Source organism: Mobula hypostoma, chromosome 2 (assembly GCF_963921235.1).
Source record: "Mobula hypostoma chromosome 2, sMobHyp1.1, whole genome shotgun sequence".
Lineage (NCBI taxonomy): Eukaryota > Metazoa > Chordata > Chondrichthyes > Myliobatiformes > Myliobatidae > Mobula > Mobula hypostoma.
In genome coordinates this window covers 17,594,251-17,708,359 of record NC_086098.1, presented here as the reverse complement: position 1 = coordinate 17,708,359, position 114,109 = coordinate 17,594,251, and the positions used below count along the sequence as shown (strand labels likewise).

Sequence of the window (114,109 nt, the reverse complement as noted above, 5' to 3'; positions counted from 1 at the left end):
TCAGAGCCGCACAATGGTATATTACCCTGATATTTGCAAAGAAGCACAGTGCTAATAGAAACGGCGTCGCAAAATTACTGAATTGTCTATTGTGTAGGATGTCCATCTGCAAACAGGAGGATTATTTTTTGGTTTTCTTTTTCGTCTCTAGCCTGTTTTTGCTGCCGCGTTGAGATAACAACACTTTGTGTGGTTACAATGTATGACATTCCAGGTCCTGGCTGTCGTTTCTAACCCGCTGATGTAAACAAAAGCCCAATAACATTTGTTGCCACAGGTGGCTGGGCACTCCAAGGTGAGTTCCCGAGCTGCAAGATAAGAGGAAACGAACGCATATTTTACATTTTAAAGAAAAAAGTACCCCCCTTTAACCGAGCTAGATTTAAAATCGTTAAAGGATATAAAATAACCGTAACATGCTATCATACTTTGTCGTACTTTTTAAGATAGAACGTAGAATACGATAGCGTGCTTCACGCTTCCAAATACACAAATTGTCCATCGTGTGCTAAAGAAAGTGACTTTACAAACTTCAGTTAATTTTGAATTAAATGTAGTTTGACAAGACGCTCCCCTATTTCAGCTATTTTGATGCAGACCCATCCATTTATACTTTAAAAATTAGTCCAATGTTAGATTTGTGTAACATAAACCAAGTATTAAAATCTAATCGCCTTGTGGTGACTATTGATTGAGACTTTGTTGGCAATTGATCTTAGCATCGTTTAGAGTTAAACTGCTGCTTTACAGCAGTTTCATATGGTACACTACATAGTTCAGGAGTTCCCAACCTGGGGCCGTCGGACCACTCTGATAATGGTAGGGGTCCATGGCATAAAAAAGATTGGGAACCCCTGATATAGTTGTATATGATAATGGTGTATTTACTCTCTTAGTCTTTTAACAGTGTGCATCGTTATCATGTGGCCAACTACCCAAAATAATCCAAACTTCAATAGGACCAAATGAGATTAATTTTAATGTGGGCATACTCAGTAAATCCAAGAATCATAACAGAATCAAGGCAAGCAGCCGCTGTGCAAAGGACAGCAAACTGCAATACAGGAGTAGAAACAAATAAATAATTAAATAGATAGATAGATAGATATGGAGAACATGAGATGAAGAGTCCTTGAAAGTGAGTCCGTAGGTTGCGGGAACAGTTCAGCGATGGGGCAAGCGAACGTCCACACAGGTTCAGGAGCTTGATGGTTGAGGGGTAATAACTGTTCCTGTACCTAGTGATGTGTATCCTGAGGCTCCTTGTACCTTCTTCCTGATGGCAGCTGTGAGAAGAGAACATAACCAGCGTGGCGGAGTCCCTAACGATGGCTGCCGCTTTCCTACAATAGCGCTCTGTGTGGACGTGCTCAAGAGTGGAGCCGGGCTGTATCCATGATGGCCATACCCACTACTTTTTGTAAGATTTTCCATTCAGGGCCATTGGTGTTTCCACACCAAACTGTGATGCAACCTGTCAATATACTCTCCACCACTCACCTATAGAAGTTTGTCAAAGTTTTAGATGTCATGCTGAATCTTCACAAACTTCCAAGGAAGTAGAGGCACTACCGTGCTTTCCTCATAATTACACTTACATGCTGGGCCTAAGACATTTGCATCTATGGCAAGAGCAAATGTATTCTCAGGGAAGTTTAGGGATGAAATGCTGGTCCTGCTGTGACATCAAGAACATAAGTGAAGATTAAATTTTTTCTCAATATTCCCACACTACTAATTGTGAATTTTAGTGAAGATCTACTCTTTGTCCATTTTCTTCCTCGTGTACATAATGCATTTTAGTAATTATCTAATAAACACTCAAGCAAAGCTCTTCACATGCCTGTTGATCCCTCCAGTAATTTTCTCAGACTATTTATCCAATATCCTCCAGCTAAACACGTGAAAAAAATAAAGCACAAACACAAGGAAATCTGCAGATGTTGGAATTTCAAGCAACACACATAAAAGTTGCTGGTGAACGCAGCAGGCCAGGCAGCATCTCTAGGAAGAGGTACAGTCGACGTTTCAGGCCAAGACCCTTCGTCCTGAGGGTCTCGGCCCGAAACGTCGACTGTACCTCTTCCTAGAGATGCTGCCTGGCCTGTGTGTTCACCAAAAAATAAAGCAATTATCTTTGACACTGCCAGAGATTCCTAACTCTTACAATTAATCTCATAACCTGGCACACTCCCAGGTTTAATAAGACTATTTGCAAACTTAGTTTATACTAAGCTGAACTATAAACATCTGATCCATATCTGCAGGATGTCAAATTCTACCTCTGTAGCACTGCCAGCTTCTCCTTTACCTCAGCTTGTCTGTCATTAAAGTTGTCAGTCATGCCTTTGCTACTTGCCTTACTCAGCTATTGCAAAGTAATTCTGGCTGCCTTCCCAAACTATAACTCATCTACCATTTTGCAGGTTGTATTTCAGCATGCGAACACATTACCCACACCGTTGCCTTCTGATGTATATTATATTTCATTGCCTCTGTTGCTGAAGTTCAACACTAACAGCCTTGTGCTTATAGCTTTTTCTAACCCTACAAATGCTCTAAAAACTCTGCATTCCTCCAAACCTGCCCTCTTGAAAATTCCAAAGTCCTTTGGTGAGTATGTATCAGCTATTGAGGCTCTAAGCTTTGGAATTCCCTAATCCTCTTTGCCTCTTCGTTTTTTCCTTCCTTTATGACTTTCCTTGAAGCATGCCCTTTTGACCAAGCTTTCAATCATCCTTTCAGCCATCTCTGTCAGCTCATAGTTAACTTTGGTCCAGTTATGCTTCTGTTAAATGCCAAAGCACATTTAATCTATTTTATCAATGAGTTATGTTTATTGAAGGTACTTATTGAAACAAACAATAGCGGTGGGGTAGCGACTAAACAAATAATCACAAAATTGTGAACTTGCCAGCTGAAGCAGTACTGTTGCTGAAACAGTCAGGATATACTATTCTGTAACTATTCTCAGTTTTAAAAAAATTATTAGAGATAAAGCACAATTACTGGCCCTTCTGGCTCAACATGGCCATGCCTCCAGTTACACCCATGTTACCAATTAACCTACTAAACCATATATCTTTGGAATGTGGGCCAAAACCAGATCACCCGGAGGAAACCCACCCGGTCACAGGGAGAAAGTACTGTTGTAATGCGAACAAAGTTACTGGAGATACACTGAAGCTAACGTTTTATTCAACAGAATGAGCAAGAGGACTGTTCTTCTTACAAGAAGATGACTGTTTGGCCCAATATTACATGACATTTTATATGCTAAAGATCAAACGCAGCAACTGAACAATTCTATAGTTACAAAGCTTCCTCTGAATATCAGATAATTTTTCACACCTCCTTCTTCACAACCCCACTCCAGACACCCAAAATGAATGTTAATCAGCATTGCCTAAACTATTGTCCAAGGCTGCATTTTAAATTAAATCTACAGTCAACATTCAGTTCTAAAGATTGGTGGTTGCTGAAGTTAATATTTGCTATATACCCTAACTGCAGAATATGCCCTAACAAGGACATGGCAGACCAATTGAATAATTACTTTGGTTCTGTCTTCACTAAGGAGGACATAAATAATCTTCCAGAAATAGTAAGGGACAGAGGGTCCAGTGAGATGGAGGAACTGAGCGAAATACATGTTAGTAGGGAAGTGGTGTTAGGTAAATTGAAGGGATTGAAGGCAGATAAATCCCCAGGGCCAGATGGTCTGCATCCTAGAGTGCTTAAGGAAGTAGCCCAAGAAATAGTGGATGCATTAGTGATAATTTTTCAAAACTCGTTAGATTCTGGACTAGTTCCTGAGGATTGGAGGGTGGCTAATGTAACCCCACTTTTTAAAAAAGGAGGGAGAGAGAAACCGGGGAATTATAGACCGGTTAGCCTAACGTCGGTGGTGGGGAAACTACTGGATTCAGTTATCAAGGATGTGATAACAGCACATTTGGAAAGCGGTGAAATGATCGGACGAAGTCAGCATGGATTTGAGAAAGGAAAATCATGTCTGACGAATCTCATAGAATTTTTTGAGGATGTAACTAGTAGAGTGGATAGGGGAGAACCAGTGGATGTGGTATATTTGGATTTTCAAAAGGCTTTTGACAAGGTCCCACACAGGAGATTAGCGTGCAAACTTAAAGCACACGGTATTGGGGGTAAGGTATTGGTGTGGGTGGAGAATTGGTTAGCAGACAGGAAGCAAAGAGTGGGAATAAACGGGACCTTTTCAGAATGGCAGGCGGTGACTAGTGGGGTACCGCAAGGCTCAGTGCTGGGACCCCAGTTGTTTACAATATATATTAATGTATATATTAATATATATTATCTATATACAAACCCCTTACAGACAGCAGTGGATTGAACCTGGCTCACTGGCACTGTAAAGGCATTATGCTAACTGCTACACTACCATATCACCCTAAAAGTTCGGGTTCCTCTACTCCACTGTTATGAAATCATGGGGGATTTCAACATGCAGGTCACTTGGAAAAATCAGGTTGGAAATGGATTTCAAGAGAGTGAGTTTATTGAATGCCTATGAGATGGCTTTTTAGAGCAGGTTGTCATTTACTAGGGAAACAGTTATATTCGATTGGGTGTTATGTAATGAACCAGAGGTGATTAAGGAGCTTAAGGTAGAAGAACCCTTAGGAGTCAGTGATTACAATATGATTGAGTTCAACTTGAAATTTGATAGGGAGAAAGTAAAATCTGACATAACAGTATTTCAGTGGAGAAAAGGAAATTACAGTGGTATGAGAGAAGAGTTGGCCAAAGTAAACTGGAAGAAGATGCTGGCAAGGTTGACAGCAGAGCAGCAATGGCAAGAGTTCCTGGAAAAATGAGGGAGGTGCAGGATAGCTGTATTTCAAAAACAAAGAAATACTCAAATGGCAAAATAATATAACCATGGCTGACAAGGGAAATCAACGCTAACGTAAAAGCAAAAGAGAGGGTATACAACAAAGCAAAAATTAGTGGGAAGACAGAGGATTGGGAACCCTACAGAGAGCAACTAAAATAATCATCAGGAGGGAAAAGATGAAATAAGAAAGCAAGCTAGGAAACAATATCAGAGTGAATAGTAAAAGCATTTTCAAGTATGTAAAACATAAAAGAGAGATGAGAGTGGATGTAGGACTGCTAGAAAATAAGGCCAGAGAAATAATAACGGGGGCCATGGAATGGCAGTTGAACTAAATGAGTATTTGGCATCAGTCTTCACTGTGGAAGACACCAGCAGTGTGCCAAGTGTTGAAGCGTATCAGGGAAGCGAAGAGAGTGCAGTTACTATTACAAGGGAGAAGGTGCTTAAAAAACTGAAAGACCTAAGGGTACATAAGTCACCCGGACCAGATGAACTGCACCATAGGGTTCTGAATGATGTGGTGGTAGAGTATTTGGAAGTATTAGTAATGATCTTTCAAGAATCATTGGATGCTGACATGGTGTCAGAGGACTGGAAATTTGCAAATGCCACATCACTCTTTAAGGAAGGAGAAAGGCAGCAGAAAGGAAGTTATAGACCAGTTAGCCTGAGCTCAATGGTTGGGCAGATATTGGAGTCAATTATTAAGATGAGGTTATGGAGTTCTTGGTGACACAGGAAAAGATAGGACAAAGTCAGCAGGGTTTCTTTAAGGGAGAATCTTGCTTGACGAACCTGTTGGAATTCCTTGAGGAGATTACGCTTAGGGGATAAAGGGGATGCAGTGGATGTTGTATATTTGGGCTTTCAGAAGGCCTTTGACAAGGTGCCACACGTGAGGCTGCTTACCAAGTTAAGAGCCCCTGGTATTGCAGGAAAGTTACTAGCATGGTTAGAGCATTGGCTGACCAGTACGAGGCAGCGAGTGGGAATAAACGATCCTTTTCTGGCTGGTTGCCAGTGACTAGTGGTGTTCTGTAGGGGTTAGTGTTGGGATCGCTTCTTTTTATGCTGTGTATCAATGATTTAGATGATGGAATAAATCCAGAGGTCAAATCAGCGTTGGGAGCAGAGCACTTCGAGGAGGTCACTCGCAGGTCAGCAAAGCTTGTATAAAAGGAGAGCTTCGTGGGGGTTCAGACATTCCAGAGTTCCAATCAGCATTTGGAGCAGAGCACTACCAATTAAATAAATGTACAGTCAGGGCAAGCAGGGCGGCCATTGTTGGGAGTAGGCCAGCTGTGAGAATAGGACCATCAGGCTTTGACTCAATAGAGTTCGATAAGAAGAGGCAGAGGCCAAAGAAACAGGTTAGAAGATGTGGTCTTGGTTGCCCATAGCACAGTGCAAGCAGGATGGCAGATATGACAGTCCGCCTGTAGGATGTGGGAATTCATGGAACCTGATGGTCTCCCTGATGACCACACCTATGGGAAGAGCAGCCAACTCCAGACCATGAAAGACCGCATTAGGGAGCTGGAGCTGGAGTTGGATAAGCTTAGGACCATCCGGGAGGCAGAGCATTTGATAGATATGACTTCTGAGCAGGTGGTTACTCCCAGACTGCATAATTCGGGGAGTAGATGGGAGAACACTGAGAAAGGTAAAGGGAGAAGGAAATCAGTGCAGGGTCCCCCTGTGGCCAATCCCCTCGGCAACAGGTACAGTATACCCTGTTGGATACTGCTGTGGGGGATGACCTATCTGGGCAAGGCAGCAGCAGCCAGACCAATAGTACTGTGGTCAGCTCTGAGCCTCAGAAGGGTGGGGTGAAGCCAGGCGGAGCAATAGTCATAGGGGACTCAATAGTTAGGGGGACAGACAGGAGATTCTGTGGCAGCAAAAGAGACTCTAGGATGGTGTGTTGTCTCCAGGGTGCTAGGGTCCAGAATGTCTCTGAGCTGTTGCAGAATATTCTTGAAGGGGAGGGTGAGCAGCCAGAGGTCATGGTACATGTTGGTAGCAGTGACATAGACAGGAGGGGAGTAGAGGTCCTGCGCAGTAAATTCAGGGAGTTAGGAAAGAGGCCAACAGGCAGGACCTCCAAGGTGGTAATCTCTGGATTACTCCCAGTGCCACGAGCTAGTAAAGATCAGTACAGGAAGACAGTGCAGATGAATGAGTGGCTGAGGAGATGGTGCAGGGGGCAGTGTTTCAAGTTCTTGGGTCACTGGAAACTTCTCTGGGGAAGGAGTAACCTGTACAAGTGGGACGGGTTACACTTGAAGTAGAGGGGAACGATATCCTGGAAGGGAGGTTGCTAATGCTATTGGGGAGGGTTTAAACAAGATTTTTTCAGGGGTGTGGGAACCGAATTGAAGAGGCAGAGGATGGGGTGGTTGGTGCACAAGTAGTGTCAGCTTGTAGGGAGTTTATGCGGAAGGATAGGCAGATGATTGAGCAAAGAAGCACTCAACCATATTAGATTAGATTATGAGGACATGCAGTCCTCTTTTATTGTCATTTAGTAATGCATGCATTAAGAAATGATACGATGTTCCTCCAGAATGATAGCACAGAAACACAAGACAAACCAAGACAAAAAAAACTGACAAAAACCGCATAATTATAACACATAGTTACAACAGTGCAAAGCAATACCGTAATTTGATAAAGAATAGACCATGGGCACGGGAAAAAGAAGTCTCAAAGTCTCTCGAAAGTCCCATCATCTCATGCAGACGGTAGAAGGAAGAAAAACTCTCCCTGCCATGAACCTCCAGCACCGCAAACTTACCGATGCAGCACCCTGGAAGCACCCAACCACAGCCGACTCTTGAGTCTGTCCGAAAAATTTGAGCCTCCGACCTGCCCTCCGACACCGAGCTCCAAGCACCATCTCTGCTGAGTGCTTCGACCCCGGCCCCGGCAACAGGCAATAGGCAAAGCCGAGGATTTGGGGCCTTCCCCTCTGGAGATTCTCGATCGCACAGTAGCAGCGGCAGCGAAGCGGGCATTTCAGAAGTTTTTCCAGATGTTCCTCCATGCTTCTCACATCTGTCTCCATCAAATCAGGATTGTGCACGGTACCTACTTACAAATACAATATCATTTCGGAGTGACCGCGTGCACTGCATCGCGCCGCCATCTTCTCCTCCTCATCTTGATGGTTTGAGATGTGTCTATTTTAATGCAAGGAGTATCATAAGCAAGATAGATGAACTTAGAGCATGGATCAATACGTGGAACTATGATGTTGTGGCCATCACAGAGACTTGGATGACTTGGATGCTGAGTGTGTTGGGCTTTAGATTTGTCAAAAAGGACAGGGAGGGAGGCAAAAGAGGTGGGAGAGTGGCACTGCTAATCAGGGATAATATCACAGCTGCAGAAAAGGAGGAAGTTATGGAGGGATTGTCTACTGAGTCATTGTGAGTGGAAGTTAGAAACAGGAAAGGGGCAATAACTCTACTGAGTGTTTTTTATAGACCCCCCAATAGTAACAGAGACATTGAGGAGCAGATAGGGAGGCAGATTCTGGAGGGTTGTTGTGATGGGAGATTTTAACTTTCCTAATATTGACTGGCATCTCCTTAAGAGCAAGGGTTTAGATGGGATGGAGTTTGTTAGGTGTGTTCAGGAAGGTTTCCTGGCGCAATATGTAGATAAGCCAACTAGAGGAGAGGCTGTACTTGAGGCTATTAGGAAATGAACCTGGTTAGGTGTCAGATCTCTCAAAGGGAGAGCATTTTGGTGATAGTGATAACAACTCTATCTCCTTTACCATGGTGCTCGAGAAGGAAAGGAGCAGACAATTTGGAAAAACATTTAATTGGGGTGGGGGAAATATGATGCTTTAGGCAGGAATTTGGGAACATAAATTGGGAGCAGATGTTCTCAGGGAAATGCATGGCAGAAATGTGTTCAGGGAACATTTGCATGGCTTTCTGCATAGGTATGTTCCATTGAGGCAGGGAAAGGATGGTAGGGTAAAAGAACCATGGTGTACGAAGTATGTAGAAAATATAGTTAAGAAGAAAAGAAAAGCTTACAAAAGGTTCAAGAAACTAGGTACTGTCAGAGCTCTAGAAAATTACAAGTGTGCCAGGAAGGAGCTCAAGAATTAAATTCAGAGAGCTAGAAGGGGCCATGAGAAGGCATTGGTGAGCAGGATTAAGGAAAACCCCAAGGCATTTTACAAGTTTGTGAAGAGCAAGAGGATGAGCTGTGTGAGAATAGGACCAATCAAGTGCGATAGTGGAAATGTATGAATAGAGCCGGAGGAGGTAGCGGAGGTACTTAATAAATATTTTGCTTCGGTATTCACCAATGAAAAGGACCTTGGCAGTTCTGGGGATGACTTACAGTGGACTAAATTGCTTAAGTGTATAGACATTAAGAAAGAGGATGTGCTGGAGCTTTTGAAAGGTAATAAGTTAGGTAAGTTGCCAGGAATGGACGCGATATACCCCACACTACTCTGCACCTAGTTAGAAGAGACATGATGAACTTGGGCACTGCATCCTGTGCCTGGACCTGCCCAAGGCCTCCGCCTAAGGAAGGGCCGAACTCGAAGAAGCGGCCGTGGCTGGAGACTGACACGGCCTCGGGCTCGAGTTCGGTGGGGGCGGTGCCAAGGCAGCCAGCGAGAACAAACTGGAGGAGAGGCTGTACTTGGTGCTGTCACAAGATTGAAGAAGATGGAGATGCATAGCCGCCAACCCTGGATTCGAGATGGCACCCACTGACTGACTGGCTCTGGGAAGTGAGGGAGGAGATTGCTGTGCCTCTGTTGATGATCTTGGCATCATCATTAGGGACGGCAGAAGTACCAGAGGATTGGAAGGTTACAAATGTTATTCTCTTGCTCAAGAGATTGAGTAGAGATAGCCCTGGAAATTATAGACCAGTGAGTCTTACTTCAGTGGTGGGCAAGTTGTTAGAGAAGATCCTGAGAGGCAGGATTTATGAGCATTTGGAGAGACATAATCTGATTAGAGATAGTCAGCATGGCTTTGTCAAGGGCAAGTCATGCAATATGTACCTGATTGAATTCTTTGAGGATGTAGCAAAACGCATTGATGAAGGTAGACAATAGACAATGGACAATAGGTGCAGGAGTAGGCCAGTGACTGTGATCATGGCTGATCATCCACAATCAGTACCCCGTTCCTGCCTTCTCCCCATATCCCTTGACTCCACTATCATTAAGAGCTCTATCTAACTCTTTCTTGAAAGCATCCAGAGAACTGGCCTCCACTGCCTTCTGAGGCAGAGCATTCGACAGATCCACAACTCTCTGGGTGAAAAAGTTTTTCCTCAACTCCATTCTAAATGGCCTACCCCTTATTCTCAAATTGTGGCTTCTGGTTCTGGACTCCCCAACATCAGGAACATGTTTCCTGCATCTAGCGTGTCCAATCCCTTAATAATCTTATACGTTTCAATCAGATCCCCTCTCATCCTTCTAAATTCCAGTGTATACAAGCCCAGTCACTCCAATCTTTCAACATATTACAGTGCTGCCATCCCGGGAATTAACCTCGTGAACTTCCGCTGCACTCCCTCAATAGCAAAATGTCCTTCCTCAAATTTGGAGACCAGTGGTACAGCAGTGGATGTAGTGTATATGGATTTCAGTAAGGCATTTGATAAGGTTTCCCATGCGAGGGCCATTCAGAAAGTAATGAGGCACGGCATCCAAGGAGATCTTGCTTTGTGGATCCAGAATTGGCTTGCCTACAGAAGGCAAAGTGTGGTTGTAGATGGTTCATATTCTGCATGGAGGACAGTGACAAGTGGTGTTCGACAGGGATCTGTTCTGGGACCTCTCATTTTTGTGATTTTCATAAATGACCTGGATGAGGAAATAGAAGGGTGAGTTAGTAAGTTTGCTGATGACACAAAAGTTGGAGGTGTTGTTGTGTATAGTCTGGAGGGTTGTCAGAGGTTACAGTGGGACATTGATAGGATGCAGAAGTGAACTGAGAAGTGGCAGATGGAGTTCAACCCAGATAACTGTGAAGTGGTTCATTTTGTTAGGTCAAATTTGAAGACAGAATATAATGTTAATGGTAAGACTCTTGGCTTTGACAATCAAAGCTGCTGTGCAAGTTGACAGTGTTGTTAAGAAGGTGTATACTGTGTTGGCCTTCATCAACCATGGGACTGAGTTCAAGAGCCGTGAGGTAATGTTACAGCTATATAAGATCTTAGTTAGACCCCACTTGGAGTACTGTGTTCCCTTCTGGTCACTTCACTACGGGAAGGATGTGGATGCTATAGAGAGAGTGCAGATGAGATTTACAAGGATGTTGCCTGGATTGGAGAGCATGGCTCATGAGAATAGGTTGAGTGAACTTGGCCTTTTCTCCTTGGAGCGATGGAGGATGAGAGGTGACCTGATAGAGGTGTATAAGGTGATGAGAGGCATTGATCATGTGGATAGCCCGAGGCTTTTCCCCAGGGTTGAAATGGCTAACATGAGGGGGCATAGTTTTAATGTGCTTGGAAGTAGGTACATGGGGGATGTCAGAGGTCAGTTTTTCACACAGAGAGTGGTGGGTGTGTGGAATGCACTGCCAGCGACGGTGGTGGAGGTGGATATAATACGGTTTATTTAAGAGATTCTTAGATTGGTACTTAGAGATTAGAAAAATAGAGGGCTATGCGGTAGGCAGTTTCTAGAGTAGGTTACATGGTTGGCACAACATTGTGGGCTGAAGGGCCTGTAAATGTGCTGTAGAGTTCTATGTTCTATGTCCTAAATGGCTTTGTTGCCAAGTTTGCAGATGATATGAAGATTGGTGAAAGGGCAGGTAGTGTTGAGGAAACAGGTAGGTTTCAGAAGGACTTAAACAGATTAGGAGAATGGGCAAGAGAGTGGCAAATGAACTGCAATAGTGGAAATCACTTCAGTAGAAGAAATAAATGTGCAGACTACTTTCTAAACTGAGAGAAAATCCATAATCTGAGATGCAAAGTGACTTGGAAATTCCTGTGCAGAACACCCTAAAGGTTAACTTTCAGGTAGAGTCAGTGGTGAGGAAGGCAAATGCAATGTTAGCATTCATTTCAAGAGGTCTAGAAAACAAGAGTAGGGATGTGATGCGAAGGCTTTATAAGGCACTGGTGAGGCCTCACCTTGAGTGTTGTGTACAGTTTTGGGCTCCTCATCTAAGAAAAAATGTGCTGGCATTGGAGAGGGTCCAGAGGAGGTTCACAAGGATGATTCCAGGAATGAAAGGGTTATCATATGAGGAATGTTTGATGTCTCTGGGTCTGTACTTGCTGGAATTCAGAAGGATGAGCGGTCCCCATTGAACCCTTTCAATTGTTGAAAGGTCTGAACAGAGTAGATGTGGTAAGGATGTTTCCCTTGGTGGGGGAGTCTAGGATCAGAGGGCACAGCATTGAGGGAGGTCCATTTAAAGAGAAGATGAGGAAACATTTCTTTAACCAGAGGGTGGTGAATCTTCAGAATTCTTTGCCACAGTTGTCCGTGCAAGCCATACCATTGGGTATACTTAATGCACATGTTTATAGGTACTGGTCAGGGTGTTAAGGGTTATGGGGAGAAGGAAGAAGAATGGGTTTGAGAGGGATAATAAATCTGACATGATGGAATATTGGAGCAGACTTGATGGGCTGATTGGCCTAATTCTGCTCCTAATTGTTATGATCTAAATGCAAAGGTTACTCAAAAAATGTGAGATCTACTCTGCTGTGGTTTTGAGTTCCCACTGCAGTCCAGCGTTAAAATTCCATCAGTATTTAAGGTTATGGGGAGTTGGCACGAGAATAGTGTTGAGGGGGAAGTTGCGGAGCAGACTCGATGTGCCGAGTGGCATTATTCTGCTCCAATGTCGTATGGCTCAATATGGGACGACAGCGACTGTGTTTAATTCAGGCAGGGAGCGAGAGAATCATAGAACCAAAGACGAAGCAAAGGGCATTTTTAAAATCATACTGCCTTTCTTTGAGCGATCTTTGAAATCTTAATCCCCCCACCAACCATCCTTTTTTAAAAAAACTGTTTAATTGCAAAACTCAGATTACAAAGAACATTCACTTCTGCAAAGTTTTAGGAAGTGGACATCGTTGACTGGTGCGCAGAAATGTTGCAAAAACAGTAAAAATCTGCCGGACCCGCTGCCGTCTTTCTTACGGTGATTCTATTGCACTTCGCTAGTTGAGCATATTCCAACAATATCAAAGAACCTTACGGAGAAGGAAATGATGCATTGCTGGGTGTAAGGGATAGAGGAAGTGTTCACAAGAGTGATTATCGGCTGGGGGTATAGCTCAGTGGCAGAGCATTTGACTGCAGATCAAGAGGTCCCCGGTTCAAATCCGGGTGCCCCCTTACTTTTATCATGTATTCCAATTTTGTGTCTCACCACTTCAAATTGTAGTTCTTCATACTTCATATCAAATGGATGTAACTCAAATGTGCTTACAGTATTTATTATTTTCCAATTTCCGTCTGCATTTTGACTTTGATCGTATAACCGAAGAGCCTCTTTATACGTATATGCCCGAAAATCTGCAGAAAGAGATTAGATCTGATTTTGTGTGTGTTGAAATACGAAGTAAGCACCGTTTTTGAAGTCAGCGAAACTCTTGCCAATTTTCTCAGCCTAGCGTTGCATGTTTACTTCTCGATACTGGCTTTGTGTTGCTGAGGACAATTGTTTGGAAAGGCGACAGGGGGCTAGGTAGGGGAAATAGATGGTAAAAGTACAAGCTTAAAACAAAGGAATTCCTCAAAATGCACGTTTACGTAGGAATATTCTTATGATATAAAATATTGAATCTTGCAATAATCAACTCTCTCAGCTAAATGATGCATAAACATGATGGGTTAGGTGCAAAATGCGGTCTAGAATAGCACAAAATCTAAACTCGGCGAGTCAATTCATCCTTGCCCCATCAAAACCACTTTTCTCAGTTCCTTTAGGGGGCACGTAGAGGGAATTGATGACGTATAGCAACCAGACCCCCCCGTCCCCATGGCAACCGCTCGATCGCTCGGTTGGCCACTGGCTGCGAGGTGGCAGGTGGAGTAATCGAGTGTCGGCCCTTGACAACCGGAACAGAAGGCGGTGCCGGTGAGAGGAAGCGAGGGGACGGACGGGCACCGGGACTTCCTTCCATCGCAGCGGCAGACATGGCTTCTTCAGCTGGGGGCACGGCGGCGGTTGGTCCCGGCACTGGCTCTGGCTCTGGCTCTGGTCCGGGCCCCGGGCCCGGCCCCTCCATGTTCCGCTGGTTGGAAGTGTTGGAGAAGGAGTTCGACAAGGCCTTCGTGGACGTGGACCTGCTGCTGGGTGAGATCGACCCCGATCAGTCCGAGATCACTTATGAGGGCCGCCAGAAGATGACGGCGCTCAGCTCCTGCTTCGCCCAGCTGTGTCACAAGGCGCAGACTGTCTTCCAGATCAACCACAAGCTGGAGGTAAGGGCGAGATTTTAATGATGCAGTGTCAACGGAGACTGCACCACAGCATCCCTGTCTGGGGGCCGAGGGACATCATACTTATGTCTAAATGAAGACGCTGTTCTCAGCTTGGGGGCAAGGGATAATATTTTTATGTTTGAATAGAGACAATGTAGCCATGCCATCACTGACGGGGGGTGGGGGACGTTTAATTTATGTTTGAACGGAGACTGTGTCCGTGATGGAAGGGACAATATATTTGTATGTCTGAACGGAGACAATCTTCTCACACCATTCCTGACTGGAGGCGACATACAAAAGTCTAAATGAAAGCAGTACGCTATATACATGACTGAGGGAAGGTCAATAAATGAATGTTATGAACTTTGGCATCCGTGTCTCCAGGAGATGTCAGTGCATGAATTGCCCAATATTAAGGTCCACTACAGCATCCCAATTGGGGGTGAAGGCTAATCTGTTAACATCTCACTGGAAACTGTGCTCAACAATGTTGTTGATTGGACTAGGATGGAGTATTAATGCTGCTGTTTATATGCAATTGGGGACAGAGTTTTTAAAAAGTATTGTTATGATGAGGAACTGTAAAGGGTGAGGTAAAGAGTAAACAGTCGACGTTTCGGACCAAGTGCCTTCTTCAGTCCTGAATTGTTGGCTGTTTATTCTTTTCCGCAGATGTTACCTGACCTGCTGGGTTCTTCCAGCCGTTTGTTTGTGGTGTTTTGGATTTCCAGCATCTGCAGATTTTGTCATGTTTTTGAGTTACAGATATGCTGTTGCATCAGGTCTAAGTATAGAGCCTATATTTTTGATGAATTCCAAACTTCATTAAGATCAACTACTAACATGTCAATTAGATATCATTGCCTGAAAATATACTGCATAGCTCAAGATATTTGAGCACCAAAGATTTCCTTTAGTGTATAAAATAGCTATGACTCCAGGCCACCACTTAGTAAAATCAAAAGCATTTTATAAACATATCAAACTCAAGAGGGTAACTAGAGACAGAATGCAGAGACTATTCATTAGATGAAGGGTTTCGGACTGAAACGTTGATGGTTTACTCTTTTCCATAGCCGCTGCCTGGCCTGCTGTGTTCCTGCAGCATTTTGTGTGTGTGTTTCATCAGAATGTTACTTGAGATGGAGTATTTCAAAGGATTCAAAGTACATTTATTATTATACTACATGCACAGTATACAACCCTGAGATTCGTCTTCCCCACAGACAGTCATGAAACAAAGAAAACCGTGGAACCAGTTCAAAGAAAAACATCTCACTCTCTCTCACTCTCTCACTCTCTCACTCTCACTCTCTCTCACTCTCTCACTCTCTCACTCTCTCACTCTCTCACTCTCTCACTCTCTCTCACTCTCTCACTCTCTCACTCTCTCTCTCACTCTCTCTCTCACTCTGTCTCACTCTCTCTCTCACACAATCACACACGTGCAGCAAGGCAAATTGCGCAAATGACAACAAAAAAGAATGAGTGAAAATCACAGAATATAAAACACAAAGAACAAATTTAATCTATAAGGAGGATTTGTATAGACCGGGTTTGTTTTCCTTGGAGGGGTGGAAGTTGAGAGGACACATGATAGGGGTACACAAAATTATGAGGAGCAAAGACTTACAGGGATGTTGCCTGGATTGGGGAGCATGCCTTATGAGAATAGGTTGAGTGAACTTGGTCTTTTCTCCTTGGAGCGACGGAGGATGAGAGGTGACCTGATGGAGGTTTATAAGATGATGAGAGGCATAGATCGTGTGGATAGTCAGAGGCTTTTCCTGCGGCTGAAATGGCTAACATGAGGGGGCATAGTTTTAAAGTGCTTGGAAGTAGGTACGGGTTGTTTTTTTACACAGAGTGTTGTGGGTGCATGGAGTGCACTGCCAGTGACAGAGGTAGAGGTGAATACAATAGGGTCTTTTAAGAGACTCTCAGATAGAACATGGAGCTTAGAAAAATAGAGGGCTATGCGGTAGGGAAATTCTAGGCAGTTTCTAGAGTAGGTTACATAGTCAGCACAATATTGTGGGCCGAAGGACCTGTAATATGCTGTAGATTTCTATGTCTGTGTCTAAAGACAGGGTGGATAATAAGGAACTCCTTGGCAATGGTGTGTATAAGAAGAATGTATCAGATTAAGGGCAGGAGTTTTGAGGAAGGGTGTGGTTGAAATCCATAACACACTGCCCGAGTTGTGTGGGGACAGGTGATCTTCCAGCATTTAAGGAGTATTCAGATGTGCATTGAGATTCCATGGCTTAGAATGCTGCAGGCCGACTATTGGAAATTAAGATGGGTACTTGATTACTGGTACTGACTTGATGGGTCAAAGGGAGTGTTTTTGTGCTTTAATGTTGTAACACTAATAATCCTTGTGTATGATGAAGCATCAGTTTGCACTGCTCCACTTTGTAGGCAGTGCACTGACGTAATCTAATCACATTCCTATGCTATGTAAAGGGATATCGCCACTTGCACTGTTGCTGGCATGGCCATTAGAGCAGAAGTTAATGAAAAAAGTAGATCTGCAACAATGGAACACTCTTCTGTTAACTGTTCGGGTGAAGGCTTCTCAATCTTATTAGTAGCTCTCTGATTTTGCCACAATCTTGATAACAGTATTGGAGAAGTGATGCTCAAACTTGAAAGTATGTATATATCACCATAAGAAATTCCTTCTCATCCCCATTCTAAGAAAATGACCCTCTATTCTGAGGTTGTGTCCTCTGGTCTTAGACCCATCCACCATAGGAAACATCCTCTCTACATCCACTCTATCAAGGCCTTTCACCATTTGATAGGTTTCAACGAGGTCACCTCTCATTCTTCTGAATTCGGACCCATATCCATTGAATCCTGGAATCATTTTCATGAACCTCCTTTGAACCGGCTCCAGTTTCAGCACATCCTTTCTAAGATAGGGGGCCCAAAACTGCTCACAATATGCCAAGTTGTGCTTTACCAGTGCTTCATAAAATCTCAACATTGCATCCTTGCCTCTATATTTCAGTCCTCCTGAAATGAAAGCTAACATTGCATTTGCCTTCCTCACCACAAACTTAACCTGTAGGGAATCCTGCACAAGGATTCCCAAGTCCCTTTGTACCTCAGTTTTTTTTGTATTTTCTCTCCACTTAGAAAATAGTCAACCTCTTAATTTCTTCTACCAAAGTGCGTGATGGTACACTTCCCAACACTGCCACTTCTTTGCCCATTCTCATAATATGTCTAGGTCCATGTAACGTAAAAAGAATTGGTCCCAACACAGACCCCTGTGGAACACCACTGGTCACCAGCAGCCAATCAGAAAAGGTTCCTTTTATTCCCACTCTTTGCTGCCTGCCAACCAGCCACTGCTTTAACCATGCTAGAATCTTTCCTGTAATACTATGGGCTCTTAGCTTGTTAAGCAACCTCATGTATAGCACTGTGTCAAAGGCCTTCTGAAAATCCAAGTACATAACATCAACTGATTACCTTTGTCTATCCTGTTTTTATTTCTTCAAAGAATTCCAACAGATTTGTCAAACAAGATTTTCCCTTGAGGAGGCCATGCTGACTGTGGCCTATTTTATCATCTGCTGATCAAATTTGCAGATGTCATGACATCGATTGGTTTTGTATCTAGTGGCGACAAGATAGCCTACAGAGGGGAGAGGTTAACACCCTGACACAGTGGTGCCAGGATAACAACCTCTCCCTTAATGTCCAAAAGACAAAAGAGCTGATCGTGGATTACAGGAGGAACAGAGACAGGCTCGCCCTGATCAACATCAATGGGACTGCATTTGAGAGGGTGAGTAGTATCAAGTTCCTCAGTATACACATCACTGAAGATCTCACCTGGACTGTACACACCGGCTGTGTGGCAAAAAAAAAGCACAACAGCATCTCTTCCATCTCAGGCGACTGAAGAAGTTCAACATGAGCCCCCAAATCCTCAAGACATTCTGCAGGGGCACCATTGAGAACATCCTGACTGGCTGTATCGCCACCTGATACAGGAACTACACTAACCTTGATTGCTTGGCACTGCAGAGAGTGGTACAGACAGCCCAGCACATCTGTGGATGTGAACTTCCCTCCACTGAGGATATTTACAGTGGCAGGTGAAGGCCTGGAAGATCATCGGGGACACCAGTCACCCCAGCCATAAACTGTTTCAGCTGCTTCCATCTAGCAAACGGTACTGCAGCATTAAAGCCAGGACCAACAGGCTACGGAACAGCTTCTTTCTACAAGCCATTAGACTTGTAGGATGGATGTGAGAGTTAAATTCAATTCATGTGCCCTCAAGTACACTGAGACCTTATCCTTAATAATCAACTCCTAACACCTTTCCAACCACTGAGGTCAGACTAACTGGCCTTTAGTTTCTTTTTTTCTGCCTCTTTCCCTTCTTGAAAAGTGGAGTGACATTTGCAGTTTTCCATTGTTCCAGAACCATTCCAGAATCTAGTGATTCTTAAAAGAGCAATAGTAATGCCTCCACAATCTCTTCAGAACCCTGGGGTGTACACCATCTGGTCCTGGTGACTTATCTACCTTCAGACCTTTCAGTTTCCCAAGAACCTTCTCTCTAATAATGGTAACTTACCACCCTTCATGACCCCTGACACCTGGAACTTCCACCATACTGCTACTGTCTTCCATAGTGAAGACTGAAGCAAAATGCTTATTCAGTTCGTCCACCATTTCCTTGACCCCTTTACTAGCTCTCCAGCAGAATTTTCCAGTTGTCTGATATCCACTCTCACCTCTCTTTTATACTTTATGTATCTGAAGAAATTCAGGTATTTCTTATTCAGCAAGTAAATTCACACCATGCAAGTGCTGGACACTAACTGTCTCGAGCTTTCAGGTTCAACCACATTTACCATTGCAGAGTCCCAAAGTTTTTACATTTTCTTCAAGGAAAGGTCAGAGTGCGGTGGAAACTCTCCACTTATCTAGGTGAATGCAGTTCCCGTGATAGTCAAAAATCTTGGACAAGATGGCAGCTTTGATTGGATCCAATCAGAGCCACCTACACCACCTGTACATTGCGCCGTGATTTTAATTGTAATATCTGTGAAGTGCACTGTTGTAGCTTCAGTGCCACCTCCAGTTCAGGAACTGGATTAATGTCTCTTTAATAATGAGGCAAAAGTTAACTCCTTGTCATCTCAGCATTTAAAACAAAGGTTATCTCTGGGCTTTGTTTATCATACTAACATGCAAAAATCAAACTAGTATCAGTGTGGTGCACTTCTGAAGACATACTGGGAATAGCAGATCCTCAATATTGCAGTGAAATATGTTCAAATATCCCCACCAGCTGCTTTTCGCAGGATCTAAGGACATGGCCAGTGACAACGTCTGGGCCAGATCTTTTCTGCAGGATACTCCATTTCATGGGAATAAGGAATTTTCTGAAGGCCAAGGACCAGCAAAAAAAGAAATCTGAGCCCTAAAGAACAGGCTGTGGGTTGAAAGAATGCAGAGGTCCACCAACTGTTGATATTTGTGATATGCTTGGAATGTTAAGCATCACCAAAACCCTCTATAGTCCAAACCCAAGGACTGAGAGGCAGCCGATGGCAAAAAAATTAAGCTCTTTGAAGATCTTCACCATTTGGGAAGAGGAGGTCTTACCAAGGGGTCTTATCAGGAAAAGAGGCGAGCAATTGCAGTACCCACAGAGGATTTCCCTGTTGTCTGACATTGCAACTATTTTTTCAACTGTCTACCCCTGAATTGAAGCTCCCTCAAGTTCAACTGAAGCTCCCCTTACAAAAGTTGCAATGTAGAATCTGCTTGTCAAGAGATATTACAGATATGATCTTCACCATGCAGTAAACTCATTGATATAGAGAATTCATCCATCTCCATGCATGTCTGCCTTCAACTTCATAAAAGTCTTTGACTAAGGATGATAATGGGCATCTTTCTCAAGTTTTTTTGTCCTCAGAAACACATTATCATTCTATATTTACTGTTTGATGGCATGCAAGCTCTAATACTTACCTGTTCATCATAGACTAACTCTTAGGGAAAGTGCAGTACATTAACCCACCTCCAATGAGTGGCCACTCAGCATACGGCAGCCGTGTTGTGAGCTCCGTTCTAAATCTACAGTACACTGATTTTCTTAGCATTTTCTGTTCAAGTAGCTGATAGTCACATCAGATACGATAGACTGACCCTTCTGAACATCAGAAAGGTGGCATTTACTCGCTATGTGCCGCCTTTCCTACACTGGGAACCCCTGCTTGAGCGATCCATGGGAGACTCATCTCTTACACCACCACTAGCTTGGAAGAAGCGCCGGAGGCGAGGGAGAAGGGACAGTGCCTGGTGAGGTTGAGACAGCGTGCAAATCGACCGCCGCTCACTAGCATACTCCTGGCTAATGTTCAATTCCTGGACAACAAGCTTTGTGAACCGAGATCCAGAATCTCCTATGAGCAGGAAACAAAGGAACGCAATGTTTTGTGCTTCGTGGAGACCTGGCTGACGGAGGAGATACCGGATCATCCAGCGAACCCTCTGGGTTCCAGGCAGACAGGTCGAAAAACCTCTCTGGGAAGAGTAAAGGATGAGGGGTATGCTTCATGGTCAACAATGCTTGGTGTGACCCCCAGAATGTGCATGCACTCAAATCCTTTTGTTCCCCAGACCTGGAATACCTGGTACTGCTGTGCAGACCCTACTGGCTGCCTAGGGAGTTCACGGCTGTTATCATCATAGTGGTGTACATTCTGACGCAGGCTGATACTGACCTGGCTCTCAAGGAACTGTACGACACCATCAGAATGCTGGAGACTGCACAGCCAGAGGCTGCCTTCATCGTTGCCCATGACTTTACTCGAGCGTCACTGACGAAAGTCTCTCCAAAGTTTGCCAGCACATCCAGGTGAGCACTCGTGGAGATAAGATACTTGACCTCTGTTACACTTCCTTCCACAATGCTTACAAAGCTCTCCTTCGGCCAACTTTTGGAAAATCAGATCACTCTTCGATCTTGCTTTTGCCGACATACAGGTAGAAGCTGAAACAAAGAGGCAGCCATTGTTAAAACCGTCCACTGTTGGTCTGACCAGTTGGCCTCCGTGCCGCAGGACTGCTTTAATGATGTTGACTGGAATGTCTTCCGTGATGAGGACGTCTCTGAGTTCAATGATGGAGTCACGTGCTTCATCCAGAAGTGCACCCCCAGAAGTTGGTCAGGGTCTTCCCGAACCAGAAACCCCAGGGTCAAGTGTTCCGTGCGAGCAGCATTCATAGCGCGACATAGAGCTTACATTGCTGGTGATTAGCTAGAGCTCAAGAAAAGCAGCTATGATCTGCGCAAAGCTATCAAAGCTGCGAAACAATAATACAGGAACAAGATTGAGTCAAGCGTCACAACGAATAGCACACATGACTTGTGGGGGGCTGCATACCATTGCAAACTTCAAAGCCAAACATTGTGGTGCCGCCAACATCGTGGCCTGTCTTCCAGATGAGCTCAATCGCATTTATGCTCGGTTCGATGTTGCTAACTCTGAGCCTCCGAGGAAAGCCATAGCTACAACCTGCAACCTGGTCATCTCTGAGGCTAAGGTACGCAGATATTTCCAATGAGTGGACAGTCGCAAGGCTGCGGGATCGGATAGCATCCCAGGGCAGGTACTCAGGATGTGCACAGCACAGCTGGCAGGTGTGTTTTACTGACATTTTTAATCTCTCCCTCTCCCAGTGTAGAGTGCCCTCCTGCTTCAAATTATCCACCATTGTCCCTGTACCAAAAAAGACCAAGGTAACATGCCTGAATGACTGGCGTCCTGTCGCACTCACCTCAATAATAAGCAAATGCTTTGAGAGGCTGGTCAAGGATCTTATCTGCAGCTTGCTACCACCCACACTGGACCCCCTACAATTCGCCTACCAACACAACCGACAGAAGACGCAATAGTCACTGCTCTACACACCATCCTTGCATATCTGGAGAAGAAGGATGCTTATGTGAGAATGCTGTTCTTGGACTACAGTTCAGCATTCAACACCGTAGTTCCATCCAGGCTTGACAAGAAGCTCAGAGACCTTGACCTTGACCCTGCCTTGTGCAGCTGGATCCTGGACTTCCTGTCAGATTGCCAGCAGGTTGTAATAGTCCACTGACCCTCAACACAGAAGCCCCTCAGGGCTGTATACTAAGTCCCCTCCTTTACTCTCTGTATACCCATGACTGTATTGCCACCCACTGCTCCTATTTGCTAATTAAATTTGATGACGACACTACATTGATTGGCCTTATCTCAAACAATAACAAGGTGGCCCACAGGAAAGAAGTCATCTCTGACACAGTGGTGTCAAGAAAACAACCTCTCCCTCAATGTTGCAAAAACAAAGGAGCTGGTTGTGGATTACAGGAGGTATGGAGATGGGCTAACCCCTGTTGATGTCAATAGATCTGGGGTTGAGAGGGTAAACAGCTTTAAGTTCCTCGGCATCCACATCACTGAGGACCTCGCGTAGTCTGCACACACCAGCTGATGTGGTGAAAAAGGCACAACAGCACCTCTTTCACCTCAGATGGTTGAGGAAGTTTGGTATGGGTCCCCAAATCCTAGGAGCTTTTTACAGGGGCACAACTGAGACCATCCTGACTGCCTGGTATAGGAACTCGCCTCCCTTAATCGCAGGACTCTGCAGAGAGTGGTGCGAACAGCCCCGCTCATCTGTAGTTGTGAACTTCCCATGATTCGGAACGTTTACAAAGACAGGTGTATAAAAAGGGCCCATAGGATCATTGGGGACCCAAGTCACCCCAACCACATTCTATTCCAGCTGTTACCATCCAGGAAATGATACTGCAGCATGAGACTGTTCTATTTATTATAAATTATTGTAAATTACTATGATTGCACATTGCACATTTAGACGGAGACGTAAAGATCTTTACTCCTCATGTATGTGAAGGATGTAAGAAATAAAGCCAATTCAATTCAATTTTAATTCTACTTCCCATTCCCATTGCGATATGTCAATCCATGGCCTCCTTTACTGTTGCAATAAGGCCGCACTCAGGTTGGAGGAACAACACCTGTCTGGGTAGCCTCCAACCTGGTGGCATTAACATTGATTTCTTGAACTTCTGGTAATGCCCCCACCCCCACCATATCTCCCTTTTCACTCTCTTCTCTCTCTCACCTTATCTCCTTGCTTCTCTATCACCTCCCTCTGGTTCTCCTTCCCCACTTTTTCTTTCTTCCATGGTCTTCTCTCCTCTCCTATCAGACTCTCCCTTCTCCAGCCTTGTATCTCTTTCACCAATCAACTTCCCAACTCTTTACTTCATCTCCCCCCTCTTTACGGTTTCACCTATCACCTTATGTTTCTCCCTCCTCTCCTGCACTTTTTAAATCTGCTCCTCATCTTTTTTTTTCCTCCAGTCCTGCCAAAGGGTCTAGGCCCGAACGTCAACTGTACTTCTTTCCATAGATGCTGCCTGGCTTGCTAAATTCCTCCAGCATTTTGTGTGTGTTCCATTATGAGCTTCTCCCTATTATGGATTTAGTCCACAGGATGAGTGGATACTATTCAATATTCATCTCTATTACAGATTGCAGGCTGACCAACCACAGTCACTAAATTGCCATCCACTGCTGACTTTCCCGGAGACTAGTCTCCAAGTTGTTGTTAACTTCATTGAATTTTACAAAAGGATGCAGCTCACACTAAACAGCTAGAAAACTAAGGTGGTCTACCAACATGCCTCTGGTTCACACTCTGAAAAGTCTATGTCCAAAATGAAACTCTGGAAAAAGGAGATGATTTCCTTATCTCGAGAGCCTCCCCTCAATGATGAACGACTTTGATGAAGCTTGCCTAAGGCTCTAATGTACTAATTTGGCTTGAAATGAGGAAAAGGGTATTCAAAGATAAAGATCCCAAACCCAGTACTATGTTTTGCGGCGAATCTGTCATCCCCATCTTTTGGGATCATGGCAAACACGCAAAACATCAGGGGAACTAACACCACGACCAAAGATCCAACAAATAGATTTGCAGACCAATTTTAATAACTTTTGTCAGGCCAACACATCCAGCACCGAGGCTTTGGCCATGCACAATTCTTGAAGCATGAATGCTTCTCCAATATCTTTTCCAATCTTTTTATTAATTTTCAAAATTATAAACATAACAACAATATTAATGAACAGAGATTGGGATTACATTATTAATAATTGACATTGCAAATATAGCATTGGTAATAATACGGATGTGTAAAGTTTCCCAAACTTTGTAATGTAACAAATGTAATTAAATATGGTAGAGGGATAAATGAGAAAAAATCTGACAAAAAAACCCCCAATTAGAAAGCAAAAAAAGATGTATTAATTAAACTAAGCAATATTAACCTAAACTAAATAAAACTGAAAACAAAACTATAGGGAAAAAAAAGACAGGCTAACATATTACATTAGATAGAATCATTAATGTTGTTAACTGCATTCCTCTATCCATGTATTTTAAGTTTAAAAAAAAAGGATTCGAAAAGGTCAAACTACATCATATGGAAATGTTGAATAAATGGTCTCCAAGTTTCTTCAAATTTAATCGAAGGGTCGGAGGTGCCACTTCGCTTCTCCAATATAAAGAGATATCAGGATCAGGTTTATTATCACCGGCATATGTCATGGAATTTGTTAACTTAGCATAGCAGTTCAATGCAATATATAATATAGAAGAAAAAAGTAGAGTAAATGCTTCAAGGGATCTAAAGTCTTCCCGAGCAATGTAACATCCTCATTAAAGAAGTTCACTTCAGTCACTGGCCACAACCATTCAGGGTGAAGGACAGCATCTGGGAAGGTCCCATGTTCTTCAAGGATTATAGTAGGAGCATATTGCAGCCTTCTACAGGTTGTGGTAAGGAGAGAGGGAACCTCTCCCCCCTCCCTCCCCTCCCTCCCACTGTGGTAGGACTGCACAACATTTCTGACTACCCACCCTTATCAAATGATCCCACGCAGAAATCTTCAGCCATCTTAGGACTAGAGTAAAAAAAAATCATCCATGACCCTGAGGGATTGTCTAAGAAAAGGAGATGTGATAAGAACCAGTAGAACCTGTAGATCAGGCTCAACAATCACTTGAACAACTCGCATGATTACTGTTCCATTGCTTTTGATACTTTAAATTTAACAAATATTTTGTGTTCTAGTCATTACCACAGTAATTCTTACCATACGTGGAATGAAGTGATTGACCAATAGGATCAAGTGTAAATGACTGCAGTTGCTTAATAGGAGAAAGAACTGGCTGAAAAAAAACTCTTATTTTGTACATTTGACTCCTGTGAGTAAAGAGCAATTAAGTATATGATAATCGTAACCAGATTTGCGCATTCATGTGATTGAATCTACCGTTTTTATGGATAATAGTAGTAAAATTTTATTTCTTGCCATTATATTAAAATGGAATTGAAAGCCATAGCTCAACATGTTACCCCTTCATCAGATATGAATAATACTAACGTGATTACTTTTTTTGACCATGTCACAGGATTGTTTGGATTTGTAAAATTTAATATAGTGAATTGGTGATTTTTATTTTTCACACATGATAGAGAGTAAAATTTTGTGTGATTGCTTTTATGAAGGGATGAGATTTGATGGCCTAATTCTGCTTCTATGTCTTAGTGTCTTGAGATGCTTTTGCTATGGTAGAGATGATATGTAAAACCAAGATTTTGGCCTTAAGTTGGAAATTGCAGAAAATCACTCAGTATGTATAACCATACCTCCAAGGTATTGTAATGCATGTAAATTAAAAGCACATAAGACATGTGAAAGAACAATTACAAAGAGTGGAGGGAGTATACAATATTTTTCCATTTTCAGGAATGAATCTACGTACATTGGACTTTTGAATTTGTACAGGTATGTTTTTGGATGTGGTTACAATGCAGCCATGAAGACCTGTACCAAATCCCTTTGAAAGGTTAGTGCAGCCCAGCAAAATCTGTTAGGGATGATCTGTTTTGTCATTGTTAGCTTACTTTTAAATAAAGATGCAGCAAAATGATTACTTTAACATTGTGTAGTACAAATCGCTGACTGTTGACAGATGTCTCCACAGTGAAGCTGTTTTCACCCATGCAGTAGTTTTACTGAGAAGTTCCTTGTATGGATTAGTCAATACTTCATATTCGCTCAGTGGTCACTTTATTAGGTTCCTCTTGTACCTAATAAAGTGGCCACTGAGTGTACTGTGACGGGATCCTGAATTACCCCTATGAACTGTGCTTGTTTACCCCTATTAACTGTGCTTTTGAAAAGAGAGAGAGAGAGTTATTTAACTTCGATACCTTGTTTTGAAGAGAGAGAGAGGAAGACTAACTGTTGGACTGTCACTTCAAGGCACGAGGAAGAACTAGCTAACTTTTGGATTTCTGCTGAGTTGGAGAGAGAGATGGCACCGAGCAGCTCGTGAGTTGCTATGGTGACCGAAGGTGGTGTTATTTGATGGACACTCGATGTTATGATTTTCGGCAGCGTGTTGATACTCCCAAGGACATGGCGTGTTTGTACATTTCTTACACAGACAAAGGAAGGAGGAGTTACTTGAGTGTCAGTTGGTGCTCAGCACGGGAAGATAAAATAGGAGGTCAGATGATAGACCTCAGACACATGTTTTGGACATTGAATGAGCATTGTTGTGCCTGCAGAAAAAGTGGGTTTCGGAGGATCGATCAGGTGGATCGATCAGTCGCCCTTGCAGTGAAAAGGAAAGGGGTTGACTGGTGGGGAGTTGTCCATGTGTCCGCTCTCGCCTGGGTGATAGCTCCACCACAGAAAACCGGTCCCCTTTGTTAAAGTCACAGGTAGTGACTTTTAAAGGATTTCGAAGGACAATGAGAAGATCGACGACGTCAGCTCATCTGAAGACTCAACTCAATACCATGAACTGAACTGAACTGAACTTTAATCATCATCGTAAGACTGTATGTTTTTACCCCTAGACTTAAAGAAGCTTGGTTTTTCATATATGTATTTCCACATTTACTGATATACTTACTTATATATATAATCATTGCTAACCTGTTTGATTTATCTACATTTATATTACTGTATTGCGTAGTTACTAATAAATATTATTAGTTAATAGCAATGCTGGACTCCAAAGTGTTTTCCGTCTTTGCTGGTTCTTTATTCCCGTCACGGGGTACGTGACAGTACATTTATGACCTTCTGCTGCTGTAGCCCATCCACTTCAAGGTTCAATGCGTTGTGCATTCAGAGATGCTCTTCTGCACACCACTCTTGTAATGTGTGGTTATCTGAGTTATTGTCGCCTTCCTGTCAGCTTGAACTGGTCTGGCTATTCTCCTCTGATCTCACTCATTAATGAGGAATTCTTGCCTACAGAACTGCCACTCGCTGGATGTTTTTCACACCATTCTCTGTCAACTCTAGAGACTGTTGTGTGTAAAAAAAAATCCCATGAGATCTGGAGTTTCTGAGATACCTAATTACCCTGTCTGGCACCAACAAACATTAACGTTCAATGTCACTTAGATCACATTTCTTCCCCATTCTGATATTTTCACTGAGCAACAACTGAACCCCTTGATCATGTCTGCATGATTCTATGCATTGAGTTGCTGTCGCATGATGGCTGATTAGATAGTTGCAGGAATGAGCAGGTGTACCTAGTAATGTGGCCACTGAAGGCATAGTCGATAAGGACCAGTAGCCTAAAATGATCAAAAATCGTTATGCCCTTCTTTTTATTTTATCAGTTAATCTCACCAGAAGTTTAAAATTCAATGACAAAAAAGATGTGGTGACATTGGAGAGGGTTCAAAAGACGTTCACGAAAATGATTCCAGGATTGAAAGGCTTATCATATGAGGAGTGTTTGATAGCTCTGGGCCTGTACTCACTAGAATTCAGAAGAATGAGAGAGGATCTCATTGAAGTCTATCGAATGTTGAAAAGCCTCGATAGAGTGGATGTGGAGAGGACGTTTCCTATAGTGCGCGGTGGTCTAAGACCAGAGGACACACTCTCAGAATAGAGGGATGTCCATTTAGAACCGTGATGCCGAGGAATTTCTTTAACCAGAGAGTGGTGAATCTGAAATTCTTGCCACACCAGCTGAGGAGGCCAATATTTAAGGAAGAGATTGATAGATTCTTGATTGGTGAGGGCATGAAGGGGAACGGGGAGAAGGCAGGAGACTGGGCCTGAGAGGGAAATGGATCAGCCACAATGAAATGGTGGAGCAGACTCGATCGGCCAAATGGTCTAATTCTGCTCCTATATTCGATGGACTTACGAACAATACTTAGCAGTGTTTGGACACTTGATTAATTGGAATCGTTTATTATCTGAAGGATTATGCCATCTTTCTACTAACTTAGAACATGCTCAATGGCATGCTGTTCCTTTTATTTCATAGATGCAACTATTGGAAAGGATATTTGTGTTGACTGTCAAAGTTTTCAGTTCTTTAGAATGGAACCTATGTACATATTTTTTCATGAACTGTATTGCACAAGTTTATCCATTTCAGCGCAGCAAAATTCATCCAGTCAACAGTAATAATGTTTCTAATAATCAATACTATTGTTCAGTTATTTTAATGCTGTGATATTCACAGTTATCTAGGCAATCTACACAATTAAAAGAGATTTTTAATTTTTCATGACATCTTTAGCAATGCTAGGTTGGGTATCATCTATGCAAAGAAAAACTGTCACACACTGGTGCCTTTCATGCAAATGAAGAAGTCAGAAATCAAAAATGTTTTGAAGAGGGAGGGGTGGAGAGAAAGAGGGTAAGGTGGAAATGAAGAGAACTGAAAGTGAAAAAAAATGTTAATGGTGCTATCTCAAAGAAGGTGTTCTTTTAAATCTGGTGGTAGATTGTCAGTAGTTAAAGCAAGGAGTTCAACTTGCTGGATGCAACTTAGCCTTCCATATTCAGTATAAAGTACACAACAGTGGTGGGGCTTATTACCAACAATGATGAGATGGCCTACAGAAGGGCCTACAAGAAAGCTCATTAATGCCTCAACTTTCTGAGGAGGCTGAAGGGAGTTGTACTATGCACATCGGTACTTGCGTCCTTCTACAGATGTGCAGTAGGGAGCACCCTAACGTGCAGCATCACTATATGACGCAGAATCTGTACTGTGGCAGAGAGGGAGGTTCTACAACGAGTGGTCAAAACTGCTCAAATCATCACCCACACCAGCCAGTGTATACAGAAAGATGCTGGGAAAAGACCAGCAACATTGTGAAGGATCCCACACCCCTTGCTCATGGACTGTTTATCCCATTTTCATCAGGGTGGAGGCTACATAACACCCACGCCAGGACCACCAAGCTCAAGAACCACTACTTTTCCCAAACTGTAAAAGTTAGCAACGAAAACATCTCTATCCACTGACCCACCCCACCTCCCACCACAACAACTTTATTATTTCCTGTCAGAGTCACTGTAACTACAGATACTCTTGAATTGAATTTACGTTATTTCTTGCATCTTCACCTACATGAGGAGTAAAAATCTTTACGTTGCAGCTCTGTCAGAATGTATAATGCACAGTTTATAGTAATTTGTAATAAATAGTATGTACAACAGGACCGTCAGTATAGCATAGAAATACAATTGTATCAGCATGAATTAATCAATCTGATGGCCTGGTGGAAGAAGCTGTCCTGGAGACATTTGGTCCTGGCTTTGATGCTGTGGTACCATTTCCTGGATGGTAGCAGCTGGAGCAGTTTGTAGTTGGGGTGATGTGGGTCCCCAATGATCCTTCGGGCCCCTTTTATGCACCTGTCTCTGTAAATGTCCTGAATGCAGTTGGCCCTCCATATCTGCAGGTTCCGCATCCGCAGATTCAACCACCCGCGGATCAGGATTAAAAAAAACCTGGAAGTTCTCTCCAGCACTCGTTGTTTGAGCATTGTTCGCCTCGCTACTTGTGTTGTATGCACCCTTTGTTTCTGTGAAAAAATGGCTCCTAAAAAGCAATAAAGTGGTCAAAGCAATTCCTCAAAGGCTAAGAGGGAGCATAAAGTACTGTAATCAAGAGATGATTAAAAGTATTACTTGTTGTTTGAGCATTGTTCGCCTCGCATCTCATTCGTTCGCTACTTGTGCTGTGAGCGAGAGGAAGGAGTTTAAGGCTAGTAAGGGATGGCTGGCTAGCTATGTAAAGTGCTTCAAGAATTTAAAGATTACAGGAGAATTGGCATCGGCTGAGGCCGAGGTAGCATCAGTGTTCCCAGAAGAGCTACGATGGTTGCATCTGTACTGAACATGTACAGACTTTTTTTCTTGTCATTATTCCCTAAACATTACAGTATAACAACTATTTACCAAGCATTTACATTGTGTTGGTATTATAAATAACCTAGAGATGATTTAAAGTATGCGGGAGGATGTGCGTAGGTTATATGCAAATACTACACCATTTTATATACGAGACTTGAGCATCCACGGAATTTGGTATCCGTGGGCGGTCCTGGAACCAAATGCCCGCGGATACGGAGGGCCGACTGTAATGGGAAGTTCACATCTACAGACGCACTGGGCTGTCCATACCACTCTCTGCAGAGCCCTGCGATTGAGGGAAGTACAGTTCCCATACCAGGCAGTGATGCAGCCAGTCAGATGCTCTCAGTTGTGTCCCTGTAGAAAGTCCTTAGGTTTTGGGGACTCGTGCCAAACCCCTTCAACCGTTTGAGGCGAAGGAGGTGCTGTTGTGCATTTTTCACCACACAGCCAGTATGTACAGACCACGTGAGATCCTCGGTGATGTGTATGCTGAGGAACTTAAAGCTGTTCACCCTCTCAACCCCAGATACATTGATGTCAATATGGGTTAGCTTGTCTCCATTCCTCCTGTAGTCCACAACTAGCTCTTTTGTTTTTGAGACATTGAGGAAGGGATTGTTTTCTTGACATCACTGCGTCAGGGCAATGACTTCTCGATAGGCTGCCTCATTATTATTTGGGATAAGACCAATCAATGTAGTATTATCTGTAAATTTAATTTAGCAGTTTGGAGCTGTGGGTGGCGATACAGTCATGGGTATACAGGGAGTATAGGAGGGGACTTAGTACACAGCCCTGAGGGGCTTCTGTTTTGAGGGTCAGAGGGGCAGAGGTGAGGGTGCCCACTTTTACCACCTGCCGGTGATCTGACAGGAAGTCCAGGATCCAGCTGCACAAGGCAGGGTGAAGGCCAAGGTCTGTGAGCTTCTTGTCAAACCTGGAGGGAAATATGGTGTTGAATGCTGAACTGTAATCCAAGAACAGCATTCTCATAAGCATCCCTCTTCTCCAGGTGTGTAAGGACGGTGTGTAGAGCTGTGGCTATTGCATCATCTGTCAATTGGTTGTGTTGGTAGGCGAATTGTAGGGGACCGGTGTTGGTGGTGGCATCCTGCAGATGTAGTCCTCTCAAAGCCTCTCAAAGCATTTGCTTATTGTTGAGGTGAGTGTGACAGGACACCAGTCGTTCAGATATATTACCTTGCTCTTTTTAGGTACAGGGACAGTGGTGGATGTTTTAAAACAGGAGGGCACACACTGGGAGAGGAAGAGATTAAAAATGTCTGTAACCACACCTGCCAGTTATGCCATGCACATCCTAAGTACTGTCCCGGGATGCCGTCCAGTCCCACAGCCTTGTGACTGTCCATTCATTGGAAACATCTGTCTACTTCAGCCTCAGAGATGACCAAGGTGCTGGTCACTTCAGTGGCTCTCCCTGGGGGCTCCGTGTTATCAAACTGAGTATAAAAAAGATATAGCTCATCTGGGAGAGAGGCAGTGATGTTGGCAGCACCACTGTGCATGGCTTTGAAGACTGCGATGGTGTGCAGACCTTGCCATAAGCTGTGTGTGTTGTTGGTGGAGAGTTGTGTTGGGATCTTATCCCTGTATTGTTGTTTCGCTGCCTTGATGACTTTGCGTAGATGGTAGCTGCATTTCTTGAGTTCCTTTTGGCTACCGGCAACATAAGCTCTGTCTTGTACGGTAAGTGCAGCACGCACGAAACAGTTGATCCAGGGTTTCTTGTTTGGATAGACCCTGACTGACTTTTGGGAGACAATGTCCTTGATGCACTTCTGGATGAAGCTCGTGACCCCTTCCGTGAACTCAGAGACATCCTCATCACGAAGGACATTCCAGTTGATGACATCAAAGCAGTCCTGAAGCATGGAGACTGATTGGTCGGACCAGTAGTTGACAGTTTTAAATATGGCCGCCTCTTGTTTCAGCTTCTGCCTGTACACAGGCCGCAGCAAAATGGAAGAGTGATATGATTTACCAAACAGCGGATGGAGGAGTGTTTTGTTAGCTTTGTGGAAGGGAGAGTAGGAGTAGTTGAGTATGCTATCTCCCCGTGTTCCACAAGCTCCATTAAAGTCTTCGGCGACGATGAAAGCAGCCTCTGGGTGTACATTCTCCAGGGTGCTGTTGGTCTCGTACAGTTCCTTGAGAGCCAGGTCAGTATCAGCCTGCACCTAGCAACACTTTATGAACATACAATTAATCTATATATATAAGCTCTCTTATGCAATTATATTTATTGTTCTTTTATTATTGTTAGATAGATAGATAGATATACTTTATTGATCCCGAGGGAAATTGGGTTTCGTTACAGCCGCACCAACCAAGAATAGAGCATAAATATAGCAATACAAAAACCACAAGCAATCAAACAACAAAATGCAAACTATGCCAGATGGAAAATAAGTCCAGGACCAGCCTATTGGCTCAGGGTGTCTGACCCTCCACGGGAGGAGCTGCAAGTTTGATGGCCACAGGCAGGAACGACCTCCTGTGCCGCCCAGTGTTGTATCTCGGTGGAATATGGCCGACGTCCAGCAGTAAAAAGTTCAATATCCGGTCTACAAACATGTTCCTCGATCGTAATATGACCCGATTGCACCATCTGTTGTTAACCAGAACAGTAAGCACCCAACTCCTTTACGCTTACCACTCTCAGTGCACTTCCGGTCAGCCCGAACGGTCTGGAAGCCGTCCATGGAGAAGTTTTGATCGGGTATGTCCTCGTGCAGCCCCGTTCCAGTGAAACACATAACATTGCACTCCCGAAAAGTTCTCTGACGCCTGGCTAGCGCCGTGAACTCATCCATTTTATTACCCACTGAACTCCTCTTCTCCATAAGTCTCTGTTGTCTCGACCCGGTTCTCTTTCCTCGACTTTGTGATCCCCCTCTGCATCCTCTGTGTGTTTTCCTCCAGATTTCAGCAGGGGTGTCTGCCGCTGTGCTCGCTAAACCGGCCGGCATAAGCGCAATCAGCTGGTCCCTGGAATACACAATGCGACCATGCTTCTGTCCCGCTAATGAGACGTGTTGGAATGTAACTATTTCCAGCACTAAAAACCCAAATAAAACACTCTCTACCAGCATGTTAGAGAGGGTGCAGCTTCGACGTGTTACCGTGAAAAAAAACAAAAAATATGTTATTTATGTGTTTTTTTCCTCTTTTTTTGCTGTATTGGATCCGAAGTAACAAATATTTTGTTTTCCTTTACACTTGTGTACTAGAAATGACATCAAATAATCTGGAATCTTGAATTTAAAATTTAAATTGCAGGCTTGAGTGCCATATTTCCAGTTGTACACTTTTTTGGTCTTATTGGGTGAATTTAGATTTCGTTACTCACTTCTATTTGTACTTTGCTTAGATAATTCTATTTATTATAATCATAAAGATATATAGCAAAGAAATTGACCCTCTTCTGAGCCTTGAGCCTGCCCTCTACAAAATTTCAGTTGTTTTTCCCTAAAGGGGAATGACTTGATAGAAGTACATAAAATCAAAAGGAATGATAAAGACTTTTATCTTCTGGGTCCACACTAACCAACAACAACCCATATACTGTACATTAATCCTACACTGACCCTATTTATTTATTCTCCTCACATTCTCATAATTTCCTAGATTATATCACTCACCGGTGCAATATGCAATTTGTGGTGGTCCATTAAGCAACTAGTCCATGTGTCTTTGGGATGTGGGAGGGAACTGGAAGAAATTGACACTCATTTGTTAACCACTTGTTCTGATGGTGGCATTGCGACAAGTCATTTATTCTTTCTAGATCTCTGTCATGTTATAGAACAGCTTTACTTTTCTCGGCAACTTGGAACTGTTTTATTTAGAATTTCGTTTTCTCCCATTTACCGTATATTCCAGAGTATAAACTAACCCGGAATATAACCCCATTTTCAAGGTTAAAGAAGTGACTTTTTCATGTTACCTTTGTATAAGCTGACCCCCTTTGTAGAGGTTTTTGATTTAACCAGAAAAGATCACAAGATCTCACATGCCGGTACTCAGCTTTGCTGGATCTGGAACCTGGAAATTTTGTGAACCAGTCAGTACCTGCTAAAAAACCAGGTCTACACATTGTCAAGCGTTATAAGCGAATTCTTAATAAATAAATAAATCAGGGAGGGAAGTTTTGGATTAGGTTCCCAATGGTAAAGAATCCTCTGGAATGTAACCCCTGTGAAACCGTTTAGCGCCCATCGTAATCTCGTTAAAACATAACACGGGGTGGCGGGATCAGTACGTGTACTCACCATTGAGTTTACGACCACCATGTTCAAAAGATTAAAATGAATGCGATATGATGCTGGCTTCAAGCTGAAGGTTGTTGATTTTGCTAAAGGAACGAATAATTCTGCAGCTGCTAAGAAGTTTAGTGTAAATGAGAAACAAGTGAGAGAGTGGAGAAAGGCAGAGGACACGCTGAGGGAAATGTCAAAGATGAAATGTGCAAACCATGGGAAAACATGCCAGTGGCCAGAACTGGAAGAAAAAGTTTTAGAGTAGGTGAATCACCAGTGATTGTCTGGATACATTGCTACCAGAGAAATAATTCAAGTTCAAGTGTTGAAATGAGACGAAAAACACCATGAGGTTAGCGAAAATTTCAAAGCTACGTGAATTTGGTGCACCGGATTTATGAATAGAGGTGATCTTGTGTTGAGACAAAAATCAAAGATTGCTCAGAAAATTACTGCGGGGTGTTTACGTCCAAATACTCTGCTGGATGGACGAAGCGGGTTGCTTGAAGTGGGTTAAAGAGGTGTGGTGTCAACGTCCTGAAGGTTTCGGGAAGGAAAAGTCGCCTCTTATCTGGGACATGTTCAAAGCACACTTGTCAGGTGAGACAAAAGCAGCATTGAAAGCTGAAAATACGGACATCGCAGTCATCCCCGGTGGTTTGATGTCCGTGCTCCAGCCACTAGATGTGAGTTTAAACCAACCATTCAAAGAATTCATGCGTTGACAGTGGAACGAATTTGACTCAAAAACAGCCGGTAAATACGACTTGTGTTCCGTGTGTTCGGTTTTCCAAAGTTGGCACCCTCTGTATAAGCCAACCCCCTAATTTTAGGACCAAAATTTTGGGCCAAATTCTCGGCTTATACACCGGAATTTACGGTAGATCCTTTAGACCATTAGGTCATAAGACCATAAGACCTAGGAGCAGAATTAAGTCGTTCGGCCTATCTGCTTCGCCGCCCAATCATGGCTGACCCTCAACCCCACACTCCCGCACTCCCCTGCAACTATTGACACCCTTACCAATCAAGAAACTATCAAGCTCTGTCTTAAATAGACCCAATAACTTAGCCACTATAGATGCCTATGGTAATGAATTCCACAGATTCACTACCCTCTGACTAAAGAAATTCCTCCTCATCTCTGTCCTAAATGGACATCCCTCTGTTCTGAGGATGTGCTCTCTGGTCCTAAACTCCCCCACTCCACATCTACTCTATGTAGGCCTTTCAATATTCAATAGGTTTCAGTGAGGTTCTCCCTCATTCTTATAAACTACAGTGAATTTATGGCCAGAGCCATCAAATGTTCCTCGTGTTAATTTTTTCTTCCTAGAATCATTCTTGTGAACCTCCTCTGGACCCTCAACAATGCCAGTACATCTTTTGTTAGACAAGAGGCCCAAAACTGCTCATATTACTCGCCAAGTGCAGTCTGACCAATGCCTTATAAAGCGTCAGCATTACATCCTTGCTTTTATATTCCAGACCTCTCAAAATGAATGCTAACATTGCATTTGTCTTTCTGACCGACAACTCAACCTACAAGTAAACCTTTAAGGAAGCCCTGCACAAGGACTCTCAGGCTCCTCTACACCTCTGATTTTTGAATTCTATCCCCAGTTAGAAAAGAGTCTGCCTTTATTCCTTCTCCAAAGTGCATGACCATACACTTCCCTGAATTATATTGCATCTTACACTTCTTTTCCCATTCTGTCAGTCCTTCAGCAGTCTCGCTGCTTCCTTAACGCAGCGGTCCCCAACCACCGGGCCGCAAAGCATGTGCTACCGGGCCGCGAGGAAATGATATGAGTCAGCTGCACCTTTCCTCATTCCCTGTCATGCACTGTTGAACTTGAACATAGGGTTGCCAACTGTCCCGTATTTGCTGGGGCATCCCGTATATTGGGCTAAATTGGTTTGTCCCATACGGGACCGCCCTTGTCCCGTATTTCTCCCACTAAGAGTGTTCCTATGAAACCTTTCGTGCTGAAATGGCGTAAAGCGAAGAAGCAATTACCATTAATTTATATGGGAAAAATTTTTGAGCATTCCCAGACCCAAAAAATAACCTACCAAGTCATACCAAATAACACATAAAACCTAAAATAACATTAACATATAGTAAAGGCAGGAATGATATGATAAATACACAGCCTGTATAAAGTAGAAATAATGTATGTACAGTGTAGTTGGGAAGATTAAGCCAAAACCGATTTGTGGAGAAAAAAAATCGGCACGTACGCGCATGCACACGTCACATATGCGCACATGGTCATGATCATGGTAGTTTTTCTTGGGGTAAACACAAGTGTCCCGTATTTGACTGCTACTTTTGTCCCTTATTTGGGAGTGAGAAAGTTGGCAACCCTCACTGTAAAAGACATGTTGAGGTGAGTTTAACCCTACTTGAACATCACCTCCCCCCTCGGTTTGGCTGGTCAGCAATATTAAACCGGTCCGTGGTGCAAAAAAGGTTGGGGACCCCTGCCTTAACACTACCTGCCCCTCCATCTGTCTTTGTATCTACTGCAAACTTCAGAAAGTCATCAATTCTGTTATCCAAATCATGAAAAGAAGTGGTCCTAGCAAGGACAGCTAGTCACCAGCAGCCAACCGTAGCAGGCCTTCTTTATTCCCACACTTTGCCTTTTGCCAGTCAGCATATCTTCTATCCATGTTAATGTCTTTCCTGTAATACCGTGGGCTCTTATCTTGTTAAGCAGCTTCTTGTGCAGCACCTTGTCAAAGGCCTTCTTAAAATCCAAGTATACAACATCCACTGACTCTTTCTGTATCCTGTTTGTTATTTCCTCAAAGATTTCCAACAGATTTGTCAGTCAGGATTTCCACTTAAGGAAACCATGCAGACTTTGGCCTATTTTATCATGTGCCTCCAAGTACCCCAAAACCTCATCCTTAGTAATGGACTCCAGCCTCTTCCCAACCACTGAAGCCAAGCATATAGGCCTATAATTTCCTTTCTTCTGCCTCCTTCACTTCTTAAAGAATGAAGTGGCCTGTGCAATTTTTCAGTCCTTTAGAACTATTAAAGAATATAGAGATTCTTGAAAAATCATTACTAATGTCTCCATAATCTTTTGATCTACCTCTTTCTGAACCCTGGGATATAGTCCATCTGGTCCAGGTGACTTATCTACCTTCAGACTTTTCAGCTTCCCAGAAATCCTCTCCTTAGTAATAGCAACTACACACAATTCTTCTCCCTGACACTCCAAAAATTTCTGACATATTGCTAGTGTCTTCTACATTGCAGACTGACACACGATATTTATTAAGTTTATACGCCATTTCTTTGTTCTCTTTTACTCTTGATATATCTGAACAATCTTGTGGTATCCTCTGATACTATTGGCTAGCTTAACTTCATATTTTTTTTCTCTTATGGCTTTTTAGTTGTTTTTTAAAAGCTTCTCAATCTAATTTAAAACTTTCATTTGGTTTTTCTCTACACCGCTGATGTCCTGTTAAAAATTTCCAGCTCCAGTATTTTGCTTTTGGATTAAAGGGTTTGTTCCTCTTTCCCCTTTTTAATGTTGATATGAAGAGGAGCAAATAGTTGATACCAAGACACTGAAGTGATAGATTTCTGTGAGCCTCTATTTACATGGTGTGCTGAAGAATGTAATGCTTTGTGATTAAAAAGTGGTTGAAGCAGAGATTATTTCATCTTTCAAAGGGAAATTGGAGAGATTTGCAACGTGTAAAAATGTTTAAATATGATAAGATGAATGAGAGCATTAGTGGAATCAATGCTAAAAGGGATCATTACAACATTTTTTTTAGCGATACAGCATGGAACAGGCTCTTCAATGAGCCTCATTGCCTAGTAACCCCTGACTTAACCTTAGCTCATTACAGAACAATGTACAATGACTAATTAACCTATTAGCCTGTGGGTCTTTGGAATGTGGGGGGAAACTGGAGCGCTCAAAGTAAACCCACATTATTATGGGAAGGAACGTACAAACTTTTTATACAGATGACATCAGAATTGAACTACGAACTCTGTTGCCCCAAACTGAAGTAGCATCGCACTAAGTGCTATGCTGCTTTGTATAGCAAGGTACATCTCTGGTGGTGCAGGAACTCGGTGCCAACCCCTGCCCTTTCTGCTTCTGCCCACTGCTTTGCTGGTAACCTGGCTGAGGATTCAGTGCTCTAGAGCACTCACAATAAAGTCATTACATTGCTGCGTGACTTACGGTGGCAATGTGTTATGGTAGCATGTGAGGGTTGGTGTTGGACATGCTTGAACAAGTGTTGCAGCTATTCAGTGCTAAGTTTAGATTTGCATCTGAACTGGCACCGTGAGTGAGTGCCAATCATTTTTGGCCATTAGCAGTAGCTTATCCACTTGTTGATATACTGTTTGTATCCTTGGTGTCTCATCATAGCTGTTCGATGTGATGGAAGTTGTTGACAATGCCCTGTTTTTGTTAGTCTGGATATTTCCCCATAGTTACAAATTCAGTGCCCTACTACGTCAGTTGAGATTGTTGGGATTGAGAAAAGTGAGTCAGGAGCCTGATGCTTGAAGGCTGATAACCGTTCCTGAACCTGGAGGTGTGGGACCTAAGGCTCCTGTACACCCTAGTCAATAATAGTATTAAGAAAAGATCATGGCAAATATGGTGGGGGTCCTTGGTGATAGATGCTGCTTTCTTGTCATAGAGTCATAGAAGAGTACAGCACAGAAACAGGCTGTGACAAACTATTTAAACTGCCTACTCTCATGGACTGCATCGGGACCATTGCCCTTCATACCCTTACCATCCAAATAACTATCCAAACTCCTCTTAAGCATTGAAATCGAACTCACATGCATCACTTGCGCTAGCAGCTTATTCCACACTCTCACGATCCTCTGATTGAAGAAGCTTCCCCTCACGTTCCCCTTAAATTTTTCACCATTCGTCCTTAACCCATTACCTCTAGTTGTAGTCCCACCCAACCTCAGTGGAAAAAGCCTGCTTGCATTTACCCTATCTGTATCCCTCACAATTTTGTATACCTTTATCAAATCTTCCCTCAATCTTCTATATTCTAAGGAATAAAGTCCTAATCTATTCAGTCTTCCCTTATAACTGTGGTCCTCCAATCCCGGCAACATTCTTGTAAATTTTCTTTGTACTCTTTCAGCCTTTACATCTTTTCCGTAGGTAGGTGACCAAAACTGTGCACAACATTCCAAATTAGGCCTTACCAAAGTCTTCAACACAACTTCAACACAACATCCCATCTCCTGTATTCAGTACTTTGGTTTATGAAAACCAATGTGTCAAAAGCTTTCCTCATGACCATATCTATTCGTTTACCTGTGGTAGTGCTCGCTCAATGGTGGGGAGAACTTTGCCTGTGATGTCCTGGGCTGTGTCCACTAAGTTCTGTAGACTGGCCTGCAGTAATGGGCTGGATTCATTGTGCCAATTCAAGGCATCCCTACACTCATCATCTCAGCATTGTAAGAGCCTACCCTTACCCTGGACAGCCCTCAGGCAGCCACTGTGCATTACCTGAATGATTCGGGCCACACTGATCTATGTAGTGTGGAGTTAATTGTTTCATTGCTGCAGGAGTGCCAGCAGAAATCAGAAGTTCAGATTAAGTTTCTGACACAGCAGAATACAGCCAGAACAGATGGCTGTTTAATCTACAGGAAACATGCATTTCTGGGTGTTCTGGCATCTGACTCGAGAAGCTTTTAAAAATCAATATTCTGCAAAGTAGCAAGTGGGTTTGCTTGGGTTAGCATGTGGGTTTACTCAGAACTGTTTCACAACTTTCTCATTGGCACAATGGTCAAATTGCTGACATAATCAGTGAGTCTGTAGGATGTGGTGGCTCTAACTTTGTGATTCATACAACGGTACCCTTTTTCCCTGACCACACAGAATAAGAAACTCGTTGTGAATACCATGGCAAGTTACTTCCTTTTGGGTTATTTATTTAATCTATATAAGATATTTTAGGGTATGAATATGTACAATGATTGGTTAGAAATTTCTTCATAGTTTGGCTAATATTTAAATAATTATTTGCAATTGGATCTTATCATTAAGTTAAAAATACTGCAAACATTGGCAATTCAAAAGAAAAAGAGAAAATGCTGGAAACACACAATTCTGATGGAAGGTTATCAATCTGAAAAATTTACTTTTGTTTCTTATTCCATAGATGGCAGCTAATCAGTTGAATATTTGCATCATTTTCCATTTTATTGTTACTGAATCATTTCAAGGAATTATATGTCTAAACAGGGAAATTTAAGTTAATAAAACTCACCAATTGAACTTGTTTCCCTGTGTATTTGATATTCGGTTGCTGCTTCAAAGTACTGTGGAGAATTCACAGTTACAGTGATAGTTACTGTAAGATTTTCCTAAATACTGCACTCAGGATGACTGAGATCCTGTTGGGTTATGGATTAATTTGCATTTGAAGATCAGATTTGATCATTAGTTTCAGTGTATCTTATAAAGGCCATAGATAAAATCTAATGTGTATATTTTGGGTGTATTGGTATGCTGTTTATTGGAGGTATACACAATTAAACTGTAAAACACTGCCCTGTAGAAAATAAAGATGCGATTTTACAGTAATTAGCAGTTATTAACCATGTTTAAATTATTTGCTCTGTAGGCTCAGCTACTGGACATGAAGTCTGAGTTAATCGATACTCAGGCTGAGAAGGCTGTGTTGGAGAAAGAAGTACATGATCAGCTTTTGCAGCTTCATGCTGTCCAACTCCAGTTACATGCCAAGACTGGGCAGAATGTTGACTCAGGCTCAATCAAGGCTAAGCTGGTATGTTATCATTAAAACAAAATGAAATTCATTCCAAAGTTACCCAGATTTGTTTTGAGCATTGGAATTATTTGGGCTGCTTCTGTTTTATGTAAATTATATTCACGTGTCAACCTCAACATAGGGAGGAAGTGTTAAACCCTGCATGACTATGGTGTTAAATAAAGGGGCTACCGAGCCTCATCCTTGTTTCTAGTACAAGGTTCACAACCTTGTTGGTCTTGACTCTTCAACTACACAACAATTGTGAGGTTTTATATTTTTTACCACTCTTTCAGGCAGTGAGTTCCAGACTCCTGCCACTTTATGGGTAAAAATAATCCTTCATCTCTTCACCACTCCTTTCAATTACCTTAAATCAGTCCCCTTTAAGTTTTGACCTGCATTAAGGAAAATTGATCCTTCCTGTTGACTTTATTTAGGTCCTTCATAACTTTATGCAATTCAGCAATGTTCTTTCACAGCCTTCACTGTTAGAGAAAATAGCCCATCTATTTTTTTATTTTAGCTGCAGTTTCTGTACAACTATTATAAAACTAGTCTGCATTCTTTATAGTATAATCACATCTTTCCTGCATTGACCTGAAACTAACTATTTGCAGACCTCAGCACACAAAAAAGTACAGTCGACGTTTCGGACCGAAACCCTTCGAGAAAACCAGTCCTACCGAAGAGTTTTGGTCCGAAACATCGACTGTACTTTTTTCCATAGTTGCTGCCTGGCCTGCTGAGTTCTTTCAACATTTTGTGTGTGTTGCTTGGATTTCCAGCATCTGCAAATTTTCTCTTGCTTGCAGAGCTCAAGCTAGTTTTGAGTACAGTTTTAATGTAACTTTCCTATTGTTCTGTGCTTCAGAATCCCATATTTCTTTTTAAACTATCTTATAAATTTATCTTGCTGCCTTTGAGGATTTGTGAATATATGTTTCTAGTCTGTCTGCTTCTCCACAATATGAATTGTCCTTATTTTATTTTTCATACCTCTTTTTGTTGCATCTCCACTTGTTTATTTATGTACTTTTCTCAGCTTTGAGTTCCATTTGCCAAACAGAGTAGAACACCTGTATCTCTGTACAGTATCAATACTTTTCCACTTCACCATTAACCAAGTGGGAGGTGCTTCTTTCTGTCAACTGGAAATTTCTTTATTATGTCCCTTCTGTTCTAAGTGATTTACTGTATATTACAATAAATAGATGTACTGTATTTTATTTATTTATTGAAATGTAGCACTGAATAGGCCTTTGAGCCGTGCTGCCCAGCAATCCCCCTAGCTTACCCACAGGACAGTTTACAATGATTAATTAACCTACAAAGCGGCATGACTTTAGACAGTGGGAGGAAACCCACACAGTCACAGGGAGAATGTACAAACTCCTTACATGTGGCGGTGGGAATTGAACCATGCTGGCTATGCTATAAGCGTGATGCAAACCACTATGCTACCATGCAGCCCCATATTGTATATTACCATACAGCAAAGATAGAGTTCTGACCATAGTGCAATCCTACCAGTAATATTGTATAAACATTTGTTGTCCATTTGTCCTCTTTTAGATATATAGGTGTTTTCACTTAAAATGCCACTCCTTTCACTGTAGTACCAGTGCTGTAGAATTACATGGCAATGAATATTAGAATACTATCTCTATGGTGCTTTTGTACAAACTCCATTGATTTCTCTTTTTTTTTCAGTGAATGTACCTTTTTAACTGTTTTCTATATGCTAACTTCCTAACTTTTTCTTTCCTGTCCCAAGTCTGTCCATTCAGTGGATGAGATGGTAAGTGAGTACACTGGTGTGGTTTTGTGTTGTGGGCTTCGTGCCAGCTCATGCTGCCTTCCATTAGTTTTGTACTTTCCGTACGTATCACGCTGGAATTTTGATTTTGGACTCTAGCAGAGGACTGACTGTTGGTAAATAGAGTTAGCTTTTGACGTTTACATTGAGCACAACAGTGGTAAATTGAACTAGGCCTCACCAATAAGTCGACATAAATAAGCTAGTTCACTGTTTCTATAATTCTTAATTTGTTGACCATTTTTCACTGGTGTTTCAACAAAATTATTGCATTATACATTTTTTACAAACTCAGTGTAGAATATGTCTGTTGGGTTAAGAAAAGTTTAATAATTAACAAAGCAAGCACCAAGACAGCTGCACAGCACTAACTACACATTTCCAGCATCTGTAGAATTTCTTCTGTTAACTCGTTTTGTAGTTAATGTCATTTTCAGAACTAAGGAAAATATTAAATATTTTCAAATGTCTTGAGTATTCTGTTATATGAACTTTATGTGATAGATGTGATAGACAACACCCAGAAGACCAAGGAGATCATTGTGGACTTCAGGCATGCTAGGATCCACACTCACGTCCCCATCTACATCAGTGGAGCATGTATCAAGCTTCAAATTCCACATTTCCGAGGATTTCACCTGGTCCCTGAACTCCTCCATCCTGATCAAAAAGGTGCAACAGCGCCTTTATTTCCTGCGGAGCGTCAAGAAAGCTCACCTCTGTCCCAGGATACTGATGGACTTTTACCGCTGTACCATTGAGAGCATACTCACCAACTGCATCTCAGTGTGGTATGGCAATTGTCCCGTATCAGACCACAAAGCACTCCAGCGTGTGGTGAAAACTGCCCAGCGGATTATCGGCACCCAATTGCCTACCATTAAGAACATCTACCATAAACACTGCCTGGGCAGGGCGAAAAGCATTATCAAGGATGCATCTCACCCTAACCATGGACTTTTTACTCTCCTCCCATCCGGTAGGCGCTACAGGAGCCTTCATTCCCGCACCAGCAGGCACAGGAAGAGCTTCTTCCTGAGGCTGTGACCCTGCTGAACCTCACATCACAGCACTAAGTAGTATTGCACCCATATTGTACTGTCTCAGTTCTTTTATATTTGTGTGCTTTAGCACTTACTTTTTATTTGCAGTTATTTTGTAAATAACACTATTCTTTGCATTTCTGGTTAGATGCTCACTGCGTTTCATTGGCTTTGTATCTGTACTTGGCACAATGACAATAAAGTTGAATCTAATCTAATCTAGAAATAGTGGATGCATTAGTGATAATTTTTCAAAACTCTTTAGATTCTGGACTAGTTCCTGAGGATTGGAGGGTGGCTAATGTAACCCCACTTTTTAAAAAAGGAGGGAGAGAGAAACCGGGGAATTATAGACCGGTTAGCCTAACATCGGTGGTGGGGAAAATGCTAGAGTCAGTTAGCAAATATGTGATAACAGCACATTTGGAAAGCGGTGAAATCATTGGACAAAGTCAGCATGGATTTGTGAAAGGAAAATCATGTCTGACGAATCTCAGAATTTTTTTGAGGATGTAACTAGTAGAGTGGATAAGGGAGAACCGGTGGATGTGGTATACTTGGATTTTCAAAAGGCTTTTGACAGGTCCCACACAGGAGATTAGTGTGCAAACTTAAAGCACACGGTATTGGGGGTATGGTATTGATGTGGATAGAAAATTGGTTGGCAGACAGGAAGCAAAGAGTGGGAATAAACGGGACCTTTTCAGAATGGCAGGCAGTGACTAGTGGGGTACCGCAAGGCTCAGTGCTGGGACCCAAGTTGTTTACAATATATATTAATGACTTAAACGAGGGAATTAAATGCAGCATCTCCAGGTTTGCGGATGACACGAAGCTGGGCGGCAGTGTTAGCTGTGAGGAGGATGCAGGGTGACTTGGATAGGTAAGGTGAGTGGGCGAATTCATGGCAAATGCAATTTAATGTGGATAAATGTGAGGTTATCCACTTTGGTGGCAAGAACAGGAAAACAAATTATTATCTGAATGGTGGCCGATTAGGAAAAGGGGAGATGCAACGAGACCTGGGTGTCATTATACACCAGTCATTGAGAGTGGGCATGCAGGTACAGCAGGCGGTGAAAAAGGTGAATGGTATGCTTTCATTCATAGCAAGAGGATTCGAGTACAGGAACAGGGAGGTACTACTGCCGTTGTACAAGGCCTTGGTGAGACCACACCTGGAGTATTGTGTGCAGTTTTGGTCCCCTAATCTGAGGAAAGACATTCTTGCCATAGAGGGAGTACAAAGAAGGTTCACCAGATTGATTCCTGGGATGTCAGGGCTTTCATATGATGAAAGACTGGATCAACTAGGCTTATACTTGCTGGAATTTAGAAGATTGAGGGAGGATCTTATTGAAACATATAAAATCCTAAAAGGATTGGACAGGCTAGATGCAGGAAGATTGTTCCTGATGTTGGGGAAGTCCAGAAAGAGGGTTCACAGTTTAAGGATAAAGGAGAAGCCTTTTTGGACCGAGATGAGGAAAAACTTCTTCACACAGAGAGTGGTGAATCTGTGGAATTCTCTGCCACAGGAAACAGTTGAGGCCAGTTCATTGGCTATATTTAAGAGGAAGTTAGATATGGCCCTTGTGGCTAAGGGGATCAGGGGGTATGGAGAGAAGGCAGGTACAGGGTTCTGAGTTGGATGATCAGCCATGATCATACTGAATGGCGGTGCAGACTCGAAGGGCCGAATGGCCTACTCCTGCACCTATTTTCTATGTTTCTTTGTTTCTAATCTAATTGTGGCAAATTGGCTTTGTGTCACCAAAGATCATTGACATAAATGAAGTTATGTATTTTACATACCCCTGCTTTTTAAATCTAAAGTATATTTTCATTTCTTTTTCTTCAGCCTAAATATTAAGAAGCTTGACATTGAATAGTAGGAAAGAAAGGTGGAATAATATTCCCTTGCTCCTGGCTTTCTGTTGCTAATTTCTGTTTCTGAGTTTAAAGCCATTTCTTAACTTTTGCTTTGTGGCTTTCACAGCATTTTAATTATCCTTTGAGTTAGCCAATAAAAATATCACTGTTAGTACTGAGTTCTCTTGTCATACCGCTCTGAATTATTCAAATCCTTCAGATTTTGGCTTTGATATTCTTTAGTGTTGGGATATTGTGTTGGGTGTTGGGTCTTGGTTCTCATTGCAAAGGATTTTTTGTTTTGATGAGACTGATGACATGTAATGGTAAACAATGTGTTTTTTTTGGGAAGGAAAAAGAATTAGAAGCCAATAAAAAAGAAAAAGTGAAGGAAGCAAAACTTGAAGCTGACGTAAAGCTACTAAGAAAAGAGAATGAAGCCCTGCGACGACATATAGCAGTTCTACAAGCTGAAGTGTACGGTGCAAGGCTAGCAGCTAAGTATCTGGATAAAGAGCTAGCGGGCAGGTAAGCAGTGGCTCACAATTACTGACTATTACTTCAATTATAGTGTCATAGAGCACTACAGGATAAAAACAGGTCCTCTCATCCGTGCTGATCTATTATACAGCCTATTCCCATCAACCTGCACTTGGACCATCACCCACCATCCCCTCCTATCCATGTGCCAATTCATGCTTCTCTAAATGTAATAATTTCAATTTAGTTATCTACATTGTCACAATTAAATTTAGATATTGATCCAACTGTTAAAGAGGCATACAAAACGTAACAGAAAATTTGGGAAAATCTACAAAGTCTGGTTATTATGGTGAAAGGAAGAACTTTCCTGTTGAATAGTCACATTTAAAGATTCACTCTATATTCACTCTATATTTTCTCAGTTTTTGTTACACCTCGGACAACATAGTGATCAGTTAATTCTATTGACCTACAGGTAATGTCTGTGCAGAAATTGCAGATAGATAGATACTTTATTGATCCCAAATGAAACTACATTGTCACAGTAGCACTACAAGTGCACAGATATAAATGTTCTATATGTAAACATGGGATTCCTTTATGTGTTCCTGTTTTGCCCCACATCCCAAGATGCACTGGCTTATTTGGTTACTGAAAATAATTCCTTCATCTCAGGTTAATAGCATGAAAAGAATCAAAGGAAAATTGATGCACATTGTTTGCGAGAATAAATTGCAGATATACAGGGAAGTAGAAGAATGGGAATGGGATCAATACGGTTATTCCACTGGAAGCCAGTATGGAGTGAGTGGGCCGAATAGCCAGCGTCAATATAAGATTCTGTTCCATTAAAATGAAAATGGGTCTGAATCTGATTTAAATATAACTTCTTTAAGAAACCACCATTTATTTCTAGAGAACACAAAGTGCTGGAAGAACTCAGTAGGTCAGGCAGCATCTGTGGAAAGGATTAAAGAGTTGACATTTCGGCCCAAGACCCATTCCATTCCATAGATGCTGCCTGCTCTGCTGAGTTCCTCCAGCATTTTGCATGAGTTATTCTGGATTTCTAGCATCTGTTGAATCTCATGTTTATGATTTGTATCATCTATGTTTTTTAAAAAAACCTTGTAATTGTTAATATGTTTCATGCAGGGTCCAACAAATCCAACTTTTGGGTCGAGACATGAAGGGACCTGCTCATGATAAACTCTGGAACCAGCTAGAAGCAGAAATACATCTTCATAGACATAAAACGGTTATTAGGGCATGCCGAGGACGCAACGACCCTAAACGACCCTTGCCCACGCCACCTGGACATGTACACAAAATTTCAAATTTCACTCTTCTAACTAAAGATAATGTTTACTAGTATATTAGCTTGTTTTATTAAGAACCTTCCAAATGATGAAATTCTCCTTGAGCCTCAATAAGAGGTACAAAGTTTGAGATTGAAACATATCTCTAGGTTGAAGTATTACTTCAGTTCTTGATCTTGCTTATGTCTTTAGAAGTGTTTTCAAATGGTGCAAGCATTCATCTGTCAACATTTCTAATGAATACTTAATGGGTTTTAGTTATCTGGTTTGTGCAAATGGTTATTGTATTTATGAACATATTAAAGCAAAGAGTATTATTTTCATTATTACCTTGTCTATGCAATTCACATAATTATTTTACTACTTTCACAAGATTCCTCAAGGCTACCAAAACCACAGAAACCTTAGCAGAATGTATGTGCTCAATTTAGATTCAGCTGGCACATGTTTGGGAAACCCTGGTCTGTGATGACATTATGATTGACGTAACCAAATATTGACAGTGATAGTGCAGGACAAATGAGGGTTAAGCAGAGAAATTGAAGTGTGGACGTGTGGAGTTGCAAATGGAAGAAGCAGTTGACTTAACTTTAATCAAATACATGATGGGCATTTTAATGCACTCATTTCAAATTGACCTACTGTAATTTTATAATACAGTAAAATCAATCTACATGAGAAATTTTGTTGTAACTAGGAACTTAACAATTACAATTTCAGGCTGTAAATCTAGACTTAGACACTTGACTATTCACCAAGAATTTGTGCTGTACACAAGAGGTATGATTGAAGTACAGAGACCTTCAGACCTCTGTACATCATAGGCTTAGTCAGGTATAGTACATGTCAATTTTATAAGAAGTTTACTTCATTAAAGAGTGTAATATATAAATGAACTTTATAATCTCTATCTGTGCTAGAGTATTTAAACAATTTGAGTTCTGAAAGTTGAATAATATTATTACACGATTTACCTTTTCATAAAAATCAAAATGTTTATTTTATGATGCCCTTTCAATATGTTAGATCTTAATTAATATTTTTCATTGTTTCCACAAAATTAGATTTGACTGGAATGTGTGTTCTTAATGAAAATCAAAAAAATCTTCAGATGCTGGACATCAGAAATAAAAACAGTGCAATTCAAGCATTTCAGGTTGAAGACCCTTCATCAGGATTCTGATGAATTGCCTTCATTCTGAATAATTCTGTTTTACTTCCTAAAATTATAATCTTAATGCTTAAAATTCCAGCAGTGAATTATGTACTTATTTTTGCATTAGATTTTTTTCTCATGTTAAAAATCGTAGTAATGTTAAATTGTTTTATAAATTGCTCAATTTTATAAGATTTTAAAGAAATATCACGAGGGTTTTCCCGCTTTTTACATTCAAAAATTATTTATCTCTTCCTCTTTCCTAAAATTAGGATCCAGATATAATTAGAAAGACCCAAGGGGTTGGGCCAATTCGCAAAGTACTGTTGGTTAAAGAGGATCATGAAGGACTTGGTATATCGATTACAGTAAGTCTGCTGTAATAGTAATCGGGGTTTATCTTGTAGTAATGAAAACACTGATGTTGACTCAAAACAGAAACTTCATATCAGTATTAATTGTAATGGTTAATTTTATTTAATTTGAATGATGAGCAGCATACACTTGATCTTTAACCCATGTGAGTTTTAACTTATAATCCCTCAACACATTTCAATTTTAATTTTCAAATTCTTAAGGAATTGGCCAACATTAGTCATCACAAGGTGTAATCTTAATTGCCTGTAAATTTTTCTTGATTTATCACCTATGTCCTCAAACCTTGAAAATCAACGTTATAAAGTACAGGTAATTTAGTTTCTATTTATGGAATAGCTGTTGTATCTTGATGAAGTTTCACAGGTTGAAGGTTTATGAAGTTATCGAAAACATAGAGTTGATTTGTTGCAGAATAAAACTCATGTTTGTTCTTAAATTTGGTTTCCACAGCTTTAAGACTAATGTTCTTTAAAAATTATGCGAGGCTGATAATGGTGTCCACAAAGTCAATAAGCTTAGACTCTCCTGCTTCATAAGTTTGAGGTTGTGAACAGAGTGTCTCTGAGTTTCATATTTTTGATAAAGTTGACTGTACCAATTTGGGGTTAGTCGATTCTTCTGAAAGATTTAAATGGAAATGTTTAAAAAAAAGTAGAGTAGAAGAATAAGGCTTGGATAACTTTTGTTTAATTGATAGCATTTGCGACAGTAGTATTTGCAGTTATAGCTACAGTGGCATCCAAAAGTTTGGGCACCCCTGGTCAAAATTTCTGTTACTGTGAATAGCTAAGCGGGCAAAAGATGAACTGATCTCCAAAAGGCTTAAAGTTAAAAATGAAACATTCTTTTCAATATTTTAAGCAAGATTAGTGTATTATTTTTGTTTTGTACAATTTTAGAATGAAAAAAAGGAAAGGAGCACCGTGCAAAAGTTTGGGCACCCCAAGAGATTTGAGCTCTCAGATAACTTTTACCAAGGTCTCAGACCTTAATTAGCTTGTTAGGGCTATGGCTTGTTCACAGTCATCGTTAGGAAAGGCCAAGTGATGCAAATTTCAAAGCTTTATAAATACCCTGACTCCTCAAACCTTGTTCCAACAATCAGCAGCCTTAAGCAGCTGCCTATCACTCTGAAAATTAAAATAAATGATACCCACAAAGCAGGAGAAGGCTATAAGAAGACAGCAAAGCATTTTCAGGTAGCCGTTTCCTCAGTTCGTAATGTAATTAAGAAATGGCAGTTAACAGGAACGGTGGAGGTCAAGTTGAGGTCTCGAAGACGAAGAAAACTTTCTGAGAGATCTGCTCGTAGGATTGCTAGAAAGGCAAATCAAAACCCCTGTTTGACTGCAAAAGACCTTCAGGAAGATTTAGCAGACTCTGGAGTGGTGGTGCACTGTTCTATTGTGCAGCGACACCTGCACAAATATGACCTTCATGGAAGAGTCATCAGAAGAAAACCTTTCCTACATCCTCACCACAAAATTCAGTGTCAGAAGTTTGCAAAGGAACATCTATACAAGCCTGATGCATTTTGGAAACAAGTCCTATGGACTGATGAAATTAAAATAGAACTTTTTGGCCGCAATGAGCAAAAGTATGTTTGGAGAGAAAAGGGTGCAGAATTTCATGAAAAGAACACCTCTCCAACTGTTAAGCATGGGGGTGGGGGGCGCGGGTGGATCGATCATGCTTTGGACCTGTGTTGCAGCCAGTGGCACGGGGAACATTTCACTGGTAGAGGGAAGAATGAATTCAATTAAATACCAGCAAATTCTAGAAGCAAACATCACACCGTCTATAAAAAAAAAAGTTGAAGATGAAAAGAGGGTGGCTTCTACAACAGGATAACGATCCTAAACACATCTCAGAATCCAAGGTGTCTGACCCTCCAAAGGAGGAGTTGTAAAGTTTGATGGCCACAGGCAGGAATAACTTCCTATGACGCTCTGTGTTGCATCTCGGTGGAATGAGTCTCTGGCTGAATGTACTCCTGTGCCCAACCAGTACATTATGTATTGGATGGGAGACATTGTCCAAGATGGCATGCAACTTGGACAGCATCCTCTTTTCAGACACCACCGTCAGAGAGTCCAGTTCCATCTCCACAACATCACTGGCCTTACGAATGAGTTTGTTGATTCTATTGGTGTCTGCTACCCTCAGCCTGCTGCCCCAGCACACAACAGCAAACACGATCGCACTGGCCACCACAGACTTGTAGAACATCCTCAGCATCGTCCGACAGATGGTAAAGGACCTCAGTCTCCTCAGAAAATAGAGACGACGCCGACCCTTCTTGTAGACAGCCTCAGTGTTCTTTGACCAGTCCAGTTTATTGTCAATTCGTAACCCCAGGTATTTGTAATCCTGCACCATGTCCACACTGACCCCCTGGATGGAAACAGGGGTCACAGGTGCCTTAGCTCTCCTCAGGTCTACCACCAGCTCCTTAGTCTTTTTCACATTAAGCTGCAGATAGTTCTGCTCACACCATGTGACAAAGTTTCCTACCATAGCCCTGTACTGAGCCTCATCTCCCTTGCTGATGTCAGAGTCATCAGAAAGCTTCTGAAGATGACAAGACTCTGTGCAGTAGTTGAAGTCCGAGGTGTAATTGGTGAAGAGAAAGGGAGACAGACAGTCCCTTGTGGAGCCCCAGTGCTGCTGATCACTCTGTCGGACACACAGTGTTGCAAGCACAAGTACTGTGGTCTTGCCATGGCCCTCACAGTCCCCCAACCTAAACATCATTGAAAATCTGTGGATAGACCTCAAAAGAGCAGTGCATGCAAGACGGCCCAAGAATCTCACAGAACTAGAAGCCTTGTTTGGGGGATTTTTGCGAAAATCCCCCAAACAAGAATTGAAAGACTCTTAGCTGGCTACAGAAAGCGTTTATAAGCTGTGATACTTGCCAAAGGGGATATTACTAAGTACTGACCATGCAGGGTGTCCAAACTTTTGCTTTGGCCCCTTTCCTTTTTTGTTATTTTGAAACTGTAAAAGATGGAAATAAAAAAAGTAATCTTGCTTAAAATATTAAAGAAATGTGTCATCTTTAACTTTATGCCTTTTGGAAATCAGGTCATCTTTTACAGCTATTCACAGTAACAGAAATTTTGACCGGGGTACCCAAACTTCTGCATGCCACTGTATAATTCATGTATATAGTCTGTTGCAAGACCTTATCACTTAATAGATTGTGTACTTATATAAACAAGAAAGAAAATTGGAGACAGTGGAAAGATAGCAAAGTCAACTTTGAAGAGCAGTATATTGTAGGAATATTTTGGGCAGATCTGAGGTTAAGGATTTATAGTATAGAATCCACAGATTCATTGTAACACACGCAGAATGCTGGAGCAACTCAGTAAGTCAGGCAGAATCTGTGGAAATAGAGTAATAGAAAACTACAGCACAGAAACAGGCCCTTCGGTCCATGTCGAACCATTTAAACTGCCTAGTCCCATGGATCTGCTCATGGACCATAGCTCTCCATATTCCTCCCACCCATGTACCTATCCAAACTTCACATGACTGCACACGATATTCCAAATTAGGCCTCACCAAGGCCAATGTGCCAAAAGCTTTCTTTATGACCCTATCTATCTGTGATGAAGCTTTCAATTAATTATGGACCTGTATTCCTAGATCTCTTTGTCCTACCGCACTTCTCAGTGCCCTACCGTTAACTGTGTAAGACCTACCCTAGTTCGTCCTACCACACTTCACACTTGCCTGCATTGTATTGCATCTGCCATTTTTCAGCCCATTTTCCCAGCTGGTCCAGATCCCGCTGCTAGCTTTGATAGTCTTCCTTGCTGTCCATTACATCCCCCAATCTTGGTGTCATCCGCAAATTTGCTGATCCAGTTAACCGCATTATCATCCAGATTGTTGATATGGATTACAAACAACATCGTTCACTGCAGCACTCCACTAGTCACACACCTACAGTTAGAGAGGTAATCACCTACTACTACTCTCTGCTTCTTTCACAAAGCAAATGTCTAATCAAATCTTGAGTATCTCATCTTGAGTGCCAAGTGTCTGAATTTTCTTGACCAACATGCCATGCGGGACCTTGTCAGATGCCTTGCTAAAGTCCATGTAGACAACATCCACTACCTTGCCTTTGTCATCTTTCCTCAAACAACTTGATAAGATTGGTCAGACACGATCTACCACACACAAAGCTATGCTGACTATCCCTAGTCAGTCCCTGTCTATCTAAATATTCATATATCTGGTCCCCTAGAATACCTTCCAATAACTTTCCCACTACTAATGTGAGGTTCACTGGCCTGAATCATGTTGCTGGTTTATTCTTAGTGCCTTTCTTAAATAACAGAACAATATTAGCTATGCTCTAATCCTCCGGCACCTAACCCGTTGCTAAGGATGATTTAAGTATCTCTGCTAGGGCCCCTGCAATTTCTGCACTTGCCTCCCACAGGGTCCATGGTAACTCCTTGACAGGCCCTGGGGATTTGTCCACCTTTATTCGCCTCAAGATAGCAAGCACCTTCTCCTCTGTAATCTTTATAGGGTCCATTACCTTGCTGCTGCTTTGTCTCACTTCTTTAGACTCTGTGTCCATCTCCTGAGTAAATATAGATGCAAAAAATCCATTTAAGATCTCCTTCATCTCTTTTGGCTCCACCTACAGATTACCATTCTGATCTTCCAGCGGACCAGTTTTGTCCTTTTGCCCTAAACATATCTGTAGAAGCCCTTTGGATTCTCCTTCACTGTGTCTGCTAGAGCAACCTCATGCAACACACATCAAAGTTACTGGTGAATGCAGCAGGCCAGGCAGCATCTCTAGGAAGAGGTACAGTCGACGTTTTGGGCCAAGACCCTTCGTCCTGATGTCCTGATGATGGGTCTCGGCCTGAAACATCGACTGTACCTCTTCCTAGAGATGCTGCCCGGCCTGCTGCATTCACCAGCAACTTTGATGTGTGTTGCTTGAATTTCCAGCATCTGCAGAATTCCTTGTGTAGAGCAACCTCATGCTTTCTTTTTGCCCTCTTGATTTGCTTCTTAGTGTTATCTTCATGTCTTATACTCCTCAAGTGTCTCATTTCTTCCTACCTGCCTCTACCTGTTATGCACCTCATTTTTGTTTCTTAACTAGGACCTCAATATCTCTCAAAAACTAAGGTTACCTAAACCTGTTATCTTGCCTTTTGTTCTGACAGGCACATAGCAGCTTCGTACTCTCAAAATTTCATTTTTGAAGGCCTGCCAGTTACCAAGTACACCTTTGCCAGAAAACAGCCTGTCCCAATCCATGCTTGCCAGATCCTTTCTGATCCTATCAAATTTGGCCTTCCTCCAAATTAGAATCTCAGCCCGAGGACCAGACTTGTACTTTTCCATAGTTACTTTTAGACTAATAGCCTTATGATCACTACAGGAAAAGTGTTCCCCGACACAAACTTCTCATTCACTAATAGGAGATCAAGTTTTGCACACTCTCATGCGACTTCTACGTACTGATTAAGGGAACTTCCCTGAACACATTTGACAATCTCTATCCCATCTAGTCCTTTTGCAGTATGGGAGTCCCAGTCATTAAGTGGAAAGTTAAAATCACGTACTATCATGATCTTGTGTTTTTTTGCAACAGTCTGTGATCTTTCTACAAATTTGTTCCTCTAAATCCAGACGTTACAAGCTGAAACCCTTCTTCAGGGCTGGAAAGAAAGGGGGAAGATGGTAGAATAAAAAAGTATTTTCATATTCATAAGTTCATAGTGACTGAATAGCTATAATTCTGAGATGTGAAGAATTGATGAATGGATGATGTAATAATCACATCTGTAAGGGATTGGAAAAATAAGCTAATCCTAGTCAGTTGGTTATAAGAAGGTTGTGAACTGTGAGATTGTTGGGCGTTGAAGAAGTTTTGTACCTCTATATTCAAATTACCAACTTGGTAGTTGAGTGAAATCTAGGCTTTGACTCCCAATTCCATATCAACCAAGAGACAAAGGTGGTAGTGAAGAGTTAAGTGAGTTTAGCTGGAGAAAATGGCACCTTCTCAGAATTTTATTCTGATTGGAAAATGCTACGTGATTTCTCTAATTTCAGGTTTATTCAAAATTATGTGTGTTATGTGATTATTGGAGATTATATAAATAACAGACAAAAATTCTCTCTGTATATTTAGGAAAATGTGTATGCATTAAAATTTGTATTGTTTATAAAATTTCCATTACATTGCTCAATTATCTTCAACAATTTATCCTTGAGCTAAGAGTGACAGATCCAAATTGTGTTAGTGTGTACAGCACAGAAATGGGCCTTCAATTCATTATGCTAATTTATTTATTTATTTATCTTTGTTCATTTACACTAATCCCATTTCCCTGCATTAGGATTGTCCCTTAAGCGCAGTGATTACATCTCACTTCATCACTGCCTCTGGTAATGGGTTCCAGGTATCAGTCACTCTGTGTATGTAAAACCTTTACCTCGTATCCTCTTTAATGTTCTTCTCTTCCTAAAGCTGTTCCTGCTTGTTTTTTCACAGCTCTTCCATGGGAAAGAAATTCTGTTTATCCGACCAATACTTCTTATAATTTTGTGCATCTCTATACCTCTATCAGGGAAAATAAATTGTGCCTCTCCAATCTCCCCCATTAACTAAAGTCCTCCAATCCAGGTGACACCCCGGGGAGTCTCTTTGGCACTCCCTCCATCACAACCACATCCTTCCTTTAACATGGCAACCAGAATTGTACACCAGATGTGAGGTAATTATCAGTATTAGAGTTCCACAATATAATGCTTGATGCTTTCAAGAGAGCCATTCTTGCAATGGAGATTCATAGTGAAAGAGTTTTACTCTCTTTAAAAATGATTAATTATGACAAAATTCCAGGACAATATTGAGATACGATAGGGTCTTTTAAAAAAAACTCCTGGAAGGGTACATGGAGCTTAGAAAAATAAAGGGCTATGGGTAAACCTAGGTAATTTCTAAGGTAAGGACATGTTCGGCACAGCTTTGTGGGCCAAAGGGCCTGTATTGTGCTGTAGGTTTTCTATGTTCTATGTTCTATGAGAATAGAATGTTTAGATGTTTTCAGTGTTCAGACATGAACTAAATGCAACATCTTTCTGAATTGTAAAACAGGGTGGCAAGGAGCATGGAGTCCCAATTCTAATATCAGAAATCCACCCAGGCCAGCCTGCTGAGCGATGTGGTGGCCTTCATGTTGGAGATGCCATACTAGCTGTTAATGGAATAAATTTAAGAGATGCAAAGCACAAAGAAGCTGTTACAATCCTTTCCCAGCAGGTAATTGAAGAGATCAATGCGGTATAAAAGTGTATGTGTGGTTGTGAATGTGAAGCCTTGAGCTTATGGTTACTCTATATCTGAAATGTTAATCTGGCTTTATTCTCCATGGTTTCATTATACTTCATATTTCCAATATGTTTACCCTTTATTCCAACCTGATATTGTAGTGTGGGAAGGAAGAGAAGTGGGTGCAGTTACTATTACGAGAGAGAAGGTGCTCAAAAACTTGAAATCTGAAAAGGTACGCAAGTCTAGCATGGTGATAGAGGACTAGAAAATGTCACTCCACTCTTTAAGAAAGGAGGAAAGCAGCAGAAAGGAAATTATAGACCAGTTACCCTGACCTGAGTGGTTGGGAAGATGTTAAGAGTCAATTGTTAAGGATGAGGTGATGGAGTACTTGGTGACACAGGACAAGATAGTACATTGTCAGCATGGTTTCCTTCAGGGAAATCCTGCCTGACAAACCTGTTGGAATTCTTTGAGAAGATTACAAGTAGGATAAATAAAGGGGATGCAGTGGAAGTTGTATATTTGTACTTTCAGAAGGCCTTTGACAAGTTGCCACACATGAGGCTGCTTACCAAGTTAAGAGCCCATGGTATTACAGGAAATTTACTAACATGGTTAGAGCATTGGCTGAGGAGGAGGCAGTGAGAGGGAATAAAAGGATCCTTTCCTGGTTGGCTGCCAGTGACTGGTGGTGTTCCGTAGGGGTCGGTGCTGGGACCACTTCTTTGTATGTTGTATATAAATGATTTAGATGATGGAATAGATGGCTTTGTTGCAGATGATACGAAGGTTGGTGAAGGGGCAGGTAGTGTTGAAACGGGTAGGGTGCAGAAGGACTTAGATTAGGAGAATGGGCATGAAAGGGAAAATTAAATACAATGTTGGAAAGTGCATGGTCACGCATTTTGGAAGTAGAAATAAGCATTTCTAAGCGGGGAGAAAATCTAGGAATTTTGAGATGCAGAGGGACTTGGGAGTCCTCATGCAAAACATCCTGAAGGTTCACTTGCAGGTTGAGTTGGTGGTGAAGGAAGACAAATGCCATGTTAGCATTCATTTCAAGAGGTCTAGAATACAAGAGCAAGGCTGTGATGCTGAGGCTTTATAAGGCACTGGTGAGGCTTCACTTTGAGTATTGTGAACAGTTTTGGGCCCCTCATCTTAGAAAAGATGTGCTGGCTTTGGAGAGGGTCCAGAGGAGGTTCACAAGGATTATTCCAGGAATGAAAGGACTATCATACGAGGAAAGTTTGATGGCTCTGGCTGGAATTCAGAAGGATGATGGGGGGATCTCATTGTAATCTTTCGAATGTTGAAAGGCCTCGACAGAGTAGATGTGGAAACGATGTTTCCCATGGTGGGAGAGTCTAGGACAAGAGGGCACAGCCTCGGATAGAGGGGCGCCCTTTCGAAACGGAGATGCGGAGAAATTTTTTTAGCCAAGGGTGGTGAATTTGTGGAATTTGTTGCCACATGCAGCTGTGGAGGCCAGGTTTTTGGGTGTATTTAAGGCAAAGATTGATAAGTGCTTGATTAGACGTGGCATCAAAGGTTAAGGGGAGAAGACTGGGAACTGGGATTGAGGAGGAGATTTTAAAAAAAAGGATCAGCCATGCTTGAAAGGTGGAGCAGATTCAATGGGCCAGATGGCCTAATTCTGCTCCTATTATCTTACAGTGTAAATCTTGTACATACTTTTTTAATTCCAGGGGTGCAGAACTGTTTCTAAAAAGCCACTCAATACATAGATACAGTACTGTGCAAATATCTAAGGCATATATATACATACAGCGGCTAGGGTGCTTAAGATATGAGCACAATACTGTATTTGTCAGTGTGGAGTGGAGAAAAAGTTTGTAAATCTGGTGGGAGCAAGGAATGTTGGGAATGGTGAGGGTGGAGTGCTCTGGGAGGGGTGTGGGACAGATGGCGAAGAAGTAGTGCTAGGGGCCGGGGCTGTTGCGGGTACAGACACACCCAACCCTGAGACACCAGACATTTGATTCCAAACAATTGGTTTATTGATCATTACAGAATGTCTTTCTGGTGCTTCCCACTCCCTCATCTCTCCCTTTCCCTTTACCCAACCATAATTTCCCTCTCCCTGTCCCCTTCCCACTCTCAGTCCTGAATAGAGACCCATATCAGAATAGGTTTATCACCCCTCACATATGTCATCAGCTTTTTTGAGGCAGTAGTACAGTGCAATACATAAAATTACTACAGTACTGTATAAAAGTCTTAGGCACCCTAGCGAATATATATGTGCCCATGACTTTGCATGGTACTGTACATCTTAACCCTGCATAACCTCATAATTATGTTTAGTCAAATATATTTCATCAGAAGATAATCTGTGTTCAAGCTGGTTAATAGCAAGTACACACTGTATGTGCCACAGAAGGTAATGATCAGCTTTAGCAAGGGAGGTTTTCATTATCCATTCTTGACCTTGAATGCTAGGTGCTCATACTGAGTGTGACTATTGTTAAGAAACCCATCTGACATTGACATATAATTACAAAGCTTTACCTCAGAGTCTTTATATTCTGCAGTGAATGATTCATCTCTTTATACCACAATGTCTTACCACCATCGACAAGATGCAAGAATGTGATGGAATATTCTCAATCTTCCAGTGATGATAAAACAATGGCAAGATATTTCCAAATCATTGTGGTGTGTTATTTGATGGGACTGTGTGGCACTTTTGGTCCCATGCATCTGCTGCTCTTGTCCTTCTTGATGATAAAGGTATCAAGCTGCTATCGGTGTATTTTGTCGGTGGGCACCCAGGCATGGTGAAACAGTAATGGAGGGAGTGAATGAATTTTCACTCTTAACAGGCTATTTGTTCAGAATGGTGTTGGAATCACAAGGATCCAGACAAGTGGGGAGTATTCCATCGTACTCCTAATCACTCTTGATCTGTGGAGAAGGTTAGGATGGTGTCAGGAAATCAGTCAATTGTTGCAGGATACTTAGGATCTCACCTGCTCCTTTATGTGGCTTGTCCATCTGTGTTTTGCATATTGATGGTTGCCTGTGTTGATGATATTCAATGATCAGGTTTTCTTTTGTTTGATGTGGTCACTGCCAGGGATTTTTGATGCGAATGTTACCGGTCACTTGGCAGCCCATTTATGAATCTGGAAAAGGGATAGTAGATCTATTCAATTCAACAGGATTAAAGAAAACCCCAAGGCATTCTACAAGTATGTGAAGAGCAAGAGGATAAGACGTGAGAGAATAGGACCAATCAAGTGTGACAGTGGAAAAGTATGTATGGAACCGGAGGAGATGGCAGTGGTTACTTAATGAATACTTTGCTTTAATATTCACTATGGAAAAGGATCTTAGTGATTTTAGGGATGACTTGAGGCGGACTAAAAAGCTTGAGCATGTAGATATTAAGGAAGAGGATGTGCTGGAGCTTTTGGAAAGCGTCAAGTTGGAAGAGTCACCAGGACTGGACAGGATGTACCCTAATCTACTGTGGGAAGCAAGGGAAGAGGTTGCTGAGCCTGTAGTGATGATCTTTGTATCATCAGTGAGGACAGGAGAGGTTCTGAAGGATTGGAGGGTTGCGGCTATGGTTGCTTTATTCAAGAAAGGGAATAGGGATAGCCCAGGAAATTATAGACAAGTGAGTCTTACTTCAGTAGTTGGTAAGTTGATGGAGAAGATCCTGAGAGGCAGGATTTATGATCATTTGGAGAGGTATTATATGATTAGGAATACTCAGCACGGCTTTGTCAAAGACAGATCATGCCTTACGAGCCTGATTGAATTTATTGAGGATGTGACTAAACACATTGATGAAGGTAGAACCATAGATGTAGTGTATATGGATTTTAGCAAGGCATTTGATAAGGTACCCCATGCAAGGCTTATTGAGAAAGTAAGGAGGCATGGGATCCAAGGGGACATTGCTTTGTGGATCCAGAACTGGCTTGCCCACAGAAGGCAAGGAGTGGTCGTAGACGGGTCATATTCCGCATGGAGGCCGGTGACCAGTGGTGTGCCTCAGGGATCTGTTCTGGGACCCCTACTCTTTGTGATTTTTATAAATGACCTGGATGAGGAAATGGAGGAATGGGTTAGTAAATTTGGTGTTGACACAAAGGTTGAGGATGTAGTGGATAGTGTGGAGGGCTACTAGAGGTTACAGCAGAACATTGATAGGATGCAAAACTGGACTGAGAAGTGGCAGATGGAGTTCGCCACAGATAAGTGCAAGGTGGTTCATTTTGGTAGGTCAAATATGATGGCAGAATATAGCATTAATGGCAAGACTCTTGGCAGTGTGGAGGATCAGAGGGATCTTGGGGTCTGAGTCCATAGGACACTCAAAGCTACTGCGCAGGTTGACTCTGTGGTTAAGAAGGCATACGGTGCATTGGCCTTCATCAATCATGGGATTGAGTTTAAGCGCAGAGAGGTAATGCTGCAGCTATACAGGACCCTGGTCAGACCCCAGTTGGAGTACTGTGCTCAACTCTGGTCGCCTCACTACAGGAAGGATGTGGAAACCATAGAAAGGGTGCAGAGGAGATTTACAATGATATTGCCTGGATTGGGGAGCATGCCTTATGAGAATAGGTTGAGTGAACTCGGCCTTTTCTCCTTGGATCGGCAGAGGATGAGAGGTGACCTGATAGAGGTGTACAAGATAATGAGAAGCATTGATCATGTGAATAGTCAGAGGCTTTTTCCCAGGGCTGAAATGGCTAACACGAGAGGGCATAGTTTTAAGGTGCTTGGAAGTAGGTACTGAGGAGATGTCAGGGGTAAGTTTTTTACACAGAGAGTGGTGAGTGCGAGAGTAACAGGAACAATGTTGCAACATATTTAGATGGAATGCCTGTTATAAATGGATTGCAGCCAAAGTGGATGTGTGAAGAAATGAAACTTTAATCAAACATTTAGTCAAAAGGTGAAGTAGATTTTTATGTATTTTAGTTCATAGAGGCTGTTTTATAGGTGAGTGAGGGAATGGAGTACATTGAACAGTGTTTAGTGTGGCTAGTGGGGAATGGTATTTGAAGATACACAACACGCTGGAGGAACTCAGCAGGTTGGGCAGCATCCGTGGAAACGATCAATCAACGTTTCGGGCCGGAACCCTTTGTCAGGATTGAAAAGGGAAGGGGCAGAGACCCTATAAAGAAGGTGGGAGGAGGGTGGGAAGGAGAAGGCTGGTTTTTTCACCTGGAACCTACCAGCCTTCTCCTTCGAGTGTCTGCTTAAGAACGATCTTTGGCAGATTGTAATATGCATTCAGCATCACGGAGGAGAACTCTCTTGGCAAGTCGGACAGTGGGCACTTAATTATTAGGTGTTCCAGGCTGGGAGAACAAGAGTGTGAGATAAGCATGATAAAAAGACAAATATGTATGTTGCACTTGTTCATCACACTCTATTTGGTCTACACAAGTTTAACACAACTACATGGGCGGTACGGTAGTGTAGAGTTATTCCAGTGCCAGCAAACCGAGTTGAAATTGTGTCACGGTCAGTAAGGAGTTTGTACATTCTCCCCGTGTCCATATGGGTTTCCTCCCACATTCTGAAGGTAGGTTAATTGGTCACATGAGTGTAACCATTGGGCTGGAAGGGCTCATTACTGTGCTGAATAAGAATAGAAAATGCCCTATTTTTCAATTTTATTGCTCTCATCATGAACTTTGGTATTCTGTTGCTTTCTTATAATCTCATTAAATTGTCACTATTTTCATGATTTATTATTCTGTATTTATCTTCCTCATTTGAAACTTATTTTCCAAGAATCGTGATATTTGTTGTTCCAAATAAAATGTATTATTTCAGATCTACATATATATTAAAAATAATTGGTTAGTAAATTAGTTTAAAAAATATAGAAGTGAACATACTCTGATGCTTTTTCAGAAAATATGGTCGATATTTGCAATTAGTTCAGTGACTTGAAACACAGTCCGTACCTGTATCTTTCACTAGACCATGTGCAGCATGTCAAGTTTTTATTTCAATATTGACAATAGTTTTGTTTTTTAATAATGTTCAATCTTTAACAGGACTTGACAACTTTTGTTTTTTTTTTAAAGAGAGGAGAAATTGAGTTTGAAGTGGTATATGTTGCTCCAGAGATAGACTCTGACGATGAAAACGTGGATTATGAAGATGAGACTGGGCATCGTTATCGTTTGTATCTTGATGAATTGGAGGAAAGCAGAAACGCAGCTGTCGGTAGAAATGATGGAAGTGGGGATGCTAAATCACTACCAGGTAAAAGATTGAAAGTGGACTTGGCTGTGGTATTGTATAGCACAAAAATGCCTGAAGGTGTTAGGTATGGAAAAATACCTTATATCAACACAAAATATTTCAAAGCATTCTGCAACTTTTGTATTATAATCACTGTTTGAAGAGAAACATGGCAAAGCAATCTGCATTATTAAACTTGGATGTAATAAGTAATGCGTGATTAGATGCAAAAAGTGTATTGGCCAAGGAAATGGGAACATCTTCCAATCTCTTTTCAAATTGTTTCATGTCCTATCAAGATGAATCTATTGTCATAAGTTTATTAAAACATGGTACTTGCTCAGTGTTGATTTGAGCTGGTACTTGAGCACAGGACTCCATCAACTCAGAGTTGAGAATACTATGCTCGACTGGGTCCTGATGAAGTTTCTCAGCCCAAAACGTCAACTGTTTACTCTTTTCCGTAGATGCTGTCTGGCCTGCTGAGTTCCTCCAGCATTTTGTATGTGTTGATGAAATTAGACCTATTTGTTTTTGTAGTGAAGTAGTGTTCATGGGTTGATGTCCCATTGAAGAATCTGATCCTCTGAAAATTGAAATATTTGACTGCTGCCCGAGCGCCTGTAAAAGGCCAAACTCTCCATCAGCGGGAGGACCCCCTTAACTCCAGGTTCCACTAGCACTGTCATAATCTTGAGCATCTTGCAAGTTATATCTTTTGATTAAGTGATAAGTTTATTAAAAATTACACATTCTATACTTTTAATCCAAGGGTTATCACTGCCTTCTGGAATAAAGTATGACAAAATTAAAAGTTTATTGTACTTTTTGCTGTCAATCCTGGGTACTACTGCCATTTTTGTCACACTGAAATTAGCACTTTAATGGCCTGTTACATGTTACATTATCCCACCAACAATGGTGTTGTGAATTTAATATTTGAGTAATCTTGTATATTTATTGGTTGACTAAGCATTCTTGTTTGTTTAAATAATTCACTGAGATGTATGTATAAATACATGAGTTGCATACGTCATCTCACCTCGCTTAAAGTAAACATGAAGTTAGACTCACATTTCAGATTCCCATGTCTTCCTTTGAATTAGTTTAATGTTTTGAAGTTGGAAACGTAATAATTGGGTCAATATTTCATTTCTTTCACTTAACAATTCTATATTAGTTATTCATTCTTCCTGCTAATATGTCCATAGAATTCCCATTTGGTGGTGTATGTTTGTGTCAACATTTGTTAATCCATCATTATTCACTTTATAATGAACTATACCGCAAAATGATGCTGCAGTTACATATTTTTAGAATGATCAAATTGCAAAAAGTAAATCTTAATGTATATCTTTGCATTCATTTTCAAATATTAATGTTGAGTAATTTTCTTTTGTTTAAAAAAAATCTAACAGACCAGAAACCAGTTCTGGATGCCATTTTAAACGGAGATGCAGGAACAAATAGTGAAACAGCTTCAGAAGATGCAACATTCAAACAAAAAGATGGTGCAGAATCCTCATCTTAAGTTGATTTTACGTTACTTGAACACTAATGTGGTTATTTCTGCACTTGACTGGTAGTATGGAAGGAACAATGTATGAATGTGATCACGTGTACTAACATGTCAAAAAATAATGTCAAAAAGCATAACCTTGTTATCTTCTGGATTAAGGGGTTCCAATGATGCCACAAAATTGCTTTATTAACAGTCCTGCATGTATAAAACTATTTTGACTTGGCAGTAAATTTGTTGGAAGATACAAATTTTGAGTTACACCAAACCTCAACTTGAAACTGGAAGGATTCTTGGCATGTACTAGGTGTGAAACAAAATTTAAAATCAAAAAGCATGCATTAATACTGTGTTGTGCACTTTCCCTTTGGGTTCTTTTGTGCACAATATTGGCACAAGAAGCACTTTCAGCATTTTACAATTACAATCTGTCAGTCTTTTCCTTAGATATTTGCTTCAAGGTTGAACCAAAGAGGTTCAAAGAAAATTATGGATTTGTATTTGTTTCTCTTTGTTCATGCATAATTAATCTGAAAATATAATTCCCTTAAATATGTGCAGAACTGTTAAACAGAACCTCTTAATGGTAACTGTGACCTGACCCACAGTCATGTTCATAAAGAGATGTTGTGCATTGCATTCAATATGATTGTTAGACCTGAATTGACATTGTAGTCTATCAAATGTGATATGTTGTAGTAAAATTTAATGAGCCAGTGAGTTATGAATTATTAGGTCACGTAGCTGCATCTCATTGGAAGATTATTTTTCTTAACAAAACATTTCAAAATGCAGCTGTAATAATTATTTAAAGATAACCCGAGTTACATTGTTGTTGTAAGTACACAGTTCCTATATACTGTATATCTATTCAGCATTGAAATGCACTATTTGTAATTATTTAGTTATTCTGCAAAGATGTTAAATGTAATGTCTGGTAAAGTTGAGATGATAGTGGTATATTTTACATAGTATCACTTCTTCAGGTAACTTGCACCTTTCCAAGAGTACAGTTCCCTGTACACTAGTCACTTGCTAATTCAGGATTAGTAAAATTCTGATTCACACAGTGCAGCTACAGTGTAAAATGCAATTTTTTAACTTCTGTAAACATGCTTGAGAATGTTTTCAGTTAATGACAAGAATTTGGATTATAGAAAAGCTGGAGCTGCAAAAGATTAGTGTACACCTAGTAAAAATAGTAACTTATTTTCTGTACACAGGAAGAGTGATACTTGCCACTCCTGTTTTTTGTGTATTTCCAAATGGAGGTCAAACTCTTTCTGTTCATATTATAAGGAAACAAATGCTTCACTTTTTATACTGTATGTTTGTTTTCAGTTGTACTAATAGTTACATTGCTATTTTGCAGTAAGTAGCTCAAAGTTGTAAATATGTACCCATTATTGGACTTTTCTATTTATAAAGTTACTCTGTTTATGGTGAATGCTTATTTTTATGTTCTCCCTTTCCACAGCACCCAAGGCCCCCTCTACCCCCAGCAATCTCTGTCCTGTTCTCACTCTCACTCCCTCTCTCTATATTGCTTTCCCTCTCTTTCTCTAGCACAATGTACATTTTACATGGCTTTAAAGTTAATTTATAAAACAGTGGTGTCTACAATTAAGTATATTCATTTTAATTGTTACACTTTACCATTTGGGCTAAGCTGCTGAAACAGTTTCGAGTGACATTTTCTTCAAAAAAGTTGCATATCATTTGCAATCACTACTGTTTCTGAAGCTGAATGTGATGCTACTCAAATGGCAAAAAAAATCTTCTTGGATGGCAACTAATGTAGAAGCATGCATGTTCAGAATTTGTGGGGAAATTATATGTTGTACATTTATGAAAATATAGGATTTATCTCAACACAATTGTAAATCAATTTCTTTTAATAATGACTGGTAAACACTTTCTAGAAAGCTTTTGACAATTTTGCCATCGACTTCTGATTTTTCAAATTTAATGGCACTGTTGTAAACACAAAATAATCTGCAGATGCTGGGGTCAAAGCAACACTTACAACATGATGGAGGAACTCAGCAGGTCGGGCAGCATCCGTGGAAATGTCGACCGATCTTTTCCACGGATGCTGCCCGATCTGCTGAGTTCCTCCAGCGTGTTTTAAGTGTTAATGGCACTGTTCTCTTGCCTACCTAGAAAACTGTTCATCTGAAAATCCTGTTGTTTAATTTACTCAACTACTGGCATTTGTCCACATTTACATTTTTATATAAAACTGGTGTCAGTAATGAATTCTATTTACTAGACACTGAAGCCTCACTTCTTTCTTTCAGCACCAGCCTCTTGTTGTGTCAATTGAACAAGAGAGAACTGAAAGAGCTGTTAGTTTATTTTGTTCTATTCACTAATACAAAGTGTATAATGTATTGTATGCCTTTTGTTTTACAATCCAATATATTTATGCTATATTATCATTTCCTTGTGTCTTGGAAGATCTTAACTTTGCCTAGATGACAATATTTTTATATTTTGTAGTTTGGGTTCTGTGCACTTGCGGAAAGCATAACAATGCCAAAGTAAATGGGGAAGAGAAAGGTAATTGTTTTTCAGGATTGTAAAAGTAGAGATTAAATTTCTTATGCCCATTTCGGGTAACGGAACCTAGAAGGATAGAAACATAAAAAATTACATAAAAAATGTGAATTTATGTAACAACCATTTGATTATTTGCACAGCTTTCTTTCATATATTTTAAACTCTGGTTCACATATTTAATCAAAATGTTTGACTTTTCCAGGAGCTTCTATTTTTTTTTCAAAATGTGCAAAGGATATACTTAAACCTTGCATAACATATGGTTTTATAAAACCGTAAGATATAGGAGCAGAATTAGGCCATTTGGCCATGGAGTCTGCTCTGCCATTTCATCATGGCCGATCTGTTTTCCCTCTGAGCCCCAGTCTTGTCTTCTCCCCGTATCCCTTCATGCCCTGACTAATCAAGAACCCATCAACCTCTCCCTTAAGTAAACTCAGTGATCTGGCCTCCACAGCCGCCTGTGGCAACAAATTCCACAGATTCACCTCTGACTAAAGGAATTCCTTATCAAGCATTGTTTTGTCATTTCCAAATATCTTTAACCAGTTTTATGAAGATGATAATGTTACTAGTCACAGAAGGAGTCTGAAACCTGTTTGTAGCAGTGCAGAGCCAATAACCAGAGTTACACCAGCACACATTCTGTTCATTCTGTAATCATCAACACGCATAGTTCCACACAATTGATCAAACGGCCAGTAAAATTTTCATATTGGTACAATACTGACATATGCTACCAAAAACCTAACTTGCTTTCCTATGCATTGATTGGAGTGAGACTATACACTGCAATAACAAACTACTTCAAACAATTCACCAAAACTAGGTTGCTTTCATATAAAATTTGAGATGCAAAGCTAAAACTGCTTAGGCAAGCAAGCAACCAGCTTACGTAGGCGGTAGGCGTCAAAGGTGACTTACTTGATTTGTTGGGAACAGGCTTGTCTTTCATGTTTACTTAATAACTCAAAACAATGTTGTTGTTTGATATATTTATGGTGCTGATGTGTGCACTCAGAAAAATACTGCAGAGGTATCATGAATACGGCTTCTTATTCTGTACTGCAGCCAACAAATAGACATGTGTTTGTACCCTTTTCCAATTCAACTATTACCAGAGCATAAAGGATACCTGCTTTGTAGAGTCTTGTCTTGCTAACAAAAAAAACTATAACAATGAGTTTATGTTCCTCAGTAAATCTCAATATTTTAGTTCTGAAAATTCAGAATAAAGCAATTTTCTTAATTATTCTGGGGGAAGAATTTCCTAATGGGATATGTTGGGAAGGCAGAGAAGTGACAACTGAAAAATCTTTGTCAAATGCAATCTTTCAGTTGGTTCCCTCTACAACTAACATTCACAACTGCATTTTATAACTAGATCAAGCGGAGTGTAATTTATTGACAATATTAATGTTATATTTCAAATAAGGTAATGAAATGGTATGTGTGCTAAAAACTATGAAGTTTTCAAAGTGACCTCCATTGACCTTTTGTGGCTAAATGGGGTTCAGGGAAAACTTTATTTTTCTGCCAATTTTTTTCCCCAGTGGGTGATGGCTTAAGTTATTGATATTTATGAGTATGCGTAATATTCTGTGAACAAGAATGATAACAAACTGGTTAATACTCCCAAGTATGGAGAAGAAATTGCAGATAGTAAAATTAGTATGGAATAGCAAACATGCTTAAAAATACTTTTGTAAGAAACATTCTCCTCTATTGTGATAAAGGTTTTGTTCATAAAAAACTCACAAAGACAAAGGGTCCGTTGGAGTTATTTGTGTTTCAAATTTAACTGTATTTGTCAGTGAGGAATGTTGGTGCTCAGTATTTAAATAGAATATAAGAACCATATACTTGCAATGTCTACTTCATGATCACAAATTTAGGAGCATTGTGTATGTTGCTGGCTCTATTATCACCTTTTGACATCAATCCAGTTTGAAAGTCACAATATTGCCCAAGTGATATTAACAATTGAACAAAAATGGAATATAACAAAAATGGCACATCAACTAGTTGCAATACACTCAATTAAAAATTTCTGAAATGTGTAAAGTTTCATTCTTAAGGACCTTTGATGATCTTTGCTTACTTAAGAGAAACATCAATGAAACAGATAGTGTTAGCAGACTGCAATAACATCAGGTAGATGAGAACCCTTGTCTGTTGTTCATTTGGGCTTTTTTTGTGGACTATATTTAGATAGAGCAGGACTTTCATCTGCTGAAAACGTGACAAAGTTTAAAGTAATTTTTGTTATCAAGGTACATATACATCAGCCTACACAACCCTGAGTTTCATGTTCTTGTGGGCATACACAATACATCTATAGAATAATAGGTTTAACAAAATCAATCAAAGCCTGCCCAACTAGGATGTTCAACCAGGGTGCAGAAGGCAACAAACTGTGCAACTACAAATAATAAATTAACAAGTAATAAATATTGAGAACATGAGATGAAGAATCCTTGAAAGTGAGTCCATTAGTTGTGGGAACATTTCAATGATTGGGCAAGTGAAGTTATCACCACTGGTTCAAGAGTCTGATGGTTGAGGGGTATTAACTGTTCCTGAACCTGGTGGTGTGAGTCCTCGGGCTCCTGTATCTTCTTCCTGATGGCAGCAGCAAAAATAGAGTATGTCCTTGGTGGGTGGGGGGGGGGGGGGGAATGACCATGATGATGACAATTGAACCTTCTTGAAGTTGGACCCACTGTCTGATAACCAGCAAGTTAACCAGTGACTCTCTGGGACCTACACAGTACAATATTTTAGATTAATTTCTTTTCAACTTTCAGTGTTAAAAATCTGGAATTTTTGCGTTTTCTTTGTAGCCAGTATTCAGATGTCAGGAAGGGCAATGGGATTGAACTTTCCTCTGCTGTACATGGGCTCCATACACCTGTTCAATTGTAATAAAATTAATGGAATAGATGCGAAGAGGGTGGTTTAAAATCCTATTCTTGTTACCAATAAGCCTTTGTGTAATTTTCTAATGTGAATGAAAAAAAGTAATTAGTGCTTTCTAGGATGTTGGTGAATTTGGAAAACAATTCTCTGTCTATGGCAGTTTACAATTCCCAATCATTCATATGCACATTTTATTGAGGATGTCGATTGAAATAACATTAAGAGAACTGAGAGTTTTAAGGACATAAGGCACAGGAGCAGAATTAGCCCATTCAGCCCATCGAGTCTGCTCTACCATTCAATCATGGCTGGTTTATTATCCCTTTCAGCCCCATCCTCTTGCCTTCTACCTGTAGCATTTAACAACTTTACTAATCTGGAACTTTTCTTTCTTTTTCAATATTTTTATTAATTTCTTACAAAAGAATACAGAGTACAGTAGGATATATAATATATATCGATTACAATATATTGAAATCACAGATGAAGTGTAATTGCCCCATATCCATATAAAATTAAATTTAAACATAATATTGAAAAGACTTAATTTTATTATACAAAAAATCTAAACCCACTACCAGAAAAAAAACAGCTGTTAGGTTTAAAAAAAAGAAAAGGAAGAAATCCTTAACATAGTAAAATATTATTAGCCAACATCTGTGCTTAATAGCAAATTAAAGATTTTGAAAATAATTCAAAAAAGGTCCCCAAAATGTTAAAAAAAAAAATCTTGTCTAGGTTCAGAAATTGAACAGCGAATCTTCTCTAAATTTAAGCAAGACATAACATCATGTAACCAATGAGTATGAGCAGGCGGAGTGGCATCCTTCCACTTAAGCAACAATGCCCTCCTGGCTATAAGAGAAATAAAGACCAAAATAACATAATTTCCTCCAACAATACCAAATAAGGCAGTCAAGGGATTGGGTTTAAAATTTACTTTAAAAAGCACCAAAAAAGTTTGAAATACTTCCTTCCAATATTTTTCAAGACTTGGACAAGTCCAAAACATACGGATTAGTGAAGTTTCTCCATTATTACATCTTTCATAAAAGGGAGATGTATCCGAATAAAAATGAGACAGCTTTTGACATATGGGCCCTTTGAACCACTTTAAATTGTAGAAAGGAATGATGGGCACATAACGAAGTATTAACCAATTTAAAAATTTCATTCCAAGTGTCCTCAGAAATTGAAATCTGTTAATCTTGTTCCCAAAGATTTTTAATTTTATCTAAAGGAATATTTCTCATTCGAACAACATACCATAAATATTAGATATAGATGCATTTTGGAAGGGTTTCAAATTAAAAATTATATCAAGTTAATTTTTATCTGGACTTTTAGGAAATGTATGTACTTGGGAACGCAAGAAGTCTCTAATTTGTAAATATCGAAAAAAGTGAGCTCTCAGTAGGATATACTTAACTGACAGTTGTTCAAGTGAAGAGAAACTATCTCCAACAAACATTTAATACCCAATCTATTCCACTCTTTAAAAACTACATCAGTCATAGACGGTTTAAAAAAATAGTTAGAAAAAATGGGACTGGAAACTCAATAAACCAAAATAGTTTCTAAATTGTACCCAAATCTTCAAAGTATGTTTAACTATAAAATTATCAGTTAAATTGCTTAAAGGTAAAGGGATTGAGGATCTGAGAAGAGAAATGACAGAGAATTTATTAACAGAATTTGCTTCTAAAGAAACCCAGACTGGACAGTCCTCTCGATTAATATAATATAACCAAAATGTATATTGACTGCCCAGTAATAAAGCCTAAAATCGGGTAAGGCTAAACCTCCATTCTTTTTAGTTTTTTGAAGATGAACTTTATTTAATTGAGAAATTTTATTTTTCCATATATAAGAAGATATAATAGAATCCAAAGAATCAAAAAAGGATTTAGGAATAAAAACAGGTATAGCCTGAAATAAATATAAAAATTTAGGCAAAATATTAATTTTAATGGAATTGATTTGGCCAATCAACGATAAAGAGAGGGGTGACTAATTTGAAAGTGCCCTCTTAACGTAATTCAGAAGTGTAAAAAAAATTCTTTAAAAAGGAATTTATAATTCCTAGAAATTGTTATGCCCAAATAAGTAAATTGATTTCTTACAATTTTAAAAGGCAGGTTAGTATTAACTAATACCAAATTATTCAAAGGAAAAAAATCACCCTTATGAAAGTTAAGTTTATATCCAGAAAACTGACTAAAGCAGGAAAGTAAAGAAAGTAGAGAAGGTAAAGAAGACTCCACATTAGAAATGTAGAGCAAAAAGTCATCAGCATAAAGCAAAACTTTGTGGGTAATACCCATCCTTAAGATACCAGTGATATCATTAGCTTCCTGGAAAGCAATAGCTAAAGGTTCTAAGACCAAATCAAAGCAAAGGACTCAAAGACAACCTTGTCTGGTTAGTAAGAACCTGAGCGGAGGGAGATAAATAAAGTAACTTAATCCGTTGAATAAAATCGAGCCCAAAATTAAATTTTTCTGAAGTTTTAAATAAATAATTCCCTTCAACCTGATCAAAGGCTTTCTCAGCATCTAAGGATATTGCACATTCTGAAATCTCTTTAGGAGAATAAATAACATTCAATAAATGATGAATATTGAAGTGGGAGTATCGATTTTTGATAAATCCAGTCTGATCATCAGAGATAATGGCAAAATATTTTCAATCCTACAAGCCAAAAGTTTAGATAAAATTTTAGTATCAACATTAAGTAAGGAAATAGGTCTATAAGAAGAGCATTCAATTGGTTTCTAGAACTTTGCAACCTCCACTTTATATATACCTAATGACTTGGCCATCACAGCCTTCCCTCACAGCCAGTGCCTTGTTCAGTGGGGACTACATTGTGTGATATTTACAAAACACACTGCAGTTACATAACCAGGTGCTTTTTACATGCCTTCAGTCACAGACAAGTGAAAATCTGCAGATGCTGGAAATCCAAGTGATAACCACAGACTGGAGGACCTCAGCAGGCCAGGCAGTATCTATGGAAAAGAGTGCAGTTGCCATTTCAGAAAGGTCTTGGCCCGAAACGTCGATTGTGATCTTTTCCACAGATGCTGCCCGGCCTGCTGAGTTCCCCCAGCATTTTGTGGTTGTTAATAACATCTTCAGTCCTGTATTCCATCAACCTTTTCAAATTTGTCCCCATGTCACTGGAAGTTAAATGCTGATACCTTTCTAAACTTATTACCTTTTTATTTATTCTGGAGACTTGTAACCTCACCCACCTTCTTCCCTTTTACTTTATTCTCACTTTTCCAACTTGTTGAACAGTTGAACCTACCACTTACTTTAAAGACATACTTCAACCCATCACACTGACAGCAATTTTGCCCTATCATCTCCCTCTCCTTCCTCTCAGTCTCACTACACACTGCATCTACTGGTATACCAACTGCCTCCATCTTTACCCTATCATTCCAGTTCCCATCTCCCTGACAAATTAGTTTAAACCAGAGCTTCCCAACCTAGGTTCCATAGACCCCTTCGTTCATGGTAAGGCTCCATGACATAAAAAAATATTGGGAACGCTGATTTGCTGTAGCAAACCTGCCTTCAAGGATATTGGTCCCCTTGAGTTCAGGTGTAATCCTTTTTTTTTACAGGTTATACCTTCCCCAGAAATGCACTGAGTGCATCTTCTCTAAAGGCTGGTAAAGGCTGTGAAGATATAACTGAAGCCCATGTGTTATGCAGTCAGATGACATTTTATTTATTAATGCTGTCTTTAGGCTGAACTCATCAAGTTTTGAATGATATAATTGAAATTTTGCCTTACACTGAAATGAATAATTTTCTTTGACACATTATATAAACAATAACCCACTTTAAAGTAAAAAAAAAGGACTATTATTCCAATATACAGAGCAACACACAGCAAATGCTGGAGGAACTCAGCATGTCAGGTAGCATGTATGAAAATGGATGAACAGTCAACCTTTCAGGCTGAGACCCTTCATCAGGACTGAAAAGAAAGGGGGAAGATACCAGAATAAAAAGATATGGGGAAGGGAAGGGAAGGTGAAAGGTGAAGGGCTGAAGAAGAAACAATCTGATGAGGGGTGGGAGCAGAATGGACCATAGGAGAGAGGGAAGGTGGTGGGAACCCAGGGGGAGGTGATAAACGGTAAAAGATCAGAGTAGGGAATGGTGGGGGGGGGTATATAATTCTAAAGAAGTGACTGAGGGGAATATCAATAAATTTGTACAGGTTCGGTCAAACAATGATTACATAACCTGATCATTTTTTAATCCATTGTAATGTTTTGGAACATTGAAAAACTAACAAATTGCACAAAATCAGACTGAATTTACTGAATCCTACACATCATCAGTGAAATTCAGCTTGATGGGGGCAGAGGCTCAGTTGTTAGTGAGAAGCACTAAAAACACCTGATTTCTAAAATAAAGCCATTTACACTGGAGTGTAAATGATTCTTCAGTTTTTGCATCTCTTGCCACCTCCCTCAGTTTCTCGGTATTCAAAATTTTTACAGGATTACGATAGCTCGGTACCGCCACTCTCATCATCAGTAATGATGTAAGAAGTTCCAAATAACAAGACCATAAAGCTGCAGGTAATTATATTGAGCAAAAAGTAGTGGACGTGGCCCAGTCCATCCTGGGTAAAGTCCTCCCCACCTGCACAGCTACACAGAGCATTGTTGCAGAAAAGCAGTGTCCATCATTGCGACCCCCTCCATTCAAGTTATGCTTTCTTTAAACTGCCATCAGAGAGAAGGTACAGGGGCCTCAGGGTTCACACCACCATGTTCAGAAATAGTTACTACCTTTAAACCATCAGGTTCTTGAACCAAAGGGGATAACTTCACTCGCCCCCTCACGGAAATGTTCCCACAACCTATGGACTCACTTTCAAGAGCTCTCCATCTCATGTTTATGATATTTATTACTGATTTATTATTATTATTATTATTATTATTATTATTATTTATTTTGCACAGTTTGATGTCTTTTGCACACTGGTTGAACACCAAGTTAGTCATAGTCATATTTTTTTGATCCCGAGGGAAATTTGGTTTTATTACAGTTGCACCAACCAAGAACAGAGTATAAATATAGCAATATAAACCATAAATAATTAAATAATACTATGTAAATTATGCCAGGAAATAAGTCCAGGACCAGCCTATTGGCTCAGGGTGTCTGACCCTCCAAGGGAGGAGTTGTAAAGTTTGATGGTCACAGGCAGGAATGACTTCCTATGACGCTCTGTGTTGCATCTCGGTGGAATGAGTCTCTGGCTGAATGTACTCCTGTGCCCAACCAGTACATTATGTAGTGGATTGGAGACATTGTCCAAGATGGCATGCAACTTGGACAGCATCCTCTTTTCAGACACCACTGTCAGAGAGTCCAGTTCCATCCCCACAACATCACTGGCCTTACGAATGAGTTTATTTATTCTGTTGGTGTCTGTTACCCTCAGCCTGCTGCCCCAGCACACAACAGCAAACATGATAGCACTGGCCACCACAGACTCATAGAACATCCTCAGCATCGTCTGACAGATGTTAAAGGACCTCAGTCTCCTCAGGAAATAGAGACGGCTCTGACCCTTCTTGTAGACAGCCTCAGTGTTCTTAGACCAGTCCAGTTTATTGTCAATTCGTATCCCCGGGTATTTGTAATCCTCCACCATGTTCACACTGACCCCCTGGATGGAAACAGGGGTCACCAGTGCCTTAGCTCTCCTCAGGTCCACCACCAGCTCCTTAGACTTTTTCACATTAAGCTGCAGATAATTCTGCTCACACCATGTGACAAAGTTTCCTACCGTAGCCCTGTTGCTGTAATCTTTCAATGATTCTATTATGGTTATTGGATTTATTAAATATGCCCACAAGAAAGTAAATCTCAGGGCTGTATATGGTGGCATATATGTACTTTGATAATCAATTTACTTTGAACTTTGATTATATATGGCTGGCGACTGTAACAGGTTACTGTGTCGACATAAACCACACAGTTTGGAAACGTTTCTTTGGATTCATCAACAGCATTACTTGGGAGGCGTCTCATCCATTCCATTTGGTATCTATGCTAAGTGGGAATGGGAGGTGGGGTGGGAGAGGGGTGTTAGAAATTATGATACAAATCTATGGTTAAATGTCAGTAGTAGGTTTTAACATGATAAGTTAATCTTCTCTCTCCATAGAGAGCACATGACAGTTAACCACCTCTTGCATTTTGGACTTTTTACTTAAACCATCTCCATCCTTTTCCCCCAATTTTCTTATGCTCTTTGTATTTAATCAAACAAATTTGAGCAGATGGCCTTGCCAAAATTCCTCGTAATACTACTTAAATTTAGGAGCACTTGTTTCTAAGCAAATAAATCAGCAAAAGATTGGCGTTATTTTACAGTAAGAATGCTTCTTTATAATTTTGTTGAAAGTTCAGCTGTGAATTGACCAAGCTACCTGTGTATAAAACATTAACTTAGCAGCTCTCAGAATTTTCAAATGCATTGAGGTTCAATTTGTGTTTCAAACGTCAACAGCCACTCTCTGTGGCGAACTGGTACAATTGCACCCCCTGCAGGATGACTGTCACTGCTCAGTATCCATTACAGACGGCCAAGTGGTTTCATCTCCACACTCACCCATCCACTCTGAACGAGACACAGCGGGCAGCTTGCAAGACGTAAGCTGCAGGATATGCTCTCTTCTCATTACTATCACCAGGGAGGAGATACAGGAGACTAAAGAAGTCCGATATATGAACAGTTCCTGAACACCACCTCACTATATTCCTCTTTTTGTACTATTCGTTTAAAAATATATATCTTATTGTAACTTTCAGTAATTTTTTCACATATTGCACTGTACTGCTCCTGCAAAGGAACAAATTCCATGACATATATCAGTGATAATAAAACCGATTCTTTAATCTGAGCTCTTGCCCTTTGGACTGGGATTCTTGGATTCAATCCTGACCTCAGATGCTCTATGTGCATAAATTCACCTTCACCTGCATGCTCTAGATTCCTCCCACATGTACGGATTGAATGTTACTGTAAATCGTTCTGCTTCATTCTCATTGAGACCATCAGGGAGGAGGTACAGAAGCCTGAAGGCACACACTCATTGATTCAGGAACAGCTTCTTCCTCTCTACCATTAGATTTCTGAAGGGATATTGAACCCATGAATACTACCTCACTACTTTTTAAAATTTCCATTTTTGCACTACTTATCATAATTTAACTTTTAATATATATTTAATGTAATACAGTTTTTTTGTTTATTTATCATGTATTGCATTGTACTGCTGCCACAAAGTTAACAAACTTCACAACATATGCTGGTGATTTTAAACCTGATTCTGATTCTAGAGTGTAGGTGGGAGAATGGGATTACTGCAAAAAGGCAGTTGATGATTAGCACAGAGATGTTATGTGAAAGGGCTTGTTTCTGTACTGTATCCCACTGTTAGTAATCGTGTGATCACTTCAGTTGAGTATGGGGTTCTCCTAGTGCATGGGAGAGTGGTAGAATCTGAGGGGAGGGGGTTAATGAATTCATGTGGGATTGGGGGCAAATGGATGGTTGACAAATGGCAAGGACTCAGTGGGCAGAAGAGGCTATTTCTCTGCTGTATCTCTCCACCATTCAATGACAGTATTTCAGTCTGAAATTGTGCTGCATAATGCTTATATGGCATGGGATTTGAGATTGATCTGCACTGTTCAGGATAATACAGAGAATGGAAATTCAGGGCAGAAAGTCCTTTTGCATTTCCTGTTAAATTTTGCCAGACCACTTCTCAAGCTATGTAAACATACTTATTTTTCTGCTGCTATTTCTATTGTGGTGTAATGCGAGTCGAGAATGATGTTCTCCTACGGACTCCTCAAATGGCTGTAGAGGCCGTTCTGGGATCACATTTTCCAGTGCAGTGTGGGCAAGAGTAAGTGGTGATTGAGGTTAGCGCTTGGGTCTTTCGGTTGATCAGTCTCTCTGTTCCCAGCTTCCCCTTGTCCTCTGTGGCCCAGCGGAGATCGTTCTCATATAGCACAGTTCGCTCTTGAACAGATTTCCTTCAGGTGCATCTATTGAGGGCAATGTCTTCCTAGGTTCCTGATGCAATGTTGAATTTCTTGAGGCTGAATTTGATGTTATCTTTGAAGAATTTTATTTGTCCACCAAAGGGTCGCCGAGCTTTCTTGAACTGGGAGTAAAGGATCTGTTTGGAGAGATATGAGGTAGGCATCCGGGATACGTCTCTATGTATCGAAAAGGTTCAAATTACTTTTGGTTTCCTTTATAAAGATTAAAGCCAGGAGGCTCTCTTTGACTAACGCCCCCTGTCATCAGGGAGACTCAACATTAATATTCATGCCATTTACACTGAGAGAATAAACATTAAAGCGTGCTAATTAAGTGGACAAGAAGTTGGCAGGTGAAGTATGTCATAAACTGTGAGGTTGTATTGGTCAAGATGGGTGAGAATGCAGACAACGAGTGAGTGTTCATCACCGACTGCCTGCCTTTCAATCCCTCTGCTGCCAGAGAAATCTATGTGTGGCCTATCGCTGTGCCTAGAGGGTAGGCCCCTGCCCTGCGCTCGAGCCATGTCTCTCTCTTTCCATGATGTTGGAGAATGATGCCAAGGTTCTCTGTCTATGGATTTGGACTAAGGACTGTGGACTTTTTCAGTCTTAAGGTTTTTATGTTCTGTTTCGTCACCCATTCTTTCTCATTTTTTTCATGCAAGGAGGGGAGGTTTGGGGTCAATGTTTTTGTATGGGTTTGGGTTTTGGGTATTTGATCCTCCTAAATATTCCGTGTGGGAATTTAAACCGGAGGTAGTGGTGTTTTTTTTATGAGGTCAAGTTGCGAGTTTGACATCAACCCGGCACGGATGGAGAGCGCACTCGGGAGCGGCCTGTCACTGGATCGAACTCGAGAACCTCCGTTCTCAAGCCTGGCGCTGATCTCACTGCACCAACAGCCGACCTTGACTTTTGTTAGTTTTTCTTGTGCTGGGGAGGGGAATTCTGGGGCCTGTCTTTCAAATTCCTTGTTGCGTCTTTGTTAGTTTTTTGGGTGGGGAGGGGGATTTGGGGGCTGATATTGTTGTGCGGGGGTTGGTTTTAAGGGGGATGATGATCATGTTGCCGTTCTTTTTTGTGTGGGGGGTGGGGTGGGTTAGCTGATTCCCTTTGAACTGACTTCCATGGTTTTCTTTGTTTTGTGGCTATCTGGAGAAGAAGAATCTCAGAGTTGTATATACATACTTTGATAATAAATGAACCTTTGATAGGATCAGTAGCAAAGCAGCATGTTTCTCAAAACGGAAGAAACCAAGAAATATTGACTGAATACAGAGTAATCTGGAAGTATGTTCCTGAAAGACATGTACAGGACAAAAGCATAGCTTGATGATTTTTATCCTAAAGGAATGGAATCAATTCTAAGTCTAGCTGCAGTTTTAGAGCTTTAGTGACACTGTGCCTGGTGAATTATCTGCATTTTTTTGTCAGAAGGATAAGGACACAGTATAACAACCGTGTGTCATATGGTTGTTGTGACGTGTCTGGTGAGGCAGTGTAGTAGGTAGTGCTAGTCACTCTCACTTTCAGCTTTCACTGCTGGCTAGCAGTCTCGCCAAAAGGAGAGCTGGATGCGTAAGTCCCTCCCTGCCAGTACACAGCCTCTCCAGCAGCAAGCTTCATGTAGTGCCTCCTCACTGGCGCCACACCGAAACTTAACTCCTTTCTGACTCAGGCTGAACTACAGAGGGTGGCAAGGAGGTCTGGACCCTGCACACGTAGCATGCAGGCCCACTGGTGTGCGGACATGCCCTGGTGCTCGTGAACCAGATCCTCATTTATGGGAATCAACCCAGACAGCAAATCCAGAGTGGAGCCCCCGAGGTGGCTGGAGGTCACTGAACATTCTTCCAGCAGCCAAGCTGGTGCCAAACGTATTGCTTCACTTTCCTTTGGACTACACTGGTGAGGCCAAGAGGGGATCTTGATTACTGGGCATCCCAGGATCCCCATACCTTCTGCCCAGGCTTGTGCCCTGGAGAGGTCACTAACTCCATAGTCCTTCGAGACAGATGGATGCCATCATCATCATAACAAATAAAAGCATTTAGGATGCTCCTGCTGCGTCATTCAGTAAGATCAAGGATCAAATTTTACCCTCGTGCTACTTTCCTGCAGTATTCCCACGTTCCTGATTCCCTTAACATCCAACAGTCTTTGTCTTGAAAGTACTGAATGGCTCAAGCCTCTGCAGCTCTCATGGGTAGAGAATTCCAAGAGTTCATTCCTGTCAGGATGAAGGAACTTCTCATCTCACTCCTAAAAGACCAGCCCCTTATTCTGAAATGCTAGAAGGAAACAAGCTAGTGGAAACATCAACCTTACCAAGCCCTTAAACTATTTTGTATGTTTCAATGAGATCATTTTTTGTTCTTCTAAACTTTGGAGAACATTATCATGGTCTGCTTAATCTCTCCTGACAGGACACTCCACTCACCCCTAGATTGCACCTGGTGAACCTTTATTGCATGTATATCCTTGCTAAGGTCAGCAGACAAGATCCATGATGGATATTCCTAGCGTGGCCTCAACATGGCACTATATAATAGGGGTACATAGGGGTCTATACTGAGTAACGGGGTGTATGGGCATCCAGGGATGGGTAACACTTCTGGTGAAGGGGCTTGTCATGTCCATTCCAGAGAAGCTTGCTCACCTTTGGTCCCCAGCTCTCACCTGTGGCTCATGTATCTGTTTGCATGTGACAGTGGCCACACCCCAGTAAACTGTTCCCACAGGCGGGATAAACCAGGTGAGGGTAGCCGGCGGCCTCACATTTCTGCTTTCTGAGCTAAGGAAACAATTTGAGCTGACCGTCAAGTTCCCAGATAGACATCCCTATTCTCTCACCGAATCTCATTCCCGGTTCCTCCACCATCTGTTTTGTAGTGCAGCATGTCACATGTCAGTTGAGGCTTATTACCTATTGTAGAAGCTACCATTTTATATCTGAAGACAAGTATATCCAGACACTTCATTACTACCATGGTGTGATTACTACAAAAATACTTGTTGCGTAGGGTAGTTCTGGAATAAAAGAACCAAAGTTCAATTTAAGGATATAGAATGTTGCACATGATCATAAAATTAGGTAACTTCTTAAGAATTTTTTTAAATGCAAGTTAATTATTTTCAATTGTCCCATACTTTATTTTGGGTACTATATACTCATTGGCTATTTATTACCTGTAGACCTGCTTGTTAATGCAAATATCTAATCAGACGATCGTGTGGCAGTGCATCAATGGATAAAAGCATGCAGATACGGCCATGAGGTTCAGTTGTTGGAAACCCCTCTGTGTGTGAAAAAAACTTACCCCTGACATCTGCCCTATACTTTCCTCCAAACACTTTTAAATAAAGCCATTTCCATCCTGGACAAAAATCTTTGGCTATTCTCTGATCATTTTGTATACCTCTATCAAGTCACCTCTCATCCTCCTTCACTCCAGAGAGATTTGGACAGAAAACAGTGGGAATACCCTCACTGAGTACATGAGGGAAAAAAAAGAAAGTTAAAAGTTCAATTCTGACAAAAGGGACATCAGCACAATAAAAACCATGCAAACGCCTCTGGCAGCTGTCGGCATTGGGGGTGGGGAGGGGTGGGATTGCATGGAACTGGGCTTCCGGACCCTCTCTGTCTCACAGGTGTTAGGGTGGGGGGTGAAAGGTGGCTGTTCATTACTCATCTAGAAAACCTAATTGGGGCAGGTAGGGGATTGCAGCTATGATGTTGGGTTGCAGTCCAGATCAGAGTCAAAATCAGGTTTAATATCACTGGCAAATGTCATGAAAGTTGTTGTTTTTGTGATGACAGTACATTGCAACACATAATAATAGGAAAACATGAATTACTATATATATATGATAGTTAAAAGAAATCAGTAGTGCAAAAATAGAAATAAGAAAGTAGTGAGGTAGTGTTCATGGCTTCAATGTCCATTGGACATTGGAAATTGGATGGCAGAAGGGGAAGAAGCTATTCCTCAATTGTTAAGTGTGTGTCTTCAGGCTTCTGTACCTCACTCCTGCTGGTAGTAATGAGAACAAGGCATGACCTGGGTGATGGGGGTCCTTAATGATGGAGGCTGCCTTTTTGAGGCATAGTTCCTTGAAGATGTGCTGGATACTATGGAGGCTAGTGCCCATGATGGAGCTGACTAAGGTTACTGCAGCTTTCTGTGCAGTAGCCCTCCTCCACCCCTCTGCCTCATACCAGACAGTGATGCAGCCACTTAGAATCCTCTCCATGGATCATCTACGGAAATTTGCAAATGTTTTAGGCGACATACCAAATTGCCTCAAACTCCTAATGAAATAATGCCGCTGTTGTGGCTTTGTGACAGCGTTGATATGGTGGGACCAGGTTTGACGCTCAGAGATATTGACACCCAGGAACTTGGAATTCCTCACTGTCTCTGGTATATAAAAAAATGTACCAGCCCAATACTACCGTCAGCAGCCAAATTTTGATCAACAGATTACACAGCTTGCAGTTACCAACTAACGATCAGCTTTTTGTTGATCATCTGTGAGAGAGGATCATTAAATTTAATTGATTTGCTGGAAATCTGAAATAAGAAAATGCTGGAAACACTCAGCAAGTCAGAGTACATAGACCAGGTCTTACTAACGATTCTACACGTGGCCTTTTGAAAGTAGAATCTGTCTGTCTGCTCCACCTTTGTGAATTCCACATGAATGGGAGGTCTGGCCTTCTGAGGACCACCTGTCCATTCCACTGAGGAACCACCTCCTGGATCTTGTGACAGATTAGACCTTGCTCAGGGGGTAAGATCACATTGACCTGAGAGGGATTTTAGAACAAAGAAGGAAAGTGGCTGTTTTTTTAATAGAAATTTTTGTATTCTCAGTCTCACAATATTATTGACTCAAATTATTATAGTTTTATTATTTAAAATATTATTGGACTCAATTTGATTGTTAATTTGAAGTTGTATAAGATGTTAGTGAGACCTAATTTGGAGTATTGTGTCCAGTTCTGGTCACTTATAGAACCATAGAACATTACAGCACAGAAACAGGCCTTTTGGCCCTTCTTGGCTGTGCCGAACCATTTTTCTGCCTAGTCCCACTGACCTGCACCTGGACCATATCCCTCCATACACCTCTCATCCATGTACCTGTCCAGGTTTTTCTTAAATGTTAAAAGTGAGCCCACATTTACCACTTCATCTGGCAGCTCATTCCACACTCCCACCACTCTCTGTGTGAAGAAGCCCCCCTAATGTTCCCTTTAAACTTACCTACAGGAAAGATGTCAATTAGATTGAAAGAGTACAAAGAAAGTTTACAAAGATGTTGCCGGGACTTCAGGACCTGAATTATAGGGAAAAGTTGAATAAGTGAGGACTTTAATCTCCAGAGTGTAGGAGAATGAAGGGAGATTTGATAGAGGTATACAAAATTATGAGGGGTATAAATAGGGCAAATCAAGTAGGCTTTTTACACTGAGGTTGGGTGAGACTGGAACTAGAGGTTAAAGGTTTAGGGTGAAAGGTGAAATATTTAAAGGGAACTTGAGAGTGGAACGAGCTACCAGCTGTAGTGCTGTGTGTAGTATAGTCATAGTCATAGTCATAGTCATACTTTATTGATCCCGGGGGAAATTAGTTTTTGTTACAGTTACACCATAAATAATAAATAGTAATAAAACCATAAATAGTTAAATAGTAATATGTAAATTATGCCAGTAAATTATGAAATAAGTCCAGGACCATCCTGTTGGCTCATGGTGTCTGATCCTTCAACGGAAGAGTTGTAAAGTTTGATGGCCACAGGCAGGAATGACTTCCTATGACGCTCTGTGCTGCATCTTGGTGGAATGAGTCTCTGGCTGAAAGTACTCCTGTGCCCAACCAGTACATTATGTAGTGGATGGGAGACACTGTCCAAGATGGCATGCAACTTGGACAGCATCCTCTTTTCAGACACCACCATCAGAGAGTCCAGTTCCATCCCCACAACATTACTGGCCTTACAAATGAGTTTGTTGATTCTGTTGGTGTCTGCTACCCTCAGCCTGCTGCCCCAGCACACAACAGCAAACATGATAGCACTGGCCACCACAGACTCGTAGAACATCTTCAGCATCGTCCGGCAGATGTTAAAAGACCTCAGTCTCCTCAGGGAATAGAGATGGCTCTGACCCTTCTTGTAGACAGCCTCAGTGTTCTTTGACCAGTCCAGTTTATTGTCAATTCGTATCCCCAGGTATTTGTAATCCTCCACCATGTCCACACTGACCCCCTGGATGGAAACAGGGGTCACCGGTACCTTAGCTCTTCTCAGGTCCACCACCAGCTCCTTAGTCTTTTTCACATTAAGCTGCAGATAATTCTGCTCACACCATGTGACAAAGTTTCCTACCGTAGCCGATTGCAACATTTAAGAGAAATTTATATAAGTACATGGATACGGAGCCCTATGGTCCAGGTGCAGGTTGATAGCACCAGGTTGATAGCGTGGACTAGATAGGCTGAAGGGCCTTTTTCTGTGCTCTAGTGCACTATGATTCCATGACTCGATTAGATCTATCAGGCCGGCTTCCAGCTTTGTGTTGTCGAAGGCCTTTTGGAGCAAAACCTCTTTCCTCACTGTGCTGCTGGAGCTCCCTGAGTAGCACTGGCTCTTCACATCTGAACAAGGTAACAGGGTTTGTGGTGGGACCATGCACAGTCCTGGGTAGGGCCCAGGCCAGTAAAGTCTATCCTAAGGTGTGATACATTATTCCCCTTGTCTGAGTATGTGATACTATCAAAAATGAGTTCCTGAAGCTCAAAGTAAATTTATTATCAAATTATGTTTATGAAACCTCCTGGTTTCCTTGGCTGCATAAGTCTAGGGAAGACAACCTCTGGCCCTGCCAAACTGGTGAGATTGGCGCGAGCTCGATCCCACCACAAACCTCGGTTTGTGTGGATACCGGGTAATTACCTACTCTGTTACAAATTAGTGCCACAAAAAAAAACAGAGAGTACACTCCATACGATTAAAGGGATTATATTTATGAATCTTAACTTAACTAAAGGGTTAGTAAAGAATAACAAAAAGAAAAGGGCCCTCGGTCAATGTGAAAGCACACAGCACCTTCCGAATGTCGTTTGCAACCCATCTCGAATGAAGGGGTCTCCCACTGGATTGTATGCTACGACCGGTTCTCCCCTGTGCCCTCTCTCTCCACCCCCCCCCCAAACACAAGCCCAAGCCCAACCTTACTGCCTCTCACCAAGAAAAACCTCCCGCTAATTGGATGGAACACATTCCACATTATGCCTTATCTTCAGCAATAACCCAAACAGACTGAAAGCAGAACAGACTGCTCTTACAGAGCTGTTAAATGAAGAACCTACAGCATAACGGTAAAGATGTGAACCAGGGCATTACATTTATGTCACCTTGAGATTAATTTTATTGCAGGCATTCATAGTAGAATAAAGAAATACAATAGAAGCAATGAAAAACTACGCACACACAAAAACTGACAAACAACCAATGTGCAAATGAAGACAAACTGTGAAAGTACAGCAAATAAATAAATAATAACGAGAAAATAAATAAATAATAATGAGAACATGAGTTGGAGAGAAGCTGAAAGTGATTCTATAAGTTGTAAAATCAGTTTTGTGAAGACACCTCTGTCTTTCAAATTCTTGGATAAAAGTTATTGCATGTGATGAAAAAAATTGAATTCTTGGACAAATTTCACAACATAGATAGACGTTCTGCAAGTGGGAAGTTATTAAGAAAGGCTCGTCCCTAATAGTATTGCATAAGGTTATTGTGCACGGCAGGTGAAAACCAGAATGTGTTGTACATAATCAGTGTGCAGCAAATCTTGTTCATGTTGATCCGTCACCCTCGTGACAGCTGGTTTACATTACCCATGGCTCTGCAGTTCCTTGATATTCTGTTCCAGTCCTTCTGTGGCCATAGATCTCCCTATTTGTGTGAACTCAATCAACATCTCTTGGTGATAGCTATATTCTCTCCGTTATAACATCCCCAGTTTTAATTGCTCCCTCATTCACGGCCATGTCTTCAGCTGTAAGGCACTGTTTAAAAACAACTCTTGCAAAAGAAAGGAAATCTGACTCTTAGAATGAAGACTGTGTTTGCCTGTCCTAACAAGTCTTTGAGAATCAAAGTCAAATGTTTTTTAATTATACCATTATGATGCACTTCAGGGTGTTGTTGCTTCAGTAAATTTCAATCTAAATTGAAATAAGGAATGTCATTAACTAAGAAAACTAAGAGCCCAGCTAATTCCGTGGACATGCTTGAGGGAAGCAACTTTTCCTTTTGCAAATCTCTTGACTTAAGTAGAGTTGGGGCAGAGCTGTGATTTTCGTTGAGCATGGAAGTCACTTACATATATAATGAAAAAGCTGTAAAAAGTTTTACCTTGGGCACGAGAGGTACTGCAGAGGCTGGAAATCTAGAGCAGTACACAGAATGTATTGGTGTTTAGTTATCCATATTACCTTATTCTACCCAATTTACCAGCAAATTTTCACTGACTGTGTAAGTGATGGCACATGGAGTTAAAATTTATAAAATCCTTTCAAAAGTAAGTTCGAAAACATTGTTAGACATTACAAAAAATATTTATTTAGTGATACAGTGGGGAGTAGGCCCTTCTAGTCCATTGAGTCATGCCCTCAACAAACCTGATAAACCCTAACCTAATCATGGGACAATTTACAGTGACCCAATAACCTACCTGGTACACCTTTGGACTGTGGGAGGAAACCAGATCACCTGGGGAAAACCTATGCATTCTTTACGTAACACCCCAGGAAGGGTTGCACTGCTAATGTAATGGTTGTTCCGTAGCAGCAGTGTTTGGGTTATGACTAGAGATAATGGGGGCTTTGGAATGTGCGTCGTCCAATAAAGGGAGTGTTTTTTTCTTGCAGTGTGCCCGAGAGCGAGTTGTTCAAGGTTTGTTTTGATTGGTGGAAGACGGAGAGAGAAGATGCCAGAACAGAGAGGTTGTAGACGGCAGATGGAGTGGACTTGGAGTGAGGGGCTGGGAGTCGATGCTGCCCGAGGGAAATCGATGGAGGACTAACGGATGGGAAACCGTGAGCTCCAATGTGCACATTACATGTTTCATTAAAACGGGCTCTTTTTCTTTTTGTTTTTATTTACTAACCCTTTAGTTAAATTAAGAATTATAAAGCTAAATCGTTTAATTGCATATCGTCTACTGCTCATTATTTCCTGGTACTGATTTGTAACAGGGGAACACATCACACAGCATCTACACAAACAAAAGGTTTTGCACCTCAGTTTTCACATGTTTGGCGGGGTCAGAGACTGTCTTCCCTGGACTAACGCCTCCAGCCAAACTTGAGAGTTAGATTAGAGATGGCGCCGGAACTGAACTCCAAATTTCAGAATACCCCGAGCTGTAATAGTGTTATATTAATCATTATGCTACCATGCTGTTCATTGTGAAATGTTTGTTTGAAGTGTAATTGAAAATATAGAAACTATTAATCAATTGATCTACAATTTTGACACAACTTGAATTGTCAACTTAAATGTTGATAAATGAATGAAATCTGGGCGATGTATAGTATTTTCCACTCATCATTTTGACCTTGGGACTAAACTTCCTAATTTCACAAAGCATGTGAAAGTGAGGCAAGAAATATTCTATTGCTTTTGTTTTTACAATCAATCCACAGGTAGTTTGATGTCGTGAAAGGCTCTCAGAGTGCATCAGAGCCGTGGGAAGTGGTGTGGAGTGAGTTCTGTAGCACCAGCTCTGCACCTGGCGAGGCAAGTGTGCAAGAGGAACATTCCAGCCTAGAGCGGCAGCTGGGAGTGCAACTGGTCCGGGGAAGAACAGCGACGTTTCAGAGGAAACTAGCTTGAAAAGGTCAATGACTAGAATTACAACTCTGCATGCAGCAATGAGTGATAAAATGCTGCTGGAAGTAGCCAGTCAATTAGAATTAAACTTCTTTCTAGTTTAAAGAGAACTGTTGTTGCTATAGTTTTAAGAACAAACTTGTTACTCAAGAACAAGCTTGCATGCCAAAGTACATCAGATGAATGATATTTATATTTTAGTACTACCATTGAATATGTTGCATATGGAAATTGTGAAGATTACTGCTGCCCTGTACAGTACTGTGCAGAATTCTTAGGCAAGATGCTTCAGAGTTTTGCACAGTGCTGTAGTAATTTCAAGTATTGTACAGTACTGCTGCTGCAAAATAAACAAATTTCATGACTTATGTGAGTGATAATAAACCTGATTCTGATATGGGTCTCTATCGTGGAATGAGAGTGGGAAGGGGCAAGCAGAGGGGAATCATGGTTTGGAAAAGGAGAAGGGAGCAGGAAGCATGAAAGAGATATTCTGTAATGATCAATCAACCAACAGTTCAGAATCAAATGACCTTGCCTGGTGCCTCAGCGATGGGTGTGTCAGCACCCACACTACCCTCTCCAATCCCAACATCCTTTGCTCTCAACAGATTTACAAACTTGCTCTTTGCTCCATGCTAACAGATACAGTACCTTAAAGCACCCTCGCTAAATATAATTACTTAAGACTTTTGCACAATACTGTATCTATCTATCTATATATTTTATAGGCATCCATTAGTCTTGTGAGACCATGGATTTGCGCCTTAGAAGGTCTTCCAGGGCGCAGGCCTGGGCAAGGTTGTATGGAAGACCGGCAATTGCCCATGCTGCAAGTCTCCCCTCTCCGCGCCACCGATGTTGTCCAAGGGAAGGGCATTAGGACCCATACAGCTTGGCACCGGTGTCGATGCAGAGCAATGTATGGTTAAGTGCCTTACTCAAGGACACAACACGCTGCCTCAGCCAAGGCTCGAACTAGCGACCTTCAAATCACTAGACGAACGGCTTAACTACTTGGCCACGCGCCAACACTATCAACACTATATATATAGAAAAGTAGTAAGGTAGTGTTCATGGACCATTCAGTAATCTATTGGCGGAGGAGAAGAAGCTGTTGCTAAACCATTCAGTGTGGGCCTTCAGGCTCCTGTACCTCCTCACTGATGGTAGTAATGAGAAGAGGGCACGTTCAGGGTGGTTAAAGACCTTTTTCGATGCCACTTTCTGGAGGCATTTTCCTCTAAGGATGTCTTCAGTGGTAGTGAGGGCAGTGCCCACAATGGAGCTGTCTGAGTTTACAACCCTCTGCAGACTTTTTGTATTGGTATGTTTTCCATTGGTATGTGCATTGGCACCTCTGTACCAGGAAGTGATGCAACCAGTCCGAATGCCCTCCACGGTATAACTTTAGAAATTTGCTGGAGTCTTTGGTGACAAACCAAGTATATCCGAGCCCACCGATCTGATCCAACAACCATGTGCATGTACTTTTCAACACGATTTACCAGAAGGTGAACAAAAACAAAGAAATGTCATGGTTTTACTGAGATCCCCTCAACAAAACAAAGTGACTCAGTGATTAATGGTCTTGTGCAGTTGCTTCTGCAATGTAGGAAGGTATGACGATCAATTTGAGTTGTGCATTCCGTTTTTCCCAGGAGCATAGACAGTTAGACAGATCTCTTAATTACCAGTTTTTGAAAGGGCCTTGGTTATCTTATAGTTTTTTTTTAAGTGGGTTTGCAAGGGAATGTTGGGAAACTCAATGATGTAGAATTCCAGTAATTCTGATAAAGCTCCGCATTAAAGATGTTGATACATGTCAAAAGCAGTGTATATGCTGAAGAAAACTGAGCACTCAAAAACTGGTTGAAAGGAAGGGAGCAGAAGGCACTAATTAGTTCCGACTGAGGTTCGTACCAAGCAGATAACGTCTCTACTGGGGTGTCCCATTTTCTGATTTATACATGAAGCCTGTGTTAAAAATAACACAGTTTGGTACTTAAGCAGTACAAACAACGATCTGTAAAATCAGTGGAAGAATCAAATAAAAACGATCTTTAGAAGCTTTTTGTATGACGCATGGCTCTGGGGTTGTAGAGCTAATGGGGTTTCCCCCCCCACTTTTTCTGCTTAGTAGAGTTTTTTTTATTATCACCAAAATTTTTCAATCTTTAAAATAATATATTTTTTCCTTGAGACATTGTAAGTGTTGATATACTCGTGTTATTTTTGAATAATATAATAATAAAAAGATTTGTAAAGAAAAACTTAAATAATATTTGCAATATTTTAAACACGAGGAAGTCTGTAGATACACAGTAATTGCAAATCCAAAGTAACATACACAAAACCCTGGAGGAACTCAGCAGGCTAGGCGGTGTCTGTAGAAATGAATAAACAGTCAGTGCTTCAGGCCAAGACCCTTCTTTAGGACAATATTTGTTACTTCTGCATGAAAATAAAAACTTTGCTCTTTCTGCCTCTTTCTCCATCCGGCAGCTCTTCTTCCTTCCTCATTTCAAAGGGCAAGAGCAATGGGACACACTCTGCCTGTCTGAGATGTAAGCTATGTGGAAGGGTTTAAACATTTTTGGAACACTTGGTGGAATACGTTTGATAAAAGGAAGAGCCAACAAATTTATATGAGAGAGACATTCAGCCAGAGACTCATTCCTCCAAGATGCAGCACAGAGCATCATAGGAAGTCATTCCTGCCTGTGGCCATCAAACTTTACAACTCCTCCCTCGGAGGGTCAGACACCCTGTGCCGATAGGCTGGTCCTGGACTTATTTCATAATTTACTGGCATAATTTACATATTACTATCTAACTATTTATGGTTCTATACTATTTATTATTTATGGTGCAACTGTAACGAAAACCAATTTCCCCCTGGGATCAATAAAGTATGACTATGACTATGACTATGACTATGCAATGAGTGAAAATTCCCCTGTTCTGGTTCAAAGTATGAAACTCCAAAGTTCAGCTCAGAAGGGAAGACGGAGCCTTCAAAATGTTCCATATCCATGGGATCTTCAACAAAGCTAGAATAGCTCCCTCTTATTGATCATATCAATGCTTTTTTAACAGCTAATTAGTGATACTTACTTTGAATATAATCTGTACAAGTTTTAAATCTATCAAAGATTGAAAGGCCTAAATAGAGTGGATATCGAGAGGATGTTCCCAACAGTGGGAGAGTCCAGGATCAGAGGGCACAGCCTCAAAATACAAGGACATTCCTTTAGAATGAGATGAGAAGGAATTGCTTTAGCCAGATGATGGTGAATCTGTGGAATTCATTACCACAGATAGTTGTGGAGGGCAAGTCATTGGGTATATTTAAAATGGAAGTTGATAGTTTCTTGATTAGTAAGGGCATCAAAAGTTATAGGGAGAAGGGAGGAGAATGGGGTTGAGAGGGAATAATGATTAGCCACGATGGAATGGCAGAGCAGACTCGATGGGCTGAATGAGCTACTTCAGCTTCTATGTCCGACGGTCGTGATCTTAAAAGCCCATTGAGAATGAAATGAGGCAGGAAATGTTGAGTAAGAAAATAACCAAGACAACTGGAAGAAGAAAGCAGTTTTTTTGAAAAAGCAAACGATGCTGTGAAATGAGCTGTGCATGAGGATTAAAATGCAAACAAGTGGAAGAAAGCAGCTGAGAAAGAAATAGCACAACGTCACAGTGGTCCGTGCTGGTAACTCATGGTTCCATTGATGTGGGTTCAACTGGATGCAATCAGTGTGGATTTTGCATGTTCTCCTTGTAAATGGAGGAAGTTCAAAGTTCAAAGGTAACTTATTATCAAAGTACATATATGTCTCCATGTACAACCCTGAGATTCGTTTTCTCAATAAATCCACAATTGAGTAATAACCATGATAGAATTGGTGAAACACCATACCAACTTGGGCACTCATCCAGTGTACAAAAGACAACAGGCAGTGCAAGTACAAAAAGAAATAAGAATGATAAATAATTAAGTAATAATATCGAATACAAGAGATGAAAAGTCTTTGAAACTGAGTCCAGAGTCTGAGGGAACATTTCAGTGATGGGGCAAGTGAGGTTCTAGTTCAAGAGCCTGGTGGTTGAGGGGTAATAACTGTTCTTGAACCTGGTGGTGTGAGTCCTGAGGCTCCTGTACCTTCTTCCTGATGGCAGCGGCAAGAAGAGAGCATGACATGAGTGGTGGGGATCCTTGATGGTGGATGCTGCTTTCCTGCAACAACACTCCATGTAGATGTGCTCACTGGTGGGGAGGGTTTTACTGGTGATTGACTGGGCCGTATCCACTACTTTTTGTAGGAATTTCAGTTCAAGGGCATTGGTGTTTACATACTTGGCTGTGATGCAGCCATTTAATATACTCTCCACCACACATCTATAGAAGTTTGTCAAAGTTTTAGATGCCATGCTGAATGTGAAGTACTGTTTAACCTTGTTTTCCTGATGATCTTAGACTAGAGTAACTGAATCAGTAGTATCCACTGCAGAGGTTCCATAAATGACTTTTTTATATGTCAGTTTGATCACGTAATTGTTAATTAAATCTTATATTTTTTCAGTTTGCCATCAGAGATAAATGTGATTAGTTAAATTGCTTAAGTGAATTAATGGATAATTTGTATTTTAATACCATGTAATATGAATGGACACAGGAAATCCTGTGTCCTGATATGGGATGTTGACGTGGAATGTCAGTGTACACCTTTTCCCTCAACGGATGCTGTCTGACCTGCTGAGTTCTTCCAATGTTCTATTATTTTGTAATCTTTCAAATATCTTATTGTTATAACTTACTGCCCTTTATGTCACTGGCATTTTGGGCTGCAATGGAGATTGTCCAGCTCTGTCTGTTCACACAATCGCACAGAGATATAGAAGGATTCTTCAATGCGGTTTCTGCAACAGTTTTGTTTGACCAGTCAGGGTTGTTAGCCCTGAGCTGAACCCCTGAACCTGGAGGATCAGTGGACCACTTTTAATCTGTCCTCTACCCTTTGACCTGTTTGGCATGAGTGACCCTACCAAGAGCCAAAGCACAAAGCCCTGACTCCAGCCAACATAGCTCTCTGGGTCACTGAGGCATTCAGGCCTCCAAATCCTATGACAAGGTTGTGGTCCTCTTGGAGGTTTTAATTATAAGAAGGAGTCCATTTGCCCATTTTGTCCATGTCAACTCCGAAGAGAATATTCATGATATTCATCAAAGTTTTAGATGCCATGCTGAATGTGAAGTACTGTTTAACCTTGTTTTCCTGATGATCTTAGACTAGAGTAACTGAATCAGTAGTATCCACTGCAGAGGTTCCATAAATGACTTTTTTATATGTCAGTTTGATCACGTAATTGTTAATTAAATCTTATATTTTTTCAGTTTGCCATCAGAGATAAATGTGATTAGTTAAATTGCTTAAGTGAATTAATGGATAATTTGTATTTTAATACCATGTAATATGAATGGACACAGGAAATCCTGTGTCCTGATATGGGATGTTGACGTGGAATGTCAGTGTACACCTTTTCCCTCAACGGATGCTGTCTGACCTGCTGAGTTCTTCCAATGTTCTATTATTTTGTAATCTTTCAAATATCTTATTGTTATAACTTACTGCCCTTTATGTCACTGGCATTTTGGGCTGCAATGGAGATTGTCCAGCTCTGTCTGTTCACACAATCGCACAGAGATATAGAAGGATTCTTCAATGCGGTTTCTGCAACAGTTTTGTTTGACCAGTCAGGGTTGTTAGCCCTGAGCTGAACCCCTGAACCTGGAGGATCAGTGGACCACTTTTAATCTGTCCTCTACCCTTTGACCTGTTTGGCATGAGTGACCCTACCAAGAGCCAAAGCACAAAGCCCTGACTCCAGCCAACATAGCTCTCTGGGTCACTGAGGCATTCAGGCCTCCAAATCCTATGACAAGGTTGTGGTCCTCTTGGAGGTTTTAATTATAAGAAGGAGTCCATTTGCCCATTTTGTCCATGTCAACTCCGAAGAGAATATTCACATCAATTCTATTCCTTATTCCAGCTCCTTATATTCCATTACCCTGGTGTTTATTCTTTCTTATCAACGCTCCATCAATTCTTTTACTACTTAGTTGCTTTGTTAGTTCACACTAACCATTTAGTTTAGTGGAACATCTTTGACATGAGGCAGGAAACCAGAGCAAATGATGGAAACTGGGCCCAGCACGTAAGTGCAATTACAAAGAGAGCGTGGCAAAGGCAGTGCCTCTACTTCCTTTGGAGTTTGCGCATATTCGGCATTACGCCTAAAACTTTGATAGTAAATTTACTTTGAACTTTGGACTTTTGAACTCCGTTTCTACATATGTGCTTAAGACTGATTAGTGTGAGTTAAAATGTGGGAAGTAAGGAGCTGCAGTAAGGAATAGAATTGATGGAATAACAGAACACTGGAAGAACTCAGCGGGTCAGACAGCATCCGTGGAGAGAAAAGGTGTACGTTGACATTCCACGTCCAGCCCTCCCATCAGGACACAGGATTTCCTGTGTTCATTCATATTACATTGTATTAAAATTCAAATTGTCCAGTAGTTTAATTAAGATTCACTTATTCCCAACCTGGGGTCTGTGGACCTCTCAGTTAATGGTAGAGGTCCAGGACACAGGATTTCCTGTGTTCATTCATATTACATTGTATTAAAATTCAAATTGTCCAGTAGTTTAATTAAGATTCACTTATTCCCAACCTGGGGTCTGTGGACCTCTCAGTTAATGGTAGAGGTCCATGGCATAAAAAAAGGTTGGGAACCCCTGCTCTAGTGAAAGACCATCAGGGAATTAAGGTTAAACAGTACTCTTCAAAAGTCTCAGGTGTTCTAGCTATATATATGTGCCAAAAACTTTTGCAAAGTTCTGTATACACACACACACACACACACACACACACACACACACACACACACACACACACACACACACGTACACAGTATTACTAATATAATTTCACAGAATGTACATATTGCACTCTACTACGCTGCAAAACAACAAATTTCACAACACATGTCCATGATAGTAAACTTCATTCTTGATTCTGAATAATCCACCACCAGGTGGCCCCATGGACAGACCAATAACCTAACAACTATACCACTGCATTAAGGGGAGAGAGAGAGGGAGGTGGTTACTTACTGGTCTTGATCACTGCTCCAGAGTTACAAGTTCAAATCCCAACCTGAGCACCAGGGAATCTGAGTAAAAAAGTAGTTAACTAAAATCTGGAATTTAAATAAAAGCCTGATTTAAATCAGATTAAGTTAAACTGCTCCAGGATCCTGTAATGTGTTGGATTATTTCTGATTTCTCTCGGCATCTTCTGCATTTATTGTATTGAATTTGTTGGTCTTTTATGATGTATTTTTGATTTTTTTTTGTGTTAACCCTCTGGTCCTGTATTGCCACAAGGAACCCCTCTGTTTCTGGGAAGAGGTCTCCAACTCTGAGCCAGGAGTTCGATGCTAGATGTCGACATCTAGTCTGCTCAGATCATGGGGATGTCTTCCATAGAGGGTCATGCTCTTTCATTGGTTGATCTTTTCTTCTGTAGTGATAACTTCTTCATTTTTCTGGGTCGTGCCCTCATTTAGGTTTAGTGGTGTGTACTTCTTATCAGAATTGCATATGCTCACATGGAGTTCTGAATCCTGTTTTCATTGATGAAAATATATCCTTTGAAGTTTTATCTGACTGTTAAGTAAATTTTTTTATGTCGGTTATTCCTCTTTCTCTTTCTGTCTTTGGGTAGTGTTAGTCTAAGTGCATTCGAGTGTACATAGTGTTTTCTAAAATTTGTCACTTCATTTTTTTCATTTTCTTCTGTAAATTTTCCAGATTGTTTTGGAACAAGATACAATGTCAAAAGGATGTGTTAGTATAGGTATAGCAAAAGTGTTTATTGCCCTTGTTATACTTTTACAATTCAGCTCGGTCTGGCAAATTTTATTAAGCCTTGAAGTAAATTCTGTCAAAAGTTTTTCCTTTATCATACTATGATCTATTTCTTTGCTTGTTGATATCCTAGATATTTATAATTCATTCATTGATTATAAGTTCATTGATTATTCATTCACCAATGAATGAATATAAGTATGAATGAATGAATTATAATTCATTCATTCATACTTATTCATTGGTTTTATTATATCCTGCTGCTTTGTTTTATATTCTATTAGCACCATTGCACCTTTCTTTATATTTAATGCTCTGCATTTATCCAGTCCAAAGTTCATGTTTATATCTTTCGAAAATAGTTCTACTATTTGAATTAATTACTTCAGCTTTACTGAAAAAGGAACCTATAACTTCAAATTTCAAATAATAAATTCTATTATTATTATTTCTTTTTAAAGATTAATTTTCTCAGCTCACGCTGGTAAAACCTGAGGTGCGGGCATAGCCAAGCATGCTTATTTCTCAATTGCTAGAAACTTTCAGACTATTCTAGTGGTGTTTAGTATTGACGCTTTCTGAAGATTTACATGGATATTATGGTGTAGCCCTAATTATTTAATGCTATGGTGGAGTGACTTTGGGATGATACCAGTTGTAGATATTAATACTGGGACAATACCCTGTTCATGTATCATTTCAATTTCCTGTTTTAATTCAACATATTTCTGTTGTTTTTCACATTGATTTCTGTAAGTTATGTGTGTTTGGAATGGCTGTCTCTATTAGGTAAGTTGTTCTTGCTTGTTTATCCTGTAATGTTACCTTATATCTGGAAGGTTATTATGGATTGCCCTATTTGTAATAATGGATTGGCTGTAAAATTGTTTGCAGAACTCTGACTACAATTGGATCAGGCTTGTACTTATAGCAAGGTATGATTTATTTTTGAGTTTCGATTTTAAAACAAATTTTGATGAGTGATGTTTACCACTTGATTGTGCCTATATAAGAAATCATATTGCGTTAAACTACTCCAGGACCCTGTCATTTGTTGGATTGTTTCTGATTTCTCTTGACATTTTCTGCATTTATCATCTTGAATTTGTTGTCTTTTATTATGTATTTTTTGGGTTTTTTTTGTGTAAGCCACATGGTCCTGTTTTACCACAAGGAACCCCTCTGTTTCTGGGAAGAAGTCTCCAACTCTGAGCCAGGGGTTTGACGCTTCTATGTCAACATCTGGTCTGCTCAGATGGAGGGGATGTCTTCCATCGAGAGCAATGCTCTTTCATTGGTTAACTTTTTTTTCTATAGTGATAATGGCTTCATTTTTCTGGGTTGTACTTTCATGTAAGTTTGGTGGCATATATTTTTTAAAATCAGAATTGCATATGCTCACATGAGGTGTTGAATCCTGTTTTTGTTGAAGAAAATATATCCTCAGAAGCTTTATCTGACCGTTGTGTAGATTTTTATCTTGAACTGGATATTGAACTTTTTACTGTTGGACTTCGGCCACATTCCACTGTGATACAACACTTGGCAGCACGGGAGGTCGTTCCTGCCTGTGGCCACCGAACGTGCAGCTCCTCCCGTGGAGGGTCAGACACCCTGAGCCAAATAGACTGGTCCTGGACTTATTTTCCATCTGACATAGTTTGCATTTTGTTGTTTGATTGTTGGGGTTTTTTGTATTGCTATATTTACGCTCTATTCTTGGTTGGTGCGGCTGTAACAAAACCAAATTTCCCTCGGGATTAATGAAGTATATCTATCTATCTATCTATCTATCTATCTAATGTCTGCTATTTCTCTTCCCCTTCTGTCTTAATCTAATCACATTTGAGGGTACATAATGTTTTCTGAAATTTATCATTTCACTTCTTATTTTTCTTCGTAAATTTACTAGATTGGTCTTGGACCAAGATATTATGCCAAAAGTGTATGTTACTATAGGTATAGAGAAAGTGCTTATTACCTTTGTTATAGTTTTACTGCTGAGCTCTGTTTGGCAGATTTTCTTAAGCCTTGAAGTAAAATCTGTCAGAAGTTTTTTCTTTATTGCACTGTGATCTATTTTCTTTGCTTGTTGATATCCCAGATACCTCTATGTTTCATATTTATCGATCGGTTGTATTGTACCCTGCTGTTCTGTTTCATATTCTATTAGCTCTGTTGCACCTTTCTTTATGCTAACTGTTCTGCATTTATCTAGTCCAAAGTTCAGGTTTATATCTTTCAAAAATATTTCTACTGTTTGAATTAATTGCTTTAGCTTAACTATTATTATTATTATTATTACTTGCGTGATTTGTCCTCTTTCGCTCATTGGTTATTTGTCAGTCTTTGTTTATGTCTAGTTTTCATAAATCCTATTTTATTTCTTTATTTTCCTGTGAATGCCTGCAAAAGAATGAACCTCAGGGTTGTTTCTGGGGACATATATGTACTTTGATAATAAATCTACTTTGACTTGATTTGGTTTTCTTTCTAACATGACAATTCTTTTTAACTGCAGTACGAAATCATTTTTACTTGAAACCTTTGAGCAAAGCGCAGAAGGAGATGATAGTGTTGAGGGAAGTACTGAAAATATGGATGGTTGTATTTTTCTAACTACTTTGCTATTCTGTTACAGCTCATATTCCCTTTCTCTCGCAGGCGCCTTGCTGAAACTATTCCAATGCATTGCTCTTAGCTGGGTTTGAGTATCTCCAGTGGAAATTAGAGCACTTTCGCACCCAATATAATACTTGCTAGAGGAATGAATTAACTCAAATGGAGACAGAGTATAAAAGAGCTATAGACATCTTTTCTCCTCTATAAAATGATGCTAGCTTCTGCACAGAAAAGGATTTAACTTTTTGACTGTGCTTTTCAAGCAACTTGGCTTTCAGTGAGATTTGCTTGAGTGGGCTATTATCTCTCCCCTTGACTTTGCCACTAGGGCCTCCATGCACTGCTCTTGAAAGATTCAACAGCAAAGTTGACAAGCTGGTGTAGAGGTACGGGATTATAGCGATGTGTCTGGCTTATTTTATTTCTCATTTCTTTTATAGTAAGTGGTGTTGCTAACAGAAGATGCAAATATTTGAACTTCAGGCTTTTCAGACACAAGTGTAACACCACACTGAAACATTGTTCCCATTTACTGATACAGATAGAGCAGCTGACAACAAACAATGGAACTCTTGTCAAAACAACCAGCTTACAAAGATGGCTTGCACGCTTGTGCCTAACAGCCCTGTTGATGAAAAAAAAACAGGGCAGCCTCTTATGCATTGAACCAAGTACCTCTTATTGAAGGTGTCCACGGGTGGGTAGCGGGCCCGGGAAGATGTTGCACCCGTATTATTTCTCCAGGGCCGGGATTTGACAGTGATAAAGCGGTACTAAATGGTTGTTTTGTCTTTGTTTTGAGTAGACCCTGAAGAAAAGTGCCACGGAGCATGAAAAGTCTGAATTCCTGAAGGAAGCACACTTGATGAGGCAAAAGTGTCTCCATTACCAGCATGCCTCTCTTTCTGACACATGAATGAGGGCTGCGGCCTTGTGAGGGAATGTCTTTCATCTGAGCATTCTTACCTTGTTCCTGGACTTTTATGCTCGCTGAAAGGAAAGATGAAGACAGAAGAAGTATTGCTTCTGCCTAATTCCCAATTCATATTCACACATTTAGAGTGGCAATAGAAATGACAGGATATTTTATAAAAAGTTGTCTCAGTTTTACGTATTCCCCCCTTCTCAGTTCTCCTTCATTAAGGACGCCTGTGTTGTTTACTTTATTTTATTTAATTTAGAGATACAGTGCAGAGCAGGCCTTTCTGGCCCACTGAGCCGTGCTGCCCCCCCCCCCCCCCCGGCAGCCCAATTTAATCCTAACCTAATCACAAGACAACCTGCAATGATTAATTACCTACCCGGTACATCTTTCGACTGTGGACCCAGGGGTAACCCACGGGCTCCACAGAGACTACATACAGAGGATGCTGGGATTGACCTCTGAACTCTGATGTCCTGAGCTGTCATAGCATTGTGCTAACCGCTACGTTACCGTGACACCCATGTTTGTGTATGACATAAACGTTCGCACAGAAGGCCATTAGTGACGCAGTGGTCAAAACGTCTATGATCAAATCTCTACCTTCCCTCTCCTTAGGAGACAGATCTGAGATTCAGAGAAATCAGTTCCACAGCTTAGGTTAGTGCGACTCTATTACAGCTTGTGGCATTCCAGAGTTCGGAGTTCAATTCTGGCGCCATTCTATACAGAGGCTCTGTACATTCTCCCTGTGGAATGGGTAGGTTTTCTCCAAGTGCTCTGATTTCCTCCCACTGTCCAAAGATGTACCGGGAAGGCTAGTTGGTTATTGTATATTGTCCCCGATTAGGTTTGGGTTAAATCACGGTGGTGGGGTTGCTGGGGCGCCTATTCCACGCTACATCGCTAAATAAATACTGAAGGCATAGAAACAGAAAATCCTCAGCAGGGCAGGCAGTACCTGTGGAAGGAGAAGCAGTTATTTCAGGTCATGAAGATTTTTATTTCAGATTTCCAGCACCTGCAGTATTTTTTTTTGATTTTTTTTTCCCACACTGGAGGCATCCAGTTCAGTCAGTCCTTTGGCAAGTTTATACTCCTGGAGGGCTTGGCTGAAATGGGAACTGGGAAGTTTGAGACGTGGAAGCAGGAAACGCAACGAAGTAGCTTGTATCTAGATTTCCAAAATGCACTCCTGTGGCCAAACCAAAAAGGCATTTTTGGATATGGACATTATAAAGGTAGGAGGGATTGGTTTAGTTGGCCATTTGATTACTAATTTAATTGGTTTGGCATATCATTGTGGGCCAAAAGGCCTGTTACTGTGCTGTACTGTTGTATGTTTCACAAAGTCTAGTTCCCCACAACTTAGGCCCGTCCTGGAGTTGGGAGACGGTCCGTGTGTGTGGGTGGGAGGAAAGGGGCTTGTTTTGCTGTTGTTGTTTTCTGTGCTGTTCTGTCAAGCATGGTGAGTATGTTACGTTGGCACTGGAATGTGTGCTGACACTTATGGGCTGCCAGGTTTCCAGGTACATGTGATAAGGAACCTTAGGGTCCCCTAAGGTTGTTACAGCCGGTGGTGGTAATGGGGATAAGCTCCCACTACCTAGTAAATGCTCCCAATGGCGTGTGCCTCAATTAGCTTCTGACAACCAAGTTTGGCTCCTGGCCTTCATGTGCGGCTTAGCTACTAAACCCATTTCTACTGACAGGAGAACAGGCAAAGGAGGGTTACTGGTGCCTTAAAACCACTTTGAGCAGATGGAGCTCATCACCCGTGGTTGGCAGCTCGTCTAGGAGAAGGAGATCCCTGATCTCAAACCTCTATCGCTTTATGGCTATACCCACTTATAGGGAAGACTTCAGGAGTAAACCCCAAGGAAAAAATTTGGAGCTGGAGCCACTTGAGCAGTCCTAGGTTGAGTTCAATGTTGAGTGGCAACTCCTGCGACACTGGTGGTGCCAAACTGTATATATTTCTGCCGTTCCTTTGGCTTCATCAGATGCATGGGGAGGGGAGCCTGCTACATGGGCAACAGCTTGCTCTCTATGTCGTACTGCCCTGGCCTGTGTATCTAGACAGCTGGGATGCAACATCCATGATCGACCCTGACTAACAGAGGTTTCAGACACGTGATAAGTAAATCTGAATCTGAAAACCGAAGACAAGTAACCTGGTTTATTTCTCTGCTAGTCATTGATCGCTGCCCTAAATGCTAGTGGCATAACAAGCAGTAGCTAACTTTTCATCACTGGTCAAGAAAAGTATGAAAGCTTATCCCAAAATACTCCCACAGGTATCTGTTATGTACGGCCGGACTGTGTTGACGTATAGAGGAATTTTGGGATCCGGCCATAGCTCCCCGAAAATGGATGCACAAGTTGACAGGGTATTGGAAAAGGCATATGAAATGGTGCCCTTTATTAGTTGAGGCACTGAGTTCAAGAATCAGGAAGTTACGTTGCAGTTTTTTTCAGACTCTGGTGAGGCTGAGTCTGGAGTATTGCGTTCAGTTCTGGTCACCCCATTATGGGAGCCTTTGGAGCGGGTGCAGATGAGGTTTACTGGGATGCTGTCTGCAGTAAAGGGGATGTGTAATAAGGAGAGATTGGACCTACTAGGGTTGTTTTTTGCTGGACTGGTGGAGGCTGAGGAGAGACATGATAATGTTTATACCATTATGAGAGGCAGAGATAGTGCAGAGAGCTGATATCTTTTCCCCAAGGTCAAAATACGTGAGAACACGCATTTCAGGAGAGAGGGAGTAAGATCACAGGAGATGCGCAGGGTAGGTTTTTTTCACACAGTGCATGGTGAGTGCCAAGGTGTTGGTGGAGACATATGATAGAGGCATTTAAGAAGCTCTTAGATAGACACATGAATATTTAAAGAATAGAGGGATCTTGACCATGTGCAGGCAGAAGAATTAGTTAAATGATGCATCATTAGCATAATAAGTTTGGTTACCTGACATTGGTTGAATAAATGTACCTGAGATGACCCAAGCGGAATATTAGGTAGTTAAGCATTTTAAGAATCAGTTTAAGATGCTTAATCTGGATATTGTCAAACAGTGCAATGATAGAACATTGTCAGATGGTGCAATCATTCTCACCCAGAATTTAATTATGGGGAGATTTTAAAGTTCAAAAATTCAAAGTTCAAAGTAAATTTATTACCAAAGTACATATATTTCACCATATACAAACCTGAGATTCCTTTTTTTTGTGGGCACATTCACTAAATCTAATCGTCGTGGCTATCCCTCGAGGTCAAGGATGATGGTCTTCGTTCTGAGGGAAGTGGCCCACAGAGTGAAGACGCCTGTGCGTGTATTTGTTTAACGTGTACTTGATGTTGCACTCCAAGAAGCACACGATACTTCACAAATCAACCCACTGATTCCAATGGCATGGAAACCACGATGATTGGAGCTGATGGATTTGTTGCAGCCTTCATCCGCCTTCACAGCCGTTAAGTTTGAAGTAACTTCGTCCGCCTGTTCCACCATTGAGGTCTTGGTTAGATTGTTCTTTGTCAAGTACCTCACCCTTGACCTTACCACCATGGGTGACCCTACCAGGAGCATAGCTCCAGACGGCATCGCTCTCGGGATCACAGGACCACACAAACTTCTCCACTGCGACAAGGTGACAATCCACGGAGAAGACTAAATCTAATAACCATAACAGAATTAATGGAAGACCACACCCAGCTGGGTGTACAACTTGTGTGTAAAAGAAAATAAACTGTGCAAATACAAAAGGAAAGAGATAATAATAATAATAATAATACTAATAATAATAATAAATAAATAAATAAATATATAAACAAAAAATATCAAGAACATGAGATAGAGAGTCCATAGGTTGCGGGATCATTTTAGTGATAGTACAAGTGAAGTTGGGTGAATTTATCACCTTAAGTTCAGGAGCCTGATGGTTGAGGTGTAATAACTGTTCCTGAACCTGGTGGTGTGAGTCCTAAGGCTTCTGCACTTTCTTCCTGATAGCATGTAGTGAGAAGGGAGCAGGACGTGGGTGGTGGGGTCTCTGATGATGGATGTTCCTTTCCTGCGACAAAACTTTGTGTAGATATACTCAGTGGTGGGGAGGGCTTTAGCTATGATGGACTAGACCGTATCCGCTACTTTTTGTAGGAATTTCCATTCAAAAGCATTGGTGTTTCCATACCAGGCGATGATGCATCCAGCCAATATACTCTCTACCACACATCTATAGAAGTTTGTCAAAGTATTAGATGTCACGCCTTTAGATTTAGATTTAGATTTAATTTTAGTTCTCCCTTGTGCTTTCAGAAATTGAGATGAGAAGGTTACTAATTGAACCATGCCCTATCCGATGGTTTCAGTTCAGAAACATCGTTTGGTAGGTGAGGAGTGTCTCTGTTCAAACTCTAAAGTTGACCTCCATCATGCGGGGATTTGCTTCATTCTTGCACAACACCAAGAGATGGCCATAGGTTTGTGCCACATCTTATCACGGAAGCTAATGCGGGCCTGAAACTCTCACTTAGCATCCAGAAAGACAATGTTCTTTATCCTGCTCAATGCCTTGTGATCAGCTCCCCACAATTTACCAGTGAGGCACAGACAGTAGAGATTCAGATTCAGATTAAGTTATTTATCACACGCGCATCGAAACATTCAGTGAAATGCGTTGTTTGCACTAACAACCAACACAACCTAAGGATGTGCTGGGGGCAGCCTGCAAGTGTCACCACACATTCTGATTCCAACTTAGCATACTCACAATGTTCAGCAGAACAACAGCAACAAAACAACAACAGCAAAACAAGTCCCTCCCAATCACACCCATAGACATCCTTCAGCCCCAGGATAGGCCCTCTCCAGGCCTACTGCCTCCAGTAGGCAGACGTCAGGCCTCTGACTTCTCCAGTAGACTTGCAGTCCACGGGCACCCATCAGGCCTTGAGTGGTTGGGAATTTCTCTTCCCTTACCTGCACCTCTTGTCCAACAGGAGTTATTGATGGAGGGGAGGGAGCTTTTTTCTGGGGTGGTCAGAGCATTCTTCATGGAGCCATAGCGTTATGTATTTTTGATCAAACCTGCACCTTAAGACAAACCATATACACAAATGATTCTGCCGGAAATCCAAAACAACACATACAAAATGCCCGGGGAACTTAGCAGGTCAGGCAGCATTCACATAAATGAATGAACAGATGACGTTTCAGGCCGAAACCCTTCACCAGTCCTGCAGAAATTTGAAGTATCGACTGTTTCTTCACTTCCATAGATGCTGTCTGACCTGTTGAGTTCCTCCAGCATTTTGTGCGTGTGATGCCTTAAAACAAATGTTTTTGCTGCTGATGGAAAATATCTTTCTTCTGGAAACTTAAAATGATTGTTCAAAGATCAAATCAACCAGAAATCATAGGAACTGCCACTTGTGTATGTTTTACAAAAATCTTCACTGATGAGTTTCATTACTAATAAAGGAAAAATATTTGCATTACTCGCTCAAGTGATCTTCACTGCAAAGGGAGGTAGTTCTGTGATGTTTATGCCACTTAACCAAACGTAGAAAACAATAATGAAAGAATGATTAAACATTTTCCATTTATTTTGACATTTCTTTTATTTCTCTCTTTCCAAATATCTCCAGTGTTTGCCACAATGTGCCGTTGACTACCGTTGTGTTCTGGTTGTTTGAATAACACGGAGATTCTTGCAATTTTACACAAATATCCCCATTTGTATACTGAAGACACAGTGAACAAAATGGATTTCTACTTGGACAATGAATCAAGCCATGGACACTACCTCACTATTTTTGCTCACTCTTTGCACTAATTTAATTTTTCTTATATATCTTATTGTAATTTATAATTCTTTTGTGTATTGCATTGTACTGCAGCCATAAAACAATAAATTTCATGACGTGCTCGTGATATATCATCATCCTTATGTGCCGTGTTGTATGACATAGATGATCATGTTCTAATGACCATGATTGTTCCTGGCAAATTTTTCTCCGGAAGTGGTTTGCCATTGCCTTCTTCTGGGTAGAGTCTTTACTAGATGGGTGACCCCAGCCATTATCAATACCCTTCAGTGATCGTCTGCCTGGTGTCAGTGGTCGCACAACCAGGGCTTATGACATGCACCAGCTGCTCATACGACCGTCCACCACCTGTTCCCATGGCTTCACGTGACCCTGATGTGGGAGGAGGGGCTAAGCAGGAACCTTGCCCAAGGGTGACCTGCAGGCTGGCGGTGGGAAGGAGCACCTTATACCTCCTTTGGTATCTCCACCTCGCCAATATATATATATATATACACACACACATGAGTGAGGGGTGATTGATAAGTTCATGGCCTAAGGTAGAAGGAGATGAGTTATACAGCTCTCGTAACATGCACATGCAACTTTGAGTGATTATGCAGAAAGTTTGAAGTTAATAACTCACCTCCTTCTACCTTAGGCCACAAACTTATCAATCACCCCTGCTGTGGACCACTTTCTGGAGGCCCAAGACCCTGATTTCTACAAAGAAGGGATCCATATGCTCCATTATGCTCCACAACCGCTGGACTAAGTGTGTAAATGTAGGAAAAATAAATGTGCTAGATTTTCTAAAATTGACTCCTTCTACCTTAGGCCACAAACTTATCAATCACCCCCTTCCCCCGTATATTACAGCTTGGGACATCGGAGTTCAGAGTTTAATACCAACAGCGTCTGTATGGTGATTGTACATTTTTTTGGTGAATTATGTGGGCTTTCCCTGGGTGCTCCGGTACCTTCCCACAATTCAAAGACGGAGCCCTCCAGCATTTTTTGTGTGTTATTGTTTTTGCAATAGGTTATGTTCTTAATACTCCCTTTTCATCATCATCATCAGGTGTCGTGCCCAGTTTGAGCTTTGACTGCCATGGCCCACACACTCCTGTTTCAGGTCAAGTGGATCAATTCATTGGTATTCATTTCCAGTTCTCTTGCTGCTGTCTCCATCATCATTTGTCTTTGTCTTCCTCTTGCTTTCTTCCCTTCAATCTTTCCCATAATTACAGTGCATTCTAACTCCTCTTTCCTAATCACATGTCCAATGAAGTTACGTTACCTTTTCATGATCTCATACATTATTTCTCTTTTTGTGTTTGTTCTGTTCATGACATCCTCGTTAGATATTCGTTTCATCCATGATATTCTTTGCATCCTCCTCAAAAACCACATCTCTGCTGCTTCAATTCGTTTCCTCATGTTACTAGATATCGTCCAACATTCTGAGCCATATAACATAACTGGATAAACGTAACATTTCAGTACTCTGAGGCGGGTTGTCATGCCTAGTTTAGTATTGGTCAGCATACTCTTCATTCTTGTAAAGGTGTCTTTTGCCATCCCTATTCTTCTTTCGAACTATGTCGCACCTGCCATCTGATGTCACCCAGCTTCCTAAGTACCAAAAATTCTGTACTTGTTTTATGTCTTCCCCATTTATTCTCAGCCTGCAGATAGGATTCTCCTTCTTTTTGGATATCACCATACATTCTGTCTTCTTGCAATTGATAGATAGACTCATTTTTACACTTTCTTCAACAATTATATCAATTAAGTTTTGTAATTCTTCACCCGTACTTTCAATTAACACAGTGTTATCTGCATATCTGAAATTATTGATGTTTTCACCGCCAACTTTGATTCCCAAGATGTCTCTTTTTTTTTAATATAGTTTCACTGTGCACATTAAGCAAATCAGGGGAGAAAACACGCCCTTGTCTAATGCCTCCCTTGATTTTCATAAACTGACTCACTTCTCCATCTAGTCTTACAGCGGCAGTTTGTTCCCAGTACAGATTTCTGATTAGGCGGAGGTCTTTTGAATCTAGATCTAGAGTTTTCTGTAATATTTCAAATAACTTATTGTGCTTCACTTTTACACTTTTACAATACTCCCTCTTACAATTGACAAATGAAACAGCTCTCTTGTTTACTTGATGAAAACATTCTATTGATTTCACTGTCCATTTTTCCATATCCATTAAAAACATTTCCTTTTTCATCAATACGCACAAATTGCTGGAGGAACTCCGCATCAATGGAAGAGCATAAACAGTTGACATTTTGGGCCGAGACCCTTCTTCAGGACTGAGAGTGAAGAGGTGAGATGCCGGAATTACAAGATGGGGGGAGGGGAAGGAGGCCGGCTGGAAGCTGATAGGTGAAGCCAGGTGGGTGGGAAAGGTCAAGGTCTGGAGAAATATAGAATCTGATAGAAGAGGTGAGTGGCCAATAGGAGAAAGGGAAGAAAGAGGGGACCCAGGGGGTAGTAACAGACAGGTGAGAGAAAGTAAAGAGTCAGCGCGGGTAGTAGAGGAAGGGGGGAAATATGGTTCCCCGGAAAGAGAAATCAATTTTCATGCCATTAGGTGGGTGGGTACCCAGATGTTGCCCTCCTCCCTGACAGTGGCCTTATCCACCACAAGCCGGACTTCCTGGCAGCCAAGCATTTTAATTCCGATCCCCGTTCCGTTCCTGACGGGTCGATCCATGGCCTCCTCTTGTGCTAAGATGAGGCCAGCCACCCTCAGGGAGGAGGAGCAACTCTTGGTATCCCACCTGGAGAGCCCCACACCTGATGTTGCTCCAGATTTCCATCACCTGCAGATTTTCCTGTATTTGTCCTTTTCCATCAATCTCATTTTGTCGATTGGCGTCCTTGCTGTTTAAAGAAAGTGGATCTTTGCTGGAGTCTAGTATCATGTGTTGCTGTAATTGCTTCATCCTTTCTGGTGGCTATAATGACACAGCTTCCCCAGTTTGTGACACTCACTGCCCCATTTGCACAATGGTAAATACTGCATTTACCTGTTAATGCTGCCTGCCATCTGCTCCTATATTTTATGGTCTTATATCTAGTGCTTGTCAGGCTATGTGCAAGGAACATGAGTTGAGAACTTCAATGGAGATTTTTTGCATTATTTGTTTAATTTTACTTAATTCACACTTTTTATTATTATGTACTGCAATATACTGCTGCCTCATAACAACAAATTTCACAACATATGCCAGTGATATTAAACCTGATTCTGAATCTGAACCGCTTGTAATCCTTCCTTGAACTTGTCATTCTTCAGTAAATCAAATGATCAGGCGCACTGAAACCAATCTCCAAAGCCCCAACTTGTCAGGTTGTTTATTTTTAATGTTGGACTTGTCTTATCATGTGAGACGTTGTCTGGCTTTTACCACCTGCTTGAAATCGGTGAATGTTACATGTGCTTATGGTGTATTATGGTATTACTGTTGGCTACTCTTTAAGCAGCATCGCTATGGAAGTCTACAAAGCAAGTTTTCAGAGAACTCCATCTGGGTGAGATTACCTGCTGCAAAGCCCTGCAGTAATTTTCAGCTTTGCTGTCGGTTGGTAGGAGGTCCACAGCTGCAGTAATTTGTCAGATTAATGCTCTTGGCTGCAAATTTGTTATTGGTGTAAAACATTGTGCCGGCAGCATTTTCATGGCCATTATACACCAACAAGAATCAGAATCAGATTTAATATCATCGGCATATGTTGTGAAATTTGTTAACTTTATGGCAGCAGTACAATGAAACACATGATAAATAAATAAATATAGAGAACACAGCTGAGGCACCTTCAATAGTTAATTTAAAGTAAGTCGTGCAAAAAATCTGAATTAATAAAGTAGTGAGGTAGTGTTCATGGGTTCAATGTCCACTCAGAAATCGGATAACAAAGGGGAAGAAGCTATTCCTGAATCGTTGAGTGTGTGCCTTCAGGCTTCTGTACTTCCTTCCTGATGAGAAGAGGCCATGTCCTGCGTGATGGGGGCACTTATTGATGGAAGCCCTTTTTCTGAGACAGTGCTCTTCGATGCTGTCCTGGATACTACGGAGGCTAGTGCCCGTGATGGAGCTGACTAATTTTATAACACTCTGCATCTTACTCCAATTCTGTGCTGTAGCCCCTCCACCGCATTGCAGACGGTGAGGAAGCCTGTTAGAATGCTCTCCACCGTACATCTGTAGAAATGTGCAAGTGTTCTTGCTGACATGCCTAGTCTCCTCAAACTCCAATGAAATCTAGACTTCTTTATCACTGCATTGGGTCCAGGTTGGGTCCTCAGAGACTTATTTCCTCAAAGATCTTGACTTTGATTCTGATTTTAAACACTCTGCCTTGGCCCATTGGATCCAAAGGATTTACATTCTTTCCACCAAACAAAGGAAAGAACAAATGTCAGTAGTTTCCTTTGCCTACATTTTCCTGGCCTTTCTGTAGAGATAAGTTGCCCCCTGTTGAAGACCACCACTGTTAGCAATGAAGTTAGTTGGGGACAGCCAAAGCTGTGTCTTATTCTAGGAAATGGTACATGGAGGAATTTAAGGTGGGGGCTTATATGGGAGGCAAGGTTTGAGGGTCAGCACAACATTGTGGGCCGAAGGGCCTGTACTGTGCTGTACTATTCTATGTTCTATGTTCTATTAAAAGTGAGGAACTAGCAGACTGCATAGCACATCACTGGAGCAAAATTAAGCCATTTGACCCATCAAGTCTTCTCCACCATTCCATCAGGGCCGACTTATCATCCCTCTCAACACTATCTTCCTGCTGTATCCTCGTACCCTTTGACAGCCGGACTAATCAAGAACTTACCAACCTCCGCGTTAAATATGATTAATGCACACAAAATGCCGGGGGAACTCAGCAGGCCAGGCAGCATCTATGGAAAAGGGCAAACAGTCGACATAACAGGGATAAAGGGTCTCGGCCTGAAATGTCAATTGTTTACTCTTTTCCTTAGCTGCTGCCTGACCTCCTGAATTCCTCCAGCATTTTGTGTGTATTACTTTCATTTCTAGCAGCTGCAGCTTTTCTCTTGTTTGTTTCCACTTTAATATTACTGTCCGTGACAATGAATTCCACAGATTCATCATCTTCTGGCTAAAGAAATTCCTCCTCATATCTGTTCCAAAGGGATGTCCTTCTATTCTGGTCCGAGATTCCCCCACTATAGGAAATATCCTCTCCATGTCCACTCTGGGCTTTTCAATATTCGATAGGAATCAATGAGATGCAACCCCCCCCCCCCCCGCCACTGCATTCTTTAAAACTCCAGCTAGTACAGGCCCAGAGCCATCAAACACTCCTCATACATTAACTCTTTAATTCCCAGGATAGTTCTCGTGAATCTCATCTGGACCCGCTCCAATGTCAGCACATCCTCTCTTAGATATGGGCCCCAAAACTGTCCACAAATCTCCAAGTGTGTTCTGACCACAGCCTCAGTATTTCATCCTTGCTTTTATATTCTAGTCCTCTTGAAATGAATGTGAAAGTGCGGATCTACATGTAGTCATAGAAAACCATGGCACAGAAACAGGCACTTCGGCCCATCTAGTCCATTCTGAACCATTTAAACAGCCCAGTCCCATCGACCCATCGACCCATATTTCTGAATGGTACAATGAAGCATATTTAGTTGAAAGTTGCTTATAACATTTGAGAATAACATTGCATATTATATCTGCTATGAACTTGATGTTATCTGCAGAGCAAGACTGTGGCAACGTGCCAAGCAAATATTGGCTTTTCATCACGTTGATTTATGGTAAAGTGCTTGTTAATTGATTAAAACTGACACTGTGCTGTGTTATGGTGAGAATATTTTAGCAGGTATCCCTGGTTTAAGTGAAGCATTCTAATAGTTAGGATGGGATTCCTGGCTGTCAAGGGTTTCCCAGCTGCAGAATATAAAGTTAATCCTTCATTGGACTTGTTTCTGCAGACCAGCTTTTCTGTTTGTTTCAGCATGGTATCAGTTTCAGCTCCTCTAACACCTGAAGTCACTCAGCTGTGGAGAGAGATTTACCTTTTCTCTTCCTGCTGGTACACTTTAAGATCTTAATTCAGCTGTCATTACCAGAGAAGACATGAGTCATTTAATTGGCTACTTGCTTAAAATATCCCCAGTCCTAAACTATCTCTGTCATTCAACATGAACACGGTTACTCAGTACGCTGATAAATTAATCCCCAGGGCTTTTCAAGTATTTCTCAGAGAAAGGGGAATCATTTCTGTTTCTGTTCGTGGATTTGTTATTAATTTTTGTTTGGAATATATTCTTTTTTCTCAACATCCAAGCCATGCTCTTTTCTCGCTGCTGCCATTGGGAAAAAGGTGCAGGAGCCTTAGCTCCCACACCACCAGGTTCAGGAACAGTTATTACCCTACAACTGAAATGAAGCGAGAATTACCCCTAGCCAAGAATGAATTTTCCATTGTTGTGGGAGGAATGAATGAGGTACTTTGGTAACGCAGGTACACAATGAGTTGATGGGAATGCACTCAAGGTTGTATTAGATGCTGAACCCTAAATCACCATTTCATTGGAAGGCAATATATTTACAATAGAGTTGTAGGATTGGAGGTGCAAGCTTTTAACCTCTTCCTAGGAGTTTAATCTTAATATTTAGCTTCATTCTGGTTTCTTTTGGTTGACTTGCTCAGATAGGTGGTCAAGGTAGTGAGGTAGTGTTCATGGTTTCAATGTCCACTCAGAAATTGGATTGCAGAGGCAAAGAAATTGTTCCTGAATCATTGAGTGTGTGTCTTCAGGCTTCTGTACCTCCTCGCTGATGGTAGCAATGAGAAGAGGGCATGTCCGGGGTGGTGGGAACCCTTAATGATGGGTGCCACCTCTCTGAGGCATCGCTCCTTGAAGATGTCCTGGATACTACAGAGGCTAGTGCCCATGATGGAGCTGACTAATTTTACCACTCTCTGTAGCTTAATTGGATCCTTTGCAGTAGCCCGCACCCCATACCAGATGGTGATGCAGCCAGTTAGAATGCTCTCCATGGTACATCTGTAGAAATTTGCACGTGTTTTTGGTGACATCTCCTCTAGCTCCAAATGAAATCTAGCCTTCTTTATGGCTTCATTGATATGTTGGGTCCAGGTTAGGTCCTCAGAGATATTGAATGTTATGCTAACTTGCACTGGAAGAGAGCACATATTAGCTTACCAGATTATGTTTGTTATGTCTATGATGAGATCTCCATGACAACTCTGTGATGCATTCACCTTCTTGTTTTTGAGTCAATAACTGCTGTACTATGATAATAATCAGCAGAGTCTCTTCTTAGAAACATAGAAAACCTACAGCACAATACAGGCCCTTCACCCACAATGCTGTGCCAAACATGCAATTACTTTAGAAATTACCTAGGGTTACCCATAGCCCTCTATTTTCCTAAGCTCCATGTACCTTTCCAGGAGTCTCTTAAAAGACCCTATTGTATTCTTGATGACTTCTTTATCCTTTTCTATGTGGTTAATTTTGAAAAGATCTTTTTGTTTATTTTCCAGTTTGGATTCAGAAATATAATCTATTGCGACTCCAAATGCATTGGAGCCTGTTATATAATTCCAAAGTTTTGGGATTTTGTTTTATACATTTATGAATGAAGGAATGGAAGTGTTCTTGAAAGCACTGTCTCTCTCTGGGGGAGCTAGGTGTTCTAGGTACGGTACACATTCAGGTAATTATTCTTCACCTTCAGCCTTGAAGATAAACGATGAAGATAATTTGACCACAGCATCCTTACAGCTGTGTGTCTAATGCTGTCTTCACCTGCCATTCTATCATTCACAGTTCTGCTGTGGGATCAATGAATAGTGGTCAGCAGTACGAAACTTTGTCAAACTCTGCCCACCATACCCAAGTGGACCAAGGCAAATGGAAGCACTGAGAGATTCTCCTTTGCTTATGTTAAGCAACTCATTACCTACAGTGGATTAATCCCCAGATCATTCCTAAATACTACAGACGCTGGAAATCCAGAGCAACACATAAAAAATGCTGGAGGAACTCAGCAGGCAAGGCAAAACCTATGGAGAGGAATAAACGGTTGACACTTCAGGCCAAGACCCTTCATCAGGACTGGAAAGGAAATAGGATGAAAGCAGTATTGATTTCCTCCAGCATTTCGTGTGTGTTGCCCCAGGCCTTCCTTATCTATGGGTTCTTACTGTCTTAATTGAGTCCAGTTTTATTAATGTAAAACTTCTGCTGTCTGGGAAACGCAAGAGATTCTGCAGATGCTGGAAATCCAGAGCAATGCACACAAAAAGCTGGAGGAACTCAGCAGGTCAGGCAGCACCTCAGTTTGAAACGTTAATTGTTTTTTCCACTCC

At 41.1% G+C, this 114,109-nt stretch overlaps 1 protein-coding gene and 1 non-coding gene across 3 annotated transcripts; both read left to right on the top strand.

The window, feature by feature from the left end:
- Positions 1–13,172: 13,172 nt before the first annotated feature.
- trnac-gca (transfer RNA cysteine (anticodon GCA)) lies at positions 13,173–13,244 on the top strand. Its single transcript has one exon. It is a non-coding gene; the product is annotated as a tRNA-Cys (tRNA).
- A 710-nt stretch (positions 13,245–13,954) lies between these two features.
- Positions 13,955–66,996, top strand: gopc (golgi-associated PDZ and coiled-coil motif containing). 2 transcript variants are annotated; one of them, XM_063033711.1, is made up of 9 exons: positions 13,955–14,336; positions 41,614–41,778; positions 43,538–43,561; positions 46,847–47,022; positions 48,133–48,298; positions 49,725–49,820; positions 56,981–57,145; positions 63,247–63,427; positions 64,825–66,996. In XM_063033711.1, the coding sequence occupies exons 1-9, from the start codon at positions 14,049–14,051 to the stop codon at positions 64,935–64,937; spliced, it is 1,374 nt and encodes a 457-aa protein (XP_062889781.1). In that variant the 5' UTR covers positions 13,955–14,048; the 3' UTR covers positions 64,938–66,996. The 2 variants fall into 2 exon arrangements, with proteins under 2 accessions (XP_062889781.1, XP_062889792.1); XM_063033722.1 differs by lacking the exon at positions 43,538–43,561.
- Positions 66,997–114,109: the final 47,113 nt, after the last annotated feature.

Coding starts and splice junctions, on each gene's coding strand:
- gopc (XM_063033711.1), top strand. CDS start 14,049: ATGGCTTCTTCAGCTGGGGGCACGGCGGCGGTTGGTCCCGGCACTGGC. Junction 43,562..46,846: donor TCCATTCAGTGGATGAGATG/GTAAGTGAGTAC, acceptor TTTTTTGGGAAG/GAAAAAGAATTAGAAGCCAA. Junction 49,821..56,980: donor GACTTGGTATATCGATTACA/GTAAGTCTGCTG, acceptor ATTGTAAAACAG/GGTGGCAAGGAGCATGGAGT.